General features: G+C 37.0%; 7 protein-coding genes across 19 annotated transcripts; 4 read left to right on the top strand and 3 right to left on the bottom strand.

Annotated features, from left to right (window-relative positions):
* The first annotated feature begins 369 nt into the window (after nt 1-369).
* Nucleotides 370-3,203, top strand: LOC113112814 (probable N-acetyltransferase camello). 2 transcript variants are annotated; one of them, XM_026278694.1, is made up of 2 exons: nt 370-515; nt 2,302-3,203. In XM_026278694.1, exon 2 carries the CDS (start codon nt 2,305-2,307, stop codon nt 2,971-2,973), a length of 669 nt encoding a protein of 222 aa, XP_026134479.1. In that variant the 5' UTR covers nt 370-515; nt 2,302-2,304; the 3' UTR covers nt 2,974-3,203. The 2 variants fall into 2 exon arrangements, with proteins under 2 accessions (XP_026134479.1, XP_026134480.1); XM_026278695.1 differs by having other exon boundaries at nt 436-525.
* A 557-nt stretch (nt 3,204-3,760) lies between these two features.
* On the top strand, nt 3,761-25,240 carry LOC113112813 (dynactin subunit 1-like). 6 transcript variants are annotated; one of them, XM_026278691.1, is made up of 31 exons: nt 3,761-3,872; nt 9,732-9,983; nt 10,081-10,159; nt 10,253-10,284; nt 11,640-11,699; nt 13,543-13,560; nt 15,098-15,118; nt 15,255-15,428; nt 15,574-15,771; nt 15,854-16,058; nt 16,781-16,859; nt 16,958-17,117; nt 17,728-17,832; nt 17,914-18,105; nt 18,189-18,302; nt 19,123-19,275; nt 19,395-19,555; nt 19,744-19,912; nt 20,534-20,602; nt 20,695-20,907; nt 20,999-21,160; nt 21,768-21,899; nt 21,983-22,108; nt 22,189-22,331; nt 22,440-22,609; nt 22,719-22,730; nt 23,957-24,069; nt 24,144-24,330; nt 24,410-24,483; nt 24,566-24,655; nt 24,739-25,240. In XM_026278691.1, exons 2-31 carry the CDS (start codon nt 9,756-9,758, stop codon nt 24,874-24,876), a joined length of 3,777 nt encoding a protein of 1,258 aa, XP_026134476.1. In that variant the 5' UTR covers nt 3,761-3,872; nt 9,732-9,755; the 3' UTR covers nt 24,877-25,240. The 6 variants fall into 6 exon arrangements, with proteins under 6 accessions (XP_026134476.1, XP_026134473.1, XP_026134477.1 ...); XM_026278688.1 differs by lacking the exon at nt 3,761-3,872 and adding an exon at nt 6,337-6,777; XM_026278690.1 differs by lacking the exon at nt 3,761-3,872 and adding an exon at nt 6,338-6,777 and having other exon boundaries at nt 11,640-11,660.
* A 4,402-nt stretch (nt 25,241-29,642) lies between these two features.
* LOC113112812 (deubiquitinase DESI2) lies at nt 29,643-37,618 on the bottom strand. Of its 2 annotated transcripts, XM_026278685.1 has the most exons (6): nt 37,070-37,618; nt 34,283-34,437; nt 32,399-32,471; nt 31,038-31,131; nt 30,783-30,924; nt 29,643-30,626 (listed from the first exon to the last, which is right to left on the bottom strand). In XM_026278685.1, exons 2-6 carry the CDS (start codon nt 34,388-34,390, stop codon nt 30,402-30,404), a joined length of 642 nt encoding a protein of 213 aa, XP_026134470.1. In that variant the 5' UTR covers nt 34,391-34,437; nt 37,070-37,618; the 3' UTR covers nt 29,643-30,401. The 2 variants fall into 2 exon arrangements, with proteins under 2 accessions (XP_026134470.1, XP_026134471.1); XM_026278686.1 differs by lacking the exon at nt 34,283-34,437 and having other exon boundaries at nt 37,070-37,617.
* An 8,819-nt stretch (nt 37,619-46,437) lies between these two features.
* Nucleotides 46,438-50,116, top strand: LOC113113261 (uncharacterized). The gene is made up of 6 exons (XM_026279405.1): nt 46,438-46,499; nt 47,016-47,061; nt 47,926-48,017; nt 48,455-48,565; nt 49,213-49,486; nt 49,661-50,116. Exons 1-6 carry the CDS (start codon nt 46,438-46,440, stop codon nt 49,883-49,885), a joined length of 810 nt encoding a protein of 269 aa, XP_026135190.1. The 3' UTR covers nt 49,886-50,116.
* A 135-nt stretch (nt 50,117-50,251) lies between these two features.
* On the bottom strand, nt 50,252-62,065 carry LOC113112809 (uncharacterized). 3 transcript variants are annotated; one of them, XM_026278682.1, is made up of 15 exons: nt 61,567-62,065; nt 59,605-59,798; nt 58,809-59,034; nt 58,080-58,155; nt 57,547-57,802; nt 57,354-57,407; nt 57,140-57,213; nt 56,875-57,035; nt 56,373-56,570; nt 53,086-53,172; nt 52,722-52,975; nt 52,504-52,632; nt 51,437-51,577; nt 51,166-51,310; nt 50,252-50,833 (listed from the first exon to the last, which is right to left on the bottom strand). In XM_026278682.1, the coding sequence occupies exons 5-15, from the start codon at nt 57,595-57,597 to the stop codon at nt 50,616-50,618; spliced, it is 1,512 nt and encodes a 503-aa protein (XP_026134467.1). In that variant the 5' UTR covers nt 57,598-57,802; nt 58,080-58,155; nt 58,809-59,034; nt 59,605-59,798; nt 61,567-62,065; the 3' UTR covers nt 50,252-50,615. The 3 variants fall into 3 exon arrangements, with proteins under 3 accessions (XP_026134467.1, XP_026134469.1, XP_026134468.1); XM_026278684.1 differs by having other exon boundaries at nt 51,166-51,280; nt 61,567-62,061; XM_026278683.1 differs by lacking the exon at nt 58,080-58,155.
* A 3,335-nt stretch (nt 62,066-65,400) lies between these two features.
* Nucleotides 65,401-81,617, top strand: LOC113112808 (adenylosuccinate synthetase isozyme 2-like). 2 transcript variants are annotated; one of them, XM_026278680.1, is made up of 13 exons: nt 65,401-65,714; nt 70,303-70,405; nt 72,289-72,357; nt 72,443-72,493; nt 73,649-73,715; nt 74,929-75,036; nt 75,228-75,309; nt 75,542-75,668; nt 77,537-77,691; nt 78,885-79,009; nt 79,097-79,194; nt 79,265-79,414; nt 79,772-81,617. In XM_026278680.1, exons 1-13 carry the CDS (start codon nt 65,526-65,528, stop codon nt 79,822-79,824), a joined length of 1,377 nt encoding a protein of 458 aa, XP_026134465.1. In that variant the 5' UTR covers nt 65,401-65,525; the 3' UTR covers nt 79,825-81,617. The 2 variants fall into 2 exon arrangements, with proteins under 2 accessions (XP_026134465.1, XP_026134466.1); XM_026278681.1 differs by lacking the exon at nt 65,401-65,714 and adding an exon at nt 65,782-66,248.
* Nucleotides 81,618-91,513: 9,896 nt separating this feature from the next.
* On the bottom strand, nt 91,514-100,171 carry LOC113112807 (zinc finger and BTB domain-containing protein 18-like). Of its 3 annotated transcripts, none has more exons than XM_026278679.1 (2): nt 99,709-100,171; nt 91,514-96,150 (listed from the first exon to the last, which is right to left on the bottom strand). In XM_026278679.1, exon 2 carries the CDS (start codon nt 96,134-96,136, stop codon nt 94,523-94,525), a length of 1,614 nt encoding a protein of 537 aa, XP_026134464.1. In that variant the 5' UTR covers nt 96,137-96,150; nt 99,709-100,171; the 3' UTR covers nt 91,514-94,522. The 3 variants fall into 3 exon arrangements, with proteins under 3 accessions (XP_026134464.1, XP_026134463.1, XP_026134462.1); XM_026278678.1 differs by lacking the exon at nt 99,709-100,171 and adding an exon at nt 98,073-99,679; XM_026278677.1 differs by lacking the exon at nt 99,709-100,171 and adding an exon at nt 96,990-98,042.
* Between the last annotated feature and the right edge of the window lie 15,229 nt (nt 100,172-115,400).

Raw genomic sequence — 115,400 nt, 5'->3', positions numbered from 1 at the left:
TAAATTAATGTTTAAAATTTCCTTGTTCTGTAAATCTGGGCAACAGCACAGTTCCCTTTAAATCTAGTTTTCATATTCTCTATACACTCAAATGCATTTTAAGATAATATATTAATATTGAATGAATGAATGTATTAGGAACATGTCAACTAACCTTCTCCTTACCTAGCATAATGGCCTACGTCACCGAAAAACGGATTAAGTGATTTATATTTAATAAACAGTGATCCTTTGCCTAATAATAGCCAACCACTGTAACCATAGATATTACCAGTAATTGATCACATTAAATCGGTAAATGAATGAACGTCAACTACGTCAACTTCCTCTCTGTAGAATTATCCAAATAACGTTATATGACAATAATTACTAGAAAACAATGTCAAATGTGTCGTTCTTGTATTTCCTCCTCTCCAGTGGGTGGCGATAGTGCTCCCTCTCAAATAGACAACTTGAAAGCGAAGAAACACTGTAGGAACAGCGCTGATTTTACAGTCTATGGAACAGAGTAAAGAGTAAGCAGAGGTGGGTAGTAACGAGTTGCATTTACTTCGTTACATTTACTTGAGTAATTTTTCGGGGTAACGAATACTTTTCGGAGTATATTTAAAGATGGGTACTTTATACTCTTACTTGAGTACATTTTTTGGGAAAAATCTGTACTTTTACTTCGTTACTGTGGGCGACTGTCCTCTCGTTACTTTATCTTAATGCAATGAATGTTATAAATGCTTCAGTTTATTCCAAACGCGCTGTCTACTTTTCTCTGGGCAATGAGCGATGCCCATTCGCGAATGATTCATTCTTTTGAGTCAACTCTGTTCAAAGGCTTGATCAAACCAATTGGCAAACGAGTGAATTGGTTCATGAATCAGTTTGATTGAGTCGTTCAGTTCCATGCTGCACGCGCTGAGCTCTGAAGCGGTTCACTCAGAGTTGTAACGTTTAAGATCATCAGCAGCGTTGAAAACGGGGCTATGGAACTGCACTGAATTGAAAGCTAATCTGCAAAGGCTATTATTTGCTTGCGATGGAGATCCTTATTAGATGAACGCGTGTGCTGTCTACTGTTTAACAGGTAATAACTTGGGCTACATTCGATTACAGTACACGATACCACTGTGACATTAGTTTGTTGTACGTGTGTGGCTTATAACAGGTTGAATGCAGCTTCCAAAAGACAAAGAATAGCCGATTAAGATTTTATTAATTTTAATACAATCACACCAGTGCGAGTACGTTCAGCAAGTCATATCATCAGCTGCTAAATTCAGATCTGTGATCGCTTGCTGGCGCTGAGCCAGAGACAGACGCGTTTTTACAGCGCTGCGCATTAACCAATCACACACGGTTCTGTTGAGCTTTTGAATGCAGTGGCCAATCAGAAGTGTTCCGATGAGTCATCGCTGAAATGCCGGTGCTTCCTTCACTCGCTCGCTGACTGAATACCTCTGTCTGCCGAATTCTCTCGTCAGAAACAACAAAGTGCAGATGTGTGTACGAATCTATAATTAAGATATTGATTTCACAGTGTTAACAGTTTCAGTGATTTTAATGGTAGTTTCTGAGAGTGAATGAAATCTAGACTGTCAGTGAAAATTATGTTTAATAATGTAAATGTTATTTGCTCTCTTTCTGAACAATGAAAGATTAGTAGCAATATTTATATCACATTAATTTTCAATGTTAAATTTACATTTAAAATAAAGTCAGTCGTATTAAAAATATGTTATGGCATGATACCTATATTTGTAACTTAAATAGACAGGGTTTTATAATAAATTACATAAATTAGATTAAAGGCTGATGAAATATATACATTTATACACACACACATACATTACATACATTTTTTGTCTATATATCTATATAAAAAAAGGCTCCGTATATATGACCCAAAGTAACTAGTAACTAACTACTTGAGTAGATTTTTTATCCGATACTCTTTTACTCTTACTCAAGTAACTATTCAAGACTAGTACTTTTACTTTTACTTGAGTAAATATTTCTAGAATTACTTTTACTTTTACTTGAGTAAAGTTTTTGGGTACTCTACCCACCTCTGAGAGTAAGTCATTAATTTTAATTAGTAAATAGCCTGTAAATCTTGTCTTATCATGATCGAGGGCTGATTATTAGGTATGCTATGTAAATGCACAAGCTGCAGTTATATCGATCTCTAGATCTGAAATGTTGATCACTTACAAGACTTGATTATGACAAGACAGATGTAATAGGATTTGACATACACAGTCTTAAGCTTTCAGTGCAATTACTCCTGATATCATGCTTCATTTTAAGGGTATGGCTGAGGTGCAGATTCGTCTCTACCGGGAGGAAGATCATGAAGAAGTGAAGGAGGTTTTTACTCTTGGGATGAGCGAGCACATCCCATCGTCCTGCATGCACGTTCTCAAACAGCCCCTAGTGCAGATGTTTCTGGGATGTGTGTTTTGTGCTTTACTGACCAGCTCAAAGTCCATCCTGTTGCCTGTACTAGCAATCACGCTGCTTTTGGCCGCAGGCAGGCAAAGTGTGAATTACATTTTTACTAAGTACATCCAGGTATGTCTTGAGAAAGATCTTAATCACATTCAGCAGACCTACCTGGATCCACCCCTCGCCTGCTTCTGGGTGGCTGAGAGCCAGGGTCGTGTCGTGGGCACCGTAGCGTGTCTGCCTGCAGAGACAGACCAGAACTTCCTGGAACTGAAGCGGATGGCTGTTAAAAGGACTCACCGTGGACAAGGCATTGCTAAAGCACTGTGCCGTACGGTGGCTGACTTCGCTTTTGAACGTGGTTTTCGAGGAGTACTGCTTTACACTTCGGTGGTCCAGACAGATGCTCAGAAGCTCTATGAGCACATGGGCTACCAGAAGCTCAGAGAATTTAGTGTTCCTGAGACAATCGCCAAGCTGACTAATTTCACATTGATGGAGTACCGGCTCATCCTCAAACAACATCACAACTGAGGTTGAGATCTCCAAGCAAAACCACCAAGGCTTTTTAACACTGGTTCAGATGACTAATGAAGCACACCACTACCATCGTTTGTCTGTTTCTTCTTTAAATCATCAACCTTGGAAAAAAAGGATCCATTCTTTTATATGTATATATGTATATGTCTGTGTTTTTATAAACTTCATATATATATAAAAAATGTGTGTTTTTATACATTGTGAATAAAAGCCTAAATTCATCATATAAAGTGATCATATCTCTTCACTCAATTCATATTTGTTTTCTGATGCCTTTATGACCTTTTTGGATCTTTCATTAAAAACAACAGTAACACTTTACAATAAGATACATTAGTTAATATAGTTGTTAAGGTTAACCGTTTATGAATTAAACATCAAAGTGTGTTTAGCTTAACACAAAAAAAAAGTCGGCAAAAAAAAATAAGAGTGCTCTATGCATAAAACTGCTTTTATTTGCAAACCCGCAACTTTTCACTTCACTTGGACTTGAGTTGTGTGGATTTACTTGTGGATTATAACGATGCTTCTATTAATTTTTAAGTACATTTCCATTTTTAGAAGAACTATTCATTTAATTTAGACAATTAATTTAAGAATAAATGAACTGAGTCCTATTACAACCCTGTTGCAGGCATGCTGCTTAATCAGGATTTTAAACTAGCTATTTAGATATGTCATCAATGTGGTCAAGCAACCTGACTCAGACGTTTCAGACTCTATTTCCCCACCTTTTCGGTGTAAGTTCATCCCATAATCTCTCATTGTATCAAGGGAGTGGCGCGTGCGTGTGTGTGTGTGTGACGTAGCGCTCCTCAGGAAGTAGCTGTCACAACCACATTGTACGGGAATACACACAGCTCGCTTAGTTAGAACAGCTACAAAACATCACGGTAAGTTCAAATGCATGGTTTGAATTAAAGTGCATGAAAGAACAGTTCAATGGCATCACACCCTCCAATTTCCACCTGATTGTATTTACTAATCATTCTCAGTTGAGGGATGTAAGGCTGTAGTATAAATAGGCGGTGGCTGATCGATGAGAGGATTGATGGGCTGCTGGCGAAGCCTTCAGCCTCTCCTTGAATTCATTGTTTTTACTTTTCACTGCTACAGCATTTACCAAAGTTACAGTTAAGAGTGAAGACTGTCATATTTATTTTTTTATTTATTGATTCATGTTGGGGGAGGGGGGAACAGACGGACCAGGCTGGCAGGTGCATCATCAGTTGATCATCACTGCACGGGAATAAGCAAATGTGCATAATCACACTGCTTTCATAACTCTTGTATACAATAAGTAATTCATTTGTGCTCCGTGTCATTAAGAGTATTCCCCCCCCCCCAAAAAGACAATTTTATCTAAAACCTTTTTGCAACAAATTGTTTACAATTGTATTTTATTTATATGTGAACAAATTGTGAAATGCTTACATGTATATATTTACTATATATTACATCATATTATACGTTTACTTTGCTATGTGAACAAATTATAGACACTCCCCCCACTATATATATATATATATATATATATATATATATATATATATATATATATATATATATATATATATCAAGTTCCAGTTGAGCTTTATTGTCATTCTGCTACATGTGTGGACAAACACTCACAGGACCACGGTGCTACATAAATACAGACATAAAACAATTTAGTAAAACAGTATAAACCTATACACAACTAACCTACTGACAGATTTTGACTTTGAATATACTATATATAAATGTTAACCTAAACATTGACTGACACATTATTACAATAAGATATAATGCAAAGTCTCACACTAATGTGAAGTGATAATTAAGCTAAAATTGTTTTTATAAGTCAATGTTTTTCTTCTTATGTTGTTATTCTGTTTATCCTCTCTGTCCCTGATCCTCTCTACATTTACTAGCATTCAAACCTTGAACATGCCTGACAGACTGTAATGCTGTGCATCACTGATAGAGATAAGAGGCACTGTTTCATGAAGTGATCAGAGGAGAGCAGCCATTGTATAATTTATTTGTGCATTGTCTGAATGTCTGCTCAGACTGACCCACAGTTGCCTACTGGTTTTTGTGAGCACAATGTTTTCAGCTGTGCACCTGTCTCTTCCAACTGTATAAAGTGTGTAGCAAACATCAGCATTTGCTTTCTATGCAGAATGTGTAAAACAGAAATAAGCCCCGGGGATTCAGCGCTGTTGTAGTTTATAAAGAGCATTAATCCTGTCATTGCGCATGTGTTTTTGTTTGTCAGTCTGTCGAGGCTGTGCGCACTTCTCCTCACTGAACTCACTCTTCATGTTCAGCTTTATATTGGAAGCTGCGTCACATTCAAAGAGGCCTGGAGAGAAACAAAAGAGTCTTAAAGAGACCTGCTGCCTTAAACATTGTCTTATTATATGCTAATCATGTGAACATTTGTGTGTGAATGTTGTCTTTGAACAAAAACGTTCTGGCCCTGGGAGCCACGGTAAAGAGTACATGGATAAACCAGTGATCATCTCCGTACATGGCCTTTAGTAATCCAGTGATTAATATGTAAAGGATAATGTACCGTCAGCTGGTTATTATCACAAATCCCAACAGTGTAATAAGGACTCTCTTGTATCACCCTGAAGATGTTCATATTTTGCAATAATGTAATGTAAAATAATATAAAAATAATGGACATAAATATTTAAGTTTCTATCTGTGATGCTCAATTATATGGTTTAGCATCATTATGCAAGAATATTTTAAAGCAAAATGTTGCCATTTTTCCATCAGTCAAATATTTCAGAGCTATAACAATCATTTAACATTGTATGATAATAATAATTTAATATATAATAAATAATTGAAATGCTTACAAATTATTAAGCATACAGTCACCTGTTTCAGTGTAATAAACAAAAATGCTATTTATTTAATGTCTTGAAGGGTCATAGAATATAAAATCATGTGTGCAAATAAAACTGATTAATTTTGCAACTATGGGCCGATTTAATTTGCTTTTGACTACCATTTTAACTAGCTATAGCTGCATTTATATTTAGTAATAATTGTATTTAGTATTGTATTTAGTATTAATTGTATTTATTCATATTTTAAATGAGATGTTGTTTTTATATTTCCACTTTTTTATTTTAATTTTAGTTTAAATTTTAGTGCTTGTGTATTTTTTCCCCCCAATTTCCTATTTAAGTTCAATACATTTTTATTTCAGCTTTAGTTAATAACAATACTGAGCTGTACTGTAAATGAAAATTTACCTTTTAATATACAGTAATTTTTATGTTTATTGAGTGTTGGAGGGCTTTAGGACCCAGTTGTGCTTCCTTTGCTCTCCTGCAGAAGGCAGTGCAGACATTAGCGCAGTTGCACTGCTCTCACACACTCACCTACCAACACAGATCAGTCAGACAGAATTACACACACACACACTCACACACCTCTCATTCCAACTCTATCTAATGCTGAGATCCTTCTGACAGTTCACATGTTATCGGGTTCATCTGAGCTCAGACATCCAGTAGGACCCCCTCTGGTGTCTTTCCCTGTGTCCCCTCTGGGGTTCAGTCTGTATCTCTGCTGGAGCTGGACCAAAACGCACATCTCTGATACACATCCTATGGACAAAGGCTTGAGTGATAAGAGTTAGGTGGAGATAGAGAAAGACAGACAGAGAGATAGAGAGACAGTGGGTTGGGGGATTGAAAAGCCTGAGCTGGTTGCTGAGGCAAGGCAAGGAACCGTTGTCAACAGTGACGCAGGAGCAGCATGTCTCAGATGAAACGATACACTTACAGCAGGGTGAGTGACATGCAGTGGACACACTTTCTGTTTCTGTCTGTCACATGTGAATACATGCACATTTTTAATCGTATGATGCTGTGAGTGTGGGCATGCAGGTGTTGTAGCATGTGTCAGACGAGAGCACGCGTGATCTCAGTCAGCCTTCTGGAATTTGTAAGGCTCAGCTTTTAGCTAAAATGCATTTGCTTGTGTACAAACTCCTACAATCAATTGCAATCAATTTTGTATGTATGAGGCAGTTTTTAACTGCAGGCCAGTAATGGTGCGATGCAATTTGTGACAGTTGCTGAGTAACAAAAAATCACAAAACAGATTAATGTGATAATTTTGATGCTCATTATTATACTATTTTTGCTTTTTCCCTTTATTTGATTGTCTGCACTGTATGTCATGTTATCTTGGACTAAAGGCGTTTTGTAAAATCATTTTAAATGTGATTCTGTTAAAGGGTCCACCCAAAAATGAAAATTCTGTAAGCATTTACTCATAACTTTATTTGGACAAAAATGGAAGTCAATGGGTAGCAGTACTCTTTGGTTTATTTAAAATATCTTCTTGTATATTCTGCATTCAAAGTCATACAGATTTGGAACAACATGATGTGATTAAATGATGACAAAATGCTCATTTTAGTGTGGACTATCCCTTTTAACTTGACTACAGCCCAAATCCTATTATTAACAAACTGAATCAAAGCTTTAGCTCAACATAAGTCTTATTTTAAACCTGGTTAAATGTAGCCTTTCTGGCTAGATCTCCAGACATAAATCATACGCCCTTTTCCAGTATAAAACATTAGGCAGCACTACTATGAACATAAAACACCAGTTTAAATGGACTGTTAGTGAATATAGTGATGCATCCCCACAAGGATAGTAAAACCAGAAATCATATACTGTATATTATTGAGCAGCCAATAGCACCCCATGAAGAAAACAGATTAATAAACATATGGCAGATATGCTTTAATGGTATAATCTAAAAATGTTCCAGGGTTAGAGGATTCAATTTAGTTCAATATAAAAAAATTACAAATAAAAGTCAAGAAGATAAAGTTTCCACCATGATAGAAAATGTATGAGTGTTTTTAATTATTCATGTGAACTTATTCCCTGAAACTTTTTGTGGATTTTAAGAGCTTTTATAAGAGGTTTACTAATCAAATATACACTCTTATATAAAATAATGACATGCTTTTACATTTATTTGAAAGCATTTGGACAAATATTTGATGGAGAAAATATAATAAAAAAAAATATAAAGTACATCAGGCATCTCCTTAAACATAGACACTTTCTGTCTAGCACATGACTCACACATGGGAAAACCTCTTCCATTTAAGCTTCAGTTTGTAGGGAATGTAAAATTATTCAAATTCTTGTGTTTCACTTTTTAACAAGCTCGACATGATCTATATCAATGTAGACATTCCTAAACCCACAGTTTTACTGTGTACTAACACAGTTAGTGACTTAAATCTGCTGAGTCACAAGTCAGTTTTCAGTAACTCCCATGTCCTGCATGTGCACATGACGTATTCTTCAGCTGAATTTAGTATTTGCCAGTAACGATCTGTGTAATGAATCAATGTCACACTTCAGTGAGCCGCTGCCAGTCTATGCACAGCTCTCTGTTTTTGAGTTGCAGGAGAGGTCACATCTATCACTTCTTTTCTCTTTCTATTGTTCCATTGTAACCTTATAATGTTCCCAACTCTTCAGCGCATTTAGAGTTTATATTTGAGTCAGCAAGATAATAAATAACACTGCAGGTACTGTGCCTTATCTTGTTATCTTTATGTGACCAGTAATTATTTTTAGAATAAAGTAGTTTCAGAAATAAAACTCAGCCTCTGTGTGACAGTTTAAATGACTAAATGGATGTGAAATGGAGCAGGTCTCTCAGGATCAGCTGGTGTGTGTGTGTGTGTGTGAGAGAGATAGATGGTTCCTGAACACTGTGACTGCAGGTAACAGTGATGTCTTCTGCAGTTAAAATTAGGGCTGCGTCACAAACTTTTCAGCCATGAGCTCTGGTCTGAGTGCTCCTAAATAACCCTCAATTGTCCTCTTAGACATATAATCTAGAGGGCATGAGAGACTTATTCAGATACCTAATGAGGTGCCTGCAAATGGCTTTAACTCCCCCAGATTGTCTAGTCACAGTGTGGTTTTACATTTATTCCACAAAATGTCTGAATGTCATTGCATTTGATAAATTATACAGTTGGTCCGAATCTGACTGGCTGAGTGGCATTGCAAATGTGCTGAAATACAGTGCAACATCAGCGGCACAATTGACTGTTTGAATCACTCCACTTTGCATTTGTGTGCTGTCCGTATGTTTAATAATTATTTTTCATTGACTTTCTGCAAGCTGACTCACTCTTACAACATTGAATCATTCCAATTCATTCTTTCTGAAATGAAAGTAAGCTGTCTTTATTATTAGCCATTGAATCGTTCATCCAACCGATTTGTTCAAAAACATTACTTCGGATCAAACACATGGATATTGGTTCTGATTTGGCTTTGTCTGAATCTATTGTTGCTGACAAAGTAAAAACAGAAAAAGAAACTGACAATGTTGTGTATTCAATGTAACTATTCTAATAACTTAATATGGAAGTAATGTAGTTATTTATTTATTTAATAATTTAAGGGTTTTTCTCTCTCTGTTATAATAACTTCTTAGAAATACCCAAAGCTGTATTTCTAGTTCGTAACAGAATTAATAATGGAAGCTTGGAAACATTTTAGGAACAGACAACACTTGGAATGCTTTTATATTACTATATACAAAAAGGTATGGCTAAAGTTTCCACGGTAAGTGTCTATATACTTTTTAGGGACACTGTTTGTCAAATCATAAACCCTTCATCAATCTGCCATTTTCTTGATATAATCAAAAGCTCTTTTGGTCATTTAAGGGGTTTTGTCTCTTGTCCTCAGACCACCAGCAGCGGCAGCAGCAGGATGAGTTCAGATGGAGGGGGGCGGCCTATTAAGGTGGGCTCTCTGGTTGAGGTCATTGGTAAAGGTCATCGAGGCACCGTGGCATATATTGGAAACACCCTCTTTGCCTCTGGAAAATGGGTGGGCGTCATTCTAGAGGAAGCTAAAGGCAAGAACGATGGCACTGTGCAGGGTAAACGATATTTCACCTGTCAGGAGAACCATGGGATATTTGTACGCCAATCACAGGTACTCCCATGTATGCTTGCTCATACAAACACTGACGGGTGAAAACATCTACATGTTCTTCTGCTGAGTTCCTCGAAACTGCTGTCATCTCTTGCAGATTCAGTTAGTAGAAGATGGGGCCGACACGACATCTCCTGACACACCTGAAGCTGCCACCTCCAAAATGCTGAAGCGGGGTGGGCAAACAGTTTTAGGCACATCTCTGCTTGCAGCCATATTCTGTTTCACAACAAATTGTAATGATCTCATTTTATCTTTTATTTTCTCAGAGATGATTGAAGGTCCAAAGTCAAACAAAGTGGTGAGTGAAGAAAGGGGTTTCAACATAACAAATATGGTCTTAAGTTTAAACAAGGAACACGTTTTTAATGCAATGGACACTTCTTCCTTGAGCCCATTGTGTAGGCTCTTAGTAACAGCCAATCAAATTAGAGCTGTCTATCTGTTCCCTGTTTGTGTGTAATACACTATACACTGGGCAGTGTGTGCATGGACTGTGGGTATGTCATCTGAGGCTACTTCAAAAAAAAAGTATTGCATATTTCCTCTCCTTTCCAGCAGAGGGGGATATAGTAACACTCTCTTGTCATGACATATTTCTCATCCTGTATCTGTGTCTGTAAAAGTGGACCATGTTTCTGATTACCTGCTGATGTCACCTCTTACATGAATTTAACAAGCATGTATTTGCACTTTGTAAATCCTCCCAAGCAGAAAAAAAACATACTATATTGCATGAACACACATGTAGTCTTGTGAAAAAGAAGTGTACATAATTGTATTGAATGTGCACTTGTTGTGTACTTCAAATCTTAAACGTATATTTAAAAAAAACTGTACTTGCAGATAATACACTAGTCCACTTATGTGTACTTAGAGAGAGTATACTTTCATGACTATGTTTCTTAACACACTTAAGTACACATAAAAGGTTTTACTTAATTTTAAAAATCATATTTCAATAATCTTTTGTTATGCTTTAAAGAAATACACTTATTTTAATGTGTTGACTATTAACATACTAAAACACGTTATGCACCACTGTAGTGTGTTATTTGATATTACATTTAAAGATTATACATTTGAAATGTATACTAAATTGCAACTTCATCATGGCAAATGTGTAATTACAAATATATTTGAATAAATGTCATGCAAGTTTCAGTAGAAACAACATTAAAGTATATTTTATAGAGTATAGTTTACCATGAGTGCTTGTCAGTTCCTTTAATGGTACACTTTAACCATAATGCAAAGACAAAAAAAATACTTAAATCCTACTTAAATGGGTCAAAAACACCATTCAGTTGCATTTCATTTAAATATAATACATTTTCATTTTTATTTATTTATAAAAAACAAGCAATTAGGTGTCTGAAGACATTACATTCAGTTTGCACTTAAATATTTGATTTCCGCAATGTGCTTATTTTTCACAAGGAATCCTAAATCTACACTCACTAATACAAACATGCATGAGAGCAAACTGTTTTTGTTACAGACATTTTATAAAGTCTGTCTACAATGCAAAAATATTATTGTGCTGCTTATGTGGGAGTCTTAGTGTGTTTGTATTTGAGAGACATTCAAGCTCATTACACACACACTGAACAAACTTTAATCTGTCACCTCTTCCTCCTCCGTCTGAGCATGCAGCGAGGAACCAAACCCAAAAAGGTGCTGCATGTTTCTCTAACCTCTCTTTCCATTGCAATGGTAATATTGAACAGCCCTGCTGCATGGCATCACACAAACAGCACATTACCTGTGTGTGTGTGTGTGTGTATGTGTGTGTGTGCGTGTGTGTTCATCATCAGTGGTTGTTTCTATATTGTTTCTGTTAATTGTATGTTCATTTATTCATGTGTGCTAGTGCTTTGCTAGCTAGATGGCAGTGTTCTTTGATGAATGACTGCTTTTAAATGGATATTATGAGTTAGCATTCTGAGTATGATGTGTTTATGTGTATGAAACAGTCCTAGTGAACATGTGAGGGAAAGAGATTTGACTTAATATTTTACAGTATATAGTGCATTTTGTCTGTTCAAGTTTGGTGTTACCCATTACTTTTTTCCTGAGATTGCAGAGTCTTTGAAAAAAAGTTGTAAAAATTAGTTGTGTTTAGTGTGATTTTAATTAATATGCATTATTTTGTACATTCTTAAAGGTTTTAATGCACACGTCTTTCTTTATGTGAAGGCTGCACATGTATCCTAGTCATTTATCTCATAAATTGGTGGTAAAGATTGATATGAAAATCCTTAATTGAATCACTACATTTGTATCTTTGTTCATCCTCACTTATATACATTTCAAAACAAATATTAACACTTTTTTTTATTAACTATTTTTTTTTTAGATGTATCGCAAGTACAGTGATTAAACAAATAAAAAATAGTTTATATGCCTCATTCAAAACGTTGTGACAATTACATGATTGTATGAAATATGAAATCTTACGTGTTAATTAATTCTAAGTACAGAGTCACTAATAACATAAATGCCGGCCACTGATATGACAAATTAAGACTCGTATAGAATACAGAGAGAAAACAGTGAAGGTCCAGGATTATGTTTCATGTTTGTTCAGCCCTCTCTCTGTTTTCTACTACACAGCACTTTTCTCTCTTGCAGAGCTGTAATGTGATATATCAATCTTTCTCAAACCCTGATGGATCCTCAAATAATGATGTGCACGCTTTTACAAACCGCAGTAATGCATTTAAAATATACAGAAACACATTTCATAACATGCTTTATAAAGAATTAGGGGTAACATGTTACAATAAGGTCCCATTAGTTAATGTTAACTAACATTAACTAACTGTTTTTGGGTGTACATATATGCATGGGTTAAATTTGTGTCTAGATATATCCTACATTTAAACTATAAGTTGCTTAAACTTGGTCGGCCTGCACTCATACACAGACATGTTCCTGACTGGAGAGCCCATAGAGATACTAATGGAGTGTTGCTAGGATACAGGCCAGACTCCCATCAGTCCCTCCCTCTCTCGCTCTTACTGCCTTTGTTCCAGCCTGTCTCTCTCTCCGTCTCTCTGTCTGGAAGGAGGGGTGGATGTGATGTAATGTGCCTGCTAGGCAGCAGTTGGCACAGCAGAGCAGCACTGAGAGCTTATGAGTGGAAAGAGCAGGAGAGCCAGAGATGGATGCAGAGAGAGAGAGGCGGCTGAATGCCTAAAGGACAGCGTTATAATCAGAGAAGTGTTTGGAAAGAGGCTCAGTTCGGTTCCTGTTGAAGAAAAAGGATTTCATCAGTAGTACAAGGGAGGAAAGTTATTTCAGCTGCAGCAGAGACGACCTGCAACACTGTCGCTGTTTGTCTCCCTCTGTGTGTGTGTGGCTAGCACTTGCCAACTGCTGTATGAGTGTTTTTGTGGCTTTGCTCTGGGCTTGGCCTGCTCTCATCTCGATCTGCTGTTAATGTGACTCAATCCTTTCTCCTGCTCTTTTTCTGCACCTGGTGCGTTTGTGTGTGTGTGTGTGTGTGTGCACCTGTTTGTGTCTTTCCTCTTCAATCGTCAAAATGATGAGACAGGCACCTACGACTCGTAAGGTACAAAAGATTGTTTACTACTTCTGTAAATGCAAAATGCTCAGTGATGTATTGTTTGTGTGATTTTGGAGATAATTTTCTTTTACTGGTTGTTGGTGCATGTGATAGGTTGTTTAGTGATAAGTACATTTTGTTCTCTTAATAGATGACTGTAACTAAAATGATCTGATGATATACAGTGGTTTTTTAATGTTTTTGTATTTTAATGCAGAATATCAAAACTTGGAATTATTCATTTGAATTAATACAGCTCAAACATAATTAACAAGCTAAATAATTCATAAAAAGTTTGTTCTGAATTCATATGACAAAACAATAGGCATATTTTACTAAATTATTCTGACACATTCTGGTTAGTGGATCATATTTATAATTAAAGTAATGCACTACACATGCAGTTTCTTTGAATGGACACTATGTGAAAATTATACAAAAACAGATGCCACTTTGAATTAAATTTTTTCTAATTTCTAATGAAATCCATTATGTTTGCATTCACTACTGTTCACTACTGTTCGTCCATTCAGATTTGGTGTCAGTAAGATTTGTTTTTTATTTTTAAATATAAATTAATACTTTGATTCAGCAAAGGCATACTACATTTACTAAAAGTAACAGTAAAGACATAACACTTTATACAAATTATTTCAAATAAATACTGTCCATTGAACTTTCTATTAATCAAAGAATCCTGAAAAAGTGCATCACTGTTTCCACCAACATATTAAGCAGCAACTGTTTTCAGTATTGATAATAATAATAATAATAATAATAATAATAACTTAATATAATTTGATCAAAATATAAATATAAAAATAATTGTTTAGCCTCAAATCAACATATATTTCTCTAGGATCATGTGACTTTAAAGACCAAAGTAATGATGATGAAAATTCAGCTTTGCATAACATGAACAGCTTTGCATAACATTGTTTATATTAAAAATTAATTAAATTAAAATAAAACTTAACATCCTTGGTGAGCATAAGATACTTATTTTAAATACAATATTACTGACCCCAAACTTTTATATGATAGTGTAACTTATGTAACTGATGTATAGATTCAGAATGATGTGATACAAAATGTATGTGCAGTAGGTATATACCAAATAAATGATCTCTACAAAAACACAAACATGTGCTGAATATCTGTGTGTGTGTGTATGTGTGCATGCATAAACAAGTGTACTTGTTTGACCCGGTTGGTGCCAGGCACTCAGCTTTGCAGGCAGACAGATAGTCCCATAGAGAGGGTTAGTATTTGACTCTTTACGTGCTAAAAAAAACAGAAACATTTTTGATGTTAAACATACAAGCAGTGCTTATCATCATGTGATGGAAAAAAATGATGAAGGTGGTTTATTGAGGTTCACACAGATGCTTTTGGAGTTCTCATTTAATGCATGTGCATTTTTTTCTGTAACTAATTTTTACTATATATGTTTTTTCTCCCGTTTTTTCCTTGCTCCTCTGTTCTTCATCTGTCTTCTGACCCGTGGTGGTCATATATCTGTGTACATTTGTCTTCTCCTCAGACCACCACCAGAAGGCCCAAGGTGAGCTCAGTCCTGCAGGTCACATCTCTGTGCGCTTGTGTTTGCTAAATCTCAAAGAAAGTTTGTGGCTGACAAGATTCACCTGAGTGTTTTTGTTATCAGTGGAGCTTTAGTGATCTCTGCATGTGTCTTCCAGCAAACGCGGGCTGGAGTGGGGGTGAAGGTGGGCTCAGGATCAGCTTCTGCTGGAGAGATGAGCAGCAGTGAACCCAGCACACCTGCCCAAACACCACTGGCTGCTCCAGTTATACCTTCACCTGTGGGAACACTGCCTTCGCCGGGGGCTCCTCCCATCCCGGGACCCAGCAAGGTCAGATGCTTAAAGTCACATGGTTACAGACACAAATATAACCACTATTGAGTAACAAAAACCATAACATGGCTTTTCTCTGACATTCATGTAAATGTGAGAGGTCTACTTGAGTCTCTGCACGCATGCATTCACTCTCTCGCAGGAAGAGGAGTCACTGCGTGCCCAGGTGAAGGATCTGGAGGAGAAGCTGGAGACGCTGAAGATGAAGAGGACAGAGGACAAGGCAAAGCTGAAGGAGCTTGAGAAGCACAAGATTCAGCTGGAGCAGCTACAGGAGTGGAAGAGTAAGATGCAGGAACAACAAAATGAACTTCAGAAACAACTCAAAGAGGCCAAGAGGGTATCAAGAGTACATTTACTGCAGAGGAATGTATCATGATATGAGTGTGGATAATGAAGGTGGCTGATATCCTATTATGTAGGAAGCTAAGGAAGCTCTTGAAGCTAAAGACCACTATATGGAAGAGATGGCAGATACAGCAGATGCCATTGAGATGGCCACACTGGATAAGGAAATGGCTGAAGAACGGGCCGAGTCACTGCAACTGGAGGCTGACGCTCTAAAAGAGAGAGTGGACGAGCTGACCATGGACATGGAGATACTCAAACATGAGATAGAGGAAAAAGGTACAAACATACCCAAACATTCACTACTGTTCAGAAGTTTGTGGTCAGGTGTGATGGCAGAGCTACATTTTCAGCAGCCAGTCTCCAGTCCTCAGTGTCAGTTTATGAAAGCTTCCACTTGAACCCTTTCGCACAATGACAGTATGATTTTGAGATCCATCTGAGAACACTGGGGACAACTGAGGGACTCAAACACAACTATTAAAAAAGGTTCAAACATTTCACTGATGCTCCAGAAGGAAACCACATGCATTAAGAGCAAAACTTTTGGAATTTGAAGATTCTTTTTTTTTCTTCCAGGAAACATGCAAAAATATATACTTCAACAATATAAGTGAATTGAAAAAAAAAGAAAAATTGGATATCTTCATCAAGTTCAAAAGTTTTCACCCCCCTGCTCTTCATGCATCATGTTTCGTTCTGGAGCATCAGTGAATGTTTGAATCTTTTTTAATAGTTGTGTTTGATTCCCTCAGTTGTCCTCAGTGTTAAAAGATGGATCTCAAAATCATACAGTTACTGCTGGAAAGGGTTCAAATATACAAAAGATGCTTTAAAACTGAAGAATATGCTGGACCTGGAGGACAGTGCTCAGTTTAACTGTTCAGAACAAACAAGGGCCTCATGAACAACCATCAAACTTTCACATGCCACTGTATATATGTCAGTATTCATCAGTGACCACAATAAGTGCTTATTAATCTATAAAAACTGGCCTGCAGGATCGGATGGAGCAGCATCTAGTTACCATGTGAGGCAGTTAGAGGAGCAGAATGCTCGACTGAAGGAGGCTTTGGTGAGGTCAGTCTGTAATGAGTCTCATGGTTTATTAACATCAGTGTTATTTGATTTTGATTGTGCTCTGTGAAGATCGTAATATCAATTGCTCTGTGCATTAGGATGCGTGACTTATCTGCATCAGAGAAACAAGAGCATGCAAAGCAACAGAAACTAATGGAGGAGAAGAATTTTGAGCTGGATGCGCTGAGATGCCAGAGAGAGAAACTACAGGAGGAAGTGAAGATGTCTGAGAAAACGATTGATGAGCTCAAAGAACAAGTGAGTTGTGCCACTATTAAAAGTTTATTGTATTTCTTTGAGTTCAAGAGATATAATAATATTTTATATAAATGTGTAATATTTTTATTTATTTATTTTTGCAAGACTAGCCAATCTAGTAACATTCATTAGTAGTTAAAAATGAATTAATTCGACTGAAGTAACATTTGATCAGGGTAAGTACCCCCTGCAAAAAAAAACTACTGTGGGGAAATCATGGTACAGTTATGGTTATATTTTGTAATATCACAGAATTTTTACCATGTAAAATGGTACTGTACCATGGTACTGAATGAATATCATAATAAAATACTATCAATCATTAAAAAACTATGGTACTTCAAGCTATTTCAAACAATGCCGTGTTTTTTACATCCCATATTTAAAGGAAAAATTATTAATTTATAATAATTAATTTATTATTTTTTAAATTAAATTAATTGTTATTTTTGTTTAATTATTATTAAAATGTAATATATTTAAATTTCATATTTAAAAAAATATATATAATTATTGTCATTGTTTAATGTCTAATAAAACTGTGTTTTTGGTTGTCAGTGCACTAAGGGTGTGTGCTCATGATCACTATGTGTGTTCTTGTGTGTGTCAGGTGGATGTTGCTCTCGGGGCGGAGGAGATGGTGGAGATGTTGACCGATCGTAATCTAGACCTGGAGGAGAAAGTACGGGAGCTCCGAGAAACTGTCTCAGATCTGGTGAGTGTTTGACGAGTTTGTGTAGACATGTATGCCATGATGTAACACTATACTGAGGTTTGTGTACATGTGCTGACTTAGGAAGCCATCAATGAGATGAATGATGAGCTGCAGGAGAACGCCAGAGAGACGGAGCTGGAGTTGAGAGAGCAGCTGGATCTGAGTGCTGCCAGCGTCAGGGAGGTGGAGAAGCGGGTGGAGGCGGCACAAGAAACAGTGGCAGACTATCAGCAGACCATCCAGAAATACAGAGAGCTCACCGCACACCTGCAGGTGCCGCTGTGCTTCACAACATACAAACCTCACCAAATCATACGGGAAACGTACGTCACATCATCTGTGTGTGTGTGGTGCAGGAGGTGAACAGGGAGCTGATGAGCCAACAGGAAGCCAGCACCGAGCAGCAGCAACAGCCCGCAGAGATCTTCGATTTCAAGATCAAATTTGTGGAAACCAAAGCGTACGCCAAGGTGAATCCAGTGAAATCCAATGAAACCATGGTGTTTATGTAGTCCAGTGATTCAATTAAGATCCAATTCACAAACTAATTCATGATTTTTTTTCTTAAATGAATCAATGATTGGTGAATCCATTTGAATTGAACAAAGGGGTTATTGGTTTGAATTACAAATTGAATTGTCAAATAATTAATTTTTGTCTGAACTGCAGGATATTATGTTGAACACAAAACGAGCCAGAGGCTATAAACTGGCTGGTTATTCAAATGTCACTATTTAGCTGAGCAGCAATAAAATATAGATATAATGTTTGGGGACTGAATGATTTTTTTAAAGAAATTAATACAATATTACAAAAATTTTTTACTTCAAGTAAAACAAAAATATTTGTTTTAATGTTTTTTTGTTGTTGTTTTAACAAAGAATCATGAAAAATGTATCACGGTTCATGCAAAAATATTAAGAAGCAGCATTAGAATGATTTCTGAATGACTGGAGTAATGGCTGTTGTGAATACAGCTGTGCCATCGAATTATATTACAAATATTACAAAGAAAAACAGTTGTTTGAAATTGCTACAGTATTTGACAATATATATGTTTTAACTGTATTTTGTATCAAAAGCATTAAACATTCTTTCAAAAGCATACAAAAAATCTTACCAACCCCAAACTTTTTTTGTATACCAAAAAAACTCACAAAAACAAACAAATGACAAGTACTTGTATTTAAGCACATTGTTGTGTTGTTAGGGGATGGTGCCTCCTGCTGGTAAAAAAGAAAATGCAATATGTGTCTTTCATGTAAAATGTAAGTCTGTTTGTAATTCTAGGCCATAGAAATGGAGCTGCGTAAAATGGAGGTAGCTCAGGCTAACAGACAGGTCTCACTGCTGATTTCCTTCATGCCTGACTCCTTCCTGAAACACGGAGGAGACCATGACTGCATCCTGGCTCTGCTGCTCATCCCACGACTCATCTGCAAGGTGAACTTTCAGAGTATACGTCTTCATTTGAGCGCTAAGCACTAAGCATGGTCATTCATACCCCCTATGTGCTTTTTTTGTGAGTTTTGATTGAATGTGTCTGTGTGTGTATGCTGCAGGCAGAGCTGATCAGTAAGCAGGCCCAGGAGAAGTTTGAGTTGACTGAGATGTGCTCTGAGAAGCCTGGCTTGAGAGGAGCCGTCGGAGAGCAGCTGAGCTTCGCTGCTGGACTCATCTATTCTCTCACACTGCTACAGGCAACACTGCACAAATATGAACAGTACGTTTACCTAAACTTACACACACTTTCTAACATCCTCATGAGCATTCAAGTCCTCATGACATAGGTTAATGAATGGCCTTATTTTTCTGTGTTGACATGTTTCCTGTTAAAGCAGTAAGTTGGGTAAAGCACCTCAAAAGGCTTGTTGTTTTTTTTTATGATGTCTCTTTATCTCTCTTGCACAGTGCTCTGAGTCAGTGCAGTGTGGACGTGTACAAGCGTGTGGGTTCTCTGTACTCTGAGATGAGCGTTCATGAGCGATCCCTGGATTTCCTCATAGACCTCTTGTACAAAGACCTGCTGGATGAAACAGTCAATGTGCAACCCCTTACCAAAGCTATTAAATACTATCAGGTAGCGTAATGCCATTTTGTAGCACTTGCATTGCAGAACTGTTATAATTTTCCATATATATATATTTTTTTTATTATTCTACTCCACCTTTCTGCAATTAATTCCCAGTAATTCACTTGTATGCTCACCAAGAACGTATTTATTCGATAAAAAATACTGTAAAAACAATAATGTTGTGAAATGTTATGACAATTGAACATTAAAATGTGCTTTATTCATGTGAGGCTGAATTTTAAGCATCAATACTTCAGTCTTCAGTGTCACACGATCCTTCAGAAATCCTTCTGATATGATGATTAGATGCACATTTCCTATTGTAATCATGTTAATGCTAATGTTAATTGACTGTGTTGCTGAATCAAAATTTATTTAAAAAGCCAAATGTAAATGACCCCAAATTTTTAAACGGTAGTATATTTTCATACCTATCCAGCTGAAAAAAAGATGTTCACTCAGTATCATGACTGCAGTAAAGCATCTCCGATGCTACATTTACAGACCAAAGCTTAAAACCTACTGTAAATCTACCTAGTAAACTACTGCTTGTCTTTCAAGCACTGGTGTTGTCTTCAGAATATACAACTCAAGTTACTTATTGACATGCATTTCTCTGTGCTGTAGCACCTTTACAGCATTCATCTCGCTGAACAGCCTGAGGACTGTACCATGCAGCTGGCAGACCACATCAAAGTAAGCAACTCACTTTCTCACTGACGAACACAGAGAGAGAGAGACTCGGATCGGTACACATAGCTTTAACACATATTCATGTGTCTCTTTAGTTTACCCAGAGTGCTCTTGACTGTATGGCAGTGGAGGTGGGGCGTCTGAGGGCCTTCATACAGACAGGACAGGGCGAGGAAGCATTTTGTGTGCTGCTGAAGGATCTGGACACTTCCTGTAGTGACATACGACAGTTCTGCAAGAAGATCCGTCGTCGCATGCCAGGCACAGATGCACCAGGCATCCCAGCTGCCCTCAGCTTCGGAACTCAGGTGACGTGCTTCCAGATCTCATTCATATTATCTCTGTACATTACATTTTTGATATCAAAGCCTTCTGTTGACGGGGTTTATGTGTGGGTAGGTGTGTGAGACCCTGGCAGAGAGCAGAAGGCAGCTGGCCTGGGTGAATGCAGTGCTGCAGGAAGTGGCAGCGGCAGCCGCTCAGCTCATCGCCCCTCTCAGCGAACATGAGGGACTGCCAGACGTCAAACTGGAAGACATGGCCTTTAAAGCAGCTGAACAGGTGTACAGAAAACATGTTTGGGTCACCACAAAAAAATAAATATATATGTCATAATATATAATAACATAATAAAGTCAGTCATACAGTGCAAACTGTAAAAAATTTTTTAAATAACAATGTAAAATAGTATCATTTGTATAATGTACATGTTAAAAACAAAGCTGAGGTTTCAGCATCATTACTCCGGTCTTTAGTATCACATGAGAAATCCCTCAGAAATGCTTCTCATATGATGATTTGCTGCTCAAGTAACATTTCTTATTATTATCAGTTTTAAACAATAGTGCTGCTTAATATTTTAGAAAACTGTGATGAGTTTTATTTTTCAGGATTTTTGATGAATATAAAGTAAACATGTTAATTATTAATAAATTATTGAGCACATAACCATAATATGTTTGGACATTTTACTTTTAAGCAATTCTCATTGCTGTCACTCATTCTGTACTGTTTTAAAAGCAATATAATATAATATAATATAATATAATATAATATAATATAATATAATATAATATAATATAATATAATATAATATAATATAATATAATATAATATAATATAATATAATATAATAGCAAATGGAGATGTAATGCTTTTTCTTTCTTAGATCTATGGGTCGCAGGGCATAAACCCTCAAGAGTGTCTGCGCCAGTCATGCAGTGTTGTCATAGCCACCATGAACAAGATGGCTACTGCTATGCAGGAGGGAGAATATGACTCTGAAAGACCACAGAATGGTGTAAGTCTGTGCTCAGTATACCTCTCTAACACTATGGCTATGCATCTTTGTGCTTGTGTCTCAGTATGTATGTATTGTTGTAGATATCTCCTGTGGAAGTCCGAGCGGCAACACTAAGGGCAGAAATCACTGATGCTGAAGGACTCGGCCTCAAACTTGAAGACAGAGAAACTGTCGTCAAAGAGCTGAAGAAATCCCTTAAAATAAAGGTAGAAGCACTCATACTCATACTCAGCACCTTAAGTTTGAAATAATGTGAAAATGTTGAGTGAAAATGCTGTTGTTTAAGGGAGAGGAACTAAGTGAGGCCAGTGTGCGTCTCAGTTTACTGGAGAAAAAGCTGGACAGCGCATCTAGAGATGCGGATGAGCGTGTGGAGAAGATCCAGATGGTCCTAGATGAGACAATTTCACTCCTGAAAAAGAAGGAAAAGTAAGAGATGACATAGTGATTTTGCACATAACTCCTAAAGTGTGTCTTAATGCCCCAGTATAGTGATGGGGATACTACTGTCAAAAATGAGGCTGTTTTAATCCATAGGGAGTTTGAGGAGACCATGGATGCTCTCCAGGCTGACATAGACCAACTAGAGGCAGAGAAAGTAGAGCTTAAGCAGAGAATCATCAGCCAATCAAAGATGACCATGGACGGCCTGAGAGGAAGCCAAGCCTCTGGCATTGCCTCCATTGTGACTTGTGGCATCACTGCTGGTAAGAGACACATATGGGATTCACTTGAACACTACTTTAAACTATGTCTTTCTTAAGTCTTCATTTTGAACGGTCTAATGTGTCTCCCATCATTTTGTATTCCTTTTAGAAGAACAAAAAGGTAAATTTTTTGTCAGTGTAATGTTTAAATATCTCCTGTCTCTTTTCCTCCCACTCATGTTTTCGCTGCGTGCTGCATGTGTGCTTGAAATTTATTCTTACTTGTGTTACTAGATATTAGCATTTTTAGTTTTTGTTTCACAAAGATTTTGTCATGTTTCCCTTTCATAAGTTGCATGTTGTACTGTAATCAAGAGCCATGCAATGACCATAACTCAATGTCATTTATTGCACCGAATACTTGATTCTGATCGGTCAGTTATGACATTCCTTTCTTTAATATATTTAAGTAGTATTCAATAATGTAGTTTCCTTCCTCATAGCTTCCTACATGTTATTTTACATGTCTCATTTTTCCTCATCTAATATAAAATGTACCCATATAATAAGTATGATAATGTATAGTCAACAAGCAAAAAAATAATCTTTCAGGTTCAAAAATCCTTAAATCCTTAATTTAAAAAAAATATATAATGTGCATTATGACCTACTTTATAAGTCAATGTAATATTTGAAATCTCAGTAATTGCAGCTGTTTTATTATCATCTCTATGCAGTAAAAGGAACAGGAAATCCTGTTTTTATTTAATATTAATATTATCCACCTAAGATGCTTTCTTTGAAATATCAGTGATATAATGCTATAATAAACACTGCCAAAACATGTCAAATGTTTGGGGTTAGTGAGTTTTTTTTTTTTTTTTTTTGAGCGAACCTCAACATTATTGCATTTATTTGATAATAATACAGTTAAAACATTAATATTGTGGAATATTATTATTTTTTAACTATTTTAATATGGATGAATTTTTAGCAGCCATTACTTCAGTCTTCAGTGTCAAGTGATCCTTCAGAAATCATTCTATTATGCTGATTTGATTTGCAATAAACATTTCCTCTCATTATCAATGTTGAAAACTGTTGTGATGCTTAATATTTTTGTGGAAACTTTTTCTTCATGATCTTTGATGCATGGAAATTTCAAAAGAACAGCATTTTTTATTTTTACTTTTTGAAAAATAAATCTTATGCAGCATTATAAATTCTTTATTGTCACCTTTGATCAATTTAATGCTTCCTTGCAGAGTAAAAAAAAAAATATTGAAAAATCTTACTGAACCCAAACTTTTTAACCATGGTTTATATATATGTGTAATATTTTATAAAAATATATGAATTGTCTCTGTGTTTGTTAACATGCAGTAATTTGTTCTGTGTCTGTTAAAGGTGTATGTGTGGCTGCTGGAGTGCAAGTGATAGATTCTCCACTGCTGACTCAGCAGATTGAAGCTCAGCGACTCAGTTTAAAACACCTGAAGAACGAGAACAACAGACTAAAGGTCTCTCCTACTGCTTCACAAGCAGTATTTATTCTGAGGATGTATTCTCACTTTTGTGTTTGTGTGTGCCGCAGGCAGAAAAGATGCGTGCTCAGCTGGCATCTCTTCCTCCTCTGAATGTGCCAAAACTGGGCTGGCGAGAGGGCTGCAGGCCGGAGGTGCTGTCCAGCGCGCTCTACCGCAAAACAGACCAACTGCTGGATACTCTCCTCCAGATGAGTGCCAATGTCAAAGTGGTGGACATCACTGGGAAATCTCCAGGTCTGGCATTATTAGACTTATACAGATGTCTGTTGTCTTTAAAGTAAATACTTCACAGTGTTTGTGTTTTCATTAACAGTGAGTCCCAGTGCGCAGCTCCTAGAGCAAACCGCAAGACTGCAGTCGCTCAGTGACACTCTCGATAGGCTTAAGGTAAATCAGAAATAGCTTAAAAATTAAACAGTCATCATTAAAATTCCTCCTGCATTTATTTAAGCAACCTATTTCTTTGAAGGATGAGGTTGCTGAACATGTAGTGACTCACAGGCCCGGTGCTCAAGTCTCGTCTGATTTCGCCACTTTTCCCTGCGCTTCCTTTGTGAAGGTAAGACAAATACACAGCATGTCATTTTCTCACATTGTCTGGGTCTGTGTAAACCCCTCATTCTTCTTCCTCTGCTCTTTTAGGCAAAGGAGGAGAAGAAAGGAGATGCTGTGCTGGTTGGTCGTGTGATGATGCCTTGCACGCGAGGACAGGAACAGGTGCATCGTCTGGTGCTTTCAAACACACAGTTACAAAGAGTTCATCGCCTTCTCCAGACTTAAAATAATACCAAAAAACCAAACTTGCTCACATTCAGTCTTCAAAACACACGTTGAAACAACAGATGGTGACTGTATCTACGGTTTGACAAGCCCACACAAGTCAAGCATTTTGAGTCCTTTGAATATGATTATATCTACCACACCAAAATCTGTACAATTATACAAAAAGGCTAGACATGCTGAGGACGTTTTAACTATTAGACTTTATTAACATGGCATGAAATGGAGGATTCCGCATGATCCCTGCTGCTTTATATCTGCATACATTTAATAACTTTCTTTCTCTTCCTGATTTGGATTCCCATTGATCCATGTTAACAAGTATTTACCTAAAATGATTAAAGTTCAAACTGTGTATGTTTAATTAGTGTGATTAGACTTAAAATTTTCAACTGATAGACAATAAAACAGGAAAAATTACTAATAAAATGGAAGTAGAGATCCGAGCCATATGATTTGACTAGGAAACAACCACCTAGGAATTACATCACAACATATTAAAGAGCAGTTTACAGGGGTCATATGATGCGATTTAAATTTTTATTTTCTCTTTGGAGTGTTACAAACTCTTGGTGCATAAAAAAGATCTGTAAAGTTGCAAAGACTAAAGTCTCAAATCCAAAGAGATATTCTTTATAAAAGTTAAGACTCTGCCACGCCCCCTTAAAATACCTTGTTTAAACACGCCCCCACATGTCTATGTCATGATGTGGGAAGATTTGTATAACACTGCCCAAATGTTTACGAAAAGGAAGAAGGTTCGACTTTTATGCTAGCTGTTGCCGCCAGCGCTGTGTTGTGGACAAGCGGTGTGTTTTGTTGTGAAAGAGGACACAACTAGAAATCAGTTGTTAAGTTTTATTTACAGAACCTTTCAAACCAAATATACAGTTGTGTGCAACATCTGAACCTTTCCTGAACCTGCAGATTAGCCTACTGTGCACAAAGCTGTTTCTGTAAAGTGAGGCAGTTGTAACATTGCAAGGATAGTCCGGCGCTTCAGACTCACAGCCTATAAGTACGTTTTCAGTAATTATGTCGCCACTGGATGCAACAAATGTCTCGTTTATAATGAGTTTGTACTGTTTTTGTCATGTCGTGCCGGTACCTAGTATTGTAAGGGACATAACTTTTCCGTCACATGCTTGAGGCATTTGGCCAATCACAACGCACTGGATAGCTGGCCAATCAGAGCACACCTCGCTTTTCAGAATGATGAGCTTTGTAAAAAGCATTGCTTTTCTGAAGGCAGGGCATAGAGGAGCAACAATAATGTACATTATATAGAAAATAATGTGTTTTTTGAAACTTAAACCGCATAAACACATTGCATTGCTAAAAAGAAAATTATTTGGTGTATTCGGTGTAATGTCATATGACCCCTTTAAAATCTTTATAAGCATCTCTCAGGCAACTACCTGAAGGACTCTATTATGGCATCAAGTTCTGCATGCACAAGCATTGCTTACATTAGTTTAATTAAAAAAAGTTATCTTTTGTGGTTGTCCAACAAATTTTCATGGGCAAAATCCAGTAATTTAAACTGGGAATCCACCTGATTTGAAATTTTCCAAGGGGGCGAAAGATTTCCCCATTCAAATTGGCCACGTGGATTCATTACATTGATCAGCAGAAAGCTGCTTGCTTCATACGTTCCTAAACTTATGACAATAATCAATGTAGCTTTTTTGATTACAAAATTTCACTAAAGTGACCGCACCTAAATTATCAATCGTTTCACACATAAAGTTTAGTATCAAACCTATGATTTCTCATTTTTTACATGCAGTGTTTACAGACCATTCTGAATCAGGAGGCCAAAGGTTAACAAAAACCCAATTTTTGGGTTATATTTATCTATTGTAACTGTGAACAAGTACACTATAAATGACTCAACTTAGGACTGCTACATTTTTGTCTTTAAAACAAAGATGCTACTATTATTTCTTTGAACAGTCCTCTTCATATTCTCAAAACAGTTACTCGAGTATAAGTCAGGAAAGATAATATGCTCTCATTCGTCTTTCATATATACTATAATCTATATATATATATGACTGTGATGCTTGAATGTGTCATGCCAATGTGCTTCTGTAAAGGAAATACAATACACATTTAAATGAATGATCAGATTTAGTGTCAGGCAAGGGCAGGATATCATCAGGTGAATGCTTCTGTGGGCAAAAATAAAGAAGATATAATATAACAATATTTATTAACTGTTGTATATTTGCTCCAAGAGATTGTCAGTATTCAAGTGGTCTTAAATTAGCAATGGTTTGCTTTATAACTATTGTACAAGTCACTAATCTATTAACTGTATAAAATGCATACTGTTGCTTACAGTATTGTTGAATGTGTTGGCATCTTATGTTTAATGTGTCAATTAAATGTCAGAAATTGTTTGAATTTATTTCAGTATTCTGTATTAAAAATATTTGAATGTATTTATTTTTCATGTGGAACTTTACGCTCCCCAATCGTCTAAACTGCTCCTAGAAAGAGCTTGCATGGATAATACTAATGTGTATACATGAGAAGTATTTGCATTGACTAACAAGAAATGAAAGAGCTTACAGGAACAGTTTGCAGATGAGCCATACAAATGTTGATAGCTGAAATAACCGATCTGTTTTCCAAAGTAAAGAGCCCTGTTTTATAGAACTGGAGAATATATTCTACATGACATGGCATATTACCAAACACATCAGCTTGGATATATTAATCACATTTAGGGTAATTAGAACTAGAAACTACCCATATGATTCTGCAACATATGGATACCAACAGAGTATTGAATGGTAATAACACAGCTCCTCAGAACAATGCCACCATAAATGTAGACCACATCCAAGAGAAGATCAGACGCAGATCATCAGATGCATCCGACATCTTCAACATCCTTGGCCGGGCGAAGGCATCTGGAGAGGATGCTGAGAAAACCAGTATGCAGTGTATGGATATATCCTCACTGATATTCTACCTCGGGATCATATCCAACATTGTGTTCATGGTCTGTGTTGCTCGGGAGCGATATCTGTTGGTAACCTGTCCACAATGTAATGCCTTCTGCGTGAAACTCAAGCAGTCGAGCATGATTTTATTGGCTGTGTGGTTAATTCCATTTGCAATACTCTTTCTGGCTTATCGAGGATATGTGATCTTATTCTCCGTAGCTCTTCTCCCACTCCCATTCCTGGTGTTTATCTTTCTGGATTCTTTTAGAGCCTTATGGTCTAACAAAAACGAGATTCTGCGTATGCAAGCAGTCATCTTGAGTAATTACAGTATGCTTTACCTTGCCTTTATCCTTCATAAACTGCTCAAAGCATTGTCTTTAAACTTGTATCTGATCTTCATCTCTATCTTGGCCCACTGGTGGACCCATTCCTCTCAATCTTCCTTACGAATGGTGTCATATTAAAGGCCTTTCCCTAGTGTGTGAGGACAAACAGTCAGGAGGAAACAGTCTATGTGAATACAGACACTGTTAAAACGGCTTCTGGGGTCTTAACTCGGCTCTGAGAATAAATTCTAATTGAACTTATAATAGCTCATTTTGATTGTTAGCATATTACTGCTTTGTAATCTTTCACCCAAAGATGTCTTAATTCACAATTCTGTCATAATTTATTTACTCACCCCTCATCAAACATGTAGAATCTTCTTTTTCTGTGGAACACAAAAGATATTTCAGACATATCTTTGTATTTTTATGTCCATACAACTGAAGTAAACAGCTTTGGTCACTAATGTCCCTCAAAAAAAGAAAAGATAAAAAAAAGAAGACTATTTTTACAGAACTTAGCAAGTGCCATGGAAGTAGTACACACACTTTGACCAGTAATTTTCTAAGTTGCCTAAAGCAGTATGATATCTTTGAGTGAGGAACAGACTGAAGTTCAAGTCAATAAATAATTGAAAATCTTGACTAGAAATCTACATTAACAGCCATGGTCAGTATTCACTTTCATTGTGTGGAAAAGAGCAGCTTGGCTTTTTACTAAACATCTCCTTTTATGTTCCACAGAACATTAGGAATCGTGGATTTTAAAAGACATGAGGGTGAGCATTTTCATATTTTAATGACTTTCTAACTTTAGTCTGTGCCACAAAGACCATGATCAGACTTTTGCCATTAAAACTCTGTATGAGGACACAAAGCAAACAGCTAAAACGGAGTTTAAATTAACCATACATTATAATACATTATAAAACTGATGTTAGTACCACATACCAACAGGGTTTGCTCATTTCAAAACTATTTGACTTAACACAAAGTGGGAAATGAAATATATGTTATATGATAAAGATGTGTTCTATACCCTTTAGCTGTAATGTGTTAAATATTATTTACAGTAATGTAGTGGACTTTAACATTTAACAAACTGTTTAGAGATTTAAAAGCGTAGTTCAACCAGAAATACATTTTTGACATCTTTCACTCTTTTGAAATCCACGATTTGCATTGTTCCTGCAAACGGAGATGTTCAGTAGAACAGCCAAGCTGCTCTTTTCCACACAATGGCAAGTTGTATGGACTACTTCCATTGCATTTCACTTTCATTGTATGAAGAAGCACAGATGGGACATCTCTAAATATCTCCATTTCTGTTTGATAAAACAAAGAGAAGCATAAGGATTCAAAGCAATAAGAGAATGAGCAAATAATGACAAATTTACATTTCAAAATGAATTATGCGTTTACATTAAACACTCTTGTATGTTTCCATTGAGTTGAGTCAGAATTAACTGATAACTTTGAGAACAGAGACTTATATTTTCTTTAATAACCATAAAATGTAATACAAATGTCTCAAGTACATATAAGACTCTAAAAACTAAAAAGGTGTAAAAGATCTGAGGGAGGTCTCATAGGATAAGAAGTCTGCCACTCAAAGCAGACTGAACAGGTCGAGATCTGCAGAGGAAGAGTGCAGAGCTCTCGGAGCACGTAATGGTAAAAATCTTCAGGCACAGTCACCAAAGTGTGGGATGTGTGTCAGTACAAAAGTGTGGAGATTTGGCTTTCGTAACCCGCACACAACAACACAATCATACACGGATTGGAACGCAAGAAATCTGTAAACAAATGTTCTCCATAAAAAAATGTCTCATATTCACTGACTAGGTGCTTTCTGTAGGAAAAAGGGGGAAAAGGCTAGTGAGCAACTCCAGCGTAAGAAAAGCATTAAAAAAAAATACAAATCAATAAACATAGCCATTGTATTCGAGTCCTGAGTTTTTAAAACAAAACATAAAAGGCAAAAAAACAATTTAAAACACTGACGAACCCAATTAAGTTTTTACCATTAACAAGATTAATAGTTTCCAGGCCCGTAACGGTCACTTGAGCGTACTGAAATAAATCAGTGAACACAGAAGGTGGGTTTCATCTAGTCCGCTGGTGAATTGCTAGTCTCTGAGGAGAAGGGGTGAGGGGTCTATTGGCAGAAGAAGCTGTGAAACGGCTCAGACCAGAGGCCTGTCACTCAAGGCAGCAGGGTTCATCGGCGTGGTTGGTGTCAGGTTGGTCTGGGAGCGGGTGCCACCGCGCAGGAAGGCATTGAGGCAGAGGCTGCAGCATCTTCGGCCTCCTCCAGCTCTCCCTGGAGCTCCTGACTAACACTGGACTGCAGTGCGGCCGGCGTCAACCACTCCTTTGGCAGGCAGCTCTGAAGGAAGGGCACACAAGAGCTGAAGTAGGCCAGCCGGTTCACCCAGCGTGGGATCTCTCGACCACAGAGGATCTGCCGCAGACATGAGGAGGGAGATATTGTGAGATTTTAGACTCTTAATGGCAATGTGGACCCAAAAGATTAATATATATATATATATATATATATATATATATATATATATATATATATATATATATATATATATATATACTTTCTTCTGCTTACCTCTGATAGTGCTGAGGAAAAGTGATTGCAGTTCTTGTGCATGAGGTGATAGGCGTTCCCCTTATATTCCTTCCCCATTTCCTCCACAATTCTCTCCACATCCTCTTCCGTGAAGTCTGTGCTACCTAAAACAATGGCCTCTCTGAGAAATCAAGTAGAAAGAAAAGAGGTTGTGAGAAAGGGCGAGAGAGGAAGAGGTTTTTGCAGACATATCCTTTCAGTCTGATCAGCATGGAGATAAATATTGTGACTCACTTGAATTTGAATGTCTCTCCCAGTTCAGTGGCGTCACCGGGTGTTATCTCAAAAATACCTGAAAAAGGATAAGGATGTCCTCCATAGGCAAACTCTGATAAAAGAGAACATACGAGTTAGGTTATTCAAATATCTCCAAGATCTGTCTTTACAGAGAGATTGCTAGTATTGTGCTACAATCAATGCACATTTTATCATTTGCATTCATTTTAAAGTTTTTCCAGTTTAAACTTTTAAATGACTTCACACACGCTATTCTGACATATACGGGTTTCAGAGCACACACAGAAACTGGCTGTCACTGTTCTCTTTTTCACTTAAACTGAAATACACAAGGTTTACACACAAATAGTCAGTTATGACTTGAACCTAAACATTTGGGAGAAAATTGGTTGCATCTCAGTATACTGGATCAGTGTATTTGGTCTTTAAGGAAAAGGCAACCAAATTCCATTATGTTCTGATACGTACCTCTCCCGTCTCAGTGCGTGCACTCAATCACTGTTGTGCGCGGTGCCACTATGCTAGCATTTAGCTTAGCACCATTCATTTCTTAGGATCCAAACAAGGATAAACATAGAAGCCACCAAACACTTCCATGTTTCCCCTATTTAAAGACGGTTACACGAGTAGTTACACGAAGTATGGTGACACAAAATAAACAGTGGCAATTTTCTAAGCGGATAAAAAATGCTAACTATAATGTTTGGCAGAAGAGCACTTTGCAGCACTTCGACCTCGGCGCAGTAATATCATCACTCCTAAAAGCTCCTCATGTTGGTTGTACTGATGTAAGTTAGAGGGAGAGAAAAATAAAAATTTTCCTGTTTATTTCAGGAAAATTATGATAAGACAACTGTGATATACATTATTTCTACTATATTGCCCACGCCTAGTCTGAGTATTAAAATGCTCTGGCAAGCGCTTGACAATAGTGTTATTATTAACGATATACTATTATTTATGCTATGTTATTGTTTGTATAATCTGTATAATTTTAGTCATTGTAGTACTTTCAGTACAATTATTTTATTTTATATTTACATTCTTCATTTAACATTTATATTTTATTTTATTTCAATTAATGAAAATGTTTTTTACTAGTTTTAGTTTCTCACTTTAGCAATGGGTGTAGATAGTTTAAATGAACATCGGTTTATAATCTACACAAACGAGGATGCAATGTTATCTGTCTGCCTATTTGAGGTAAATGCGAAAAGCAAACTTCTCCACTTCAATCATCTATGATGTGAGGTTTTGTCATGTTTAGACACCCCCTTTTTCTTTGTTGTGGTCATACAAGTTAAAACACTGGATTTCTGAGTGAGTCATTTGAGTCGGAGTTATAATTCGAGCCTTACCTCTGCCATAGATCTCAATTCCTGAGTGAAAGACTCCAATTCCCAGAGAGGTAGTGAACTCATTGATCCAGTACTATAAGGAAACAAAACAAGGCTGAGACACATACAGTCAAATGGTAAAAGCGTTTCAAGGACAACTGGGTTGCTGTTTTGATTAGCAGAGTTCATTGGTGGTGGTTAAATCTGCAAAGGATGTTAATAATATATTCAATAGATTCTCATTCTTCATAATAAACCATTCTTAACTATGACTCAAATGTGCAGTACTACTACACTCCTATAGATCTTAGTTAGGTTAGATGCCACACTGAATTTAACGTTACTAAATTATTTTAGGTTTTGTTATGCAAATTATCTTTACGATTACACTTCATTATGACTTATTAAAACCATTTGAAGAATTAAACTAAACAAGTATCCAAGATGATTGCCACATTCAAAATGAGCAAACATGCATCGAAGAGTAACATACGGATAAAGAGATGTGACTCAGCGCATGACAAACCTTTGTGTTCACACCAAGCGTATTTCATTAACAGGTCTGTTGTTTGAGGAAGTATCCGACAGATGCCCCCAATTGATTATGTGTCCCCAGAAAATAAGATGTCACTGGACCAGCTGGGTTCTTGATGGCCAACACTTTATGGCATTAAGTGTACTGCGCTACTTTATCTGCATTTGTAATATATTCATTAGTTTTGTTGAAACATAATTTAAGAAAGGTTAGTCAAAACTAAGTGTAAAGAGATGAGAAAAATTGAGCAGCAAGCATTCAGGGTTGTCAAATAACGACAGTACTCTTATTATAGAGAGTACTCTACTTATCTTTCTGGCCTCAATTACTTAAAAACTTACTATACATATCCTTCATCACAGAACTGGGGATTGGTCTCTCTGTGATCAGTGACAGGCTTCGTGATTTTCAGCAATAAAGTCTACAAGCTCTGACATGAATTATGTGAGTGATCTCACACTGTTTAGGGACATAAACCCATGATATTCGTGGATGTGTAGGATTCAAAATGACAAACTACACTTTAGGAATCACAGGCCATTATCTGTCAAAATAAGAAAAAAGACTGGTACTGACAAATTTCCCACTTCCTGCATATTAAGCTGCACATCTCATACATGGTTAATAGGCAAAACTACGAACATACAACTTTTAATGTGATTCCCATGCAAATTATTACTTGACTTGACTTTTAAAACCTGGAGCAGCTCAAACTCTATTCTCCTTAATCTTTATGTGAGAACATGTTCTTAAAATAGCCCAACAAAGTACTATGAGTGAAGAGGCCTAAGGAAAGTATTCATTTCCATGATCCTGTTTCAAAGGGTCAATGAGACACATGAGACAGACTAAATCTTTAAATGGAGACTCTTCTTGTTACTCGGTGATCAATGATACTCAAAAGGTACGAGGTAGTACATTTTTCCAGTCAATTTTTATAATTTTTTTTTCAGACCACAATGCATTTGTCCAATGTTTCATGTAAATGAATAGTGCAAAATACAGTATGTAAATAATATATAATATTATTTTTTCATATTTATTACATATTATGCATACAAATATTCAAGTACTTTGAGAGCATAGGGAAACATGACTCATTTTTAGTTCTTTATGAGAGTGGGTGGGTGGTAAAAAAGTTATTCTCAGCCTGCCTTCTAAGGCTTACAGATTGACCGTCCGCCTCACTGACATATGATGGCAGTGCTGCAGGTCTTTCAAGCTAAGCTCCTGTATTCCCTGGACAGCCTTGACAGGGACGTGGATGTCGTGAAAGATATGTGCACAGAGACGGATTTTGCGTAGATAAACAGCACAGGCACCTATGGCTGACCCTAGCTGACCTGAAGGACTCTGACTGTAAGCCGCACCTCAATGCACCGATCACTCCCTCCGGCCTTTTCGAGGATGCTGTGGAGTCTGTCGTTGAATGCTTCTCTGAGGCAATGAGTCATCTGATGCTCCAACAAATGTTTCATTCACCATCACGCTCCTCTTGTGTGCCCCGTTCTGGTAAAAAGTCATTCTGGTGAAAAATGGCTTTTGTTTAGATTCTCTGACTGGGGAAGGCTTTTTTAGAATTATGGGTTATGTAGATTTGCCACCAGGAATTCTGCTGGTGAACTTGATTGTTTAAAAACAACTTGAAATAATGTGGCCTGCAAGCTCCAACAAAAGCATATACCATTGATTAACAACTTTATAGCTCAGAGTATGTCTGTCTTTAATGGCTTATAACTTATTGTTAAAAAGCTATTTCCATTTGGAGACAATGAAAAGGATTTTTACTTCTGGAACAGATTGTTGCACTACTTCCAGTCTCTGAGGGTACGTTTACACTACAACAATGAAAATGTGTTTTGTTTTTTTTCTTATGTTTTGCGTACAGACAACATTGTTAAAATGATCACCCTTCACAAGATTTCACGAAAATGACTAAAAACACAGTTTTATGCATGCCAAGCCAAAAGTTGGTGTATCACTTAGTAAAGAAATACGACATGCCTGTGCACATATGCATTCTTATAGACTAAACACATAACATGCACGTGCATGATGTCAAGGTTTTCACAAGTTTGCAGTTTATACAGAGTCTGTTAAGAGTCAAAAACGTTTTCAAAAGCTTCCACTTTGGGGTCATTTACATGACACCATTTTTAACTAAAAATAAAAAACGTTTTATGTGTTTTGGCATTTACATGACAACTGCATTTTGGGGGCACTACACTGTTTTCATCACTGTGTAAACTATTTTGCATAAAACAGTGACATCAAGCGTATTACTTGTTCACAGTGTTTCTTTACATTGCCAACTACTGGCTTGGCATGCATAATACAGCTTTCTAAGCTTTCTAAGAGGATTCATGTGAACAGGGATTGTTTTGACTACATAGTTGCCTGTTTGCGAAAAACTAGTAAATGTATACTCTCAAACCCATTTTCAAAAGTTTGTGTTTTTAGGCCCACAAAATGCCGTGGTCGTGTAAACGTCATTCCCTTTTCAGTGCTTACTCTACATTTTGAAGCATTCACAGGTGGGAACTTTTCCCCTTCTCCGAAATCCTGAAACCTTATAGGGTAATGTCAGTACTATAAACTAGTCAATTGTCACTAATTATGCAAATTGCATGTAAATAATGACAAGCCTGAAGTCAGTATATAATGCAGTGAGAGCAACAATTGCCTCAGAGATTCTTCTCCTCCACGCTGCCATCATCGAAGGCGTACCTGAAGATAAGACAGTTCCTTCACCGCATCCGATGGGTACATTCTGCTGAATTTGTGCGGACCCGTCAACCACAGACCAGCTTGGTGTTTTTTAGTTTGTCCAAAAAAAAAATGACAAACTGCTAAATTTTTGTCTGACAGGTAAGTTACTTGATATTGATTAGCCCTAGCTGAACTCTCTATACAAAGAATATCACTCGCAATCTTGATTAATTGAGCTGTTCTCTTGTCATTTTAAAAAGCAACTTCTTTAAGAAGCTACTTCTCAACAGCCGTCTAAGATCACATACATGGATTCAAATGATTTAATTATCTGGGTCAAAGCTTTCAGCTATAGACTGTCATCTCAGTACAGTTCTTTATCTAACAAACTTAATGACCTGTTACTTCAGGAATGTGTAAAATGCGGAATACTTCTGCCTAAGTCAAGCGTGACCTTTTCAATGTGATTGCGTATTAGGTGGAGAAGTCATGGACACGAATTGCAGAGCAGTGCAAGGTGAGCATTTCTGTTTATAAAGCATATACTTTTTTTTTTAGAAAAAGACTGATTGTTTCGCTCAATAAGACCCTTATTCCTCGTCTAGTATTGTGCTGAGCCCTTTGAAACTGCACTGAAACTGTCATTTTGACCTTCAACCATTTGAAGTTGAAGTCCACTATAAGGAGAAGAATCCCGGAATTTCTTCATCAAATACCTTAATTTCTTTCCGACTAAAGAAAGAAAGGCGTAAACATCTTGAATGACATGGGGTTGAGTAAATTATCAGGAAACCACATGCGATTCATCTGCGATTATGATGCGGTATTGCGTAGCTTGTCAGCGAACTACGACTCTGTATATTAAGTGCCACTCCATTTGAAAGCTTGTGATGGATATTTAGTACTAATCACAGAACCAGCTTTTATGACAATCACATGCGATTAATCGTGCAGCCCTATAATGGAGCTGTGAAATACATGCGTGCAAGCTTACAGTCTAAAAACCTAGTACATACACTTTTAACCCCTTAACTGTCAATTTTTTTTTTTGGATCGCACCCGGTGGCTGTGTGTGGTATTACACCCTTAATAAAATCTCACAGGAACCTAAATTGTTTTAATATCAACTTCAATTTTGGAGCAAATCTTATTTAAACACACGGCTTTAATTTTATACCAATTTCAGAGTACAACCTGTTATGTAAAATATTTACAACAAAATCAAATTAATATAGCGCATTTTATTTACAGTACATTTAATCTTCTATACATTTTTGATACTTTTATTTTTTTTTTCACTTTTGCCATAATCTGCTAATTTTCTTTTTTAAAAAGAATCCAAAATGCTGCCCATGTAGGCAGCTAACAGAGTTTAGAGAGACAGGCAATGCCAACTGCATACCTCTGTCACGGGAACGAGTTATCTGTATTTGTTAAAAGTCACCTACCATATCATACACGTTGAGAATAACCGGCTCGTTTGCCATCACAGGGATGTTGCTGTTTTTCTTTCACTTTAGCTGCCGACCAGCTGCTGCTGCGGTCCTCCTCCGTTTTCCTTTTCACTCTCTTTCTCAGCACCAGGACTTATTTTCTTTCCCTTCGTAAACACCTTTGCTGCGTCCTCTTGACCTTTGCTGGTTTGTAACTGTTGAGAGACATCTAAGAGCTGGTCCTGAAAGGGGTTTTCATTTATTTGATTTTTAGGCCACTTTTTTTTTTTAGTCCATCTAACGTTACAGGGAGTAGAGACGCTGCTAGGCTAACTGTCATTTAGCTCCGAGACAAGCGGAGACAAAAAAAGAAACAAAAGAAAAAAGAACGGCACACAAGAGAATAATAAAAATATCTGTGGAGACTCAGCCATTCAGACGACGAAGTGATATTTACAGTGAACGGAAATGAAAGCAGACGTACGTCAGATAAAAGGAAGACGTTTTAGCACCAAAGATATGAGCAACCTCCCCCGTTTTGTGTCTGACGCTGGCGCGCGCGGTTGAGCCGATATGTGTATGCGCGCCTTATGATGCCCAACCTCACAGCACTGCATTTACTGAGATAACAACACCCTCCATACATGCACACTTCATCATTACATTATAGTATCGTTACCATAGACACAGCCATACAGTAATAAAAGTAAGCATATGCATGTCAAGATAATTTGTGTAGCCTATTTATAAACACATATATACAGAGCTGTCTAATTTGGATAAATAAATCAAATTCCAAATGTTAAGTAGGCTACTTCAGATTAAATTACATTTGAAAATACTCGTAATCATACTACAGTTACTTTTTTAATTGATTACATAGCATATTATTCACAAAATAGCAATTAATTATTCATAAATTATTTATTCTCCATAATTCCTCTTTTCCATCTTTTAAATGTTTCTTTCTAAAATAGTATATAGTGCTTATATAGCCTACTCTGAAAGTCTTCCAGTTCTGTGGACATTCATTCAAAGATCAGTCAATGTTCAGTTGGCTATAGTTATACAGAAAATTGAGAGGCCAAATAGCATTCAAACACTGCACTTACAAAAATCATTTCAATTAACATTGCATCCACTACTGATGAACCCGTTAATTTTTATTTGAATTATCACTTATTAAACCATGTATACTTTTATTGCTTTTTTTCTTTCAAACACATTAAAATGCACAAATTCATGTTATTTCTGATTAACTTTACTATATATATATATATATATATATATATATATATATATATATATATATATATATATATATATATATTCTCAGAAGAATCTCTTTCACCTAATTTACTTGAATTACCCCCCTAGATTATAGGGTAACAAATTAACAATTAAGTAATACATTTGCATGTTCATGGTTCTGTGACGTTGGATAATGCAGGTAAACAAATTAAATATATAATTTTTTTAAATTGTTTTATTTTCATTGTTGTTATTTTACATTTTTATGATTTAATTAAACCTACGGTTTTTCATTGAACCTACAAATGCCCTGCAGGTCCTATATAAACAGGAAACCTTGATGTAATTTAATATTTAACCCTTGTCTACAGCATCGTTGTCCTTTGGCTATGGAAAGTTTTTTTTTTTTTTGCCCCATGTTCAGTACATATAATTATTGCAACCAATTAAAAGTTTTGAAAAGTTTCAAAGAACAGTCCAATAAGGTGTGGGAGTCACTATCAAGCACCATTTGAAGACAGGACTTCCTTTTCTGACACATGGTCACAGGAGCACATGGTGTGAGAAGAAGGCAAGATTATTTGCTTTAGTAATCTTACTTAAAATTACATGAACTGTACATAAAACGATGTGTGTGTGTGTGTGTGTGTGTGTGTGTGAAGATGTGAGAAACTTCAGTCCTGGAGGCCCACTGTCCAGCAGAGTTAGATCCAACCCTAATCAAACAAATTAGAACCAGCTGATGAATGTCTTTCAAGATCACTAGAAAGCTACAGCCAGTTTTTAATGAGGGTTGGATCTAAACTCTGCAGGACAGTAGCCCTCCAGGACCAAAGTTTCCCAGCCCTGCACTACAACACAAACCTATCTCTATCAAATACAGTAAATCAATGTAATCAAAGTGTTTTTTTTTTCTTTTCACTTAATGACATTTTTTGACAGATTTGTGATATTGTATTGCTTTCTGAACACTGTCTTATGATATGTGAATGGAGAATTTTCTCTGTGATGTTGCACCATTGTTGCAAAAATATTTTTTGTATCGAGGTAAGGGGTGGTAAAAAAAAAAAAGGTTTTATCAATAAAATGTTCCCAAATAAACAAAACAATTATGTGGAATTATTTTTCATCATGTTCCATCCAAATGTGTGCGGTAGAGGGTTAATGCACTTTTGTTTACAACAACAAATGTGATATTTTACAAAATTATCTTGTTTAAATCAATATGGCAAACAAGTTAGGGTAAAAGTAATCTTAAAAATCTAAAAGTAGCCTGATTGTATTACCTAAAATGTGTAATGTAATGTAATGTAATGGATTACAATGTTACAATGATTGTAAGGTAATTTGGAATCAGTAACAGATTACAATTTTCCAGTAATCTAGCCAGCTCTTACAGATGCAAGAAATACATGAATATGAACACAGCTGTATGTGCTTTGTGTTTGGAGAAAATATGACATCATAAGTATGCAAATTGAATCGTTATAGTAGGATATATATTCTTGTAGGAGCCATTTACAGTATTTATTCACCTTCTCTGGATTGGTTAATATTGCTATTATTATTCTAGCCACTGGGTGGGAGTGTTGAACTATGTGTGACACGTCACTGGGAGCTAGATATATTTACAGGTGTTGCAATTAGTTAGGAAAGGGTGTGGATGGTGAGGAGCACACGGTTCTTACCGTAGCCGTGAGCAGTCAGGTTACCAACAGCACGACTGCACTTTAATATTCAGCACTGGGTGAAATATCATTTTATGTAAATTATCCCTTTTACCTAAATAATAAACGGGAACACCACCCAAAGAGAGCTAATGTTTGGACTCAGAATTTCCTGCTACGCGTTGAGAACACCATGCCATTTATGCCGAGGCTTATAGGATAGCCTCAACAATTCTTATTCAGTTAAATAGGGCTGGTTGATAGTTAAGAGACGGTATGTGATTTGAAATAATTGACAATGGGCATTATTTATAAAACATAAGATGTGTAAATAATTCACATATCCATTAGTACCAAAATGTTCCCACTGAACTAAATGGTTCGGTATCATTTAAATTAAATAATTAATTAATATGGCTCAGTAAAGTGACAGTATGTACACTATATACACACACTCTAGTAACTATAATACTAACTAATCATTCACATGCATTTCTTGAAGCATGTCTCAATAGATTGAGGTAGGCCTATATCTGTAGATGAAGCACAGTATGATGAGTGTAATGAAGGACTGAATCAAAAACGTATGGACGTGAAAGAGCAAATCAACCCTATGAAGAAAGCAGATTAATAGGTTTAATAATTAGCTGTTTTTCTAGATGAACTTTAGAGGAATTACAGATGAGAAATGAATTGCTTACACTGAGATTCTGTATGTTTGGACTACAAAAACAGCATGAAGATCACAAAAGCTTAATGGAAGGAAATAAGAAGATATTTGTCACCCCAGAGCTTGTCAAGTTTCTGCCATCAGGTGGTCAAGATCATCAACTACAAATTTTAAATTTAAAACTTTCTCCAATTTATTATTATTTAATCCCACAACCAGCTTCAGTAATACACCCTAAAATTAAAACCAATGGGTCTTGTTTACTAACTGTGCCTATGCAAGAATTTCTGTTCAAAATCTTTTTATGAACTTTCTTTTTCTAACAAATCAATATTAATCAAATTCTTTTATGATAAATTGTATTTTATATTTAAGAACAAATGAAGAAAAACACTGAAATCACATGCAAAAACCTAGTACATACACTTTTAACCCCTTAAATGTCAACGTCCCCTGTTGGAATTTTATTTTTTGATTGCACCCGGTGGCTGTATGTTTCGCATCCTTGAAATGTATTAACAAATTGTGTTCATCCAATAATGAAAACTGTCATCATTTACTTACCTTCTATTGTTCTAAACTTGTATAACTTTCTTTCTTCTGTTGCGTACAAAAGATTAAAACTGTAGCCGTTGACTTGTTAACAATTTTCTTTAAAATAGCTTGTTTGTGTCAGGCAGAAAAAGGAAACTCATCTACGTTTGGAACAACTTGAGGGTGAGTATAAGAAATGAACTTACATTTTTAGGTGAACTATCTCTTTAAGAAAATCACGTATGTATGCACTTTGTAAATAACACTGAAGTTTTTCATGAGAAGTTCTCGTTTGTCTATAAATACAAATAATCCATATAATTATTAGTAAATGAGACCCATTGTCCATTTCATTTAACAAAGATGACCTTTTTAATATTTATCTTTAAGAGTTATTTAAAAAGAAAGTGACATGCACCTGTAATTTGGGTCCACAATGTATACACTGAAAACATAAATAGCACTGTTTTGTTGAGAAAAGTTAAGATCATTCTTGGAACTCCTATTCATGATTTCATAGGGTTCAAGGTTTCCTAGTTTTGCAATGTCGTATCAACAAAACAGCTCCTGTAATTCTGAAAGACATAAAACACATTTCTTTTTCTTTCATTGCCAATAAACCATGAAAGCTCATATCCCTTAGAGAGAGCCAGGTTATTAAAACTCAAGTGAGATAAAACTGTAGATGACACCCACATGAGGTCCCCAGTCCTCTTCAGGACGCTTCTCATAAACTAGCATAGATTTCCATGTTTGGGCAATTGTGAAGACAGGCTACCTACAGAGTCAAAGAAAGGTTTTAGGTTTCTACAGCAACAAACTGCCAAACACACACACACATCTGAGGCATATTACTTGATGCACGGTGCCTTTGAAGTAATAGTCTTTTCGATTAAAATTCTCCCACACTTTGATGTTGGCATCAACACGGTGCATGAATGTCTCTACATCATACCTGCAGAAAATAAAAATACCAGACAGCATTACATATTGCTCCTTACATCCATTGTATAACAAATGCACTGCAATAATAATCTACTTCCTCACAACAATATGCAATCCTCATGATTAGAAATATGAGTAAAACCTGGATTATAAGGTCCAGGTATTGTTCATTAATTTGTTTTTGCTTTCACATATGAAAACGAATAAACGAGAAAACAACTCCATTTTTAGTTTTTTTTAGAAATATTAATAGCTGATATGCTGTCTTCAGGGGCGTAACTATCCAGTGTTAGAGGGGTACAACATTTAATTTCCAACAACAAAAAAAAAAAATACCTGAAGAAATTCAATCGTAGGAGAACATTCTATACTGTGGATATCCGGCTTCCATAAGGACACGAATGGAGCCATCGCCACCGATCGACTCAGTGTCTGGGCCGCCACTGACACCATCTTCTGCCCCTCAAAGATGATTTGTTTTCTGGTGATTTTGTTGGCCGCATGAAGACCCACGTGTTCCTGAACATCATTCAACTCTGATATGTATTTCCATTTAACTGTTCCTGCGGTACTGATGATGGAGTTGTAAGCCTGCAACCTGTTCCTAGCCAATTTTAACATATGGCAAGGGTCCATAATCACAAACACGTTTTCCCCTTAAGAAGGGTGGACATAATATGTCCTGAGAGGCTGATTCAGCTTTAGCTGGCATGAACGAGTCATTATCTGGCTTCACAGCACACAGCAGTTCAGTCAGTGTACTGTTTGAGTAAATGAATTACTCCGGGATATTGATTTGTTTGAACTCAGAGGGAGTGTCAGCCACATTAAAAAAGTTAACAGCTTAAGTCATTTGTGGATTAATGCGTATTGGATATGCGAACCATTTAAAACGATTCAGTTCGATTTGGTGAACTGGTTCAAAAAGATCCGGTTACATCGAATGATTCGTTCGCGAACCAGATATGACAAACTGCTTTGTTTTGAACTCTCTCACAACAGACACGGAAGAGAAGACAATGCTGAATAAAGTCATAGTTTTTGCTATTTTTAGACAAAAATGTATTTTCGATGCTTCAAAAATTTCTACCTGATCCTCTGATGTCACATGGACTACTTTTAAGATGTTTTTATTACCTTTCAGGACATCGACAATATACCGTACACACAGCTTCAATGGAGGGACTGAGAGCTCTCGGACTAAATCTAAAATATCTTAAAGGGGGGGTGAAATGCTAGTTTTCACTCAATATCCTGTTAATCTTGAGTACCTATAGAGTAGTACTGCATCATTCATAACTCCAAAAAGTCTTTAGTTTTATTATATTTATAAGAGAAAGATAGTCTGTGGCGATTTTTCCCGGAAAAACACGAGCGCCTGGAGGCGTGACGTGTGGGCGGAGCTAAAGAATCACGAGCGCCAGTAGGCTTTTGCCTTGAGAGCGTTTGGAAGCTGTGACAGATCCAGAGGCTGAAATTTAACAAGAGCAGCATCAGCAACGACTTCTCTATGTGGTATGTATTGAAACTGTATATATTTGCTTAGCGATTTTGGAAAATGACTAAGTTCCACTTTATGTCGTCTTTTTTTTTTTTTTTTTTTTTTAAGCTGTACATGTGGAAAGTGCAGTTTGATGACAACATCGCATGTTGTTTACTTGATGTGCTCACACGCCGATAGCTAAGTTAACAACACAGAGATATTTGAAGCAGTTTTACTCACCGCCTGCGGTTCCAACACAAGATCGTGACCCTTTTTCGTTGGGACTGCATTATCCTTAAGAAATAAACGATATGCAAATCCGGCGTCAAACTGGGCCTTGTTTGTAAAACAAGCATCTTCGAAATGCAGGGAACAAACAAAAACACTTGCACAACTCCGTTGATGCTCTGTAAAAATAAACTCCATCCACTAGTCCCTTAATGCTGTTTTTTTTTTTTTTTGGTAATCTGTGCAGGGTTTGTCTTGCCCTGGCAACCAAAAACACACTCCTTTTGTGACATTTCGCGACGCTCTCGCTCTGATCAGTGAATGTCTGTTGTGCTCTCAGTGCTGTGCTATACGGGAGCGCTATGGGATTTAAATCCTGCCATGATTCAAAACTGAAAATACAGTTCTGAAAGGTTGAAACTAAGTGTTCGAAAACTCAAAATCTTACAAAAAAAAGTTTTGCAAGATCGAAAAATAAGATTTGCAAGCTTGCAAAATGTAAAAAAATAAAAATATCTTTGCAAACATTGTGTTCTTTTTGAGATCTCCTCCTTCAGAACTGCTACATTTTTTTTTACGAAGTTGCGCAAATAATTTTTCAGAGTTTCAAATTTGTCATTGTTCTCCCACTGTATTAGATTGTTTTCCAGGTTTGAAACCTTGTAAATGGTGATCTGAAAACTGGTGTGCAAATGTGTGAAAACAAGTTTTGAAACTCTGAAAACAGAGTTTTGCAGGCTTGCAAAGTGGTAAAAAAATTAAAATCTCTGCAAACATAATTTTGTTTTTGAGTTTTCCTTCTTCAGAAGTGCAACACTCTTTTTTATGGTGTTGTGCAATCATTTTTTCAGAGTTTCGAATTTGTCACTGTTCTCCCAGTGTATAGTTTGCCTTCCAGATTTGAAACCTTGTAAAAAGATTGATCTGAAAACTGGTGTGCGAATAGGTGAAAACAAGTTTTGAAACTCTGAAAACTGAGGTTCGAAAGGGCGAAACTTATTACATTACATTACATTTGCACTCCTATTGCAGACAATTTTTTCAGAGCTGAGTTTACAACACCCACTTTGTGGAGATACGCCCACACAGTTGCGAGCTTGCAACTCACGTGATTTGTGGCAGCGTTGTCACGCAGCTCTGCTCTGAAACTCTGAAACTCAGACTGAGCGAAAATGAAGCTTCGCAACCTCGCAACTTGAAAAAAAGCCTGAGGGAGGGACTTCTGCTCTTGGCCAATGCTTTGCTGTCTGCTGACGTACAGTCCAATCACAAGTTGTATTTACTGGAAAGGTGGGATTGACCGACTGCTCCACCAATGACGAAAGCGCACAAGAGGACACGCAAACAGAGGATGCACGCACGGCATGGATCTCTGGCCACAAGGCGGTCCCGTCCTAGAGCTGCAAGAACCGCGTCCATGGCTGGGAGAGAGGTGACAAACTTTAACGTTACCATTAATTTTAGCTAACTAAAAAGCTAGCTAATAACTGTGAACTTATTAGCATGCTTGTGGTCATCTTTGTAGTCACTATAACTTAGGCTGTGTTCGAAACTTTAAAGTAAAAGTTATGGTGAATTTTCCCGGGCAGATTCATCGCTCCTCCTGACCATGCCTTTAACTCTCAAAATAGTGAAATGTTCAGTTTCCTTCATTTGGGTTTCATGGGGTGAAATAATAGCCTACATTTGCTGCCTTTCCGCACATAGAATATAAGATTCTCCAGTCAAACGTTTGACTGGGTTTGCGTTATGCATCCACTACATGTAGCTGTGCTAAAGGGAATGTCAACATTTTGACAGAGCGCCTTTATCCATATATAAGTTTATAAGGCGCACTGTCGCTTTTTGAGAAAATTAAAGGCTTTTAAGTGCGCTTTATAGTGCGGAAAACACGGTACATTTAAAATTGTGATGTTAAAAGATTATCATATTATATATATATTATATTTTACTGCTTACAGCTGTCTTGTTTTGGTAAAAATTACAACTTCTAAGTTTGATGTCAATCACAATGTAGTAATGTATGTAGAATCTTGAAGGTTTGAGCTGTTTGGAAACTGCATACAAAATTATAGGCTATGCTATGCATTTCATGTATAAATCTTTAAGCATTTTTATGTATTTGCAAGATTAGTGTTGTTTCTGTGACTTTCTTGGAGTGCTAATTTCTAATTAATTTATCTTTCATTGCCAGGATGTCCTTCGGGAGGAGTTACTTGGGCGGCTGCGGTCTAGAATACAGCAAGCACTTTCAAGACAACCTGTCGATTTGGATTTCCTTGAGTTTGTCTGTAACAATGAATTAATTTTAATTCATTCTTTTGCTGATCAAATACACATTGGCACTGACATTTTGCAGCAGTTAAATCATTTGTTGGAGCTGGTCCAAACTGCAGTGGAAAACAATCCAGCTGTGTCACATTTAGACACAGCTGTAGGGTTAAGAGGAGGACCCAGGCTGATTATACAGAGAGATCAGTTGCATGACTTACTAGAAGCACAATTCTCAGTACCCTACATAGCTCAGTTGTTAGGGGTATCACAACGCACTATATTCCGTAGGATGGAGGAATATGGACTAAGTGTGACAGGATGCTATAGCACCATGACTGACTCAGAACTTGACAACATGGTGATAGCTATAAAAACCCAGATGCCCAATGCAGGGTACAGAAATGTGAAGGGACAGCTCATGGCAATGGGTAGCCGTGTGCAGTGGGAGAGGATAAAGGCATCGATGCATCGTGTGGATGCCGCTGGAGTTCTTTCCCGACTTGCACAACTTGGCTGCATTGTGCGAAGATCATACTCAGTTCGAGGTCCCCTTGCACTGGTACATGTTGACACCAACCATAAACTTATCAGGTATGTTTTTATGTATTTTAAGCTAACTTTATCCTTGCTAAGGTGTTATGTAAATCTGTGGTTTTAAACTCAGGTACTTGGGGGACCTCTGACCCCTAGAAACGAAGTTGAGGCTAATTCCCTGGGTGTCATATGAGTCTACAATAGTGTATTTGTATCTCTCTGTTCATCTCCATAGTATCCAACCCAATTTTACACCAAAGTTACAAATTTATTTAAAGCATGCAAGGCAGTGATTGGTGTATGTATATGCTATATGCGTATGTATAATGTTCTTTTTGTTTTTGTTTTTTGTTTTGTATTACTTTTTGTTCATAGGTACAACCTGATAATATTTGGTGGAGTTGATGGATTTTCCAGAAAGGTAATACAATTCATATATATAATATCCACTTTGCTAGGTAAATAATTTCAATTCAAGCAATAGAAAGTTTGGATTTCTATCTACAGTACAGAAGGATAAGTGGTTGAGAATTGTGGTTGAGTGATCTAAACTTTTAAGCCCCCCAAATATTGTAGAATATATGAAAGAAATAGTTTTTGCAATTCTATAACATTCAAAAAGGAAAATCTTTCTATGAACACCGGAACCCTACAGACCTTATTTATATTATATTATGGTTACTGTTGTTGATAATGTAGTAGACTTAAACATACTTAAAAATCACAAGCCTGTTGAACATGTTTATCCTCAGCAAGAATTATTACTTAAGCTTCTGCCATGGTTTACTTTCTTGATATGGATCCATGTAGAAATAAAGTAATTGACAATGTGAACAAGATGCCTTCACATAACGATTATTTTAATTCTGTTTTCGTTACTGAAAACATTTTTGAATGTAAATTAGGAAAATGCATTTCACAATTTGCAGAGCACAAAGTCACATCCACTAATTGTGAACTTAGTCTTACAGGTTAAAAAAGTTACATATTATCATAAGGATGGATTGAGATCAGAAAATAAATGTTAGTATTTGTGAGATTGTAACCAGCTAATTTTGATAATTTTATTTGATAAATGACTAATGTATTTAATGTAATGATTAAAATTTACATATATTTTTTACAGAATGACTAACTGGTTAATGGAATTGTTTCTGCAATACTGGACATCATCAGTACATACATGATTACCGTTTCCTTTTTAAACATTTCTAAACTTTGTTGTTGATTGTAGTTGCTGTGTCACTAAATCTTTTTAGTTAATAATAAGTAATTATTTACACAGGTCCTGTATTTGGATGCAGCAACCAATAACCGTGCCAGTACAGCATTCTCCTTTTTCTTTGAGGCCACCCAGCTCCATGGTGTTCCATCAAGGTAATTATTATTATTAGATTTATTTTTCAAATAATATATGTTATCTGCCTGTCTTATTATTGTGGGCAGCTGTGGCTCTGGAGGTAGAGCGGGTTGCCTGTTAATCGGAAGAATGGAGGTTCAATCCCCGGCTCCTCCAGGCTACATGACAAAGCATCTTTGGGCAAGATACTGCTGTTCCAGCAGTGTATGAATGTGTGTGAATGGGGAATTCGATGTAGTGTAAAAGCGCTTTGAGTGGTCGCAGAGACTAGAAATGTGCTATACAGAGAATTTATTAATTTAATTTGAATTAATTAATTATCCCTAAAATACAGAAAAGGTTGAGGAAACTCTTGTCAGTCATTTTAGTTGTTTCATCTAACTGTCAGATTCGCTGCTAAGGGTTACTGCTGCAAATGTTCTTGATTACACCTCATATTATTTCTATGTTAAAGGGTTCGCGGAGATCAAGGAGTTGAAAATTTGGACATCGCCTACTTCATGTTTGCGAGACGTGGAACCGGCCGAGCTAGCTTTATCTCGGGAAAAAGTGTACACAATCAAAGGTAATATGAAATACCTGCTGTTCGAAGGTTATTACTTTAGAGATTTAAATTTTTTACCTCTCCTAACTAAAACCCACTATCTTTACATTTACATTTATTCATTTAGCTGTCGCTTTTATCCAAAGCGACTTACAATTGTTAAGTATGTTAGAGGCTTCACGCCTCTGGAGTAACTAGGGGTTAAGTGTCTTGCTCAGGGAAACATTGGTGTGTCACAGTGGATTCAGACCAGAGACTCTCACACTAAAGGCATGTGTCTTATCCACTGTGCCATCAGCATCCCCCCATCAATTGTTTTTTTAAAAGCATATTCGAAAAATAATTTAACAAGTGATCCAACATTAGCTACGGTCTTTGTTCTGATATCTGTGATCATATACAGTTGAATGGCTGGGGAAGTTCCATTTTGCTTTGTACACTTCCTTGTGCAAACCTTCAATGAAAATGTTGTGTTCTGCACAGAACTCTCCCCATTCACCTTCATTTCACTCATTGCCACATTTTGGCATTCAAGTATCCTTTGAGGTTCGCACTGTCTGGACCAGAGTATCTAATTATTATAAATGATACAGCACTTATTAAACAAATGAGAATTGCATTACATTTCGCCAATACCTATGTCTGATAGACATTTTGTACTTTTGAAGAATCGAACGGATGTGGCGAGACGTGTGGATGGCTGTCACCTGCATATTTTATGATGTGCTTCACACACTGGAGGAAGATGGTCTCCTGGATATTTCCAACACGGTGCACCTTTTCTGCGTGCATTATGTCTTCTTACCTCGCCTTCGAGCAGCGTTACACGTCTTTGCAGCAGGTTGGAATAACCATCCCCTCAGGACAGAGGGAAACCACACTCCACAACAGCTCTGGCATATGGGGCAACTCAACACTCCAGAGGAAGAGGAAAATCTTGAGGTAGGACAACTTTGTTAATAATTATCACTGTGGTATAAGCTGTTTTGTATTCTTTGCTTGTCGGCTAACATGAAGCAAACATACAAATGTTATTTTTAAAATTATTATTAGGGGTTAAGGGTTAAAGTGTCCACTGTGTGTTGGGCCTACACTAAAATCTCTCCATACGTTTAGGAACTGCAAAACCAAGATCTACACTGGGAGGATGCCCTGATGACTCCTGAGACCTCTGTCAGTGGAGTTCAGGTCCCAGAATTTGAGGTGCCTCTGGCTGATGAAGATCTGGCAGCACTTCAGTCTGTGATTGACCCTCTAACTGATTCAGATTCAAATGGCTGTGACCTTTATATCCAGGTGCTAAACTTTGTTAGACTAAACAATTCAACACCCGTTGATTAGGCAATTAAGTGTCCTTAAGCACAAACATCTCGAACATCCTACATGTAATTGGCCATAAACTATATGCTACAAGTCACATTCCCTTTACATTTGTTAATTTCATCCTTGGGCAAAGGTTTAACAAAATATGGCCGGCCAGCCAGCTTTCGCCATTTTTAAGACAGGGTTACCAATGTTCCAGCAAACCAAATTCTGTTTTGTATATGAAATTCAATATTTTTTTTTCTGTGACTTTTTTTGAAAATCATTTAATTTTTCATTAACATAAAATGTCAATTTAGATTAACATTGCACATGAACACATTTGTGACAAAGCTGGAGAAATAAAATATTTGTATGTGAAGTAATGCAACTTTAAATGCAATATCAAAACTGCAAAAAATTCTTTACTGTACACTACCAAGTAGTAATGATTGTTGAACACTCACAGTACAACAGGTTGTGAACATTCTCTTAAAACATTTGGTTTAAACATTGTAAATGTAATCCTGAATGAATACTGGACACAAATACTGTGAATAAACACTTACCGAACATGCATTTTGTAATTTCTGTTTTTAAAACGCCATTCATTATGAGAACATTATGCTACAACTCCACGGTCTGTAAAGATGCCATTTTTTTTTCTTAACTAAAACATTGTTAAATATACGTTGGCCTAAAATAAATGAAATGTGAATAAAGGAAATTTAAACTGACATGTTTCACACATGTATTGCATGAAGCTGCATTATATCAGTCCAAATCCAGTATCGGATGTCCAGATAGATGCTTCCAGTGCTTGTTTAAGTTCCTCATAAGTTGAGAAGTGGCCAGGGATGCGTAGGCTCTGGTAACAAGTCGAGGATTTTGGGAACTCCCCACGTACCACCTCCAGCTTCAGCTGCCCAGAGAGAACTTCCCATCCAGTCCAAAACTTGAGTAGGTTCATCCGAGATGCTGCTGGTGCTAGAAAAAGAAAAGCTTTTTTCACAATAACTCAAATGTAATTATTCAACTCATAAAATAAATGACAGGAAATTGTATTAATTGGGCAAATGATCAATATTTGGAGTATTAGGGATGGGTTGCTATGAACACAAGGTTCAGGGTAAGGACAACATCTCTTTAAGGAGGAAGCGTAATGCAACTATGACTTTAAGCTCTGAGTTAAGGTATAAAAAATAAAATAAAAAAAACATACACGGCGAACACACCTTTGCACTTACATTACAAGTGTCTTATGCTGTGTCATTGTTCACTGACATCTACATAGTGACAAGTATATGGATATGACATACCCGTTTCAATGAAATGCCGAAGGTACATTCCAATTTTGGCTCTTGTCTCAAGTGGAAATTCCTCGTCGTCGTCAACAACCTCACTTGTTGGCCAAATGATGTGATCAATCATGACCTTGTTGATGCACAAATTTGGCATTAATTTCTTTAAATTAAAAGTGAAAACAATATACAGTGTAATAAGTTGTTACACCCTTGACCAATATCATACGTAAAATCGATTCAAATATAAAAATAACAAATCAACCGTAGGCCCCCATGGGAGTATTACCTGGGGGCTGCAGATAACTTCTTTTTCACGTGGGAAGACAGCTTCAGCCACATCTCTTCTTTCTGACAGTATTGACCACACTCCTGTTTCTTTTAAGCCCTTTCTCATCTGTTTGATCTGAGAAGCGGTTCTTCCCAGAATCTGCAATAATTGTAACACACACACACACAGAGATACAAACAACAATCTTAAGTAAAAGGATAGCTATTTGTGGCTGAAGTGGACAATATAACCATTTTTTTTTTTAATATCTGAGCTCCTTTGGATAATTGTCTAAAGATTTAGACAATGCAGGTGATAGGAATGACATAATGACCTATGTTTGCTCTTTAATCTGGGTCTCAGTAAGGTATTCAAATATTGCTTTGATTCATAACCACTAATTAGAACTCACTTTCCCCTCTGGGAGTATATCACATGAGAAGAAAATAGGGAGTGAGAGCATGAGTAAAATATTTCACTAAAAATAATACCATTGCAATACTGAAATTATGGCCTGCTGACAGAAGGTCATGGGATCATTACATGTAAATAAATTCACCCTCAAAGCAACACGAATGTTGACTGAAATGTCCTTAATTTGATATAAGCAACTCTGGACTGCAAAATGACTGACCGACTGTTCGACAAGGTGATGTATAATACAAGGTATTTATTTGTCACTTTACAACTTGAAGGTTATAAAGTGAAATTGAGTCTGTAACTCCCTTCTGCTACGTAGCAGACAATATACAGTAATATGGAAGCAATTATGAAAATGGTAAACAGAAATAATCTATAATCAATGGAGCAGTGCTGAGGATGAATTTGAGCTTAAAAGTCTGAATCAGCCTGGGGGCAAAAGCTGGTGGTGCGGTAGCTGAAACTTCTTTATCTCTTCCCAGAAGGCAGCAGGCTGAACCATCACCCCTTTTATATATGGTATAGGTAGGTATAGTGTCCCGCTTCCCAGTGGACAAAAACTACTGACTAACAGCTGAGTCGTGTATCATAAGCAAGACAAAAGATGGTTTCAGATTCAATACAATGATATAAAAGTATTAGATTATGTGAACTAATGTCATTACCGCATGCTGCAACAGCCTCTGATGAAGATATTGTCTGTTCAGATTAGTCAGTCGTGGCAATTCCCACATGTCGACTAGGCTATTGACAGCCGCTTTCTGGTCCTCAGATAGCTCCCTGTTGCCATCCAGCTGAGGGAGAATTTAGTTCCCTACATTAGTCTCGTATTTTATCACAAACACACACACCAAAAAAAGCTTCACAACAAAACACTTCCTACCAACTGGATTGTGTTCCTTTGATCGATATCAGGGCAATCCTCCAATACCAATGTCGCTGTCTCCAATTGGCCCCCTAAGAGCACATGGACTACAGCAGGACTGATCCCTGGCAATCCTGGGCCACCATGTATAAATGAATGTCCCACCATTCTACCTGCCATCAGAAAAAGGTCCGAATCAATGAGTGGCTGGGAGGCACATGGGATGAGGTGATCCTTCTGCCCCTCAAACAGCCTCGTCACATCAGCATTGCCTGTAAATAAAGATGAAACAAAAGTTAGCATAAGGCACAGTACAGGTCTTTTCAAGTTTAGGTCATGAAAAAGTGTTGAAAGATATAAACAAAACTAAACTAAGACGTACCAAAATTGATGTGGAATCCAGACTGCAAGGTCTGCATAGCAAAGCTGATGAAGTAACGACTTACACCATCACCGATGGCAGCATCACCTAAACCAAAAGGATAATTGTTAAATCACTACAAAAGGGTATGTGATTGACTGCCAAGGACCTGGAACCACTCACAATGTAGGGTGAAAGTAAGAGGCATTCATGTCAAGCTAGCATTGGCTTGACATGGCTTGACATTGGCATAGGTTTACTTTGTTCATAGCAAACACTGAAAATGTGTCAAGTTTGTCATTCAAACATTGGCCCACATCTTTAATAAGGCTGTGTTACAAAAACTTCAACAAAGAGACATACGTCAATGATAGAAAGGAGCAATCTCTTTTTGAACCTGTTATACCTGCAGGAAGAATCAACTATTGTTGTCTGAGTCTGATGAGATATGTGTGAAGTGAGGGGGAATGACAAAAACACACTTCAACTAGAATTTATGCACAATATAATTTGCAATTTAATGTAGTCCGAGTAATAATTAAAAGGAATTAATAACAAACCGAACAGATAACTGAGTAACTGTGAGTGTGGCCAACTCGAGAATGTAATTTCAGATGTATTTTGCATGCATGTTGTTACAGGCTTATACCTGCATCCCAAATTATTGTTATATGCATTTCTAAACCCGACAGGAAGGTCCCAGTTTTGCCAACCTGAGTTAAGCGCACATATCACTAAATGAAGGTTACATTGTTATTATATAACCAACAGCGCTTGCTGAAGCACAAGCACTAACCCTTATCAATTAATCAATCTCAATAGTGAAATTGTGACTAGGGCTGCACAATATGAGGTAAAGCTGCTATGTGCGATAACATTGTTTAATATTGGGATGACAATATGAATTGCGATAGATATTCATGTGAAAGCTATACTGTACCCATGTCTTAGTGCTTTAATCAGAGGTGTAAAATACTTGAGTAATTCTACTTGATTACTGTACTTAAGTATTATTTTGGGGGATTTGTACTTTACTCAATTACAATTTAAACTGACTACTTGTACTTTTACTTGATTACATTTTTACTCCTTAAAATTTTATTTCATCTTAAAAAGTACATTATATTTGTATTTTATCTTATGGACATTAAATATGGTAAACAAAAGATCAAACGTGTGGCTGACATGAGAACTAACGATCATTGTTGCACATTCATGCATCAAACACACACATTTCTACTAATTATCACTTTCATCAGGTAAATGTCTGGCCTCAAAAGTTCACCACCAAATCTGAGGAAGTTTATTGAGGTAGCAAAGCTGTGTTTTCCTGCCCCCAAAAAGTTTATTCATTATTTGTTCTGTTTTGAAAGAGCCATTAGCTTTGTAATATATCAGCTGAATGCACAAAATGGAGTGCAAATAAAATCAGTGATGAGAATTTAAATACAATTCATATTTTTGTGAGATTTTTTATTTTTATAAAATGATACAAGTCTCCAAAAAAGTGTTTAAATAAACATTATATGCTAAATTAATAGTAATTCATGTTTAGTGATGTTCTTACCAGGTCGTGGATAAATTGTGTTTACAATATGTCATTATATGAATCCTTAAGTAGGAATTAGGACTGTCAGTGAATATTTTTTTAATCTTAATAATTACATGCTTTCTCATTAATTAATCTTACACACTGCTCCGGGTGTGTGCTCACAGTGGGTGTGTGTGTGTTTTCACTGCTCTGTGTGTGTGCGCATTTCGGATGGGTTAAATGCAGAGCACAAATTCTGAGTATGGGTCACCATAATTGGCTGAATGTCACTTCACTTCACTTAGTCACAAATAATTATTTATCAATATTTGCTAGGAAAAAAAAAAAAACTCGAAATGCTCCAAATAAACATTTAAAAGATTAATTGATTTTAGACAGTGATGTTGAATAGACAACACAAATAAAGTGGCCTTCAAAAACGTTAACGTTGTATGTTTTAATTCTATGCTTTAATTTAAGACTCTCCTCATTAATTCAACACATTCTTGTATTCTGTCTGGAATATATTTCTAACCTCTCCATCACATCTTGCTTTTCAAAGGGATTGTTCACCCAAATTTGAAACTTTGACCATTTACTGAACCTCTGTCATCCCAGATGTTTATGACTTTCTTTCTTCACATGAACATAAGCAAAGATTTTTTGACCATATAATGCAAGGGGACAGGAGCACTTCAGAAACCACACAAAGTGACGGTCAAGATTAAAATATTGATATATTTTTTTTTTTTTTTACATATGCCTGTAGTTACACTTAAGAAGACAGTGATTCATTAACAGGGGTTGCATGAGTTACTGTCATAGTCTCTTTGTGTATAGTTTCTGTGTAAGTGTCATTTTTGTATGTCCCATACACTTTCATTATATACAGAGAATTGTTTTTGTTCATCTGATAAATGAAAGTCATATAGGATGGCGTCAGGGTGGAAAGGATGAAGTTTCCTTTTAATGCTTTTCCCTGTATTATTATTTGGTTTTCCGCAGGATTTAATTTTATTTGTTGTCGTTGTTGGACTAAATATACGTTTGACCTGTGCCTTTGCATTTATTCATTCACTCCCTTTAACCATTCTTCTGTATGTCTGTCAGAAAAAAAAAAGGACTTCTACTTCTTTAATACTTGAGTACAATTTAAAGTTGTACTTTTTTACTTTTACTCAAATATGTTTTTGACCAGATACTTGTACTTTTAATTGAGTAAAATTTCACTTCAGAAAAAGTTTTGATTACTTTTTACACCTCTGGCTTTAATAGGTTCTTTGTGTGATAGGTCAAACGTTTATTACCTGCCTGGTTCAGATTAAATGATTTGAGCTTGATTTTGGCACGATCCATTTGACGTAGGGTGTCATGGGGATTCGTAAACAACAACGGGTGTCGAGACGCAAGATTCGATCGTTTCATCTCGTATATTGTGTCATAGTGGGCGACAATCTACATCGCATCTGCGATGCTTCATGACATCACGACAGAGAGACTAGCATGTTTAATTTTTTAACGGTCCTCCACGACGAGTTGATTAAGTGTACAAGAGTGAGTGTGCGCGAATGAGTGAGAGTGGGAGCAACAGTGTGTGTGTGTGCGCGCGCCCGTGTGTGTGTGTGTGTGCGTGCACGAGTGAGTGAGTGAAGGACAGTGAGTGTGTGTTTGTGTGAGTGTGTGTGCGAGCTATGTTTGAGATGACTGAGAAAACTCTTTACAAGTTATGCCATGTATATTATATTGCTAAAACCTTAATTTAAAGAAACAATCTTACCTTCCAGCACACAGTGAAGTGGGGAGGCCCATTTAGTTCTTGGAGTCTTGTAGAATGCGATTACTGCCTTTTCTCTCTCTTCAAGATCAGAATGTAGGTCCATTGAGAAGCGAAGAGGTATCTCCAGCTGTTGCCCCCTCAAGATAACTCTTCTGAACAGTGTTGCTGCACTTGAAGAATTAATGATTTGCTTCCATTCTATGAAATATAAAATAAATACTTGAAAAAAAATAATAAATGAAACATTTAACAGTCAAATACATTTCAGTGTGATATAAAATAATTTACAGAGCCTGATTACTATGTATTTGAGTGTATTAATCAGCGTGATTACAAGCAATTAACATCAAACAGAAGCTAAAAAAGCAGGTTCTGTAAGAGGGACAGGACAGGTTAACATGACAATGACATTTAACAACTGACTTGTGGCAACAAAAACAAAAAATGAAATATATCTTTGAGTTCGTGAGCTCTGTTAAAAGCTTATGCTCTTGACTGGCACCTGGGACAGTGGGATCAGCAAGAATAGTTGATGGTCCGGCCATGTCATTGACTACACCAGTCGAACTGGTGCTTTGTTCATGAGGCAAGAAATCAATTGTGCTTGAAGTCCCCTCTCTGGCATCATTTTCAAGTAATGGCATCAAGGTGTCTTCTGGAAATCTAAACATGTTTAGATATACCATGAGAACCTCAATTGTAATTACAACTGTAAAAACATCATGTTAGTGAAATGTAAGGCATGATGAATGCAAATTGATTAATACCCATCTCCACAAAAGCTGGCATGGTATGCAATATCCTCTCTAGGAAATTGTTTTTCACATATTGGGCATACTTCCTATATCAGAAACAGAGAAATGTACAGATTTATGTTATTAATTTTAAGTATTATTATGTTTCAAATAATATTATGTTTCTAAATACATAAAAAACATGACATTCAGAAGTTGGGTATACTGAAAAAAAAATATACTCAACTGTAGTATTGACTTCTTTCTCTACAATACTGACAATTTCAGGCTCATCACTGCTCTGTGAATTGGGAAACAAAATTCATTTTAGGTAGAAGGTTTGGGTTTGGAACTGACAAAAAAGGTTCTGACGTGGAATTTGAAAGGTAATGAACCACACTTAATTCTTTAACATACAGAATAATGTGAGTGTTACTTACAATTTCAGCATTACAAGATTTGATGTGCAGAGCCAGGAACTGTAAAGGCATAACAACTCCACAGTTTTTGCAGAGGACTTTGGCATTTTGGAAAATTCTGGAGCATTGAGGGGGAGGGGGCTTGCATCTAGCTCCTCTTGTAGTGGGACAATGTACAGAATTAGTTTTCCATTATTTGTGACCGTTTTAAGGAGTCGTCCAGTGTAGCCCTCAGACTCTGTAGCGACAACAGTCAATTTTCTCTGTCCTTGACCACCTAAATACAAAAAGCAAATACATAATAACTTACTTTACTGTTTTTACAACTATGAGATGCCAAATAACATTGCTTTACTAATAAAGTATTTACTATACAAGACAAATACTATAAAAAAACAGTATCAAACCACCATAACTGTTTAAACTTGCAGATAAAACACTGGGGAGACTATGCTTCATATGCAAAACTGGTTGCTCTAAAGCATGACTTCAAATTCATTCAGTGGGTTAAAAGCTCCAGCAGGTTTCCTTATCCTACACTAACTATACCTGACCTGTTGATTTATAGCAAAGCCAGCCTCCGGACAACTGCTTCAACTTGGGGTACTGCTCTTCAAGCTGACAGACAATCTAAACAAAGATTTCACATGAAAAGCAGCGATGCTTAGTGTTAGAGAATTTTTATTAAATATGCAACTGCTACTACTTCCAGCACTGCCTCAAGTACTGAGATCCTTTGTGCTACTACTTTTTCCAGATCTACTTCAAGTAGTTATCTACTACATCAAATATTGCTTAAAAAAACCTCTACCATATACTTTTTTAAGTTGCGGCAACCACATACTTTTCTTGTTATCCTTTTTTCTCACACCTTGGCATGGTATGACTTGAAAGTAAACTTTTTATGTACCTTGTATCTGCATTAATAACAATAACATTAGAATATATGTATGTGTACAAGTTTTGTCACAAGTCCCATGCATGCAGTGGTTCTATTTACATATTTGAAAATTCATAGATACAGAATTTCTAAATGAGGGAGAAAGACTAGATGTGCTTCCAGACCCTTTTCAGAGGTTTTTAGAACACTGTATGTGGGAAAACTATGTAAAACAAATATTAACCACAGCAGAATTTTAACGTGAGTGTAGGGGGTCTTTAAAAAGGTTATAACGAAACAATAACCATTTAACTGAAGTAGTGATTAGCAAATTGCAAATTGATGTTAGAATAGAAGAGTTAAACACTTGTGATGGAACAAAAACACATCAAATCTAGAATACCTCCTCATGGCAAGAGCTATCAGCCACTGTAATGGTTCTTTTCCCCAAGCCTGCCTCGAGGAGTTTGATTTCTTCAGATGGCTTTGGTGTGCGATCAGTCGGACTTGACAGCACCAAAAACTGAAGCCTGACATATTTTATGGCTATCGCTGGAGATATTTTGGAAAGAGCAGCAGGGCGTTTCTTGGAGCGAATCATTTCACGGCGAAAAAAACCTGGAAATGACCTGAAGGAAAAAGAAAAACACTGTAAACAAGTTGTACACTGCATTTAGAAAATCAATGTATCCTTCAAATATATCATTACCCACTGAAGTGAAAGACTGAGTCAAAGTATTTAAAGATTTTTCATTAACAACAGCATTTCTTGCAGTGTTTTATCTTATCAGGTTTATATTCTTCTTTGTGCAAGTGAAAAAACCCAATTAGTGAAAACAACAAGTGAAAAGAGAGAATTACACTTTTGAAGCACAATCATGATGGATTTTAGAAAACCTAGTCTGTACAGCCATTGATGCTAGTGGGCGATAAACATAACCATATGTGCCATGGGACAAAACATATATATAAAAACAAAAAATCAAAAGTTATTTTATGACAGCAGTTAAAAGATTGTCATTCAATGGAACCAGCATGTGTCTGTAGAAGTTATCTAGTTTTCTATCTTTGTATTTTTTTTTCCATGTTCTGTGTTCTGGTATATGAAGCAAGTGTATTGTCCAAAGTCAGCATAGTAATCAGTCACAAAAAGAGTAATATGTATATGAAGAATTGCAATGTAGTGTGGCAGCACCTACCTCTGCATTTCATTTTGGATCGTCGGCAGCTGACTTGTTCCAGTTGATGTACTTGGGGTGTTGTGTCCATCTGACTGCAACCTTCGAGGTGGTTGCCCCCTTCCTCCTTGACCACTGCCTTCAGGTTGTTGCTGTCTTCTCGAAATCAATGATATTAGCGACTGTGCAGCATCAGCTATTGCAGTATATTCCTCCTGCAAGAATTGGACAGTTCAAATATCAATGCAATGAAAAATTATATTAACAATCACCTACTTGTTGCTCTGCTGTGTGTGAAGTAAGTATATTTCATGATTTTTTTTTTTAGCTTTTTCACTAATGGCAATAATGAATGACAGGAATATTTGTGGAAATTGTCTCTTGTCTGGTTCCTTTGACAATGTAGTTGTAAATACAAGTGCAAAATGCCCGTGCAAAATCACTTTTTAAGCGTGTTTTTAGTAATTGTTGTTTTGGTGTGTTTTGAGTGCTCATTGTTACAATTACACAGCAAAAGCTCAGTGACATTTTTATTTGTGCATGATAGAAATCACAAAGTGAATTATGCTATGCTTGAGCAAACAGTTTGTGAATGGGCAACTACAAATTATGGCAGTGAAAGAGACTGTGAACGCATTGAATAGGATATGTTTAGTTGAATAGCATAGGCTACTATTACACAGTAGCGGTAACATTAAGCGCACCATAATTAAATATAATATTAAGAAGTAAACAGCATAGCCGACTTATAGATTCAGTTTACATCCACAAATGAATAAGTACGTCGAGCAGTGCAACGTGCCCATGCACAATCTGTTTTTGTGAGATGATTGCTGTCAAAAAAGTTCATCAAGTTCAAAAAAGTTCAACTGATTTCAACAGTTTCAATATGATAAAAAGTAACTTTTATATTGATTCAATGGATTAATTGCATAGTGTCAAGAACTTATTGCTTTTTTGGGAAAAAAATAATAAATTTTTATAATAAATATGTGAAAATCAAAATCTGAATTGTTATTATAACCTAAAGATGCTATGAGATGCTATGAAACAAAAAATAGTGGTTTTCATCTTGACACTTTCTTGGTAAAGAAAACAAATTTTTACTCAAGTTAATCTAAATGGATTTATCACGTTTTGGAACAAAATTATAATATTCATAACAGAAGTAAACAGTGTAGCTGACTGAGTGTTTGTCAAAAAAAAAATTTTTAAACCACAACCTTCTTGTGGCTTCTTTGACCGATATATTTTGTATTTATCATCGAAACAACGTAAAACTTGGCACTGCACTTACTAGTGCATGTAGCAAGACACTTTGAAATCCATCGGACTAACGGTTCGAGGGATATGCAAATAAGACACACACACACACACACACACACACACACACACAGACGGTCGTTTCTGTAATTGATAGATAGATAATGTCAATAAAACAAATTGAATTGAACATGGAATTGAATGGGCCGATTAACGTTACCTCACAAAAATATTCTCTTTGAACACGCTTGAGTTGGTCATGTGGTAACGTTAACGTTACTCATGAACAATAGGTCAAAGGAACTTCAACTAACCATCATCTGGCAGATGGTTTAATGAAGTCGAACACAGAGCAGGTTTACCGGGCTTTGTGGAGCGGACTCATACTGATCTCATGTATAAAATTAACGTTAGATTACTAGCAGCTACATGACCAAAAACTAACTTGGAATTACATCTGCAGCAAATGTAGGCTATTATTTCACCCCATGAAACCCAAATGAAGGAAACTGAACATTTCACTATTTTGAGAGTTAAAGGCATGGTCAGGAGGAGCGATGAATCTGCCCGGGAAAATTCACCATAACTTTTACTTTAAAGTTTCGAACACAGCCTAAGTTATAGTGACTACAAAGATGACCACAAGCATGCTAATAAGTTCACAGTTATTAGCTAGCTTTTTAGTTAGCTAAAATTAATGGTAACGTTAAAGTTTGTCACCTCTCTCCCAGCCATGGACGCGGTTCTTGCAGCTCTAGGACGGGACCGCCTTGTGGCCAGAGATCCATGCCGTGCGTGCATCCTCTGTTTGCGTGTCCTCTTGTGCGCTTTCGTCATTGGTGGAGCAGTCGGTCAATCCCACCTTTCCAGTAAATACAACTTGTGATTGGACTGTACGTCAGCAGACAGCAAAGCATTGGCCAAGAGCAGAAGTCCCTCCCTCAGGCTTTTTTTCAAGTTGCGAGGTTGCGAAGCTTCATTTTCGCTCAGTCTGAGTTTCAGAGTTTCAGAGCAGAGCTGCGTGACAACGCTGCCACAAATCACGTGAGTTGCAAGCTCGCAACTGTGTGGGCGTATCTCCACAAAGTGGGTGTTGTAAACTCAGCTCTGAAAAAATTGTCTGCAATAGGAGTGCAAATGTAATGTAATGTAATAAGTTTCGCCCTTTCGAACCTCAGTTTTCAGAGTTTCAAAACTTGTTTTCACCTATTCGCACACCAGTTTTCAGATCAATCTTTTTACAAGGTTTCAAATCTGGAAGGCAAACTATACACTGGGAGAACAGTGACAAATTCGAAACTCTGAAAAAATGATTGCACAACACCATAAAAAAGAGTGTTGCACTTCTGAAGAAGGAAAACTCAAAAACAAAATTATGTTTGCAGAGATTTTAATTTTTTTACCACTTTGCAAGCCTGCAAAACTCTGTTTTCAGAGTTTCAAAACTTGTTTTCACACATTTGCACACCAGTTTTCAGATCACCATTTACAAGGTTTCAAACCTGGAAAACAATCTAATACAGTGGGAGAACACTGACAAATTTGAAACTCTGAAAAATTATTTGCGCAACTTCGTAAAAAAAAATGTAGCAGTTCTGAAGGAGGAGATCTCAAAAAGAACACAATGTTTGCAAAGATATTTTTATTTTTTTACATTTTGCAAGCTTGCAAATCTTATTTTTCGATCTTGCAAAACTTTTTTTTGTAAGATTTTGAGTTTTCGAACACTTAGTTTCAACCTTTCAGAACTGTATTTTCAGTTTTGAATCATGGCAGGATTTAAATCCCATAGAGCGCGCGCTCTTCTTGCAGACGCGCCCTCAGGACCCATATAAGGAAATTCCGCTCCATCTAACATCACACAGACCCATACTCGGAAAAAACTTTCCGAAACTTGTGACAAACCGGAAGAGGGATTTTTGGAACAAAAATACTCCTTCAAACGTACAACTTAATTTTTTAAACTTTGTCCATGTTTAGCATGGGAATCCAACTCTTTAACAGTGTAAAAAACTCAGTATGCATGAAATAGCATTTCACCCGCTCTTTAAACTCTGTTCCGAAGATAAATGGAGGTCTTACTGGTTTGGAACGACATGTGGGTGATTTATTAATGACATAGTTTTCCATTTTGGGTGAACTAACGTTTTAAGACTCATCTCCGTTAGCCAAAAATGACTAAAGTTAGCGTAGCATAGCATGGACAGAGACTGAACTCGGCCACACAGCATTAGTCTGAGAAACTATTGAAACGTGACCAAAACAACGGTCTACATTTCCAACAACTTACGGTCATATTACATTGATAGAAATACATTCTGTTCATTGTCGGTTTTCCTAACTGTCAAAAAATAATGGGTAACTAACTTAGCATGGGTTAGCTATAGTCGTTAATTAAGAACTGAAACAACCCAACGTAACCAGAAATATAATTTCGTAACATTCAATATCATAAAACACATTCTCACTTGTAAAATGTAATCCCTTGCTGTCTGGTTTTTAGATTCCGTTCATTTGAACATCCAAACGCAGCACAAAAGTCCGGCATCGTCCATTAATTTGCAGCGTTACCTAGCTACTTCCTAATGACTTCCTAATGACCTACTTCTATGCCTACTTCCCCTGTTCCAAGATGGCTGCGGTTTTGACGCACGATTAGAACCCCAAGGAGACATCTAGTGTATATATCTGTTAGTTGCAGAGGGAGCAACAAAGGATCTCCTTTTAATTTTGACCCTCTTGTCCCACTGCATTGAGCCATTGTTTTGAATGCGCTCGACCACTAAAACTTTGCATCCGAAGCATTTCTTCTTCTTCTTCTTCTTTTAGTTTTCTGGGGGTTACAGGTCAACTTTAAGGTACATACCACCACCTACTACATTGGAGTGTTTAAAGTGAAAAAAAACTTGATAACCCATACTGGGAATTGGTGCTCTGCATTTAACCCATCCAAGTGCACACACACACACACACACACACACACACACACACACCATGAACAAACATCCAGAGGAGTGGGCAGCTACACCCAGAGCTGTACCCCACCAGGGAGCAACTGGGGGTTCAGTGCCTTGCTCTGCTGTTCATTCACTCCCCCCATGCACCTACAACTCCTGCTGGCACTAAGACTCAAACCTGCTTATTTTATTCATTAGAAACCATGTGTTGTTAAGTCTTGTATGTCCTAACCGTAGTCTTCTTCCTTTCTGATAACTGTTCTAAATTTGATAGATTTTTGAATTCTGTAAAATTTTCTTCCTGTATTACCTAAAACACAGCTTTTCTGCCAGTTTATCAATGTTTTGTTTGTTATTAAAAATGTTCCTTCACCTTTTCCAAGTTGAATATCTATTTTGTCACTGTGATTTAGAGCTTTTTTGCTAATTTATCAGCTTCTTCATTACATACTATACCTATGTGTGCTGGCATCCAAAAAATGTAATATCTACTCGCAGTCTTTCCATATTTAACAACGCTGTATATATATTTCTATTAAAATGCCATCTCTGGTTGATTTACTAATAAAACTCTTCAATGCTGCTGCTGAGACTGAATAGAACCACTCTGTCAGGTTTGACATCCTCCACCCATTGTAAACCCAGATATATTCCAACTAATTCAGCTGTATATATAGTTACATTATAGGAAATTATTTTACTGTGTTGTATTTTGAACTCTGGAATAGCAATACCCACACCCACATGCTCAGTAATGGATCTTTAGAACCATCTGTATATATTTCTAAGTATCCATAATAGTTTTTGTTAATTAATTCTTGTACCATATAGAATATATTTTATATATTTTAATTTCCCTTCTTCAACCATTCTTTTTTCTTTTCAATTATCCCTATGTTAACCTTAGGTTCTGGGAATATCCATGGTGAAATTCTACATCCAAGGCACAAAGACATCACTTCCTTAAACCGTAGAGAGAAAGAGAGAGAGAGAGAGAGAGAGAGAGAGAGAGAGAGAGAGAAAGTACAGGTTTTTCTACACTGGTGGGGAATTAAACCTAAATAAACACACCAACTCATGGGGACTTAGTGGGGATAGTGGGGATATGGGAGGCCTATGGGAGGCTGTTTGAGACTAAGATATAGTGTTTCATATGTATGTGCAAGTGTTTCAATGTGTATCACTAGCTTTCAATGTGTATTGCAAGTGTTTCAAATGGGCTTCGTCTCAAACGGCCTCCCATATTATGGGGACCTAAATTGAGGTTCCCATGGGTACAGAAGCTTATAAATCATACAGAATTATATATATATATATATATATATATATATATATATATATATATATATATATATATATATATATATATATAATGTATATATTATATATATATATATGTGTATATAATGTATAGATTATGTATACTTATTTAATTAATTTATTTATTTTAGATTGTAAAAATGCAGAAAGTTTTCTGTGAGGGTTAAGTTTAGGTGAAGAGTTGGTGTAGGGCGATATAAAATACAGTTTACAGTATAAAAATTATGCCAATGAGGAGTCCCCACAAGGACAGTGAACCAGACTGTGTGTGTGTGTGTGTGTGTGTGTGTGGGAAGGGGAGGCGCTGGGACGCAATTGGTGATCCGCTCTTGGTGTCTGCTCAGGTGTGTGTGTGTCAGAGGAGCATTGCGGAGCTGCAGGCAGAGCAGAGGGGATACGGTCATGTCAGACAGCGTGAACTCACAGTCGCAGGACGGAGGATCCCACGGCGAGGACAGGACGAGCCGAGTGACAACCCCGCGTGTGGGCAACAGAGTGACCGTGGTGCTCGGAGCGCAGTGGGGCGATGAAGGCAAAGGAAAGGTGGTGGACCTGCTGGCCCAGGACGCTGACATGGTCTGCAGGTGTCAGGTTGGTTTATGAGGACTGTAGTCCTTGAATATGTGAATATATCTCCGGTGGGCTGTGTAGTTGTGACGCGCTGTGTAACGTAACGTTACATCACCCACAAGCTTGTTTGTAAGGAAATATTCATGGCTGATCAGAGAGTAGTGAATGCATGTTAAGTGCTGTGAATGCTTGTGAAGTTTGTGATTATAGGACTTGTTAGCAGGCCAGTTCTTGGTAAGCAGTTAGCTGCGTATTATTAAAGCGGAAACGGACGTTCCAGTGCGCATGTACGCGCTTCCATTATAATCAACTAACGTTACGCTATCTGCGCGCGAGCGATGTCGATTATAATGCAGCGTACTGGTTTAGCTTCGCTAGCAGTGTACAGTATAGCGTGTTTTCAAATGTCACCTTTACTGAATTGTGTCATATTAAAGCCAGTGTGATGTTTGACCGAAGGCCAGCCTTGAAATATTACCAGATGTACATCAGCTAATGTTGGAATATCCGGGATGTTTCGCAAAGGATGTAAACATTGGCGCAAGACTCCCGAAGGTGTTGTATTTATGAATATTACAGCAAAACCAGGTGTTGGAATTATTAATAATCAAAACAATAGAAGATAATAATATTACTGAACATTAACTTGCAGTTACTTAATTTTCCGCAGTTGTCTCATGTTATGAATGTACACAATCCTGTAACTTTTTTTAAAAGCAACATTTATACTTTCGACGGTTGCTAGAATATTTTTATAGATTGAACGCACACACACACACGTTTGTTTTTGTAAAAAGTGGGGACATCCCATAGGTTTTTATACTGTACAAACTGTATATTCTATGGCCCAACACCAAACCTACACCTAACCCTAACCCTCACAGGAAACTTTGTGCATTTTTACTTTCTCAAAAAAATTAATTCTGTATGGTTTATAAGCGTTTTGAAAAATGGGGACATGGGTTATGTCCTCATAAGTCACCCTCTCCTTGTAATACCTGTGTCATACCAATGTCATTATACAGAGTTGTGACCTGATATGTCACACACACACACACACACACACACACACACACACACACACACACACACACACACACACACACACAAACACACACACACACACATATATATATATATATATATATATATATATATATATATATATATATATATATATTGGCTAGGGAAATAGCTATTTATGAGTAATTGTAAAAAAGTATTTGCAAAGTAATTTCAAACACATGAATGTTATTGAAATGCACTGATTAAAGTTAAAAGGCAAATCTCTAAAGCAATGCTTTTTGTGTTTAATTATGTAAAATGCTCCAGGCAAATTATATATTTTTATAAAAATACACATATATTGTTAAGCAGTTGTTCAGAGTACTAAAGAATGGTTTACTTAGCATATGGCTCCATGTGTCAACATCTCATACAGCATGTCAGAAAGAAACAGGTGTCACTATTTCACCCTTGTGGCTTTCAGACACTGCTGTGCTCTCACTTAACATGGACTGTAAAACTGTTAGATATGATATGCATCATATCATATAACAAAAAGCATGACATACATACTATATATATATATATAATATATATATATATATATATATATATATATATATATATATACATATATATATATATATATATATATATATATATATATGTATGTATATATATATATATATATATATGTCATGTTTTTCTTGAAACTCCCTAATTGGCGTTAAATGATTCTATTCTATTCTATTAAGACCTGGTGATTTTTAAATGTTTGCACATGTAATTATACAACACAAAGTTAAGATTTATCAAGAGAGAACTTTTAAGGACAAATGGGGAAATGGCCCCCGTGGTTGTGTTAAGTGTTAGAGAGCAGTGATAGCAGGCTGTTTTACGCCCCTGTCACTATGCATGGTATTGATAACACATTGCAAGGATTCTCTTCTAAGAAGTTTGTATTCTGTCAAAATTGTGATTGCATTCAAATAAGACACTTGGTGCTGCTGCACTATGCAAAGGATGGGACAGAAAGCAGATAGTGTTAGCCTTTTTATAAAAACACTGCACTCAGCAGTCTGACTGGTTTTCCTTACAGGCAGATGGGATGGAAAAAAGACCATCATGTTGTTCCATGTCACACCAAGTTGATATGTCGGTCCAGAAACCAGAGGATCTAACACAATGCGTGACCTCTTTTTAAAATGCCCTTAACATTTTATTTGCAGACTTCTCATGTCAGACAATTTTGTGTGGTTAAATCTGTTTTATAGGTGAGACATTGGAAAAACAAATCAATTTGCTTCACATTTTTTTATTGTACGCATAATAATCATATACTTATTGTGGCTTGCTTATTGTTTATGGTTTTTCAAGTACGTGGGCTTAAATGTTTTAGGTTTGATATAATCACACTTTCATAAATCGTTCAGAGTAAAGCCTACAGATGACAACCAGGTGCTGTCGTCAGTCTTACCTGTTATACAGGAACCTACTGAGACCTTTGTGAGCTGTAACCGTCTAGTGGAGTGCATAAAGACATCCTTTAGTCAAGCTGTACTTTAGGTATTACATTTCTTTCTTGGCCTGCCACTGTAACATCAAGTCTGACAAGAATGAAAGGCCATCCTTTGCTCTTACAGATAAATTCTGTAATTGGATAGATTTGCTGTATTGACTTTGCAAATGACACAGTTTGCTTTAAATAATATATTATCTACTACTATATTATCTATTACTGCTTGTTTATCAGTGAGTCCAAGTATGTTGCTTGCTGATAATTGAGGTGCCATTTTAAACAGTGTTATTCAAGTCCCAAATGCTTTATTAGATAACAGGAAGTATTGTATAATTGCTTTTTTATCAGTTGATTTATGTTTTTTTTTCTCAGTATTATTTTGGTACACAAAGAAATTAATAGTAATTTTGACACGTTTCAAGACTGAAGTCATAGACAAGTATTGTATTTTTTATTACTACTCATTTTACCTCTGTGTCCCCCTTATATATTAAAGGAATTGGGGCTGACTGGGAACACTGCATTTTTACAAAGGCATTGGTGAATGAAAATGTAAGCTTTTTTTGCTGTATTGTCTGAGACACAAAGAAATAAAAAAAAAATAAGGCCTGTTTAGCCGCAGAAACAGAAAGGTCAGGCAGATTTAAAGCTTGAATTGCAATCGTGGAAATGTTTTTTGTCTAGTAATGCTCAGGTCTGAAACTGGTCTATTGGCTAGTTGATTTGCTTTGTGAGTGTAATTTCTAAAACCTCTAGAAAGTGGGAACCTAGTTTTATTTAGAATCTTTCTTTCATTATCCTAGAGAGGTTTGAGTGCCTTCTCTCCTTTCTTGTGAACGTGATAAATTCTTATAAATGCAAATAAAATAGTAAATACAAAAATTATTTTTCCCCCCTCATGCATACAGTCATGGCCATGACTATACTCTTGCTCTCATTACAAATGTGCACACACTTTTTATTCTGAAAAACCAACAAAAACCTAACCAGATAGAACATCACAACATTGTCTCACCACACAAAACAATATTTAATCAATCTGGTTCATCTAATGGGTCTGCTACTTTTTGAGCTACATTTTTAATGTTGTTGGACTGCTTTGTGTGTCGTTGTGGGTAATACAGTGCTAACTTTGCTAGTAATCCCTGTATTACTTCCTCAACCCCTTGTTCCTCTTCATACAGATGGTGGAGCAGATCACTCAGTCTAGCCACTTTTAGCATGCCAGGTTTAGAACACTGGACGCCATCCAACACGGCCTGAAACCCCAGAGACAGTCATGAGAGCAAACGTGACAAACATCATATGAAAGAAATGTTCCAGGCTATTGGCTTTTTCCGGTTTCTCTGATACAAACTAATGGTCTTTTCCCAAGAACCCACATCTTATTAAACTAAATGCAGTATCAGTTCAAATTAGCTTTAAAGTCAACATTAAATCTAAATTGCAGAGGAGGGGGTGCTCGCAGGACCAGTTTGAAAACCACTGCTTTATGTCATTTTACAGCTTAAAGCAATGACAAATAAAATGAAAATTTAACAAATGTAACTCGGTGGAAATGAAATGTATACATGCTGTTTAATGCATTTTAACATCTTATAGTCTATTCTGAAGGCCACAACAAATTGTCCCACAAAATGCATGCAGAAATTGTGAAAAAGGATTCCATCAGGATTCCTAATATAATTGAACAATAGAGCTGTTCTCACACCTAACAACCAAAATCAGTTGTTTTCATGCTTCAAAAAAATAAAAAAACTGCATGTCAAAGCATGTCTGTACCATAACATAGTAATGCTTAGGATAGTTCACCCAAAAATGTACTTTCTTCTGTGGAATGCAGAAGATGATATCCAAGGTTCAAACAACAATGGATTGTTGATTTCCATTTTATGGATGGACAAAAACACTGAGGCATTTCTCAAAATATATGTTACGTTCCACAGACGTAAGTCAATCATAATGTTTTGAAATGACATGGGTAAGTACTGTAAATAATGACAGAACTTCTGGTGTGAACCTTCCAAAATGTGTATGGTATCTTCTCGAAGATTGAAAAGTCTTTGTGTTTCTTCTCTCCTGTAGGGAGGCAACAATGCAGGACACACGGTCGTGGTTGATTCAGTGGAATATGACTTCCACCTTCTACCCAGTGGGATTATCAACCATAAGGTCACTGCCTTCATTGGTGAGTATGTCTAATTTCCTCTCTCCATTTGGATATATGAATTGCATATTCTCATGCATCCAGTGCAGTATCTTCTGGTAGTCCGTGCTTTGAAAACAACACCACAGCTTCTTGTTGGAGGGTTTGAATGTTGGCCAGCATATTCAAACTAATATAGCTGAGTGCAATCAATGCACTTTATTTGCAAAGGTCCAATTTTGCTAATGCCCATTAATGTGTTTTGGCCTTCTGATTCATATATCAGCACTGTAGATTAGTATGATGTATTGGAAATGCTTGATGTTCATAGTACATAAGAATGTACAGCTTTCAGAAATCGGTGTTGCAGGGTTTGAGTGTTGATTTGAGTGATTTTTAAGATTGCTTTTATGTATTACACCATTTCTATCGATTCCAACACCTAGAATGACACATTTGGGCTTTACAGACCTGAAATTGGAATACTTTTACCTCTTGCTCCATTTATTTCAAGATTTTACATTGTACATTTTATAAGCTTGGGTTAATGCTACTTTTGCATATTTATGAAGCACACAACTTGCTTGTCCATCTGTGGTATTGTCACAACTGAAACTGATCACAGCATGACTCAAGAAACAAGTTTCTGTGACTGCACAAAGTGTATGAATATTAATGAGTTTGTGATCGGTTTATTGTAGGCATAATAATCATATACTTGTGGCTTGCTTATTGTTTATGGTTTTTCGGGTGTGTGGACTTAAATGTTTTAGGTTTGGTATAGTCACACTTTTATAACTAGTTCAGAGTAATGCCTACAGATTTTTTATGACAACCAGAATAGGGCTGGGATAAACGATTATTTTTTAAACGATTAATCTAGCGATTATTTTTTCGATGCATCGATTAATCTAACGATTAATTTTTTTCTGACCGTTTCGATTTCGATTATTTCCCCATTAATTGACTACTAACAATTTATACATGTTGATTTACATATCTGAATGAAAAAAACATTGCAATATGTTTATTGCTCTTAAAATTACAAAATAAAAGACTGACTAAGAATGCATTACTTTGCACTTGTATAGAGATAGCATTCAATAAAACCTTGAAGCCTTGAAAACACAAAGCTTACTGAAAAAAAGTTCTTTCAGATGAAAATAACAACAACTTTATGTCTAGCATTCAATAAAAAAGGTCACCCAAAATACTTGTTTAGTGCAATTGAAAGAATACAGTAACCAAACTTGAGGGCTTTAAGCTAATACAGAGAGTGCTTTTACAAAAAAAAATGCTCCATGTGAAACTTTGGCGTTCCGCCCTTTTTCTATCGTGTTTAATGATTTTGATTAATATGCACAAGGGAGAGAGAGAGCAAGAAGCGCTCGTGTTGTTTGAAGACTGTTAGTGCGCACGCACAGCCGGGGCTCTTTCTCGTACGCGCCCTGTCATTCTACATCACTCACCGATCAAATAAGGCTTTGACAGCCGCCAAAAAAAAAAAAAAAAGATCAATGCAGAAAAACCCCTGGATTGGTTATATAACGTTGGACAGAATGTTGATCCGGCCATCGCGTATATTCAGCGCACATAAGGTAAACGTTTTGCAAACGTTTTTTAGAGAAATAAAAACAGGTCGACGAATCGACGCGCATATTTTGCGGCGACGTATTTTTTGCGTCTACGTCATCGATGACCTCGACGCGTTGTCCCAGCCCTAAACCAGAACCAGGTGCTGTCGTCAGTCTTACCTGTTATACAGGAACAGTGTTGCTACAACTCACTCACTGTAACATTCTAACATCACATTATTTAAGACTTCAGGGTAAAACTGGCCTTTAAAGGTTGTAAAGATGCACTTATCTCAGGGTTAAAGCCCTGAATTGGACAGTGATGACTGACAGCTCCTCATTTGATTGCAGGTAATGGTGTAGTCATTCACCTGCCGGGTCTCTTTGAGGAGGCTGAGAAGAATATGCTGAAAGGAAAAGGTTTGTTTAACTGTTTGTGTCCTTGGGCTGTATGATTGAGTTTCAGTGAGCATTGGTAGTGGTCTAACAGCGAGTTTGCTTGCAGGTCTGGAAGGCTGGGAGAACAGGCTCATCATCTCTGATCGGGCACACATTGGTAGGCTGATGCCTCTCATGGCATAAAATTACATTCACTTCTTTACTAAATTATTATTTTGGAGTTATGGTTATTTTTTAAACCTATGCTGAACAATACGCTTACAATTTTTTTCACTTATTTTATTTAAACAAAAACACAGTAAAAACAGTACATTGTGAAAAATTATTACAATTTAAAATCACAGTTTTTTATTTTATTAGGAAAAATATAATTGATTCCTTTGATGACAAAGCTGAAGTTTCAGCAGTCATTTCTCCAGTTTTCAGTGTCACATGATCCTTCAGAAATCACTCTTATATTCTGATTAGCTTTTTATTGAATCATATTTTAAAAATGGTGGTGCTTCTTAATATTTTTGTGGAAAGTGTGATTTTTTTTGTGTATACTTTGATGAATTGAATAATCAAAAGGACAGAATTTATTTGGAATATAAATTTTAACGTTAGAAAAAGTAGAAATAGGAACATTATAAATGTCTTTACTGTCAGTTTTGATCAATTGAATGCATTCTTGTGGAATAAAATTATTCATTTAAATAAGGAAAACTTGTAACTTGAGCCAAATGAATGTATTGATGTTCATTGGGTGTTTGGATTTGGAGAATTATTTACATCAAAATAGAATTATCATTTGTTTAAGAAATAAACACATAATACAGTAGGTATTATAACAGTGCTTGCAAAGCACTTTGTTGATGCCCCTCTGACAATCTGGTAAGGTTATTATTAAGCCTAAACCTAAATCACTGAAAAAATCCTAAAGCACTGCTATATCCTTCAGGAACTGCAAATCGAGCTGTAAATAATAGCTCAATATCAATAAGAATAATATTATCAAATTAATGTGTTTAAATGTTCATTTATACATCAATGCATTTTTGTTTACTTTATGTTTTGCTTTTTGGATTTGTAGTAGGCAGATACTGCTCTCAAATGCCATATAATCAAAGAGTCCTTTAAAATTAATAATGGTATGTGTTTGAATGATTTTGCCTTTAGTCGTTGTAATCGTAGATTCTCAGCAGGAGCCGTTATAATGAAAGGACACAGGATCAACCCAAGTCTTGTTATGGTGACCTGCTTTGGCATGTTGGGTTCAGAGCTCAGAGAGATGAGTTGTCTCACTGTAATGTATACACTCTCCTGCCTCTAGTGTTTGATTTCCATCAAGCTGTGGATGGAGTCCAGGAACAGGAGAGGCAACAGCAAGCTGGCAAAAAGTAAAACCCTGCTTTATGCACACGCATACAACACGCTAGCAACATGTTATGACACGAGTTCATAACAAAAGGAAAAAAATGCTTTGAATGATGAACTTTAGTCATGTGTAATGGCAGCTTTTCTGACCACTCTGGTTGATCTTAGTAATTGTCTTTTTATTGTGCATTTTGTGATTTGTTTTATAACTGACAGATGCAATGTACTGGATTTGGAGAGTAGACACAGTCTTTTTGTCCTTGAAATGTGAAATAATATATATATAAATAATTATGCAATCTGATTTTTTTTATTTTTATAATCGTAATAGCATTCGATATTAAATATAAAAAAGTATTACATTTAATATTGGCTAAGTCTGGCATAGTCCATGTCACATTAAAAAGGTTAAATTAAAATGTACAGTACGAGTAGATGGCTTTAAGTTGTATAAATGTTTGTGGTCTGTCAGAATTTTATTTTTTGTAATAAATAAAAAAAAGGTTTTTGAAAATATACTATTTTCACCAAGACAGCATTTATTTTATTATAAATAAAGTGAAAACAGTAATATTTTGATTTTTTTTTTTTGCAGTTTTAAATAAGTGTGTTCTGTTTAAATGTATTATAAATGTAATTTATTCCTGTGGTGCAAAGCTGAATTTTCATCATTAGTCCAGTCTTCAGTGTCACAAGTGGAAACCATTTTAATATGCTGATTTGCTGTAGAAACATTTATTATTATCAGTGAAGAACATTTTCTTATCAGTATTAAAGGATTAGTTCGCCCAATTTGCAAAATTATGTCATTAATAACTTACACTCATCATGTTCCAAACCCGTAAGACCTCCTTTTATTTTTGGAACACAGTTTAAGATATTTTAGATTTAGTCAGAGTTGTGCTCTTTAATATAAATGTTTCAGGATTCTTTAATGAATAAAAAACATTTTTAAGTAGAAATCTTTTGTAACATTATAAATGTCTTTACTGTCACTTTTTACCAGTTTAAAGCATCCTTGTTGAATAAAAAATGTGTATGTAAACTAAATTACACTTAATTTTATACAATATTGTATGTAACAAAGTATCACTTCTCTGTCTTTATGCACCTAGGGGTCCCTGAAAAAGGTTGCAGACCCCTGTTTTAAAGCATACCCATTAATTCACCATGGAAAAAAGTAATGCATGTGAATATCACTTATGAGTCTCACCTTCTTTCTGTTTCACCACCTAGTTTAGGAACAACTAAAAAAGGAATCGGCCCAGTGTACTCAGCCAAAGCAGCTCGCAGTGGCCTGAGGATATGTGACCTTCTGGCTGACTTTCAGGAGTTCTCAGAGAGGTCAGGGTCAAATGAGCTTGACAACTCAACTATTCGACCCATTCATGTCACATTCAATACAGTCTTAAACTTCACCATCTGTAAAAGCACTTGATCCAGTTCTTAATCCAACAGAAACAATGGAAGAGCACCTGATCACACTACTCGTCTATCACAGTGTCACCTGAGCAGTCTCATGTATCTTTTCACAGATTTAAACATTTGGCCTCGCAGTATAAGTCTATGTACCCTTCACTGGAGATTGATGTGGATGGAGAACTTGAGAAACTCAAGGTGAGAAGCTTAGATGTCACACCAGTTAATACCATAGATTAGGTTTACTAGATTTGATAAGACTCGGAAAAGAGTAAGATTTATAGTAAAGGAGGTAGAGATGCACAACATATCTGTGTATTTAAAAAAAAAAAATTGCATTTAATTACTGTATTCATAAAAACAATAATATCTAATGTGAAACAAAAACAACAAATGTTACCACACTTTCTGACATTGATTGTTTTTTCAGACGTATGTAGACAGGATAAAGCCCATGGTGAGAGATGGAGTCTTCTACATGTATGAGGCTCTACACGGGCCTCCAAAAAAGATTCTAGTGGAAGGTGCCAATGCTGCCTTGCTGGACATTGACTTTGGTGTGTAATGGATACACTGAAACACATAGTACATACCATTCCCTGACCACGTGTAACATAAGATTATGCAATGTGCTAACCAGCTGATTCCCAATTGTGAGCTTCTGGAAAAGTCCTCCCATGTAGTTAAATCCTGTGTAGTATCAACAACAATAAGTCAATAATACAGTTTCACACATTCTACATTCTCTATTATTAGGGACCAAACACTGAAGGTGCGTAGGCACTTATTGTATCCATTGGCGTACTTCTTCTTCTTCTTCTTCTTCTTCTTCCTCTTCCTCTTCCTCCGTTCTTGAGTCTATGTCAGCCCATAGAACCACTTGGGGAAAGCTGGCACACTGATAGAGGACAATCTCCACATTAACCACAGCAAATATGGTTAACTCAAACTCTCAAGCGCCACACCTTGTCCAAAGTTACACTCATGTTTATGCTAAAATGCTATATTTTATGAACGCATTGACATATCTTTACGAAACCTGGTATGCTTCTTCGGCACCATGGCCTGATGGTACTCAGTTATAATTACATTTTAAAAAAATGCTAATGACTTTTGTTTACTTTAGCCTATTGTAATGACACCGATCTTGATTTATTCCTTGGATCATGCTGAGAACAGCTTTACCAATTATGCCATAATTGCATAAACTTCCTGTCCGCCATTTTGATTAATGTTGAAAACCTACTTTTTCTAAACCCTACAAACGATTTTCATCAAGTTTGACTTGGATCATCTTCAGACCAAGCTGGCCAAAATGTATGGATTTCGTGTCGATATAGGAAACGGGTTTTCGTTTAGCGCATCAACGAATCTGCTGAGGCTGTATCTCTGCAAAGCTTTGACATATTTACACCAAATTTTGTATGTGCCATTGTCACCTCACACTGATTGTCCCTCATCAATTTGGTAACAGTGCAACCTATTTGTCAAGAGTAATAAACTAATCTTTAACCGTTAATTTAGAAATTTACAAAAATGCTAATAACTTTTGATTGCACGAGCCTATATAATAAAACTGTCCTCAAAATATTTATTGTGTCATGCTGACAACATAGATACCAATTATGACATAACTGGATAGACTTCCTGTACATTTTCGAACCATTGGTCCATTTTTCACAAAATTTGACTCTGATCATCTTCAGATCATGCTAGCAAAAGTTATGTATTTCATGTCGATAGACAAAACCGTTTTTGTATAGTGCTACTACATATTTGAGGCATTGCCAAAATGAATCTGAGGCTGTATTTCTGCAAATCTTTGACATATTGACACCAAACTTTGTGTGTGGCTTTGTCGCCTATCAAAGAACACACCACATATATTTGATAACAGTGCCACCTATTGGTCAAAAGTGATAAGCCAGTAAATCGTATCACTAGTGGTTGCATTTATGTTTTTCCAGCCATTTTGACTAAAATCATCTTGAAATTGTTTTAATTACTCATTGCTAGAGTGGGCTGATGCTCCATGCCATGCTTAGCTCCTCATTTTTACCCCTTAATTGCTGCCTGCACATGCACATTTTTTATATTTATATTTATTTTTATATGATTTATGAATTGTAAGAAGTGTGTTTATTTAGACATTGATAGATGTATATGCTTATTACTCTACATAATAATAATAACATTGTCATAACATTCTCTACAGCTTTACTAAAAAAAATTTCATTTCATTTGTTCAATTAATTGTATTTATTACAATTTTCTTAATATATGTCATCATTAGATTCTTTACATTTGGATTTAGTTCATTATAATAAATACATACATAAGTAAAAAATAGAAATAATACTGATATTGACTAAGGCTTCGATAACACTTCACTAGCATGCAGCGCTGATGTGATGCTTTTGTTTAGGAACATATCCGTTTGTGACCTCCTCAAACTGCACTGTGGGAGGGGTATGTACGGGACTGGGCATGCCGCCGCAGAACGTGGGTGAAGTCTATGGAGTTGTCAAAGCCTACACTACGAGGGTTGGGATTGGAGCTTTCCCTGCAGAACAGAACAATGTAAGCAGATGCTTAACTTCCTCTTTTGTTTCTGCATTGTTTGGATGAGCTCTCACTACTGTTCATATTCTGGTGCGTTCAGTGTTATGAGTGTTTTCTCAGTAATGACCCTGACTTTAGTCGAGCATGATTATTGTTATGGAAAGATTTGAACAGGAAAAATGAGGCTGGAGAAACAGAGTCCGTAATCTGTCACACTACTTGACAATGAATATATTATGTATAAGACATTTATGATTTCGTACAGTATTCATAATGTGCTTTTCAGTGACTAAATAATAGTATGGTTCCCACAGTTAAGGAAATCCCGGAAATATTAGGATTCTACAATGGGATTTAATACATTTGTGGGATAAACACGAAGAAGTCTAAATGTTTTTTTTTTTTTTCTTCTAATTAAATTGTATGGTCACGCTTGTACATAGCAGGACATTTTAATCAAATGACTTTAATAAAAAAAGAAAGTTAGGTACAGTGTTCTTATTGTTTCCATCATGCATTGAAAAACGCTTGCAGTTATTGAGGTGGGATTAGGTTAAGGTTAGGGAGAGGCTTTATGGTATAATTTGGTTTAAGGGTAGGTTAAGGGTTCAACTGTGTTATTATAGATAGAAATTGTATAGAATTGTTGTAATATGAATTAAATATTGCAGAAATTAATTTTAGTATAGTATTTAGTATAGTATTTTAAATGTAAATACAATATAAAAACATGTATTTAGACAATAAGTGCATTGTATAATATAATTATTTTAAATGTCAGTACATAGTATTTTTTAAAAAGTGGGTCCAAATATATTTATTCAACTAGAAATTGCTCTTACACTTCAAACACTTTGAGTACAGTTTTAAAATGGCTCCATCTAGTGGGAACAAGTAATTTCTTTTTTTAACTGTCAAATAATTCTGCAAAAATAGTAGATCATATAGCTCATATCATATAGATATATGTTTTTGGCTTATTAAATAGTACACATTAACAAACTTTACTGTCAATTGCTGTTTATCTATTTTTATAAGTTTTCTATATATTTGTCCCCGGACAGAATGTTACACATTCATCCCTAAAATTATTACAATTATAAAAAAGCTTGAGTGTTTATCTTATTTAATGTAAAAATTCAGATACCTGTACACATAAATACACAAAGTCATTAAATGTTGCGCTTTATATATTCTGTACTAATGCACAGGAAATTGGAGAGCTCTTGCAGTCGAGAGGCAAGGAGGTGGGCGTGACCACAGGGCGCAAAAGGAGATGTGGTTGGCTGGATCTGATGCTTATCAAATACGCCCACATGATTAATGGCTTCACAGCGTGAGTGTTCAAATAAGTCTTAGTTTTCTGTATCTGTGTTCTGTAAAGTACTGTTTCTTATATGCGTCCCTCTATATGTCTGTTTAGCATAGCTCTCACCAAACTTGACATCTTGGATGTGCTTCCTGAGATCAAAGTTGGTGTTGCATACAAAGTAGATGGTGAAATCATCCCACATTTTCCAGGTAAGCATCACATTTCCTATATCACATGTAATAAAAGCCAGTGGAGTTAAATCTCATACATGTTTCCCAGCGAACCAAGAGGTGCTGCAGAAGGTTGAAGTGCAGTACGAGACTCTGCCGGGCTGGAAAACAGACACATCTGCTGCCAGGACCTTTGATGAGCTCCCAGAAAATGCACAGAAATATGTCTACTACATCGAAGATCACTTGGGCGTGCCTGGTAAGACTTTAAAGGGATAGCTCTTACAATAATCACAGTTCTGTCATTTACTCACCTTGTATGGCTTTCTTTCTGCTGTGGAATGTAAAAGAAGATATATTAAAGAATGTGGGCAACCACGAAGATTTGGTTAGCATTGACATCCAAATGAACAAGAAATAATATGGGAAGTTAAAAGTTTGTTTAATTCCAGTATTCTTCAAAATATCTTCCTATGTGTTTAGCAGGTGATGCATGTTTTGAATGAGAGTTAAGTGAGAGTAGACCGTCACTTTAACATGCAAGTCGAATTGTTTAAAAAGCAGTGGAGCTGTTTTACTACAGTGATCCTAATGACTTCTTCCATCTTTGCTTCAGTGAAGTGGATAGGTGTTGGGAAGTCACGGGAATCAATGATCCAGCTCTTTTAAGAGGCTTCTTGGCCTGCATGTAGCACTGGCTGGATTACGCTCTGGACTCGGGGACGGATAGTTGTCTCATATGATTCCTCTCCCATCTCACTTCAGTTTCTCAATGGCAAGAACATCATTTTGTGTCACTCAGCTCAGCGTACAGCCCTTTGAAATTGAGTATTTGTCATAAATAACAGCATTCCTGTGGTAAATCAAAAGGGCTTTTCAACTAGTTACTTTTTGGAATCATTTAACAGTTCCTCATCTGCTTTCCATTATTCTCCTCTGGTATTTTGAGCTCTCATAAGCTCAGTATCTCCAGCTCGAGTCCATATGCTGTACATGTGCTACTACTTCAAACAGTCAGGCATCAGTAGAGATGTATATTATTGTTAGATGTTAATATTTCACACAGATTTGGTAGAACGATTACTTATAAATGTTATGTTAAATGTTCTTTGTTTCTTTTATCATACTAGAATCAACGGTTATGCAGTGTGTACTACCACACTTCGTCCTTGTTTTAAGTGGACTTACTCAAGTCAACTTCATTTAAACGTACAGTTTTTAAAAGAAAATGTTTATTTGACAGGTGCATAAACGTGAATCACTCGACTCATTCGATTCAAGATTCAGTGATTCTGAATAAGAATCATGTACAATACACCCTGAAAATGTAAAACGATTGCAGTGGGTGTTTTCTGCTTCTCCAAAAATAGGAGTCAAATATTGTGTTAAAGCATCTTTGAATAGAAATTTAATTCGCTCCGAAAAATAGTATATAATAAACATAAGTATAATGTGCCTCAAGAAGCATGTACTATTATACAGGCGGGGGTTTTGATTCCATTGAATGTATGTAAATGTTTGCACAGTCCTCAGATGTTAATTATTCAATTGTACAACTTTATGCCACAAGCATATTAAAGCCACAGTAATGAGATATCAGTAAACTTGCCTTTCAATATAGATGGTCAAAATATAGATACTTAAGATGGTTATGTGAATTCAGACGCCACCTCTGTAAAACTCACTGCTGTATGAACTACTTCTGCAGTTGTCAGCGTCTGCTTTTCTGACCTCCAGTACTACATTTACAACCTTTCAATGTTAAGAGATGATCTAAACAGCTGGGTTGTTTCAGAAACCCAGATTTGCTTCTGTTTTGTCGCACCCTCTTTACTGCACCTTCCGATAAGTAATACAGGATAACGTGTGCCTTGTTAATACAGATGAACAGTGAAACTTGAAAACGAATTCTTCATTTGATTGCGCTTTTATGGATTTTAACTGATAAACCTCCTTTAGTTTCCGAGGGCATTATTGTCATTATTGCCAAAAGTGCACATGCATCCAAAGAAGTATCTTAATGGATAAGTGAATGCTGTGATATAAAGAGCCTTTGTAAATGACCCAGAATGATAACACATTGTTTCTCACATTGATGACGGTGTGATGCACTGCATTTTCTTTTGCTCACAGCGGCTGAATAAATGATGTAACCTGTGTGTTTGCTTAGTAGCATCTATTACACATCAGTTATCTTGTATTAACATATTTCCTCTGCACAACAACATTTCCTCTTTGCACAAACATAACCTTTTCTGTTTAAGAAATCTTTTACTGTTTCTGTGTTGTATTACTGATTATTGGGTTTTCATGTATACAGAACACAAAGCCATATTATCTTGAATTCACACTTACTGTACACTTTGCTGGTGATGGATACTGACGGGTGTGCATGGTCATCAAGTGGAATTTGCACCTAAACTCACTCCGGTTAATAAAGTGATATAATGAGAAACTTTCAATTTTGTGTCTTTTCATTTTTAGCAGTATTTTGTGGCGTTGGTTCAACAACACGCCACAAGGGGGAGACATTTACTTTGAAATAGACGTTGAACGGCGACTTCTCTGTGATTACGTTTGACTAAACTTCAGATAGTACACAACTACTCTCGGATGATAATAACATTCTGCTTCTTGTTTGGCTGGTGAAGGTGCCTGGATATAAATGTACACATATGTGCGATGTAGGAGGAGGTGATGACTGTGGTGAGAAAGAAAGATGAGCTCTCTCATACTGTACACATACTGAAGCAGTCTGCCTGCTCTCATTACACATTCACTGCTCTCCTTTCTATAAACCTTAACCTCATTATCATTTAGATCTTACTATTGATGCTGACAGTACCATTGGTGTTAAGTTTTGATATAATAATTTACATGATTTAGATTATCTTTTGATTTTATGACTTTTTATTGTTGTTCATATTTTGTCGAAAACCTATTGCAAATACAGTACAACAGCCTAAACTATTAAATTAATATGTGCATTGTAATGTCAAAATAATTGATACTTTTTGTTAAAGTTTCTTGTAGAAAGCACTCCAATGATAAGCCTTGGATTTCAAAAAGAAGGAAAGATCTGCATAAAAAGAAAACAGCTTTTCAGATGGGAGAATCACAAACAGTTAGAGAGTGTAATAAGATGGCGAGAGCTGAAACACGAAAGGATAGGTTAAAATGTAAAGATAAGGAATAAAAAAAAAGATGTAGATATAAATTTTACTGATAAATAAATATTATTAAGGTTTGATAACCATGATTTATTGCAGGAATCAATTATATAAAACAGAGAACACTATCTAGTATTTTATATATATATATATATATATATAATTTATATAAATTTAAGAATATATATATGTCAAGAAATTCCAACGCCTGATAACACGGGAGACAATGTGTACAAAAATATGGAAGAATTCATAAAGACATTAAGCCACATTTGTTAACAGAGAAATTAACATCTCAATTTAATATTGATTTAAATGTTGCAGAATGGCTACAGAAAGGTCACAGTGTGTTAAAAATATTCTGAACAGTTATTTCATTCCACAGTTCACCTCAAAGTGTGTGTGTGTGTGTGTGTGTGTGTGTGTGTGTGTGTGTGATTCATTAATTTAAATGTCTTTGCAGTTCTTCCTCTTGTCACAGCTGACTCATTACACAACTGAGCTCTGAACCTTTCACGAAACACCGCACACAAACACACTGCCACACAAAGGGCTCCATTCTGGCCTGATGGTGTGCTGAGTGTGTGAAGAGAAGGTCAGGGGAGGGCCAGATCAGTGTGTGTGTGTGTGTGTGTGCATTAGAGGCTTTGACACACTCATTAGAGCAGATGTGCTGCTGCTGCAGTGGCGGCTGCCACTTCCTCCTCCTGGCTTGTGAACACGGGCAGCTGTTGAGCAAAGGGCCAACGTCTGCCTGATCCCTGACCTCAGCTCCACCGCAGCCCCCAGCTCCAACGGGGGCGGGGCCAGGGACTGCCAGAAGGGGGCTGGCTCTGTGTGCAGGGGGTGTTTGTGAGTGTAGAGTACTGGCTGATGCTTTTTGGGGGAAAACTTGTGGAGCTTGTGTTTGTATGTGGAGCATAAGGACTGGGGGTTGGGTTTTGGAGGGAGGTTATAGACGCAACACATGGCTCAGAAAAAACATTAGCCGAGAGGGGTGTCCGAACTGTTGGTAGACATCGTTTTAGCCGGGAAGTACATTTTCTATTAGAACTATGAGTGCAGTGCAATTCAGTTCAAGTGAAGTTTAATTGACAGCACTTGTGGCGTAATGGTTCCTCCTCTTCTTAAAAAAAAAAATAAGCTAAAATTTGGGGTAGGATTAGAAGTGAATTCATAAAAGATTTTAAATGACTGCAGTTTTAAGTTCAACCACATGATGTAAAAACCTTATATGAGTTATAGTTATCTGTCTATACACATTTCATATCTCATATCATTTTCTTGACAATGTACTGCATAAAACCCTAAAACAAGTTTTAATAGAAGAATAAATATAAGTGCTTTTATAAAATTATAACCTTCACATTTTTCACTTTTAAATGCTCCAAAAAATGGCCCTATTTACTTCCATTCTTAGTGACTCATTGTAGACAGATGATAGATAGACAGATGATAGATAGATAGATAGATAGATAGATGGTCAAAATGAGTGTAACTCAATATTTGATCGCTGAGGGACAAGGCAGCACTTTGAAGCGTGGCCCTCTTTAAGTTCATCAGTGGGAGTCTGTGGCCAGCTCTGCCTGGACATTTGCTTCCACATGTCTCCAGAGCGGACAGGTGTTGGCGTCAGCAGCGTCCAGACTCGTTTCAGCAGCTGCTGCACTCGTCCGCACACACGCACGCACTTTCGTACACACCTCCCCAACTGACAGATGTAGCCACACCACCCAACTAGCTTTATGGACCCAGAGCTGTTTTGACTTTAAATATTTGCCCAGAAGGGATTGCCCTGTTTGGGCAAGGCTTGTAGTGCTGCACGGCTGGGTGCAATAGGACGAGAACAACACGGACTGGCCGACAAAGAGGCACGGCCTGTCCAAACATATGAACCTGCCAGCAGAAGTCTTTAAAATACATTCAGATGTTCGGCAGTTGTTAAACAGTAGCTCCAAAATGTGTCTAGACACTTCTTGATACATAAGTGACACTTAACAATGTCTGATGAATATTATTACATTTTAAACAAAATTTTACACCAGGTGGCATCTGAAAACAAATGTTTCACTTCATTTTTTGAGACATTTTGTAATTTGGTAAAATCTGGAGTCATGGTGATTTTAGTGGTTGTATAAAATGAGTTCACACAGGTGTCCTGACAGAGTAGGTGTAGATCATCACAGTAACTATGAACATGTCCCACTGACAACCACAAAGTCCAAAAATATCCATTTATCAATGTCCTAATATTTTTTATCTTCACATTGCACTCATCTATTGATTTATTACTAAATGTATAGACCTATACTACAATTATATATTTGAAATATTTCTTTCTTTCTTTCTTTCTTTAGTTAAATTACAATATATACATATACATATATATATATATATATATATATATATTTAAAATGAAAATTAAAAAATAAATAAACCATTTGCTTGTTTGTATATGATCTTAATACAATCTTAGATTTTTATTTATTGTTAGATTTAAATTGAAATGTATTTATTTATTTGTTGTAGTTTTTATGCGAGTTTGCTTGCTTTTGTTATTTTATAATGCAAAGGTCGAAAATTGTAAGCGTCCAGACATTTTTTGTGGCCACTGAATGTGAAAAAAATTTAAATGCTACAAAGTATATATATATATATATATATATATATATATATATATATATATATATATATATAATTTTTTTTTAGTTTTTTTTTGATAAAACCTCTTATAACCGAGAAATTTCAAAGCTGCACTGAAAGGGAAAGGTAATCTGGATAGATGCATTGCACTTTGTCTTACCATCTGAGCTTGAGCTCGCTCATCCCATTAGGCCGCCACATTAAAGATCGTGTACAGTAATTGCGAGAGCCGGCCGACAGGAGCGCAACCTGCAATACTTTCACTTGTCCAAAGAGAGAAGGAGGCATGCAGAGGGAAAAACTTTCCTCACACATCAGATTCATCTTGCAACTGCTTGTAAGAACTGCCAAACAAATGCCAGTACAATTGCTTGTCTTTTTCTTCTTCCTCTGCAATCTAAGGATGGCGCCCATATGGCTGCAGCTGAAGGGATTGATTGCTGGTATTGTTCATTTTGTCAGTGATCCTAATGATAATGCTGTGTGCAGATGTGTGTTGGGTGCAGACGTTCATCAAGGAGGGTGACTCTTAACTCGTTCACTCTCGGCTGGGACGGGGATTTGCACCACACACATGCAGCTGATGACGCCAACAAGAAGAGGCAGATGTGTTTGTTAATGGGATGACTTTTAAATGTGTCAAATTTGATCTACAAATTTTATATATATATATATATATATATATATATATATATATATATATATATATATATATATATATATATATATATATATATATTCCAAGAATATGTTGGTGAAACAAAGCTAGTCACTTTTAATTAAGCTGAATGATTATTTTAGGTTAAACAGTGATTCGTCTAAAACATAGTGGCAGGAAATCACCCAATCACATGCAACATCCACAAATCATTCATCAATACTTCAGTGATGAATAGTTTGTCATTATCATTTCAGCAATGATAAAAATTTGATTGTAAGTTAGTACAAAGCATTTATTTGACCAAATAGACGTTTGTCAGAGGAGGTAACACCAATAAAACTAGAAACATATAGATCTAGTTTTATTGATGTTACCTCCTCTGGCAAACATGGCTTCTGTTTTATATTTGATATAATTGATGCTAATTGTGCAAGTGATGCCAAACTACAATTTGTGTTACATGTTTCAAACCTTAAATTTCAAAATTATTTTTACATTTACATGTGATCACTTAGAAGCAGTTATTTTTTGTATTACCTTATTTATATACTATTATTTATTAATATTTTAAACGGATTTCAATTTCATATTTTCAGTTTTCATTTAAATTTCATTTTAAGTTTTAGTAATTTAGTTATGCAAATGTTTTATTATTATTATTATTATTATTATTATTATTATTATTCTAAGATTGTTTTAAAAGAAAACACCATTTTGGTATTTCTGCTTTAAAATTTCATGTTCAATTAAATGTATTACTTGCCATTTCTTTGTATTATTTGTTAAAATGTTTTTTCAGTGTGTGCTTTCAGTTTTGGTTTTTAGTAACTTTAGTACTTCAACTTTTCAGTTTTTTTTGTTTGTTTGTTTTGCCAAGGCAACATTTTTCATTTTTATTTAAGTTAAGTTTATTTTTTCATATTTATATCTTTCAGCTTCATTTCAACAAAACACTTTTGAATAGTTTTAGTTGAGTTGAATGATAATGAATGATATAAAATCCCCTTTAAGAATTGCAGGGTAAAATGGGTAATGTAAAATGGGGTTTTCTATATTTCTTATCCTACCAAGTGAGCCAAGGCTGCCACTTATGGCTTTAAAAAAAAGTGCCTGTAGTGTTTACTTGGTTGCAAAATATGACTTATTTGTCAAAGTGTACATACATGTGATCTGATAGCCATTCAGCAGCCTGTGGCCATCACAAATGTCTAATAACCTGCAAATACAAAAGCATTTTCTATAAAAATCCATGCTAAATACACGGACATAATCAAGAGGCTTTTTGGAGGACGCATCGATGTTAAAAGTACCAGTATCACATCCGTCCTCCTTCAGGATTTCTTTTCAGCTCCCTGCCAAGGTTGCTGTGCGGTGGTGGATAATGCAGCATTGTGAGAGGGAATGTGGCACGTTGGCTGTGCCAGGTCCCACAGGCTGAGCCCACGTTCTCTCTCCCTAACCCAGTTCAGGATGTGCGCATTAATCCTGCGAGTCGGCTTCGGGCCACTCTTGAGTTGGTGCAGGTTGGTGGAGGCGACAGATGGGGCCTGCGTTGCCGGACCTCGCTTGGCATCTCCAGCTGAGCTGACAATGCTCCTCTTTGTACAGAAACTAGCTGGAACAGAAATGATTCACAAATAATGAGGTTTAAGAGGTGAGGTTAATGAGGCTGCTGCACTCTCGATTCATTATGTTTTATGTTGTACAATACACAAAAGGTATCTCAAAGCATTTATGTTGTTTGGTATTCCTTTATACAGACAGTATGAATTTTTTTTTGGTCAAAAATATATTGATGCTAACATAGAAATCCTTATGGTAATGTTTCTATGTACCGGCATGGCCTTATCTGTCAGGTGTTGAAACAGTGTGTGTGTTCTTCACGTGGAGTTACAACCACATGTGTAAAGAGTGTGTGAGCCCTGCTGAGTCACACGTTCTGGCTGGACAGGTGTGGGGTCTTTTTTGAGATGAACTGTGCTGCAGAACACCAGGAAAAACAAAGCTTTTACAACACACACCACTCAAAGGGTCTTCTTAAGGGTGTTCTAGGGTGTGCACTGGCCTGTTGGTTAACTGGATAACTAATTATAGACACATTTTTTTCAACATTCTTTAACAGAATGTAAAAATATATTTGAAATACTGATCTTTTGTAACATTTTATATGATCACTTTTGGTCAATTTAATACATCTTTGCTAAAACATACTGACTCCAGACATCTGAACGTAGTATTTTTTGGAAGATATGGACCCCTTTTTTGATGTATGTAAACTGATGTATATGTATATTTGACTCCTAATAAGGTCACAGCACTGCACCCAGGAAAAGTGCTGACTCGTTGCTGACTAAATCCTGCCAAGACCCCCTATCAACATCCCACACCCTGCTACCCACTTATCTACAGCAGGGCAAAAGTGCCACCAACAGCTGGATCTGAGAGAAAGAAACAGCCGACCAAACAAGTCACATCAAGGGTTTACACTTGCAACACTGCACGAGACCTATAAAATATAATTTCAGTTTGAAGAGTTGATCTGAACTTGCTAATATATGTAAGGGATTGTGTAAAATCAACCTGTCATTACTACACAATAAGTCTCTTGATAATGACTGTCTGACTGTACATTAAAGCACTTATTATCATTTAAGTAGACATGAAACATTGGTTTGAATTGAAATTAGTCTTTTTATTTGATAAGAAAGAGAGTGAAAGCTAGATAGAGACACAGCTATAGGAAATTATATCTTATAAATCATATTATACATATTATAACTGTCATATTATATTGTCATGTTATATTTGAGCAATGAATGCCACAACTGTCCAATCAGAACCAAATATTTCGGACAGCTATTTGATCAAAATAACTGTATACAAATCATTCTATGCACTATACCATTTATACGTTTGGTGTCAGTAGATTTAAGAAATTGAGACTTTTATTCTGCAAAGACACATTTAATTAAAAAAAAACATTGAAATCAAATGTTATTTCAAGAAAATATTTCTAATTCAAATGTTGTTTTAAACTTTATATAAGAAATGTTAAAACAAAAATATAATGGTTCACACAAACATAATAAGCAGCATCTAAATATTATATTATAATATCTAACCTATGGAAGAATCACACAAAAGAAATCCTGAGTTTTATCTGTGCTCAAGTGAGCTCCACGGACCCCTGAATGTGCTTGTGTGGTCTGCGCCTCTCACTTCTCACCAAACAGCACCACACACACGCACACACACACACACACACACACACACACACACACACACACACACACACACACACACACACACACACTAACATTTAAGTTGGGGTTGCATTTTCTTTTGTTGGGGGATGCAGGGTGCATGGCGTACCCCTCCCTAAACCAAAAATATTCCCCCATGCAGACCCCTCACCCCCACCCCTGACGGTCTGAAGCACCGCTGCATTGTCTGAAGGGCCAAGACAGGCCGCTTGTTGCTTGCCGTCTGTCTGTGTGCGCACAGAGCTCAATAACGGCTGCCTTTAAACGAGACAGACAACTGTAAGAAATAAGACGCCTTCCCTCCTGTCTGCTTTTCTCACCTTTTATCTGCTCAGCCCTTGTACTTCATCTTTTTTCCTTTCTCTTTCATGTATTTAAAGCTCCTTTCATTGCCGCAAAATCTTTATATCTTAACTGCTGCCTGCTTTTTTGCTTTCATGAAACTGTTTTGTAGGAGCCCAAATGAAATATTTTATGAAAATGTTATTAAGTATATATATATATATATATATATATATATATATATATATATATATATATATATATATATATATATATATATATACACACACACATATACACACACACACACATACACACACAAGTATACATACATATTAGTATTATTACATAGTTCATATGTATTCATTGATTAAAAAGACAATGTAATGGCATTCATGCTCAAGAAAACCTGTTTTATTCAGACAGGAGGAATAAATGAGCTGTGGGCTTTCATGTTTCCATATTTTTTAAATCTGTTTATGATGCTCAGGATCAATCAGAGTTTATGTTTATATAATTTTCATTCTTTTTGTCAATGTTTAACCTTCCTGTTCTGTTGAAATCGACTATTGTTATGCTTGGATGTCCCAAAAACCTACACATTGTGTAACAATTCTAATAGCATTTTTTTAATTAACCCTCAAATTACTTCAATATGTTGACTTAATAAACACCTACAATCATAAAACATAAAGAGAGTTTTCACAGAAGTGCCAGAAGAACCATTTTGGTTTTCCAAATTTCCAAAGGCTCTTTCAGGGAACAGTTCTTGAATTTATTTGTATTTTTTTGGTATGAAGAACCTTTTAAGAATCTTAAGAACATTGTGTGGAATAAAAATATTCCATGGATGTTAAAAGGTTAAATGTAAAAGAAATGTGAAAACAAACAATCAAAACTTACATCAAAATAAACAACTGGCAGGAAGGTATATATTGTGTACACCCAGCTAATAATTTTTTGAGGGTCTCTGAGAGCCTAATCATAATTAATGTAACACGGAGGACAACATTTATAATTAATTTAATTGATAATAATTTCTCATAAGATTAGGAAGTGTCATTAAACCTGACATTATAATCTTATTTCCAAACAGAAGATGAGCGTTAATGATGTTCAGTAAATGCACTAAGTTCATAGAGCACAGAATCTGCTGTGAAACTGCTTTGAATGCCAGCAAACAGAAAGGTTTTTCCTGTCTGCGCCCCTCTAATGTACATTATATATTTGGAGCTGGTCTGCATTTGGTGAGGTACTCAGCAGCTACCTGCGTGGGCAGAATCAGTCATACCTGAGTGCAATGCTGCACTATTGATGCCATGTGTGTCCTCCCCGAGTACGCTGGCATGCGGCTCCTGCTAACTTCTGCGGTGGAGCTACATATAGAAGCCCAAGCTGGTAACACACTCATCACATCGAGCCCACTACCCTTCGGCACATCCAAATGTTTCCACAGCTGCCCCTTTGTCTCTGCTCCTCCAGCAAACAAAGGACAGATACAAATTAATGACCTAAATTCATAGTAAAAAAGCAAAGAGAGAAAACCATCATGCCCTCGCAAAGCATCAACTGTCCGTTCCAACCAGATGTTAGATGCAGATTTGTATGTAAATGTCACAAATCAAATTGCAGCTCTCAGAGAAAATCAGCCAAAGAGTGCACAGTATTGTCTAGAAATACAAAACAAAAACTTCTGAATAATACAAGCGGAAATGGATCTTAAGTCCAAAACAAGTTTGAAAACTAAATCTTGCACCAATTACAAGGAGGTGCCGTATGTGTGTGTGTGAGGAAGGGGGGCAGGCTTACAGCACGGGACCATCTGTGGCAGTGGCCTGTTGAGTAACGTTCGCTGACTTAAAAGTGGTCAGCCTTTAGTGCATCTGTAGGCCAGGTTTGCCGAACAGTGAGACATTAGATAAAGCTGATTTGTTTGCTGGAAAACTGTACTTGAGGAGCTTTGGAAGCAGCCTGTGTGTGTGTGTGTGTGTGTGTGTGTGTGTGTGTGATGCAGGGGGAGGGGTTGGTCTTCGTACAAGCTGCTGCACATTTTCCCAGGTCCAACCCACGCCTTTACTGGAGCAGCAGCCAGACCATGTAAGACTGCTTACACTCACACACACACACACACACACACACACACACTCATCCGGGCAGTATACTCAATCCACAGACCTAACGCACTGGAAAACATGTTTCCACCCACACGAGCATCTACAGTAAATAAGATTATTGAACTGAATGTAAAAACACAAACACCGTCACACCAATATGCACGTCGTCATTGCTCTGGCAAATCCCGCCAGAAGTTTTTCTGACAGAAAAATGGCACGGAGAGGTTAAGGTTCTTATAATTTATTGCAGTTTGCACACAATTTAAAAATTTCACCAACAGCACACCAAAAGTACAAAACTAAACAGCCTCATAATTGACTTCCCTTGAGAAAATGAAACATACTATGATTGTCAAAGCTAAATGTCTAAATCCGTAAAAGGAACAATGTCAACATAGCAAAAAAAATCTCAGAAGGGAAGCAATTACATGTAAAGTCAAATCTTCTTCTTCTTCTTCTTCTTTCTCCCACCCAGACAGCGATTGTCCTTGAATTCAAGAGATATTGATTTTCTTCCCCATACTCATTAGCCACCAAGTCTGAATTTGACTGAGTTGTTCTTCACACTGGGGTTCCTGGGTTTCAAGTAAACTAAAGGGGTGTCTAATTTATGGATAAGCTTCATAGGCCATTTCACAGCTTCATTTCCACTGAACAAAAAAAAAAATAAGTAAAAGAAAGTCATCCAGTATTCCAGCGACAGTTTCCAGTTTTCACCCTCTGAGTATAAGTTGATAACAGTAGTTTAAGGCGGTCAAGTACAATAGAATCCAACAAAAAAAAACTAAGAAAAAGAAAGCATAGAAAACAAATCAACCCTACAGTTGATATTTTTTTCTGCCACATTTTAGAGTGCAAAAGGTAAAAGTACCTCCGTGCAAAACGCCATGAGGGGCATGCGCTGTTGGCAAAGCTCAACCTTTTCACTAGCCGTTTCACCAGCCAAATATATGGCGGGACAGTTCCTGAGGCCTGCGCACTCCTGTCCTGCTCCAAACATGTGCAGAGCCCCTGGCCCTCTCTAACTAAAGAAGTTCAAGCATTTCAGCACTATGTGAGTGACTGGTCTATGTCTTCAGTGCTAAGCCATATGTTTTTCATTTTTCTTCCCCTTTAATTTCTCTGGATTTGACAATGAAATCGTTTTTCGTGAAACCAACAAACAAACAACACTAACAGAATTTTCACATTAATAAAAAAAAAAAAACTTTATATAATTTTGCAAATGAAATTACTTTAAAGAAGAAAAAAAAAATAACATTATTAGAATAAAATTTTCTCTAAATTACAAATGCTGCAAAAAGTTAACAAAAGAACAAATCACAAATTTGTAGATCTTCTTTCAGTGTAACAAAGTCAATTCAATTAGGTTAATAATTAAGCATATACATTTTTATAAAGGCCTCTTTTGCACATCATTCTAATTTCATTAAACTTCAAAGGTGCAACCAACCTTGCCAAACACGTTTTAGTGATAAAAAAAAAAAACTTATGTATTGAACACAAACACACGCACACAAACCACTCAGATCCGAGTGTCGAGCTTTATGCTGTTTAAAGATCCTTCAGCTTCTCCAAATAGATGTGCGCTGCTGATGACGCCCATAAAGAAGAGCTGTACCATCAGCCACACAAATGTGTCTTCATGGCAAACGAATCTGAAGCAAGTGCCAATTGAAAAGATAAATAAATAAATTACAAAACAGAGCCAACATGATTCAAATGACAACAGACAGTAAACAGGACACGGAGACAAACAGCAGTTGAGGACCCAGCGCACAAGGAGATGATAAGAGGAGCCACGGTAGCCTTCTGAACAATAAACATAGCCATTAAGCCTCTACTGACACCTGGCCCCTCGTTAACCTCCGAATCCTACAGTGAGCCCCAACCGAATTGTGTCGCGTGTGTAGATACTGCAGCCTCACGTCAGTGCACTTCCACAATCTTCACAGCCCAGAAAAACCACCTCACCAGAACCCCCGATTCATTCTCTAATGAGAGGAAAAAACTCAAATCTACCAAGGAATCAAATGAATTAATTAAAAATACACTCTCTGATGCAAAACAACAACAACAAAAAAAAAGAGTAAGTTAAATAAAATTCATGCAATTTCTACAGCGGTAATATTAAAGGTACTTTTTTTTTTTTCCCAACAGACAGGTGCCCTGACTGTCATGAATCAGTCAATTACAGTGTACAGCAATACAGCAAGTCACATCTTTTTCAATATACAGGTCAGACATCATGCAACAACAGATTCGGTTTTAAAAATGAAAAAAAAAAAAAAAAAAAAAAAAAAAATCGCAATAAAACACTACAGAAATCTCTATAAACGCAGCCGATGCCAAAACCGACCTCAGTAGCAAACGAGTGATGTAGAGAGACTGCAACTAAAATGACTTCAAATCATATTAAGAAAGGATAGAAAAAATGCGGCAACTGATATGAAAAAGGAGGCTGTACATTGCATGAGTGCCTTGTTTGTCTTCCATCAGTCAAGTTTCCTATAACGAGTCAAAAATGTACAAGAGCTTAAGTAACGTGAGCTTAGAGCTTCCTCGTGGGATTTAAAGAACTGACCTGCTCACACACTATGTGTGCATGTGTGCGTATGTGCGTGAATACACGGCCACAGTCACACATCAGGTATGTTACCTGCAAATTATAGTAGTGCACTATATATACATACATACAGTGCACTATATACACACACACTCACACACATACTCAAACAAGAGGCGAGTGTGCACAGGTAAATATATGACAATAGTACCCGTTTAGTGTTTACTTAGTTTAAACTCCTCTGTCTATTACCTGAAATCTTCATATGCTTTTCATGGCAGATGTTCCTTGATATTTAGGAGCATTTACAAAAACTGTAAATTATATAAACAGGTGAAAATCCCAGTGAATCATTTTTTTCTGTCAAAGTTGGTTACTGAGACAAGCACCCATATTTTTAAAAACCCAAGGAGAACAGGAAAAAAAAGAGACCCTAAAGAGACAAGAAAATATATTAAAAGAAAATCAGTAGCAACATTTTCATGTGCTAGTAAAGTGCAATTCAACAAGATTTGCAATGTACATACAAGAAAAATGACTGATTCAGACCCTTCAGCCGTCACTTCACCCCACTCTTACCTTCACCTCTCTTGCCCCAAAAAAATGCCACTCAGATCTCTCTCATTAAATTAACAAGCAGTTCAAACAGTCTGCTATCAGTTTAGCTTTCATTTCCACAGTTCTTGTGAACTATCTTCCAGTGCCCAGTCTCTGACCGTGGGTAGATTGAGCGCCTCGCTCTTGACCGAGAGCGAGTTGACCAGTTCACAGTGGAACTTGCGGATGTGTCGGTACAAGTCCCCTGACTGTGTGAAGCGCCGCTCGCACCACTTACAGGCATGTGGCTTCTCGCGTGTGTGCACGACGGCATGCCGGCTTAGGTTGTGCGAGTACTGGAAGCTCTTGCCGCAAGTAGTGCATGTGTAGGGCTTCTCACCCGAGTGCGTCCGCTCATGTCGCTTTAATGTGTACATGCAGGAGAAGGTTTTGCCGCAGATGGAGCAGGTGGGGACATTGACATCGCCGGTCGGCTTGGACCGCACGCCTTCCTGTTCGCGGAAATGTGTGCTGAGGTGGATCTGCAGGATGTGTGGGCTGGGGAAGACCTTGTTGCACAAGGGGCACATGAAGATCTGAGTATGTGGACCCCCCAGCATGCTGGAGACGTAAGGCAACAGGGAGTTCTCAACCCCCGCTGCCTCATGTGCTCGCTCACTGTCCCCTCCTAAGACATCGGTGTCATCGTCGCCTCCTTTGTCGTCCCGTACCAGCTCACTGGCCAGCGAGGCCTCACGCAGGGCAGAGAGGTGAGCCTCCAGGCCCAACCTCCGTTGTGCAATGAGGCTGATGTGGTTCCCGTTGGTGCTGGGTGGCTCCTTGACACCGCTGTGCTCCATCTCGTAGTTGCCACTCACCATATCATCATCATCCGAGCCCATGTCCTTCTCCACCTTGACTTGAACCAAGGCATTCTGGAGGTTGTCTGGAGTCACAGAGCTGCAGAAATAATGGTTGCCAGCAATGGTCTCCCCTGGACCTCCGCCCAGACTGGACTTCACAGAGAGGTCAAGCACACAATCGGTGTCAGCAGAGACTCTCCGAGGCACCGTTGAGCGATGGGACAGGGAGCCGGTGGAGCTGTTGGGGCTGCCGGCAGGAGATTTGCCAGCGTCGGGACCGTGTGTTTCCGCCTCCCTGGGGCTAGTGGTGGGAGACACGGTCCGGTCGGAAGGCAGACGCATCCACATGCTTCCCGGCTCCTGAGGGCTGTCCCGTTTGTTCTCCATGTCCTCGTCGTCGCTCTGCAGCAGGTCGGCAGTGGCCGGCCGGCCCGTGCTTCCACCTTCCGAGAAGCTCTCCACCTTGTCCGAGCAGCTGGAAGCATCCTCCTCCCGCTTGGTGCTGTCGGCCTCGGCTGTGGCCTTCTGCTTGAGCTTCTTCTTGCACACCTTGACAATGTCGTACATGTGGAGGAAGCTGGCAGCAGCCAGCACATCCTCCACTGGAAGCGATTTGAACTGGAGCTTTCCTTCATACATGAACTCAAGCAGAAGAGCGAAGGCCGGGGCTGTGACAATGTCGCTGTTCAAATGAACAATGTCTCTTTTGTCTAGCTGGTCCTTGTAAAAGAGGTGGAAGTACATGCTGCATGAAGCCAGCACTGCACGATGGGCTCGGAACTGGGCATCGCCGACCAGCACAGTGGAGTCACAAAGGAATCCCTGATGCCTCTGCTCGCTCAGACACTGTAGCAAATGTCTGCTGTGGTCTGGAAACTCCATGCTGTCTTCATAACCTGCAAAAGACCACAGATGTTAGTGAGGCCCGCTAGAACAACAATTGTTTTGTCTGCAGCTCTGTGTGGAACTTCTCTCTTTCCCACCGCTCCGCCTCCCCCCCCCCCACTCTCTCTCAGTGCATGCACACAGACATACTCTCACACTCTAATTCTCCCTCCACCCCTCCACCCCTGTGGGAACACTGGAAAAATGTTCACCACAGTTCTGACATAAAAGGATTATAAAAAAAAAGCACATGCAAAAAGTATAACATCACCGATTATATATCAGTCTAGTTGCATTTTCCTCAAATGTGCACTTTAAAATACACAATAGTGCGTTTACGATTACATTTTACCTGACCCTTTTAATTAAAAGTTTAAAAGCATGAGACCTGGGAAATCAATGCAAAAATGTAAATGAAAAATATCTAAATTGTCAAGTAAAATTAAAGCAATACAGCCTTGATCATCCTATCAGAATCGTTCTGGTATAATCAGGTTCCACAGATGTCTGCGCGAGACAATCTTTGCTGTTTTTCCTCACTCTGCTCCCGGAGCAGTTATTTATAATAACCCACTTTGGCCAGGACGCTGAGTATAGGTAACAGGCTTACAGGTACACAAACAGCTCACCATCATGGGCACACTGCATAAGTATACCAAGTACCATGATCTCTAAGGGTACGAGAACTGAGGTAGCAGAACATCAGGACTTTGTGACGGGCGCGATCAAAGACAGACAGTCTGCAAATAAATGACGCACTAAAAAAAATTTCATATGAAAAATAGTACACAATTTACAAACTAAAAAAGTTTAAAAGTAAAATAAAACGCAAAAAAATATGAAAGCACACCTGTTACCCGCGAAGATCGTTCCCGTCTAAAAAAACGCTCCAGCGTCATGTTCAGCCAGCGGACTTCAATGAACTCATTTAAATCTGATTGGGATAGCAAGCCAAAGCCCCCCACCCCACCCCAAACAGCGTTCAGACCTTCATTAATGAGGGGCTTATAGGGGGACAGGGGGGTAACAAACCTCTCGCCAGCCCTCTCTTCCCCCTTTTCCCCTCCCAAAATCTTTGGAGAAATGGAACATCCTCCCCAAAGAGGCACTCCACAGCAGATTTACAATACAATCACTTTAAGTGCCCCATAGTCCACATCAATCCTAATCCTTAAGATGGCTAAAAATAAAGATTGCAGGACAGCTCGCAAGGTAGCAGCGATCAAATTAGGAGACTGGGAGGACAGAGAGGGACGGAGAAGGAGGCTTATGAACATCTGATCCAGCTGACTGAGACCATATGGCAGCTGCTGCCCAGATAAAGAGATTAAGACTAGGAGGAGTGCGATTACAGCTGTCTAGCCAATTCAGGCAGCTCAAATCTGCAAGTTCTAAATTAGTTCTTACAAACAAGGAAAAAAGGAAAGATTTGAGCAAAAAGACTGACGAAGCGACGATTTGAAGAACGCACGATTATATAAAGTTGCAGATTTATTTGGCCAAAAGCATTTCTGCATTTTCGGCTGCTTTAAAAGATTAGGAATTTGGTTTAAATGGACTGAAAATCGTATTACTTAAAAGAAAAACAGATTTGAACAAATTAGCAGCATATAAACACAGGAGTTTCTAGTTTTAAATCTACAGTACTATAACAAACTACCCTAACAACGCCACTCTCTACTGTCACAACAAAGCAACAATTTGCCATTGAGAATGAAGTAACGGAAAACAAGACCTGCAAACAAACAGAATAATGAAACGCTTGCCTGGAAACCTCTTCATGGCAACAAAAAGTGTCAGTGGTTTCACTACACCAGCTCGAAATCCTTTACTTCCCATTTCACACACACTGATGGCAGACGTGCAGAAAGACTTAACAAGAGCTCCCTATTCAAAACACATCCCTGTTGCCCGGACCCCCCCGGTACAGTACCTGCAGTACGCATCAACTTGATTAAGTCCACTGTTGTGGTAGCGCCGGCTGTAACTCCCTTCGCCGAATCAATGAAAGGGTAGAGACACGAGAGAAAGAGAGAGAAAATCAAACTGTGAGGGACAGATGCAAAGTGGAGGAGATGTTGGAGGGGAATGCGATGCCTCCTCCTGCACACAGATCCGCACACACACTAACTCCCAGTCTGTGCGTTAGAAGAAAAGACTGGGGGATGGCAGCCTGTCAGCTGCTCTGACATCATGTTCAGATGGAAATGCTACCTCCAGCTGTGCTCCTTTTAGTGCCATATGCTACTCCTCTACACTCTTGCCACCAGCCTCTCCTTTATACAACTTTGTTTCTCTTCCCCCCCTTTAAAAAACGGGAGGAAGGGAAGTGTTGTGAGGTGATTCTGTAGAAATCTAGCCAATTCCCCCCTTTAGTTGTAATCTTTCAGTAAAGAACAACTTGGAAATGAGTCCGTCTGAAAGCCGACACTTTTTTCTAACCTAGTTTCCTGCACTGAGAATTTAAATACCCTTAGTTTTTTTCCCCCTCTCTCCTTCCAGTAACCATAAACAAAGGCCAGCACAGCACATTTGCAACTGACAGATCCACGCAGCTGATATTGTTTTCGACTTCTTTATGGTTCACTGGCTGCGCCATTACCGTCATTCATTTTACTAACCCTTTGGACAACTGACTGGGGGGGGATAAGAAACAATGGGAACAATCATACAGGCCTTATAAGTACGGTTCAAACAAAAGGCACTGTACTCCGCATTAGGACTTACTTCTTATGCATCTCACTTATATTTGTGTTCATACTCAGAAACTTCTTCAGTGCGAGCCAAACAAGAGTTTCCTGTTTACCACCAAAATCAGCAAAAACAAAGATACACAATTATAATCTGAAGGATGTCACACTCATGAATATTAACAGAAAATTTAGTTGCTGTTTTTTAAACTCACTGACATGCACGACTATTTTTAAATGCATAAAAACTACAATAATAAAATTTTTACTGCATCGGTCAAGTACATTACACTTGGTCTCGGTGGGTTTTAAACTAATAAGAGCTGTTCATTCCATATGTACTTGAACGATTGGGCTTGTTTATTAATAATACTACGTTATTTGGTGTGCAAAGCATTTAGTAAACATGAGGGTAAATGGAAATACCGTGACACGTCAACGTGAACTTGTTTTCGAACCTGGGAAGTTGTCCTGAAAGACTGCCAAGTTAGCCCCTTCTTGAACTTAAAAGCCACGATGCAAAATAATTAGACATTAAATAAAACAAACTACGAGTCCACCTTGGTAGGAAACGGTATTATCGCAGGCTACTCCTACACAAACACATACACAGCACTGCCGACGGTGTTTCTCTGGATCCTGACCCCGTACGTTCAGGAAAGCTAGCTTGTGTGGCTAACAAATAAAAAGTAAGCATTCAACCTGCAGTGTTACAGTTTTGCGGCAGGCCACGATGCCACGCGCTCGAGCAACTCATTCTGCGCGTAAAGACCGACAGACGCGTGAAAAAGATCGTTACTTTTCCCCATAACAATCCAGTCCGTGCCTCCAACCGCGCTTTCATCTCCTTAAAGAGCACCTCGTATCACAGACACTTACAGACAACCAGCTCCAGCGTCTTCCTGCTTCCTCCGTCTAATCCTCTCAGCGAGAAAAACAACTCGATTGACTTTCAACAGCTTTCCATAACAACCTGCAGTGGCAGGAAAGACGGAGCAGGCGAGCGGAGCGACGAGAGCTGCGGCAGCCAGATGTTTCCGAGCTGTTGCTACTACTCTCCTGTAAAGAGGAAGCGCTTGACTGGCAGCGCGCAAGCCAATGGAGGAGGCGAAAAGAAACGCGAAGGCAAATTGGAAGCTGCCGCTGAGGGGGGAAGAGGGAGGGATGTGTCTCTCTCGGCGTAGGTTGACACCAGGCAACAGTGAGAAAGCAGAAAAAAAAGGCCGAGTGAGCGAGCGGGTTCCTCGAGCAGACTGGCGCAGCGCGCGGATCGAGGGACATTGCGCAATGTTACGTGGGTACTGTAGTCACGGGCCGAGCAGCGGTGAAGAACAGGTGCACTGCAACCTCCTCCAGCGCCGCGGAGAGATACACAGACACAGGGCCACTTAAAAACATGTTCTAACTGAGGAACAGAGGCACGAGTGTCTGATGTAACTCTAGATTTATTACTACAAAATAAAATGAAAAGAAACAGCCGAAAGTGAAACATTACATTTGAGAAGTCTTATAGCCTAATTTCTAAATATTTGGAGTAGGCTAGGCTACAAAATAGGGCGGATGAAAAAAATACTTGGGCAATTATAATTAGTTACATGTTATTACTCTTGACTATTATTATTATATGTAGTAGTAGTAGCCTAGGCTAGTATTATAATTATTTGAAATATTACCAAGGTGTTTTTTTTTTTCGCTTTAATTGCGAGATCACTAATAGCCTGCATTCATTCACATTTCATTCGGCAAACAGCATTACTGCATTATTGAAGTTAAAAAGAGCATTGGCAAATTTTTATTTTATTTTATTAAATTAGACCTAGATTAATTTGGGTAAAATTATAATGCTGTTTGCCGCAGTGAATATGGTTAGGCTACATAAATGTTGTGCTGTCGCTATCACCGCTATCTTTCTTTGGAAAAATAAATATATAAATTATTTTTCATTAATTAAATGTATTTAGATTAATAAATAGCCTACAATTAGATAAAGAAATAAACAAATGAATGAATGAACGGATAATTTGTTGAGAAATTACGCTGAATAAACTTTCGTGCGCTTACGTGCCATAGACTATACTGTTTGTGTGTGAGATCACGGCGTCAACAGGTGAAAGTTTGCAATGCTAAGTATGTGCGATGGTCCACAGATGCGCGAAGTTCACTCAGGAGCTTGTGAACACAGTCACGTGTTCGGCGTGTTTGGCTGCTGAACGCACCCGCCCATCAGCATCCACGCTCCCACACTCGCGTCCCAGTAAACTAATTGGCGTTACTAATACATTTCAAAACAAACCACTATCCTACTGGTACCGGAATCTTGACGTAACAGCATTAGAATTTAATGCAAATAATGGCCTCATTAAGCTGATGTGGCAAATGAGTCCAGGCATGAAGTGATGTGTTGGTGTTTTCCAAGTCGACACACAACAATCTATCCTTTGTTTTGTACAAGATTCATCCACGACTGTCTTCACTCATAAAAGTTAACATAAATTATAATGACATAAATCAAATAAAATGTTATGTTTCCAAGTCTTCATAACTTAGCATTGAATTAATCTTCATATATTATATTATATTATTATATATTAATAAAACCCAAGTGCTATTTAATTTAACTGCACAAATATTTTAAGTATTCAGTCGATATAGGCTATTAATATTTAAGTTTTGGACCAAAGATACATTTTACCAAATAATCACCTTTATTAGACAACACAATTCCAAAACTGTTTGCATGCAATAAATAAATAATAAAAATAATAAAAAAATAGGAGTTTCACATTGTTGTAATTATTAGCATAACTGCTGTTAGTTCTCTGCTCCAGTATGATAATCAACAGGCCTTTTTGATCACAAATGTTTTTTTGAGAGATGACAGTCCCTTGAATATGGCTGTGCCATCAGCATGTTGTTATATTTATTAATTAAATTATATTTACTGGAATTCTCTCCATCTGTTCAGATAGAAGTCAAAGATGTGAAGCCTCGCTTCTGTGCAACTAAAAGGAATTTTCTGAAGAGCGATGGAGGGCTAGTAAAAGTTATTTAATTGGGATGGTTTTATTAACTGATAGCTGTTAAGTGTATATTTTACAGTAGTTTTAATATATTAAAATTCATATAATTACATTTTACAGCTGCCTTCAGAAAGATGGAGGATATGCCGTTCAGCAGGATGAAAGCACAAAAGCAGAATTCGCAAGAGGTCTTTTAGGTGTTTTTGTATTGTTATGCTTAAGAAAATGTGTACACAAAGCAGGACTATGGTCTGTATTTATGTGTATATATATACACAGGCTATAATGGAGAGCCACTGAATACACATTTGACAGTTTATTCTGATCAGGTACTTCTGCATCCCCACCTCTTGAGGTCACTGTGGAATCCATGTTTGTGGATGCTACTGGATTCACTCAGCTTTCACCATAAACACAAATATGGTAGCTGAAGCCTTTTATGCATTCTTACATGCACAAGATTATATGTCTCACTTCTCAAAAATAGGAAAACATTGAATATTCATGGTGGAAAGCTTGTACATGCTCATCCAAATTCTGAGGGATTTAATCTGGAGATAAGCTTAGACCTAAACACATATTTATACAAGTACAGTACTCTGACCTTTATGATGGGATTAAACATGCACTAGAGCAGAGAGTTTGTCCAGCTGCTACACAACTACAACAAAGACAATGAACAATGTACAGCCCCAAACACAAACATTAAGAAATGTCACCTCTCACAACAGTTATGAATTATGTCATCCTAGCAGTGAGCAATGTATGAATTCAAAGTCTTTAAAATAGTGGTCAGTTTAAATGCTCAATTACAGTTAACAATACGGGTTTTGTGTCCAGATCTTAAATACATTTATTTAACTTGTTCCAAACTTGTATGAGTTTCTATCTTCTGTTGAACACAAAAGAAGATATTGTGAAAAATGTTGGGATCTGAACAGCTGATGAGCACCTCTGACTTCCATAGTATGGGTTTACAAGTGGGGGGTGAGTAAATGAAAACAAAATGTTCATTCTGAATGTGAACTACTCCTTTAAGGTAGTGTGTAGCGATTTTTGACAGGAATGAAAATAAGCCTGCGAGGTATAGATATGCAGTGTGTTTAATGAGTGAAGTGACATGTGGCCACTGGTGACCCATACTCAGAATCAGTGCTCTGCGTTTAACCCATCCAAGTGCACGCACACACACAGTAGTGAACACCCCCCCCCCCAAAAAAAAACAGTGGGCAGCCATGTTTCTGGGGCACCAGGGGGGCAGTTGGGGGTTCGGTGTGATGCCTTTCTCAAGGGTCTCACGTCAGTCATGGTATTGAGGGTGGAAGAGAGCACTGGTTATTCACTCCCCCACCGACACTACCGGCCGGACCTGAGAATCAAACCTGCAACCTTTGGGTTAGAAATGTATTGTTGTTTAACAACATTCCAGTTGTTCAGCTGATGAAACATCTTTCTGGGAAAGAAAAAAAAAATTATAAAAATTTTTTGACAAAAACCTAATGAAACAGTTTTGGAAGTTGTGAAAATTATGTGATCTAGGACCTTTATACAGTGTGTGCCATTGTAAAAACTGTAAGTCTATCCCTCGCAGCCTTGTGTCAAATTTAGTGTGGCATCTAGACAAGGTCTATATATATAAAATTTAAGATAAAATATTTAAAAGGGGTCATAAACTGAAAAGTCTAAATTACCTTGATCTTTTGTCACATAAGAGGCCATTCATTGTACTATAAAAAAATCCTGCAAGTTTCATAACTCAAAACTTACTTAAAAACAGCTTATGTTGAAGCAGATCTGCCGAAATGACAGGTTTTGGAATGTGCCACTTTATGACGTAGTAGTGTGGCTACACCCTGCCTCCCGCAGAAGATGATCAATTGCCTGTTTAGCCCCGCCTACCGATTAACACACGTATTGTAAATAACAAGAGAGGCCAACGCAGGTCTACACAGGAATCAAATGATAAAGATATTCCGAAGACAACAAGATGTTGTTTCTGTGTCAAGTTATAAAAATCACATTCTTTGCATCACCTTTCTCCTGATCCCAGCATTAGGAAAGAGTGGATGAACTTTATTTTTAATGAAGTTCCAGACTGCGTCAGTAAGAACTTGGTCCTTTGTTCACTTCATTTTACTGGGGATTCATTTACAAACAAGGCACAATTCATTTTTAGAAAGATTGAAACTAAAAGACGAAGTTGTGCCGACTGTATAGGATCTGACAGTAATGGTGCACCACGCAAGAATGAGTAACTGTTTTTATTACATGGTAACTATTGCTTTGACTATCAGTACAAATCGTTTGATAAGTACTAAGTATTTATGCGTTTGTAACCTAAATCACACAGCAGCGTCTGTCTATGAAGGATGTAGGCTGTCAAACATACACAACTGTTAGCCAGTCTTGCAAGGAGCATTTATTTCAAAGTCTACAATCAGCTATGCCTATAACAGACCGTTCTGATGAGGAGGGTCAAAACAGGACAGATAATAGCCTGTTACTTTTAAATTATGATGTTTTTTTTTATGTAAAAGTCTTGATAATATAAGTGGACCTCAGAGAACAGTACAAAATAATAAAAAAGGAATTTCATGACCCCTTTAATAAAATAATCTTTTGCATTATTTGTTACAGTTTTATTTTTTACTTTATATTTTACCTACTATCAGGTAATCTTAATTTTTAAAAACACTAATAATTCAATAATACTGTCAAATGTAATATTTTGCAAAACGCATAATTAAGGTATGCGCAGACAATCTGGACATTGTAATGTTTCGATGTTTTCTTTTTATATATTTAGACTTAAATATTAAAATAGCATAGAATTGTAATATTAACATGCTTATACATTCAGAATGAGGTTTTCTCGTACCTTTTCTACAATGTTCCTACAATGTACCCATCATAATAGATGTTCAAGAATGGATTATGACTTTGAAGGGCCGGACAGCAACATTATAATGTGATCCATACAGACTCAGTACTACTCACAACTAACAACACTGCAGAGGTGTCCAACTCCAGCTGGCAGAAAGTAGGATTGTGATATTTAAAGTAAACCCAGAGAAAGTGTCCAACTACCAACTCTGCAGCTCTTCATCAAACTCTTCGACACAAGAGGCCAACTTTAAAACGACTGTATAATGTGGGGATCTTATGGTGTGATAGTAAGCCAAGCTCTCAGCACTGAGACAACACAGCACCTAAAAGCAGGAGGCATAAAACAGACAGGAACAGCATGTATTTATATAACACAACTTTTAGGGGTTGTGCATAGAAAAATGTGAGGCACAACAGAAACCATAAAAAAAATGTTTCTTACAAATCGAGATGCAGAAAGAGTAGTGTATAAATATACACATATACAACCAAGGTATATGAAATCTGCAGTGATGGCACAATGAAACATCAGCCCAGAAATGTCACCCTTACTCAACACACCTATCACAGACAGACAACAGAGAGAGATGTGCTCCCAGGGGAGAGGATGCGGCCATATCATCAGATGGGCGATCACACAGTCTCAGGAGAACAGTAGGATTGCTTATCTGGAGCTCAGTCTATTCCTCCTCTCTTGGGACACTGCAGCGGCATGTCACCCAGTGCACACAGCAGCCTCACAATTATTATACCTCATAATAATTAGCATTTAATGAAGCACCCAGCCATATGGAGGAATCCGTCTTTAACTGGTGAAAGCATGCTGATAAATGAAGGTTAATGCTGGGTGACAAATAACACAGCTGGAAAAGGGGCTATAGCTCTGTCCTGAAATACGAATGTGGGGCAAAATGTATTATATAACTTTTTCAGTTGTTCATAATGGGTATGTTTTCCCATTCAAAACAACATTTCAAAGCAACATGGCAAATTCAACAACAGCAAGAAGAAATAACAAGGAAAAAAAGAAGTATATATATAACCACGTATTTTGAGGCTGTAAGATATACTTCTTATACTGATGTGCTTTTTTCTATTAATGATTGTATTATTTCTTTAACATGAGCTTCATATCATAAGATCTGAAGTGCGAGAATGAATTAATTGCCAATTTTATTCTTGAAAATTGCAAATCATTTCCATTTAAATGTGGAATATATGAAAACAAAAGCGATCATATTTCAGTATGCAAATATAGTTGTAAGAAAATAGAACAATGCGAAACTCAGTATGGAAACTGAAAGCTGAACGTTCTATTAATGTGAGTCAGTGGGAAATATTCTAAATTTCATAAAGTATTAAGTTACAATCTTAGCATGGATGTATAGCAAGAAAGACTGACATTATTTAAAAACAAAGTTAGAATCTTGTATGAGTTAGGCTGAATCAATTGCTAAATAAATAAATGAATCCACACATACATAAATATAAATTTTTTTTTTTGGGCCATTTCTATTACCTTTGAGGCGACTGTACACTAGTGTCTTAAGAACTGGGTAAAGTTTATCAGAATACATCTTTAGCAGATTCCACATTTCAAATGTACAGTCTTTCTCTTATAGAAAATGTATCAAAATCTCAGCTTGGCTACAAATATTTTTATCCTATCAAATGCTCTCCATAAAGAGGATGTTCCATCCCCCTAATAAAACCTGTGTCATACTAAATCTTATTAGATTTAGTATTCATTTGGAAGCTTTTATCTAAAGCAATTCACATTACAGACAAGAGCCTTAATTGTAAATAAGTCAATAACACAGTTGTCAAGTGAATTTACGTACCTTCACAACATATAGTTAAGTCTAATAAACATTCCCTAAAAAGTCACTTCCTGCAGACCAGAGGATCCAGTGACATTTTTAACAGAAGCTAAGAACAATAACATTTCAAGTAAATAATTCATGACCTACCTGTCTCACTTGTAGCCCTCTTATTAGGCAGTGAAACAGCTGTTCTTTCCCACAGCACACCCAAAGCCTCTGGAGGTGCTGCATCTGTTTTGGGGGAGGGCACATCCTCTAGGGTTCAGGCATCAGGGGAAACTGCTGTGTGTTTTATTTGTTTATCCACAGATGGTGGAGATCAGGCCCCATAAAGGAAGCTTTTAGTTTAATTTCACAAGGCTTCTTCTGTCTGTTGAGTAATTCTTACGCATCTACTTACACCAGTTTTGATGGTAATGCCCTTTGGATGGATCATTTGTGAAACCAGTGTTCCAAATGTTACTGTAGGTCCAAGATATTAATGTGTTGTGTTATGATTTCAAGGTCTAACACACATTCACATCCGCTTGCCTAATCACATCTGCTTATAATTGAATCTGGAGCAGTGTGGGGTGTGATGTGCCATTGATAGTCCAGCACTTCCAGCAACCCTGAAAAACTCTTTTGAATTCAAACGATCAGTAGCTGACTACATTGTTATGTTATAATGGTAACATTTTAAAGTCAGGTCTCATTTGATAGCATGAAGTAAATATGAGTGGTACATTTTTACAGCATTTATTAACCCTTGTTAATGTTACTTAATAAAAATGCATTTGTTAATTGCTTGTTCATGTCAGTTCACAGTGCATTAACTAATGTTAGGAGCAGTGTTGATAGTAACTTTACAGGTAACAGGAGTTCATTTTTAAATTAACTAGTAAAGTAATGCATTACAATGAAATATCTGAGTTAGTGTTGAGGGAAAGTCTTATAAATTGAACTTTTGGTGTGAAAGGGCCCTTACAGTTGAAAAATATAATCACTTTTTAATTTTTTTATAAAAAACAAAAAAACAAAGAAGCAAGCCAGGAGACAAAAGTAGCGCTAAAGTAACTTGCATTACTTTTCTAACTAACACAATTAGTTTATTTTTCATGGAGTAACGCAGTATTGTAATGCATTACTTATAAACATAACTTTCCTTAACTCAGACACAACTTTTGATTATAAACATGTATTAGTAAATGTATAAATTAACATTAAAAGCTTAATAAATGCTGTAAAAGTGTTGATGTTAATGTTAACCAATGTAGTTAAATGATGTTAACAAATGAAACTTTATATACATTGTATATAAATACATTGTATACACCTTAGTACAAGCTGCATTTTATAAGGATACTCAGAGGTCTTAAAACCCACATCATGACATGCTCTCCTCCAGACAGAGACCTGGTTTGGACTAAGCACTACTCTCATAACTCTCATTCTCCAGCCTTTTCTCAGGCCTGTAGGGGGATGTTTTCCTGGGGTAGGTGGAACACAGATGCGAGGCAGCTCTTGCATTGCTGGGAGAAGAGATGGCTGACTACCTTTTGGCTTGGAGGCACCATTAACCAATTTGCTATCCAGATGTCCATCAGTGAGCAGTGGCCAGATTTGTGCCAGTCTGAGCCATCCAGACACATACATCTGGGCAAGACCATTATATTCACAGTCTCAGACTCAACCCCCACACACAATCTGTTATTTTTTCGTCTGTGAATCCAAAAGCATGCCTCAGTATGACCAGATGTGTGTGTGTGTATATAAGTGTCACTTTTAGTGCAAAGCATGTGTTTTTTATATATATATATATATATATATATATATATATATATATATATATATATATATATATATATATATATATATATATATAATATAATATTTTTTCTAGAATCTTTTGTCAAAGCAAAATCATCTAATATGTTTTATGTAACACATTAAGATCCAGTCCTTGATTCTGATTGGCTGATCGTCATTCCAAGGGCACTCAGTGGCCAGTTATTCTACACTTTTCATTCCATTGACTTCCATTCATAGCATGCAGAGCCAGCCAAGTAAACCTGTTTCAATTGCAAAATATTTCCAGTGCACTGGAACCAGACTTCCTAGAAAATCCCACAAAAAACCTAGGGTCATCGATGCTCACTTTGTTCCCTTAATGGAAAATATGATAATATCATATTTTACATCACATTTTCTAGCTAACTTTTATAATTAATTTATGACTGAAAAGTTGAAGCATTTTTCAAAATGTACTTTAAACTGCATTAGTATTTCACCAGAAACTCATCAGTCATCAGTGTCCCAGTGTGTAGTGAGATAGGGTTCTGACCAATGTCTGGAATTGTGTTCACAATATACACATTCACTAACTAGGGAGCTTATTGAGACACACCCACTGTTTTTATGAGAGAGTCACTGAAACATTTATTCACTGATTCATTTAAAAACTCATTACTGATTCATTCAGAACTTAAACATTACTACTTTGTATACTTTGTACGACTTTGAGACATTCAGCGGTTTCTTTTGCTTTGCCTTTGTTTGGAACTATTACTATTTGCATAGGAAAAAAAATTAGCAAGTGGCTAACAATTTTTTTAAATACAAAAGGTGAAAATACATAAACTAGATTTCAGGAAAAATAAATTTCATAAACAAAAGCAAAGATAATTTTTTTTTCTATTATCATTCAGTCCCACAGTCCGCCTGATTGATGATACCTGTAAGAACAGTGTGTATATTTTCCACAACCACAACCTCAGCCAGTGCGAACATTTGCCTTGTGGCACCAATTCCCAGGAATGTCTAACCTGTGCCAGCTGTTGGAGACAAGCTACCCGTGCCAACGGTGGCAGGAGCTGCCCACCACATCATCTGTTCCAGTGTTTCCATCTGTAGCATTTGTACCGATCCTCCTCTCTCTGCATCTGGACCCTCCAAAGAAAGCTTTCCAATAGTGCTGGCCTTGACTGTGGCTGCCAACCAGGCCAGATGTTCGAGCTGTAAGCCCCGGGCTAAATCAGTGTAGCTCTCCGCTCATTACTCCAGGCCTGATGAATTGCAAGTGGCTGTTTTTTGTGTTTTTTTTTTTTTTTTTCAGATCACTCTTCAACAAACCATCCATCAGAGAGAGCAAGATGTGAGAAGATGCAGTGGTGGGCTAGTCTAAGGAGGGGCTTGCAGATGTGTCTTTCAAGACATTTGGCAGATTATGGGAAAGCTTTTTGAAAAGTTATCCTCATTATAGTGTGTCAATTTTTTACTCAGATATTTCAAATATTTATATGATGCTTTTTATTTAGCTAGCCACCTGAGCTGAACTTGAGATTCGGGTCAGTTTGAAGAAAGTATCACTCAGGCTTTAGGCTGTGTTCCTTAAACAGACATCATTATTTTTCTTCTCATAAATCTGCCAAACACAGCTTCTGTCACTTGAACACTCTTTTTTTCATATAAATCATATATCATGCATCACATTCGGACACTATATCAGTTCTGGTAAATAACATCCATAAGAGTATAATTCAGAAAAAAAAACCCACAAAGATTGTGTTAAAAAAAAACTATGTGGTTTGTCTTTAACCATCCAATGATGGATGAAGGAGAGTGATGGGGTGCTGCGCCAGATGACCTGGCCTCCACAGTCACTGGACCTGAACCCAATCGAGCTGGTTTAGGGGTGAGCTGGACCACAGACAGAAGACAAAAGAGCCAACAAGTGCTAAGCATCTCTCGGGGAACTCCTTCAAGACTGTTGGAAGACCATTTCAGGTGACTACCTCTTGAAGCTCATCAAGAGAAGCCAAGAGTGTCCAAAGCAGTAATCAAAGCAAAAGGTGGCTACTTTGAAGAACCTACGATATGACATATTTTCAGTTGTTTCACACTTTTTTGTTATGTATATAATTCCATTTATAATTCCTCATTGTGTTAATTCATAGTTTTGATGCCTTCAGTGTGAATCTACAATTTTCATAGTCATGAAAATAAAGAAAACTCTTTGAATGAGAAAGTGTGTCCTAACTTTTGTTCTGTACTGTATATATATGTATATATATATGTTTAGAGGAATCATAGTTTGAATGGTGTTAAATATTTCTTCAGTTTGAGTTCCAGTATGCATTTAATCATAGCTGAACTGTATGGAGACATATATTCACACTGCACATATATTTCTATGCGTACAGTAATCAAATTTACACACACCCTTTTTTGACATGCTCTGCAGATGCAGATACATAAACAAATATTTACCATTTTGCTAAGGATCTGGATAGACACAAGCTCATTAATAACATTTCTAATGGTCTACAACAATAGAATTAGAACTAAACCCTTAATTTTCACAAATATTGAAAATGTAGCAAATTTCTTTGCTCAGCTACACACTGTGACTGGTTATACAGGTCTCGTTAAAATAAAAAGTTTTCTGTGGAGCATTAAAGAGTTATTTCTTTTTTTTCTTTTTTGAATTAGATTTTGAAGAAACTGTGATGCTAATTTGCTCATTTTTCCCTGTGACAAATGCATTTATGGAACATTTGCAACAATCACACTGTTAAAAAGATATTTTAATATTTCATAATGATGTGACAAAGCGTAAAAAACTGTGATCAACTTCCTGTGTAAAATGTGGTAACTCAGCTGAAGAATCTTTACAGAGAAGATTCTCTGCATCCTGGGAGGTTCCACGTGATCATGCCTGTACCTTGAAGATGAGCCAAAACAAACATTCTTCAAGACATGAAGAAAAGAAGGAGAGAAGCTATGTCATCCAGTTGTTGTTATGCAAATACAGTCTGTGCTTCCAGATGTGTATTTCTCAGCCCCTTTGTCCCCCGTATAGGCGCATTGAGCCCTCAGGGAAAAATTAAAACCAACATTGCTAAACTTAGTTGAGTCCAGCTGTTCCCAGATGTGCTCATCCCAAGGAAGAACATACCACAATGACTGTAAACAAGTTTAGTGTGACAAACAGTCCATGCAAGAGAGATGGAAATGGCATCACTATTTAAAAATGTCTTGAAACATCTGACACAGACTCTTAAATTGCTGCTCTGTACTAAAACTGTTTCTTATATTAAAAAGTTTCAATTTGCAAAGTACTTTAATACCATTAACCATTAACCAAATACAATTTCAGAACAGAGAAATGTAGCAATACATTGCTTGCTTTACAGTGGATCCTCTGCAGTGAATGGGTCAAAGTTCAAACAGCTGATATAAACATAACAATTATCAGTCCATCAGTTAACATCTTGTGAAGCAAAAAAGCTGTGTGTTTGTATTAAACACAAATCTATCTTCAAGGTGCTTAGCCATTGCTTCTGGCCAAAATACGAGTCCATAATCCATAATAACGCTTCCTCAATGCAGTAAATGATTTTTTATCAGCTGGTAAGACTCTCATTCTGATGACACCCATTCACTGCAGAAGATCCATTAGTGATCAAGTGATTTATCTAAATATGCTCTGATGAAGAAACAAACTACATCTACATTTTCAGCAAATTTGATCTGTAACATTAGTATTAACCAATGATCTTTTTGGGCTATTTTTCTAAATCAAAAACCGCTATGCTAAAAACAAAATTGCCATGGCTTAAAAATGCAAATTCTCTTCTGGTTTTTAGAATTACAAAGTGCTCTCAGTGGAGGTACAATAGTTCTTTCTCCCTCAGATACGACCTTGACATATGGCTTGGCTTCTGGTTCTGAGAGCCTTGGCTGTGAGGCAGTGAGGTTAGATGGCACCCTATGGTGCCCCAGCATGCATCTGGAAAGGTGGGATGTGCAGGTGGTGTAGCATGGATGCAGTGTGTGGCACCTAGGGGTGTTTGGGGCACCGCTGGCATCATGACTATCTATCAAGCCCAGATGTCACACCCAAGTAACAGCTGCACTGTCTGGGGGCGGTGAGAGACCTGCCAGAGGCCACCGCATCCAACACAGAGCACAGCAGAGAGTCTTCAGAAGTGCCACTGCTTAACAAAATATACAGTTAGAAAAATAAAATGGATTATTGAGTCTGTCCAGCTCTGCTGATATGGGCAGACATGGCTCTGTCACACACAGAACACTGGCTCACATACAAAACCTGGAGTGAACTTGACAAGCTGTATTGTAGTATGTTCACAGTTTGACCTAAGTTTTAAATGAATATTCATGTTCACACTCACACCTGGGTTCTCCATCCTGCCAAACAACACAGATCCTAAGCGTTCTTTTACATGTAGACCAACTGCAGTCAGGGCAATAGCCAGGCACTGCCAGTCATTTGAAATTAAGCGGGAATGAATAAATAAATGTGTTTTATTGAAAAGTAGTATTTATCTCTGGGAAATCTCAGATGAACACACATGAATCTGCATGCAGATAGCTCTTGGGCCTATAAAATAACATTTTTGTTACATGTTCACAATGTGAAATTATAGAACAGATCTGACTAAAAAAGAAATAACTAATAAATAAATAAATATTTGGGGAATTAAGCATTTTGTTCATAGTAATTTTATTGGTGCTATTCTGCTGTTTTGACCTTTGTTTAAGTATCCTGTTTAATTTCACTTTTCAGATTAGAGTCATAATCACTTCCTGATGCAAGGAGAGATCCAGGCAGACGTGTATTTGTGTATTTATTTTAAGACCAAATCATATATGATAACTATTACAGAAATGAAATATTAAAATGAAAGAAAAAAGACCTTTCCAGCATGTGAATGTGCTGAGAGCAAGAGAAAAAGAGAAGTTGTCTCTCTCTCTCTCTCTCTCTATCTATCTCTATCTATGCCGATGATCACCAGATGTTTTTTCCTGATTTATAAATGTCAAATGAACTTCTCCATTATCTATGTATTGTCAAATATTTCCCCTATAACTGAATGAAGTTGTCATGACCTGTGAAATGCAGTAGGTAGAAGTAAGATAAAAATAGAGACATGGCTAGTTTTACATCCTTCAATCAGAAACAACATAGTTCAGCAATTTTTAAATATCATCTTGCCAAAAAACAATGCCCTGGTCTTCGTAAGTCACTAACTCAGTTAGCTGGATTTGATTGTGGATGATTTGGCATGATCTTGGATTATTTGTTTCTTCAAAGCTCATCCTGGACTTGCTGTCATAGCAATAGGTCTGTAAACTTAAACCTGCTCAGGAGCAAGATAATTTCATGTAAATAGGATTAGATCGCATCTTTTTAAGTGGAACCGATATTTAAAATCTATCCCAGCCACTGCTACTCTATTACAAGAGTAGCCTACTAATCCCAGGACAACCATTTAAAATAATAATAATTGGGAAAAAATCATTTCAAAGTAATATTATAATATTGTGTAATCTATAATACTATAGATACAGTCAGTTTTACTCATTGGAATATTTATTCATGATAACTTTATAATTGTATTAGAGTCTTACACACATGCTGTAAAGGTAATCTGAGCCGTCCATTAATTTGAGTGATGAAAGCTATTATGGGAATGGCTTGATGGAGTGCAGGAGATGCAGATAACATGACCTTGACTTAAGAAACTTTAATTAATGCTGTCACATAACAAACCTGCTTCAAAGATATAAATACACGAATTGCTAATTACAACATTGAACTAAAAATCTAAAGCCTGTACAAACACTAGTAATTGGGAATCATGTAAAGTAAAGAAATAAATAAATAAGCTTGAAATTTGTCAAGCTTTTCGCCAGGTGTCTTTATTAATTCTATGATGACTACATACTACATCTGCAGAATCTGATATTAAATGAATTATATGAAAAAATGTAATAATAGAATGAGTAATGCCGAATAAATAATATTATAAAACAGTAATATGGATATAATGAAGAGTGACAAGAAAATAATCATAAAGAATGACTCATCTACACACATATACACACACATGTCCCATATGGCTCCACCTGACCAGGGGAAGGAAATATGGGGATTTCATATGAAATCCTCTTTTCTCACATACACAGATATACATTAGCATTCCCCCCATTCCAGACGGGCAGCACAGACGCACAACCCTAAAAAAAGACCTCCGACAGCACTTTTACCTTGCATTATCGCTCCCCCTTCCCAGACCCTCTCAGTCCCCACCTCACACTGACCCATCCCAATGGACAAGAGGGCACTTTGCCAGCTGAACCCTGAGAAGGTTTTAGGACGACAGAGAAGCTCAAGAGATTTATCCATAGACGCTTTCATGTGTGTCCATGTCAGTGGTCGCTGGAGCTCCTCGTATGTGGCCCTGGATGGAGAGAGGGACAGCTGTAGGCAGAGAGGACACGTGAGAGCAGGCAGAGCAGCTGTAGCCACAGTCAAAGGTGTGTAGGACAGCTTTATCTGTTTCAGATGGGGAAACATACGGCCAGAAATGCACATTCTGGCTCATCTAACAGCATTCAAGTGGCTAATATGGTCCCAGATTGATAGATGACAAGAAAAACAGGATCCAGATCAAAGTGTTGTCCTACAAACAGTTCTCTATCTGTCCATTCGTCTGTCCGTTCCTCTATCTATCTTTTTATCTATCTATCTCTAACTGTCCGTCTGTCTGAATTAAATATGACTCATAGGAAAGGAATGTTTATCTGGCCATTTTCAGGCATGCTGACACAAAATATTGAATTATTAAATATTGCGGTCACCTCACAAGTTTTTCACCAATAGATTCTTGGTGCAGCTTTTCAAGCAAACCTTGTGTATGCAGTGTCCCAAGTGCAGCGTGGAAACTGCGGTTTCTCTCTGTAGGCGTGGACAGCTGATGAAGGGATGGGGGCGCCTGCCAGGCCTGCTTTCCTGTGGGTTTAAAAAACAGGCCATTCCCCACCTGTGTCACAGCAC

This window comes from Carassius auratus, chromosome 13 (genome assembly GCF_003368295.1).
Source record: "Carassius auratus strain Wakin chromosome 13, ASM336829v1, whole genome shotgun sequence".
Taxonomy (NCBI): Eukaryota; Metazoa; Chordata; class Actinopteri; order Cypriniformes; family Cyprinidae; genus Carassius; species Carassius auratus.
The sequence above is the reverse complement of the archived record's forward strand: the minus strand, read 5'-3'. Positions and strand labels throughout refer to the sequence as shown.

What these genes read in the sequence shown, in the direction of transcription:
- LOC113112814 (XM_026278694.1), top strand. Translation starts at nt 2,305, where the DNA reads ATGGCTGAGGTGCAGATTCGTCTCTACCGGGAGGAAGATCATGAAGAA.
- LOC113112813 (XM_026278688.1), top strand. Translation starts at nt 6,745, where the DNA reads ATGTCTCAGATGAAACGATACACTTACAGCAGG. An exon ending in CCATCCCGGGACCCAGCAAG is followed by an intron (nt 15,429 to 15,573) that starts GTCAGATGCTTA and finishes ACTCTCTCGCAG; the next exon opens with GAAGAGGAGTCACTGCGTGC. An exon ending in AACTCAAAGAGGCCAAGAGG is followed by an intron (nt 15,772 to 15,853) that starts GTATCAAGAGTA and finishes CCTATTATGTAG; the next exon opens with GAAGCTAAGGAAGCTCTTGA.
- LOC113112812 (XM_026278685.1), bottom strand. Translation starts at nt 34,390, where the DNA reads ATGAAACATTTGTTGGAGCATCAGATGACTCATTGCCTCAGAGAAGCA. An exon ending in GGAGTGATCGGTGCATTGAG is followed by an intron (nt 32,472 to 34,282) that starts GTGCGGCTTACA and finishes GTTTCCTTATAG; the next exon opens with TACTGGATCAATGAGTTCAC. An exon ending in GGAGAGACATTCAAATTCAA is followed by an intron (nt 30,925 to 31,037) that starts GTGAGTCACAAT and finishes TTGATTTCTCAG; the next exon opens with AGAGGCCATTGTTTTAGGTA.
- LOC113113261 (XM_026279405.1), top strand. Translation starts at nt 46,438, where the DNA reads ATGACTGACTCAGAACTTGACAACATGGTGATAGCTATAAAAACCCAG. An exon ending in AAAAGTGTACACAATCAAAG is followed by an intron (nt 48,566 to 49,212) that starts GTAATATGAAAT and finishes GTACTTTTGAAG; the next exon opens with AATCGAACGGATGTGGCGAG. An exon ending in AGGAAGAGGAAAATCTTGAG is followed by an intron (nt 49,487 to 49,660) that starts GTAGGACAACTT and finishes CCATACGTTTAG; the next exon opens with GAACTGCAAAACCAAGATCT.
- LOC113112809 (XM_026278682.1), bottom strand. Translation starts at nt 57,597, where the DNA reads ATGCCTTTACAGTTCCTGGCTCTGCACATCAAATCTTGTAATGCTGAA. An exon ending in GCCAGCTTTTGTGGAGATGG is followed by an intron (nt 57,036 to 57,139) that starts GTATTAATCAAT and finishes AAACATGTTTAG; the next exon opens with ATTTCCAGAAGACACCTTGA. An exon ending in AGAGGCTGTTGCAGCATGCG is followed by an intron (nt 51,578 to 52,503) that starts GTAATGACATTA and finishes CAATTATTGCAG; the next exon opens with ATTCTGGGAAGAACCGCTTC.
- LOC113112808 (XM_026278680.1), top strand. Translation starts at nt 65,526, where the DNA reads ATGTCAGACAGCGTGAACTCACAGTCGCAGGACGGAGGATCCCACGGC. An exon ending in CTTGCTGGACATTGACTTTG is followed by an intron (nt 75,669 to 77,536) that starts GTGTGTAATGGA and finishes GCTTTTGTTTAG; the next exon opens with GAACATATCCGTTTGTGACC. An exon ending in ATGATTAATGGCTTCACAGC is followed by an intron (nt 79,010 to 79,096) that starts GTGAGTGTTCAA and finishes ATGTCTGTTTAG; the next exon opens with CATAGCTCTCACCAAACTTG.
- LOC113112807 (XM_026278677.1), bottom strand. Translation starts at nt 97,038, where the DNA reads ATGACGCTGGAGCGTTTTTTTAGACGGGAACGATCTTCGCGGGTAACA. An exon ending in ACGATCTTCGCGGGTAACAG is followed by an intron (nt 96,151 to 96,989) that starts GTGTGCTTTCAT and finishes GGTCTTTTGCAG; the next exon opens with GTTATGAAGACAGCATGGAG.